Source organism: Dendrobates tinctorius, unplaced genomic scaffold (assembly GCF_039654945.1).
Source record: "Dendrobates tinctorius isolate UK_male_01 unplaced genomic scaffold, ASM3965494v1 ptg000028l, whole genome shotgun sequence".
NCBI classification, from domain to species: Eukaryota; Metazoa; Chordata; class Amphibia; order Anura; family Dendrobatidae; genus Dendrobates; species Dendrobates tinctorius.
In genome coordinates this window covers 56,461,289-56,605,467 of record NW_027361696.1, presented here as the reverse complement: position 1 = coordinate 56,605,467, position 144,179 = coordinate 56,461,289, and the positions used below count along the sequence as shown (strand labels likewise).

The following is a 144,179-nucleotide window of genomic DNA, read 5'->3' as shown; positions in this document are numbered from 1 at the left end:
GCAGATTTTTGCCTAAAACAAGTGCCGGTCAACAATACTGCAAGTCGGTTGTTGCTCATTGAATGGGGTTGTATCAACTAGAGAAGTCTGACTGCTTGGCCCTCCACCGATTCCGAGAATGGGATTCTAAAGAACCCCATCTGAATGGAGCAAAAGTCGAGCATGCACTCCTCCTTCCTCTTTCAGACTTCAGGAGATAGCTGAGCACATCACTTGGCTATGTCCAACAGTCCGCTCCATTCTGGCAGGCAGAGTCCAGTTTTTGAGATCGGTGGGGATCACAATGGTCAGATCCCAAGCAATCTGGATGTAAACTCTATAAGGCCCATTTATGCAGGTCATAACAAACTATATGGGGTCTAAAGGTTCGTTAATACAATTGCTCTGTGACCATTCATCATGGTGTGATGGGCCACCAACAATGAAGGTTTATAAACAATCCAATTAGCCAATAATCGTTTTGTTAATTTGCTGACTGATCAGTGGCATATGTAAATAGGCCAATAATAGGAAAAAAAGTACTTTTATGAATACTTGTTTGTCCTAATTCTGGCTGGTGTGAAGAGGAATTTAGTCCACTTAATGGAAAGAGACCTCATTAGACCTTTAGAAGCGATAGAAATCCCAAAATAAAAGGAAGCACAATTGGAGGGGAAGTCATATTTCTCTCTGAATCAAGACAAATACAATGAATCACCCATTGGCCCCATAGTGACCTGCACCTGTGATGAAAAACAGCGCCACTCTTGTCTATGGGCTGTGTCTGGTATTACAGCTTAGTCATATTCAAGTGAGTTCTGCATTACCAGTCACAGATCAAGGACAAAAGTGAAGATGAAAATGTAAGAAAATACATTATTGATCATTTCCACTTAAATTGTTTTAAAATAGGTTTAAAAAAACCCTAAGTCATTAGTTTAACTCCTTAATGACAGCCAATACGTCTTTTTACTGACCTGAGATATAGGAGAATATCATCCCCATACAGGTGACAATCCAGCAGCTGTTGGCTGTACACTATAGCTGACAACTTGATGCATCACAAACGATCAGTATTGGCAATGACCATATCTGTTTAACCCCTTAGTTCCTGCTATCAAAAGTGACTACATCAAATAAATGGTTAATAGATTATGGGGGCTTCCACTTTAATCTAATTGACACACCGAGATCATGATTATGCGGTCCAGATGTTTGCCCTAGCAGTTCATCGCCAAATAGCGGCCTTAAGGGCATGTCACACTAAGAGATATCGCTAGCAATATCGCTATAACTAGTGACGTTATAGCGATATTGCTAGCGATATCGCTGTGTCTGATACTTACCTACGACCCGCTCCCCTGCTGGTTATCGCTGATCGCGCGAAAACGTTCAGGACTGATTCTCGTTGTCAGCTTCCTGCGGCGCTTCATGCTGTGACGACGAGCGACGCGTGGAGCCGGGCGGGAGGACGCAGGATCGCCTGGTGTGACAGGTAAGTAGCGACCCCCGTCCCCAGCGATGTCGCTGGTGAGATCTGCCTGTGTGGCAGCTCACTAGCGACCACTTAGCGATGTACCAGCGATCCTGACCGCGTCATATCGCTGGTCGGGATCGCTGGTACATCGCTAAGTGTGACAGTACCCTTAGAGTCTCCCGGCTATAGCGGTCAGTTCAGAAGTTAGCGACATTTAGGTGGTAAGCAAACACTTTTTCATTCCCGCTATACCACTTTGCATTAATTCCTAAAAGACACCTGAAGGGTTAATAAACTATCTGACAGTAGTTTTCAATATGTCAGGGGGTGCAGTTTTTAAAATGGTATCACGTTTGGGCTTTTCCAATATATAGGACCCCCAAAGTCACTTCAAACCTGGATAGGTTCCTCAAAAAAATATATTTTGTAACTTTCCTTGAAAAAATTATAAATTACTGCTACATTTAAAAACCTCCTAAAAGGCTATCAAAATAAATTAGCATTGTAAAAATGGTGCTGATGTAAGGAAGACATGTCAGAAAGGTTATTTATTAATGTTTTTGTGTCTTATGACTATCTGGATTAAAGGGATAATCATTCAAAGATTGAAAATTGCAATTTTTTTTTAAATTTTTGTCATGTTTCTGTTATTTGTTATAAATAAACTCAAAACATATCGACCTAAATTTACCATTATCATAAATTATAATGCGTCGTGAAAAAACAATCTCAAAATCAATGGGATTTGTTGAAGCGTTCCAGAGTTATCACCACATAAAGTGACACTGGTCAGAATTAAAAAAATTGGCCCCGTCACTAAGGGGTTAAAGTTTCCCGTGTCGCGTCAGCACCATAACTCACTGATGACGAGAGGGATTTACCAAGTGACTATTATAGGATGCTTCTTATATTCCTCACCTTTAGTATATTTTTATAAGCTGGAAAACCCTATCCGTGTTACTGCTGCTACTGTGAAGAATTCTTTCTATTTTAAATTGTGTAGGGTTATAAATAATATTAGTCGGATCCACAATTTTTTTTATATTTTTGTATGCAATAAACGGTTGTAAGGAGGAGTACCAGAGCAGGGGTACCTTTTATACACCAGTTCCGGAACTGCTGGGGCTGTCACCCATGTTGCAGGGGGAAGATCTAGAGTGCTGGATGAACCGGGTCATATGACTGGGGTAGGTGAGGAGAGACTATATAGAGCTGCGCGCGGGAAAAAGAGCAGAGCTCGCACGGGAAAGCTGAATGGCAGGACGGGTGCTGTGACTGCTGTAAAGGCAGAGCATCTTGTTTGCGCAGGCAACCCCTACAGACCCCCTGCAGAGAGGTCCATCGCTGGTCTCTCCTCACCAGGAGGTGAATCAGGAACGACGCCACAGACCATGCTGTTAGTAGAATGCCGTGAGGGACTCCCGGCTAAGCCAGGACCTATTGAACAAGGACTTGCACACACTGCGGAGTGAGAGCTCATTCCGGCAGTACCTCACGTTGGACTCAGTACCATGCAAGACACCGTTAGGTACAGGAAATCTACCCACTTCCCAGAGAATGCGTTGAGACTAGAGTTGAGCGACTTTTGGTTTTTTAGGGTCGCGTTTCGTTTCGTGAAACCCGACTTTTCCAAAAGTCGGGTCGAGCAAGATCGTCCGATTATAGGGAAAAGTCGGGGTCGTCCCGAAACACGAAACCCAATGTAAGTCAATGGGGAATAAAAGTCGGCAGTGAGAGGAGGACAGGAAACACACCTACAGTGCCCATTTGAATGCCAAAAGCATCAATTCTTCTTTCTTAAGCTTGTCAACCTTAATTAACTTCATATTACAAGTTACGCACTGAAAAATGGGGGTTATTTGGCTACAAACTGTGGGGGGGGAGGGCTGGCTCCAGGTTTTCATGTGCCCTGGGCGAAAGAGCGCCCCTTTAACACATACCACAACTCATCATGCTCCGATACGGCAGAGAAATAGCGGTATAGTCCAATGAAAAATACCTCACTTTTTACATCTCATGACGAGGCCCATCTATTTCTCCATACAGAATCATTGGTCCCATATAATGTTTGAAACAGTATATGATGAGCTCCACATAATGCTACAGTATATGTTGGTCCCCATGGATGAAGCTCCACTGTCTTATGGGCCCAAATAATGCTCCAAACATAATGGGCCCCATTTCTAATGCTCTAGTGTATAATGGGCCCTGTAAATGCTGCTCCAGTGTCTGATGTCCACCTTTGGAATGTTCCAGTGTATGGTGGGACCCATCTATCATTCTCCAGAGTATAGTGCTCCCCAAAAATTGCTGTCCCAACATTGAAAACAATCAAATAAGTCTCCTCGCTAGGGAATCCCTGTACTTGTCTGGACAGGTGCTGTAGCTTGCTTAACAGCTCGCCAGCCGTTCTCACGCCCAGTATGGATTGCACGTGATTGCACAAAGGTTAGAAAGGGTACCGTATCCCTGGATAACATGTATGGATAGCGTACACATTCAAAATATATGTCTCAGGAGGCAGGCTCAGACGGTGTCAGGCCCAGTATGGATTGCACGTGATTGCACAAAGGTTAGAAAGGGTACCGTATCCCTGGATAACATGTATGGATAGCGTACACATTCAAAATATATGTCTCAGGAGGCAGGCTCAGACGGTGTCAGGCACAGTATGGATTGCACGTGATTGCACAAAGGTTAGAAAGGGTACCGTATCCCCGGATAACATGTATGGATAGCGTACACATTCAAAATATATGTCTACACAGCATGAGGCAGGCTCAGACGGTGTTAGGCCCAGTATGGATTGCACGTCATTGCACAAAGGTTAGAAAGGGTACCGTATCCCCGGATAACATGTATGGATAGCGTACACATTCAAAATATATGTCTATACAGCATGAGGCAGGCTCAGACGGTGTTAGGCCCAGTATGGATTGCACGTCATTGCACAAAGGTTAGAAAGGGTACCGTATCCCCGGATAACATGTATGGATAGCGTACACATTCAAAATATATGTCTCAGGAGGCAGGCTCAGACGGTGTCAGGCACAGTATGGATTTGACGGCCCAGATTACACAGAGGAGGAGCAGGGAGAGGTAAAGATTGCAAATGATGGGGCCCTGCCCAAGCAAGGGGGGCCCACTTGTGGGCGTCGGTACTGGCACTGGGCCCCTCATAGTACAGCGGTGTGTCTGACGGCGGGTGTGCACCACCGCCGTCAGAGACACTTGATTGCACTATGAGGGACCCTGTGCCAGTGCCCGCGCCCAAGAGTTGGCCTACCCACCTGTCCAGGGCAACGGCACTCGCACGGTGTCGTGCGGTAGGTGGTGACCCCGGCCATGGGGGGGGAGGCAGCACAGTTAGGGAGTTTTAGAAAGTGGCATATGTTGATGTTGGACATTCAGCTGATGCAAAAGGCGAAATAGGTGAAGTACCAGGAAGAGGTGGACCAAAGCAAGCCATTTTTCTGTCACCCTATGTGTCATCAGGGGAAGGTGGGACAAAATCCTTGGAAACCCATGCGTGGTTCATTTTAATGAAGGTTAGATCATCCACATTTTGGGTTGACAGACGGGTCCTTTTTTCTGTCAGGATTGATCCAGCTGCACTGAAGACTCTTTCCGATAGCACACTTGCAGCTGGGCAAGCGAGCTCCTGTAAGGCATATTGGGCCAATTCAGGCCAGGTGTCCAGTTTAGCGGCCCAATAGTCAAAGGGGAATGACCTGTGTGGGAGAACATCGATATGGGAGGAAAAGTAGTTTGTAACCATAGTTGACAACTGCTGTCTCCTGTCACTTTCCATCGATGCAGTATTACCAGTTGTGTGAGCGGTATTTGAAAAATCAGTCCACAACATTGTCATGAAACCCCTGTCTCCAACGCCACTTCTGCTGTGTGCACCACGAACACCTCTGCCAAGCTGCCCCCGGCCCGTACGGCTCGTGTGAGAACCATCACCGCTGCTGTGTGCTGGGAATGCCTCAAGCAACCGATTTACCAGAGTTGCTTGTTTATTAGCCAATATTAGGTCAAGGTTCTCCTGTGGCATGATGTTTTGTAATTTGCCTTTATAGCTTGGATCCAGGATGCTGGCCAACCAGTAGTCGTCATCGTTCATCATTTTGGCAATGCGGGGGTCCCTTTTTAGGATCCGCAAGGCATAATCTGACATGTGGGCCAATGTTCCCGGTGTCAATGATGCACTGCGAGTGCTGGGTGGAGGAGCACTTTCTGGCAAATCCACATCCCTCCAGTCACGCACAAACCCTGTACCAGACCTTGCCACGCCAACATTTTCACTTGCCCCACGAGATGCATCCTCCTCCCCTAAGTAATCATCCCCATCATCCTCCTCCTCCTCTTCTTCCTCCACTTCGTCCAGGAGAGGTCCCTGAGCAGACAATGGCTGAATGTCATCAAGGATTCCCTCCTCCTCTTCCTCCTCATCAACATTGGCTGCAGACGCCTGCTCCTTAAGGTGCGTCAAAGTTTGCATGAGCAGACGCATAAGTGGGATGCTCATGCTTAGGATGGCGTCGTCTGCGCTTACCAGCCGTGTGCATTCCTCAAAACACTGAAGGACTTTACAAAGGTCTTTCAGCTTCGACCACTGCACGCCTGTCAACTCCATGTCTGCTCTCAAAGTGCCTGGCCGTGTATCCTCCCACAAATGCATTATGGCCTGCCTCTGCTCGCACAGCCGCTCCACCATGTGCAGGGTGGAGTTCCACCTTGTTGCAATGTCGATAATGAGGCGGTGGTTGGGAAGGTGGAGCAATCGCTTCAGCTTCTGCATACGAACGGAGTGTACAGGCGACCGGCGGATGTGCGCGCACAGTCTTCGCACCTTCTGGAGCAGGGCTGTTAACTCCGGATAATTTTTGAGGAAGCACTGCACCACCAGGTTCAATGTGTGAGCCAAGCAAGGTATGTGGCTGAGTTTTGAAAGGGCTATGGCTGCCACAAAATTACGGCCGTTATCACTAACTACCTTGCCTGCCTCAAGATGTACACTGCCCAGCCATGACTCAGTTTGTCGCTTCAAGTGCTCGGCCAGCACCTCGGCGGTGTGTCTGTCGCCCAAACACATCATCTGCAACACAGCCTGCTGACGCTTTCCACTAGCTGCTCGATAGGGGGACACATCGTGTGCAACAGTGGCAGCTACAGATGGAGTGCTCGTACGACTGCGCTCTGTGGATGAGCTTTCGCTTCTGGAGGAGGAGGAGGAGGAGGAGGGTCGAACGCCTACAGCCAACTGTTTCCTATACCGTGGGCTAGGCAACACTGTCCCACCACCGCTGTCCCCTGTGGACCCTGCATCCACCACATTAACCCAGTGCGCAGTGATGGACACGTAACGTCCCTGGCCATGCCGACTGGACCATGCATCAGTTGTGAGGTGCACCTTTCCGCTCACTGACTGCTTGAGTGCATGGACAATGCGGTCTTTCACATGATGGTGGAGGGCTGGGATGGCTTTGCGAGAGAAGAAGTGGCGACTGGGTAGGTCATAGCGTGGTACTGCATAGGCCATGAGTTCGTGGAAAGCTGTGCTTTCCACCAACCGAAAGGGCATCATCTCAAACGAGATTAGTTTGGCAATGTGGGCGTTCAAACCCAGTGTACGCGGATGAGAGACTGAGTACTTTCTTGACCTACTCATAGTGTCTGGGAGGGTGAGCTGGACTTGAGAGCTGCATATGGTGGAAGTAGCGGTGGACAGGGCGGACTGAGAGAGGGTTGATGATGGTGATGGAGTTGGTGTTCTTTCTGATGGCCTAGAATCAGTCTTTCGTTGATATAACAGTGGGATTCCCTGACTGCTGTGGCCTTGCAACGACACCTCAACATTTGCTGCTGTGCTAACCGGTGGGCTTACAGTGGGGGAAACAATGTAGCGTTGCTGACTACCTTCGTTGTGATCAGTTGCACATGTGGCACTTGAGGTTTGGTGTTGTGTCCACGCTTGCAAGTGCATGCTGGTTAAATGTCTAAGCATGCAACTGGTATTCAAATTTTTCAGATTTTTCCCTCGGCTAAAGGTCTTTGCGCACTTCTTACAGATAACCTTGGCCTGATCATGAGGATTTTGTTCAAAAAAGTGCCCAACTGCACTCTTCCTACTTTGGCAGACATTTTGCGGCCTAGCACGCTGTGATCTTTTGACCCTCTGGACAAGCTGTCCAGCAACTCTTTTGATGTTTGGAACCTGTCTTTGGAGTGCTCCGGGCCTGCCAGATAACAGCTGTTGCGATGTCGATGTCTGCTGTGGATGCTCCTCATCTGAGCTATTGGAAGCAGCACCCTCTTCCACCAATGGATGCCAATCTGGGTCAACAACTGGGTCATCCATCATCTCCTCTTCTATGTCATGTGCACCTTCCTCTGTGTCACCGTGTATGGTGGTATAGTATGCGGGAAGGGGCACCTGAGTCTCATCAGGGTCAAAATCTGGCTCTGTACACTGCGAGGACAATGTAGTGCTCTGAGTGAATGTACCAGCAGAATCATCCATCAGCGGCTGTGCATCAGTGCACTCCATGTCAGATTCATCTTGGCCTGGGTAATTCACCATTTGACTTGATAATCCAGGCATGGTATGTGAAAACAGCTCCATGGAGTAATCAGTAGTATGGCCTGCGTCATCCTTCAATCTTGGTTGGGGTGAAGGACACAAGGAAAGGTGTGGTTCATGAACATGAGCCTCCAATGACGACTCAGTGCTTTTACTTTTTACAACTGAAGAAGAGGAGGCGATAGAGCTGGAGGCTGAGTCAGCAATGTAAGACAAAACTTTTTCCTGATGCTCTGCCTTTAAAAGCGGTTTGCCAACTCCTAGAAAACTAAGCGTTCGAGGCCTTATGTAGCCAGACGATGACGCAGGGTCAGCACCTCCTGCATTCGGTCCTATTTTGCTCTTGCCACTACCATCAGATCCACCACCAACACCATCATTACCAGCTGCCAACCCCCGCCCAATTCCACGGCCTCTTCCACCAGCCTTCCTCATTTTTGGTAGAAATGTAGACAAAATCCAACAAACTATATAGTAATGTAAAACAAGGTAAAAGGTGTCTATAGGACAGGGGAGATTTAGAATTTCTGCACACACTTGTGGACAGTGGACACTTTTGGATTGTGTGAGGCCCACTGATATCTGAGCGCTATGTGACACGCTCGATGGCACAGCTGCCTGTGACCAAAGTGACGAGAGGATAATGGAGATTTTGATTCTCTGCGTACACTTTTGGACACTGGACACTTGTAGATTGTGTGAGGCCTACTGATATCTGAGCGCTATGTGACACGCTCGATGGCACAGCTGCCTGTGACCAAAGTGACAAGAGGATAATGGAGATTTTGATTCTCTGCGTACACTTTTGGACACTGGACACTTGTAGATTGTGTGAGGCCCACTGATATCTGAGCGCTATGTGACACGCTCGATGGCACAGCTGCCTGTGACCAAAGTGACGAGAGGATAATGGAGATTTTGATTCTCTGCGTACACTTTTGGACACTGGACACTTGTAGATTGTGTGAGGCCCACTGATATCTGAGCGCTATGTGACACGCTCGATGGCACAGCTGCCTGTGACCAAAGTGACGAGAGGATAATGGAGATTTTGATTCTCTGCGTACACTTTTGGACACTGGACACTTGTAGATTGTGTGAGGCCTACTGATATCTGAGCGCTATGTGACACGCTCGATGGCACAGCTGCCTGTGACCAAAGTGACGAGAGGATAATGGAGATTTTGATTCTCTGCGTACACTTTTGGACACTGGATACTTGTAGATTGTGTGAGGCCTACTGATATCTGAGCGCTATGTGACACGCTCGATGGCACAGCTGCCTGTGACCAAAGTGACGAGAGGATAACGGAGATTTTGATTCTCTGCGTACACTTTTGGACACTGGACACTTGTAGATTGTGTGAGGCCCACTGATATCTGAGCGCTATGTGACACGCTCGATGGCACAGCTGCCTGTGACCAAAGTGACGAGAGGATAATGGAGATTTTGATTCTCTGCGTACACTTTTGGACACTGGACACTTGTAGATTGTGTGAGGCCCACTGATATCTGAGCGCTATGTGACACGCTCGATGGCACAGCTGTGACAAAAGTGACTAGAGGATAAGGGAGATTGGATTGCTTTTAAAAAAGCAGTTTGCGGAGCAGTGGGTAAACAGCAATGCCAGCGTGTCAGGAAGCCTTAGAAGGCAGCCCAACAACCAACACCACTGATACACCACAATATAGCCTCCCCTTGCACTGCACACACAGTGACTTGTGTGTTGTGCAGGCCAAATCGCTAGCAGCAGAAGCAGTTCTTTTGTCTTCTTCCCTGCCTAACGCTCTCCCTACAGAATCAGCAGCAACCTCTCCCTATACTAAGATCGGCAGAAGTAAGATGGCGGTCGGCGTGCACGCCGTTTTATACCCCCTGTGACGCCCACCAAAGCAAGCCAATCACTTGCATGCCCTTCTGAAAGATGGTGGTGACCCGTGCCTATGTCATCACGTTGCCCACAGTGTCCGTGGATCCTGATTGGCTGAAAAAGAGCGCAAAACAAACTTTTGAAACGCGACTTTGGCGCGTAAGTCGCCGACCTCGTGGCCGACCTCATCCTAGGGTCGGGTTTCGTTTCATGAAACCCGACTTTGCCAAAAGTCGGCGACTTTTGAATTTTTTCGCTCAACTCTAGTTGAGACGTCAAGTGCCGCTGTTGTCAGTGCTACTGTTGGATCCCCGCCTGTCACAGACAACATTGAGACAACACGCGGCGCTGCTGTCGGAACACTGAAACGCTGTATACCAGAAGAAATCAGTCTAATAAGTGTCATCTCTTTTCATATTGAACTATTGTTCGCCCCTACCCATCTTTCCTCCTTCCCAGTTCTGCCCCATTCCTACTATCCCTCTGCAATCCCTCGTGGAGTGCATTTATTGTTTAATAAAAACCTTAACTCTTGATCTGCCTCCTGTCCTTGGCAACATCCCGCATTCCTGCAATTTCTACATGGTCACTCTAGTCATCTCCTTTTTTCCTAACTGGTTGTCAGCCATGTAACCCACTCAGGCTCTGCTGTCATGAGCCATATGCAGTTTTGTGAGAGAACTAAGTTCCCATCATGTTCATCAATACCATTTTCTCACGCTTATTTGCCTGTACAAGCAATCAATCTAATACAGGTTTAGGTTCTCCAGGGGGACTACAAAATTAGATGAAAATAGAACAAAAAATGTTTTTAAAACTATAAAAAAATCACTAAAGTTTGAATCTTCGCCCTTTTCCCAATTTAAAAATAAGGAAATTAAAAGCATAAAAATGGGTATTTTTGACAAAACAAGTTTATTTTATCAACATGTAAAATTACAAAATTTAAAGGGATTGTCCAGGACTATTTTATGTTTTTTTATTATCGGACTAAAAACTAACTGATGCACAGGGCACCGACTCACTGACCTCTTCTGCCGGTCATTCAGCTGCTCCATGTCAACAGAGCAGCTCTTTCTCTTCTAGGCTACTTTATTGATGGAGCATGACAGCTGAAGTCATGCTGATTGATAGCCGGCTCTCTGTAGATAGGCAGCGGGGATCCATGCCCCGTCAACAGAGCAGAGCAGAAGAGAAGTTGCTGCTTTGCAGATATAACATCAGTTGAATCCACTGAATCACTGGTAGGATCAGTCTGTGACCACTTTATGCCAGCAGAGATCGCCATCGGACTTAACAGCCAGACAGTTAAAAGCTACCTGCCTGTTATTTCTTATGTCCTTAGTAAAAATATTAAATAATCCTCGATAACCCCTTTAAATGATTTAATTCATAAGGTAAATGCCGTAAATAAAATCATCAAAATGACAATGGGCACCATTCTGTGCCCATTAAATGATCAATATTTCTGCATTGATGCCAACTTATTTTCTTAACCTAAACCACATTTTGGAGGGTTTCAGCTTTCAAATGAATAATTTATACAACCAATGGATGAATTTAACGTCAGGTTATAAGCTTTTATTTACATAACATGGATAAGCGACATAACTTCTGTCAGGGAGTGTAGTAACGTCAGGGACCCGGGCCTCTCTACCTTCAAGAGCACCTCCGAGACAGGGATAGTTAGGATCCCAGTTCTAGGGACATTTTGAGGCCCCCCTTCCTTACCGAAGATCGTCACAGTGTGACGCCAAATTGGTATCAATAAAAACAACTGCACTAAAACAAGCCCGATTGATGTAAAAATAAAAAAAGCTAAGGTTATAAGTCTATGTTGAAGGGACAAATAAAAACTAAAAGATATGACTTTTGGAAGAAGTGAAAGCAGAAAAATTAAAATTGTTTGTGTCTTTGAAAGGTTAATAAGTTCCCTTTGCTTTTTGACAGTGTTAGGCTGGTTTTATATTAGCATTTGGAGGCGCAGCAGACGCTCGCCGTGAAGCTCCGCCCCCTGCCGCACCTCCTCCGGTCAGCTTCGCCAATGGGCGCACGCCGCTGCATGTGGCTTGCGTACCCTATCTTTAGCATTGGGTACGCAGGCCGTGTGCAGGTATGCTTTTGCCGCCGCATGCGTCCTTTTGACGGAGCGGCGACCTGCGCCAAACGCAACATGTTGCATTTTGGTGTGATCGCCGCACCATCAAAAGGGTGCATGTGGCGGCAAAAGCATACCTGCGCACAGCCTGCGTACCCAATGCTAAAGATGCGCCCATAGGCGGAGCTGACCGGAGGAGGCGCGGCAGGGTGCGGAGCTTCACGACAAGCTTCCCCTGTGTGCGCCTCTAAACGCTAATGTGAAACTAAAATGTAAAATTAACTTGCGCTAATAGAATGTACCCAGGTTATATAGGGCCACACAAGGTGTGTATGTAACCAAAATTACCTTGAATGTTGTTAAATTCGAATGAGAGGAGTACTCCTGGAGAGGGATGTCTTCAAAAGCGCGATGAGTGTAAAAGTCCTTTCCAAAGGTGTTCAGTAGCTTATTAAAAATTGTTGTCTCGAAAGCAAAAAGATACAGTCTCCATGAATGCCGCCGTCCCGGCCGGTGACTAGCATGCAGCTGGAGATGAGAAGCGGCAGGCTGTAATGATTACAGGCGCCACATGCAAAAGCAAGCCTGCAAGGTCCAAAACGCTACAGGACCCTGCGTGACGTCACACTGTGAAGGACACTGTGAAGCGTTATGGAGCGCTATGGGAGCCAGAAACAACTGAAAATCCTATGCGTTACGGATTCCTTCTTCAGGGAGGAAGCTATGGAACACCTTTGGAAAGGACTTTTACACTCATCGCGCTTTTGAAGACATCCCTCTCCAGGAGTACTCCTCTCGTTCAAATTTAACAACATTCAAGGTAATTTTGGTTGCATCCACACTTTGTGTGGCCCTATATAACCTGGGTACATTCTATTAGCGCAAGTTAATTTTATATTTTATTTTACATTTTTTTGGACAATTTGAGTGGTTTTTGTCTTATTACCTGCTGCTTTGTACTTTAAAGGTTGTAACGCTTAGCGCCGTTGGCTATTTGGATTTCCAGCTAATGTGAAACTAGCCTTAAATCAGTGTTTCTTGTCTTAGTGTTGATTGTTATCTGTTTCATGTAGCTCCTAGGCAGCAGAGCAGCATATCTCGGCATTTGTGCTTTTCATGTCTGGGCCATCACCAGAGAGGAAAAATCTACTTATTCCCTTTTACCAGTTTTCAATAAAAAGCTGGAAGGAAAGTAAAAGCGCAATAGGGTCTTATCTGGGTATTAAGAGATACCTCTAATCAGATTTTACTCACCAGATAGAGCCACAACACAGGCTCATAGAAATATTAGCTGCTGCAGATCTCCCGGTCTCCTCGTGACCAGCCAGAGTAAAAAAAATGGGATAAAAAGGAGGATTAAAGGCCCGTCACACTAAGCGACTTACCAGCGATCCCGACACCGATATCAAGGTGTCAGGATCACTGGTGAATCGCTATGTGATCGCTGGTGAGCTGTCACACAGACAGCTTCACCAGCGATCAGCACAGCGATGCCGAGCGCCCGGCATCGCTGGCCATCGCTGTAAAAAATAGAATCAAAATAAAAAATATAGTTATTCTCACCTTCCGATGTCCCGCACAGTCTTCCGGCCTCTCTCCACGCTCCGGTCCCAGTGATCCTTTGCACGAATGACCGCGAGATGTCACGGTCTCGAGGGATAACAAAGTCTCACGGTCATTCGTGCAAAGGCTCACTGGGACCGGAGCGTGGACAGAGGCCGGAAGAAAGCGCGGGACATCGGAAGGTGAGAATAACAATATTTTGTTTATTATTTTTTACACCTGATCGCTGGTCTCCCGCCTGTGACACGCAGTGATGCGTGCTGGCCAGCGGGAGACCAGCGACCAAAGAAATGTCCAGAGGTTTCTTCCAGCGATCAGCGATCCCGGCAGGGGGGCCGCTCGCTGATCGCTGTCACACACAGCGATCTCGCTGGTGAGATCGCTGTTACGTCACAAAAGTTGTGACTCAGCAGCGATCTCGCTACCGAGATCGCTTAGTGAGACGGGGCCTTAACTCCTTGCTGCTTGAAAGTCTAAATGGATATTCAGATGAAAAAGTGGCTTTATTCAACGAGTTTCAGAGTACTATGACTCCATCATCAAGAATATACTTTTGTGGTTATCTGATGAAGGAGTCATAGTACTCCGAAACGCGTTCAATAAAGCCACTTTTTCATCTGAATATCCGCTTGGACTTCTATCTTTTAAGCAGCGCGGAGTAAATCCACCTTTTTATCCCATTTTTTCTTCTACCTGTTTTCACACACAAAACATTGTTTTACTCTGAATTCCCCTTTGCAGATTTTTTTCCACCCATACAATGTAACCTGCTCATGTATTACTTCCTCATTCGAAAAAGTTTCAATATTTTCTATTATTAATCACATGCAATTTATCTTCAGTTCCCTGGTTACTGAGAACAATAGATCACTCCATAATAGGTAAGATTTTATCAACATTACGAAAAATTTTGCTTCCTTGGAAGAGCGCCACTCTTGCCTTATGGTCGTATGTGTTATTGCATTTCATTCCCATTTATGCGTACAAAGTTGACACGGATTGTGGATTTGGGTGTTACAGGGTCATACATACAGATAGAGACGGAGCACCCAGGAAATGCGTAAGAATGAAAATGCTGCCAACACAGATAAAGAAACTGGAATAGAGACTGAAAGCAAATAGCAAACATCAATTAATCCCACACATTAGTCATATTGTGTTACAAATCCGAAAGCAGCAGATGATATCCATGGCACACAGAAATGTATCATAGATCTATTGTAGCCAGGATTTCAAGGATCTAAAATGTTGCCAATCTATGAGCTAAAATGTAAAAGTTTATTTTATCTCTATGCGGTTAGATCTTTGTTTTTTTTCCAAGACAAAGCTACAAAAATCCTTCATAGACATGATAAATGCTAAAATTCTGGCCACACTTTTATGCTGTAGTAGAGCAGACCCCAGGCCCGAATTCTTCAACACACACCTACCTGTGAAGAATTATATGGACAAAATGCACAGCCCAAAAAGAGTATGTAGAAAGTGCAAAAAACTAAAGCAAAACCAAGGAAATGAATACGCTATTTGCATGTACTCGTACTATTTATTCACTTACTTACTGCAGGGTATTTGTTCATTTTGTTTTTACCCTAGGTTCTGCCTAAAGCAGCATATTTGTTACTCAACCAGTATTTTTCCCTCCACTTCTTCCTTTACCTCTCTGGTTGCCATCATAAAGAGAAGAGAAAAAGACTTATTACCGTACATGAACATTGTGCACGCGTCTCCTAGACTTAATAAAAATCTTAAATAAAAGAAACTTTTGTTTTATCGCTGATGTTATAAATGAGTCATCCTGGAAGTGGAATATCTAGAGCTGCCTGACAAGCAGCAATGGAGTAATACATATTACTTGTATCTAAGATCATTTACAGTGCCTTGCGAAAGTATTCGGCCCCCTGGAACTTTTCAACCTTTTCCCACATATCATGCTTCAAACATAAAGATACCAAATGTAAGTTTTTGGTGAAGAATCAACAAGTGGGACACAATTGTGAAGTTGAACGAAATTTATTGGTTATTTTAAATTTTTGTGGAAATTCAAAAACTGAAAAGTGGGGAGTGCAATATTATTCGGCCCCTTTAACTTAATACTTTGTTGCGCCACCTTTTGCTGCGATTACAGCTGCAAGTCACTTAGGGTATGTCTCTATCAGTTTTGTACATTGAGAGACTGAAATTCTTGCCCATTCTTCCTTGGCAAACAGCTCGAGCTCAGTGAGGTTTGATGGAGATCGTTTGTGAACAGCAGTTTTCAGCTCTTTCCACAGATTCTTGATTGGATTCAGGTCGGGACTTTGACTTGGCCATTCTAACACCTGGATACGTTTATTTGTGAACCATTCCATTGTAGACTTTGCTTTATGTTTGGGATCATTGTCTTGTTGGAAGACAAATCTCCGTCCCAGTCTCAGGTCTTTTGCAGATTCCAACAGGTTTTCTTCAAGAATGGTCCTGTATTTGGCTCCATCCATCTTCCCATCAATTTTAACCATCTTCCCTGTCCCTGCTGAAGGAAAGCAGGCCAAACCATGATGCTGCCACCATCATGTTTGACAGTGGGGATGGTGTGTTCAGGGTGATGTGCTGTGTTGCCTTTATGCCAAACATATCGATTGGCATTGTTGCCAAAAAGTTTGATTTTGGCTTCTTCTGACCAGAGCACCTTCTTCCACATGTTTGGTGTGTCTCCCAGGTGGCTTGTTGCAAACTTTAAATTACACTTTTTGTGGATATCTTTGAGAAATGGCTTTCTTCTTGCCACTTCTCCATAAAGAACGAACATTTGTTAGGTAACTCACCAAACCCTGACTAATGCACTGGCAGGACACAGCTAAAGCCCCAATGATAAAGGCTGGGGCAGCACAGGTGCATTCCACTGATGAAGACAGCCAGTTAACCCATCAAGGTCTGGCTGCCTAGTGGAAAATGCACACTAATAAGGCTTGCATAAGACATAAGTCACACTGATAAGTGTGATGCATAGTGTCAGAGCAGCCTATCAATGACGCCCATAATAGGCGGGCCGCTCAGCACCGTATACATGCATCGCACTAAAAAACCAAGCCAACATGAAGGGCTAAGCTGCATCCTGTAAAATTGATAAAAAGTGCAAAAAGATAAATGATATGGGGTATTAGTTACTATTTTGGCCAAAGCAGATAAGCTCACAACCCAACGTCAAGGGTCCCCAGATATTGTGAGTCCCTAACACTAAATATGAATGGCGAAAACAAGGAAAAATAAATTTTCCAAAAATTACAAAAAACGAACATTTGTTAGGTAACTCACCAAACCCTGACTAATGCACTGGCAGGACACAGCTAAAGCCCCAATGATAAAGGCTGGGGCAGCACAGGTGCATTCCACTGATGAAGACAGCCAGTTAACCCATCAAGGTCTGGCTGCCTAGTGGAAAATGCACACTAATAAGGCTTGCATAAGACATAAGTCACACTGATAAGTGTGATGCATAGTGTCAGAGCAGCCTATCAATGACGCCCATAATAGGCGGGCCGCTCAGCACCGTATACATGCATCGCACTAAAAAACCAAGCCAACATGAAGGGCTAAGCTGCATCCTGTAAAATTGATAAAAAGTGCAAAAAGATAAATGATATGGGGTATTAGTTACTATTTTGGCCAAAGCAGATAAGCTCACAACCCAACGTCAAGGGTCCCCAGATATTGTGAGTCCCTAACACTAAATATGAATGGCGAAAACAAGGAAAAATAAATTTTCCAAAAATTACAAAAAACGAACATTTGTTAGGTAACTCACCAAACCCTGACTAATGCACTGGCAGGACACAGCTAAAGCCCCAATGATAAATGCTGGGGCAGCACAGGTGCATTTTTGCACTTTTTATCAATTTTACAGGATGCAGCTTAGCCCTTCATGTTGGCTTGGTTTTTTAGTGCGATGCATGTATACGGTGCTGAGCGGCCCGCCTATTATGGGCGTCATTGATAGGCTGCTCTGACACTATGCATCACACTTATCAGTGTGACTTATGTCTTATGCAAGCCTTATTAGTGTGCATTTTCCACTAGGCAGCCAGACCTTGATGGGTTAACTGGCTGTCTTCATCAGTGGAATGCACCTGTGCTGCCCCAGCCTTTATCATTGGGGCTTTAGCTGTGTCCTGCCAGTGCATTAGTCAGGGTTTGGTGAGTTACCTAACAAATGTTCGTTTTTTGTAATTTTTGGAAAATTTATTTTTCCTTGTTTTCGCCATTCATATTTAGTGTTAGGGACTCACAATATCTGGGGACCCTTGACGTTGGGTTGTGAGCTTATCTGCTTTGGCCAAAATAGTAACTAATACCCCATATCATTTATCTTTTTGCACTTTTTATCAATTTTACAGGATGCAGCTTAGCCCTTCATGTTGGCTTGGTTTTTTAGTGCGATGCATGTATACGGTGCTGAGCGGCCCGCCTATTATGGGCGTCATTGATAGGCTGCTCTGACACTATGCATCACACTTATCAGTGTGACTTATGTCTTATGCAAGCCTTATTAGTGTGCATTTTCCACTAGGCAGCCAGACCTTGATGGGTTAACTGGCTGTCTTCATCAGTGGAATGCACCTGTGCTGCCCCAGCCTTTATCATTGGGGCTTTAGCTGTGTCCTGCCAGTGCATTAGTCAGGGTTTGGTGAGTTACCTAACAAATGTTCGTTTTTTGGAATTTTTGGAAAATTTATTTTTCCTTGTTTTCGCCATTCATATTTAGTGTTAGGGACTCACAATATCTGGGGACCCTTGACGTTGGGTTGTGAGCTTATCTGCTTTGGCCAAAATAGTAACTAATACCCCATATCATTTATCTTTTTGCACTTTTTATCAATTTTACAGGATGCAGCTTAGCCCTTCATGTTGGCTTGGTTTTTTAGTGCGATGCATGTATACGGTGCTGAGCGGCCCGCCTATTATGGGCGTCATTGATAGGCTGCTCTGACACTATGCATCACACTTATCAGTGTGACTTATGTCTTATGCAAGCCTTATTAGTGTGCATTTTCCACTAGGCAGCCAGACCTTGATGGGTTAACTGGCTGTCTTCATCAGTGGAATGCACCTGTGCTGCCCCAGCCTTTATCATTGGGGCTTTAGCTGTGTCCTGCCAGTGCATTAGTCAGGGTTTGGTGAGTTACCTAACAAATGTTCGTTTTTTGTAATTTTTGGAAAATTTATTTTTCCTTGTTTTCGCACTTCTCCATAAAGGCCAGATTTGTGCAGTGTACGACTGATTGTTGTCCTATGGACAGACTGTCCCACCTCAGCTGTAGATTTCTGCAGTTCATCCAGAGTGATCTTGAGCCTCTTGGCTGCATCTCTGATCAGTCTTCTCCTTGTTTGAGATGAAAGTTTAGAGGGACAGCCGGGTCTTGGTAGATTTGCAGTGGTATGATACTCCTTCCATTTCAATATGATTGCTTGCACAGTGCTCCTTGGGATGTTTAAAGTTTTGGAAATGATTTTGTATCCAAATCCAGCTTTAAACTTCTCCACAACAGTATCACAGACCTGCCTGTTGTGTTCCTTGGTCTTCATGATGCTCTCTGTGCTTCAAACAGAACCCTGAGACAATCACAGAGCAGGTGCATTTATACAGAGACTTGAATACACACAGGTGGATTATATTTATCATCATTAGGCATTTAGGACAACATTGGATCATTCAGAGATCCACAATGAACTTCTGGAGTGAGTTTGCTGCACTGAAAGTAAAGGGGCCGAATAATATTGCACGCCCCACTTTTCAGTTTGTGAATTTCCACAAAAATTTAAAATAACCAATAAATTTCATTCAACTTCACAATTGTGTCCCACTTGTTGTTGATTCTTCACCAACAATTACGTTTGGTATCTTTATATTTGAAGCATGATATGTGGGAAAAGGTTGAAAAGTTCCAGGGGGCCAAATACTTTCGCAAGACACTGTATCTTACCTCATTTAAGTACCACTTTCTTGACCTGGCCATACACAGTAAAACAAGTTGGGTAAATCTGCAAATTTTGTTGGATTGCCCCACAATCAAATGTGTATTGGATCCTTCAAACCTACAGGAATAGCATGTTTCCTTAAGGAAAAGAATAGGAAGAAAGGGTTAATTGTGGACTCTATACGCTAATTAAGACAACATGATGTGAGCATCCAAATTGAAGCGCCCACAACTACTTGCATAGTTTAAGAGTTTTTATGAATTTTGTACCCATAATTAATCCAGCCATGGTTCTCATGGCCTCTATTAGTGGCCTCCATCCTCAAAAACTTGAAGAGTTAGTTTGGTCCCAACTTAAAAACATGCATTACAATTCAATACTCTTTCATCGTAATCAACCTCTTTATGATCTTTCTCATAAATTAGGGTCCCCAGTATGCAATCCCACTCTATCACATTCATATACCCTATAGGGTTGTCTTCATGATCATTAGGTAGTCAGCAAACATAATTTTTCAATTAAGGCAAGCAACATATTGAGAACCATTTATAGGGCAGAGATAATGTGCTCTCTCCTGTGTGACCTCATCTACATTTCTCCTTGGTGACCTTATCATGTTCTCGAAAAGATTTGTTTCTATTTGACAACGTCTCGTTACTTTGTGATACTCAGTTTCACCTTGAAAGTCCACACCTATAATTTCCCTTAGAATATTTGATGTGTGAAATGTTTCTCAGAATTATCCATTTAGGAGTCCTTGTAACTGGACAGAAAAATCTTCACGCACCTTAACTAAACATTGACTTAAATAATTTATAACAAGTCATACTCTCTTGTTCACTGGGTTGGGCTTATTCGCTAGAAAACCAGAAGATCTTCTAAGGAGCCAGAGATATGGCATGATAACTAGCCATCCCCTTAGGCTCAAAGTAGAGCAGTCTTGTTTCTTGACCAAAGGCCCATTACACATTGGATTTTGGTGGGACTAGCCAACCATCAAATGCTTTTTGGGTCTTCCGAATTGCCTCCAGCAGAAAATGTCCTAAAAAAAATCGATGCTTATTTCTCATTTCCCAGAAGATGATCCACCTCCAAATACATCTTTCCTTCTTTCAGTCCCTTATAGCCCATTTAGAAACTCCAATAATTGTTGAATGAGCTTTCGTAGGAATGGTCATTCCTGACTAAGCAAGTTGGCAAACACCGAGCAAATGAGCACAACTTTCGGTAGCAGATTGCTCTGTGTATACAAGGTATGTGCTGCCAATAACATGAAATTCCATGCACATAGAAGAATGGCATTAGTGATTGATCTATTCACGTACAATGTTAATCAGCCTGTCTGTACATGACCACAGATCGACTTGTATATAGCTGATCGGTAGTCATTCTGAATGGCTCATGTCAAAGGGTCATTACTTTTCTTTGCCCATTGACATAACTGTTGGCCAATCACAATGAAAAGTTTACACACACCTTTATATATTTCTTTTGGCTCTATCCAAACTAGTTGTCCATAAAGGGGTTGTCAGGGCTTGGGGTCCAAATCTGCAGTCACTCTATACCAGTATTCTCTTGTGCTGGCGCTAATGTGACCACGACAACCCCTTTAGTGATGATAGTAACATATTAGTTAAGGTTGAAGGGAGACTTTAAGTCCATCTAGTTCAACCCATATCCTATCCTAACTTGCCCTAACATGTTGATCCAGAGGAAGGCAAAAAAAACCCATGTGGCAAACAGTAAGCTTCACATTGGGGAAAAAAATTCCTTCCCGACTCCACATACGGCAATCAGACTAGCTCCCTGGATCAACGCAACACTAAGGAAACTAGTGTATATACCCTGTAATATTATACTTTTCAAGAAAGGCATCCAGTCCCTTCTTAAATTTTAGTAGAGAATCACTCATTACAACATCATATGGCAGAGAGTTCCATAGTCTCACTGCTCTTACAGTAAAGAATCCGCGTCTGTTAGTATGCTTAAACCTTCTTTCCTCCAGACGTAGAGGATGCCCCCTTGTCCCAGTCACAGGTCTAAGAGTAAAAAGATCATTAGATAGGTCTTGGTATTGTCCCCACATATATTTATACATTGGAGAATCGAAGGCTTAGGGGTGATCTTATTACAAACTATATAACCCCAAGTGTAATAACCTGTCTTGGTATTGCAAACTCCTTAGTTTCCTAATAACCTTGGTCGCTCTTCTCTGCACCCGCTCCAGTTCTGCTATGTCTTTCTTATACATCGGAGACCAGAACTGTACACAGTATTCTAAGTGTGGTCGCACTAGTGACTTATATAGAGGTAAAATTATGTTCTCCTCCTGAGCATCTATGCCTCTTTTAATGCATCCCATTATTTTATATGCCTTTGCAGCAGCTGCCTGACACTGGCCACTAAATGTGAGTTTGTCGTCCACCCATACACCCAGGTCTTTTTCAGTGACAGTTTTGCCCAGTGTTTTACAATTAAGCTCATGATTATACATCTTGTTCATTCTACCCAAGTGCATTACCTTACATTTATCCCCATTAAAGCTCATTTGCCATTTATCAGCCCAAGCTTCTAGTTTACATAAATCCTCCTGTAATATAAAATTGTCCTCCTCTGTATTGATTACCCTGCAGAGTTTAGTGTCATCTGCAAATATTGAAATTCTACTCTCTATGCCCCTTACAAGGTCATTAATAAATATGTTAAAAAGAAGCGGGCTCAAAACTGACCCCTGTGGTACCCCACTGCTAACCGTGACCCAGTCCGAGTGTGCTCTCCATTAATAACCACCCTTTGTTTCCTATCCCTGAGCCAGCTCTTAACCCACCAACAAATATATTCCCCTATCCCCATTGTTCTCATTTTATGTATCAACCTTTTGTGTGGCACCGATAATTGATAAGACTTGACGTGCAGTGTAAAAATAAAGTCATGAAGCTCAGAATTAAAGGATCCACGAAAACAACTCCTATAAAGATACCTTTCATTATATTTTGTAATTATTCATTTTTTATGGGCAAAAATAGATTTTTGTTTAAATCCCAGTTTCAACTCTAATAAAATTGCAGCAGCGTGTAAAAAAAGCAAATAAAGGCAAAATGGGAACGACTCTGTTATTTTAGCTAAGTTACAAAACAAGAAATACTAGTTCCAGTCAGGAATGTTGCCAAGCATCGGTGCTTGGATAACAGAACCAGCAGGAAGTCCCCAGGCAGATGGTTTATGACCCATCACACTATATAAAAAAGTATACCAGAACAATTAAATAAAGCAAAACCAAATACAGGCAACTGCCACTACTCAGATCACGGTAAGAAGGTGAAGAAAATCGAAACATCGCTCTATTCTCTGTTACATATTCTTCAGAGTTTCATTACGATATGGGATGATTGTCCTTTGTTGTGTCTACCATTAGGCAAAAATCTATTTGATTTGTTGAAAAAAACAAAACAAAAATAGAAAAATAAAAATAGAATTATTATGTATTTGTATAGTTTAGGAAGTTCTTTGGGTGGCACCTGTGGTTCTTGTGGGCCGTCATGGGGAAAACATTCCTGACTTACTTTAGGAATTTCTTTGAGTGGTACCTGTGGTTCTTGTGGGTTGTCGTGTGGACAACATTCCTGACTCAGTTTAGAAATGTTCACCCACGTTAAGTTTTCAATGGATCTCCAGAATAGTATGTGACAAATACATGAAAGAGAGAAGATGCCTCTTTTGTATTATCCCATCCAAATTTATGAAATGAAGAGCAGCTCTGGATGGCATACTTCTGCTCAATAACCAATGTGTTTTTATTATTCCACTGCCTTTTCTTTCTCAGATTTATGTTACATAAACAGTAATACGCTATCTAGATTTCCTCATACTCATGTGAAGGTTATTGAATGACTTTGTTGTTTTGCTTTTAGTTTGCCTCATGTTTTACATACACCACATGGAGACCAAGGAGAATAGTTGCATTTAATAAAATGTCGAGTGAGGTTACGTTTTCTAAAATAAACTAAAATGTCTATAAATTGCTTTTTGGCTCGGTGTCTATACACAATTTTTTTTGGTGATTTTCATTCTAGGATGTGTCATCTTTTATACCAGGCACTGTGAAATAATCCAATATCAGAAAAAAATGGTGTGCCTAAAGGTCCATTTAGATGAGCCAATAATTAGCTAACAACGCTGTTTCCTGATTTCCGCAACTGACTAAACCATTTTTTGCTGGCATAAAAATCATTGTTACTGGCAGCTCATCACCCCTATGGGATCAGAAGAGCACTAATGATCGTTGTGTTCAGTATTCGACATAGGTGCTAATTAAAGGGCCAAAAATGACGCATCTAAATGGGCCATTAGTCATGGGAGATCAGCGAAACTGTAAGAAGAGTTTCTGACCACAATAAAGTGGTCTATTCTTTCCTATACCATCCAGTAGAATTATGATAGCATCTCTAAAGAAGACTTCAGGCTCAGAGCAAATAATTGAAAAAGTGTATTTATTGACTGATTCAACATTTTCAGTTGCATAATTTTATGTAATAGTCTTCAAAGATGGACATATCCTTTAAAAATAATCACATGTTCATGAGAATCACAATAATACTAAATCCCATCTTTGCAATCCAATACAAGTGAAATACCAACATGAGTGATCATCAGATCCAGTTGGTGTGAGAAAGAGTCAGTGGAAATAACACAACCAAACATTTTGGACTTATTGAAGATCCTTGGACCTAAATGTTGCTCAGATGTACTGTATGTATGTTGGTCGCATGTACCCAATAGCACAACTATATTTTGAAGAGGTTCCTTTCTTGGAATTTGATTTGAGGTTATTTGGGAGCCTAGAATTAGGGTTTGAATTGTTTAAAACCACCTCAGTCTCAAACATAATGAAGTTGGCATAGAAACTGGTGAGGTTCTCTGGTGACCACCTTGTAGCCTCCATGTTAGTTCTTCAGTGCATGAGCACCCCATACATCAGATTCCTGAAAGATATCCATCCTGTCTCCTCTTATCCTTGGTTCAGGTGATCACACACATGCTATATACAGTGGGGCAAAAAAGTATTTAGTCAGTCAGCAATAGTGCAAGTTCCACCACTTAAAAAGATGAGAGGCGTCTGTAATTTACATCATAGGTAGACCTCAACTATGGGAGACAAACTGAGAAAAAAAAATCCAGAAAATCACATTGTCTGTTTTTTTTTCATTTTATTTGCATATTATGGTGGAAAATAAGTATTTGGTCAGAAACAAAATTTCATCTCAATACTTTGTGATATATCCTTTGTTGGCAATGACAGAGGTCAAACGTTTTCTGTAAGTCTTCACAAGGTTGCCACACACTGTTGTTGGTATGTTGGCCCATTCCTCCATGCAGATCTCCTCTAGAGCAGTGATGTTTTTGGCTTTTCGCTTGGCAACACGGACTTTCAACTCCCTCCAAAGGTTTTCTATAGGGTTGAGATCTGGAGACTGGCTAGGCCACTCCAGGAACTTGAAATGCTTCTTACGAAGCCACTCCTTCGTTGCCCTTGTGGTGTGCTTTGGATCATTGTCATGTTGAAAGACCCAGCCACGTTTCATATTCAATGCCCTTGCTGATGGAAGGAGGTTTGCACTCAAAATCTCACGATACATGGCCCCATTCATTCTTTCATGTACCCGGATCAGTCGTCCTGGCCCCTTTGCAGAGAAACAGCCCAAAGCATGATGTTTCCACCACCATGCTTTACAGTAGGTATGGTGTTTGATGGATGCAACTCAGTATTCTTTTTCCTCCAAACACGACAAGTTGTGTTTCTACCAAACAGTTCCAGTTTGGTTTCATCAGACCATAGGACATTCTCCCAAAACTCCTCTGGATCATCCAAATGCTCTCTAGCAAACTTCAGATGGGCCCGGACATGTACAGGCTTAAGCAGTGGGACACGTCTGGCACTGCAGGATCTGAGTCCATGGTGGCATAGTGTGTTACTTATGGTAGGCCTTGTTACATTGGTCCCAGCTCTCTGCAGTTCATTCACTAGGTCCCCCCGCGTGGTTCTGGGATTTTTGCTCACCGTTCTTGTGATCATTCTGACCCCACGGGGTGGGATTTTGCGTGGAGCACCAGATCGAGGGAGATTATCAGTGGTCTTGTATGTCTTCCATTTTCTAATTATTGCTCCCACAGTTGATTTCTTCACTCCAAGCAGGTTGGCTATTGCAGATTCAGTCTTCCCAGCCTGGTGCAGGGCTACAATTTTGTTTCTGGTGTCCTTTGACAGCTCTTTGGTCTTCACCATAGTGGAGTTTGGAGTCAGACTGTTTGAGGGTGTGCACAGGTGTCTTTTTATACTGATAACAAGTTTAAACAGTTGCCATTACTACAGGTAATGAGTGGAGGAAAGAGGAGACTCTTAAAGAAGAAGTTACAGGTCTGTGAGAGCCAGAAATCTTGATTGCTTGTTTCTGACCAAATACTTATTTTCCACCATAATATGCAAATAAAATGAAAAAAAAACAGACAATGTGATTTTCTGGATTTTTTTTTCTCAGTTTGTCTCCCATAGTTGAGGTCTACCTATGATGTAAATTACAGACGCCTCTCATCTTTTTAAGTGGTGGAACTTGCACTATTGCTGACTGACTAAATACAAACTGATGTCAGACACCACTTGGAGTGGGCCGACATGTTCATAGAAATCATAGGACCCCATACCAAAAGTCTAAATTTGTTTCCCATCCAGTAGGAGTCAGACAGCATCATGGTGCGTATATACAGTATTTTGGACCACAAACATCAGTAAACTTGGCTGGCTAATATGTAGAGATTATCTCTGTTTATTCATCAACTGAATCTGCTGTCATTTCTGATAAAAATGACACTGGAACCCAGAAGTCAAGACCAGGCTTACAGAAGTGAGCAGATGACAGGCAGGCAACTGTGCCATAAAGAAAAGGGCCCCCCAACTCACGGCAGTTGCTTGGTCTTCCTCTATTTCCAACAAGCCCAATTTTAATGTCGCCCAAATTCTACTGATGGGACAAGTCATATCACCTACAAATACATTAAATGATTAGCCAGACCACCAAAATTGGTGAGCTCAGCCAACATTATTCTATTCTATAAAATTAGTTCAAGCAAAACCATAAATATCAATGATTTAAACCAATTTTTTTTCCATTAAAGACAAACCAAAATTAATCTACTTTTAGGCAGGCAAGTGGGCCATTAAGCAAAGAGCCTCCAAACTCATGCAGATGTTTGGTCTGTCTTCATTGAAGAAACACGAATGGTGGAGGTTGGTCTCCATCAAGAACCAAAGATTGGGCAATGTCCCCCAACTTCTGCTGATGGGACAAGTCAGAACACCTTCATATACATTAGAGGGTTGGCCAGATCAACAAAATTGGTAGACTTTGCCAACAGTGACCTCCAGCTCAAGTAAAAAAAAAATAAATATCAATGATTTGAACCAAATTGCTTCTACTAAAGACAAACTAAAATTAATCAACAGGATTTTTAAATCTTTTTTGTCTTTTAATGAATAAAAGTCATGAAACAAAAAAAAAGAAAGAAAAACAACTGGAGTTAAAGGGACAAGATAACATTTTATTGAACGATTAAAAATTATATATATCTCTTAATATCAAAAATATGAATTTGACGAATTATAGTACAGCACATATATTACCCATCTGTAATTACATTTCATTATCCTCTGGTAATCCAAATCCTCCCTAGTTATACATCGTCTAATAATAAAATAATAAATATATCACATGAAAAATCTGCGACATTGCTGGCGGGAAGATAAAATGCAGAGGAGGAATGGGAGAAAGAAAGCTTGTGTTAGGGCCAATCTCCAACTCCAGTAAAGCAAGCCTAGTATGTGTGCACATGGAACATAGTATCGGTACAGCAGAGCAGAATTTGTCATTCCAGATAGGACACCCCCTCCGTAACTCTGCTCCATCTGTATACCCTTACATAGTAATGTTATACTGCGATGGTTGCATTTTGTGGGAACCTCCCTGAGTCAATACTTACTCCCACCCATTGTTCAGCTCAATAAATAACTCATTCCTGTGCTCAGATGTTAAGACAGTCGAAACACGTTTTGAATTATTTTTGACCTCCTTTCTTATCTCCAATTAATAGGAAAATTCAATTTGCAAAATGTCGTTTGGAGGAGTGCGGACTGATACTATTTTCTTGTCAATGAAATTGATTGCTGCAGAAAAGGGAGTCATATTGAAAATGGCACCATAGGTAAAAATAGACTAGATAATTATCGCATTAGTTACTGAGCAGCAGTTTTAGGGAAGGGGTTTATGGCTGTAATGATGGATGCTTAAGTTTTCGTTTCCAGTTAAAGAAAGCTACTTCGGAATGATCAGTTAAAAACTTCTAGGCACCCTATTGGGAGAAGAAACCTATAAGTTTTGACTAATTATATTCGGTATTCCGTGGTTGAATATTTATTGGAAAATATGTTCTTTGATCTTTTCCAAACTCAATCTTTATAATAAAATACTAGAATTAGAGATTAGACAATTGGAATTTCCAAGGTAGGAGAATTGGGTAAGCATACAGTAGTTTGGCATATTAAGTTGGTAGGCTTGAATTTTGGCACATTTAAAGGACACTTATTAATAGTGCATGTTGGTGAAAAATTAGAGTTGATTTTTAATGTTCTATACAATATCCAAATCTAAAATTTTATTGATCTATACATAATCTAAATCTACAATCTTAGCAATAAACAAAAAACACTACTTTAGGTTTTTCCCATTCTAATCCCGTTTTTTTTTTCAGTTGTTTAGCATTTTCAGACACATTAAGTGTGAAGGTGTGCTTTATAGGGAATCTGACAACAGAATTTTGCCCAAACTACTTAGTCCAGCAATACCTTTATATGGCTAGTCCACTCCTCCGCTACTGAGAAATCAGAGTTTGAATTAATATGGAAATGAAGCTGAAGAGCTATGGTAGATCTGCAGCCTCAGTCACTCCAGCTCTATCTATTCCAAACACTGCCTTCTTCTTCATGACTGACAACCTCTATGCTGTCCACTGAATAAAGAAGTCCAACTTTTGACTTGTCCTAACATGCTCAAAGAACTGAATGGGAACTGTTCACGGCCACAGCCTTGCATAGAGATGAGTGCATACTACACCCTCACTGCTACTTCCATATCTATCCTTACCTAGTGCCACCATAAAAGAGTAACTGCAAACCTCTTTGATGTATGACTTCAGGCAAAGGAGGAGCCGACAATCAAGCAAGAGGAAACAGTGCTGGGCAAGGAATAGAGCTGGTGTGCCAAAGGCTTCAGATCAACAAATAGTTATTCAGCCTAATTTGCATATAAATTAAAAGGTTGATTACTCGATAATAAAGAAACTAACTATCCATATAAAGGTATTGATGGCTTCGTCTTTGAAAGAGCTACATGTGCATATAAATAGTTTGGGGTGTGAAACCCTGCTGACAGATTCCCTTTAAAGCCCCCGTCACACACAGCGATCTCGCTAGCGAGATCGCTGCTGAGTCACAAGTTTTGTGATGCAACAGCGATCTCACTAGCGAGATCGCTGTGTGTGACACCTATCAGTGACCGGACCCCCTGCTGGGTATCGCTGATCGTTGTGGAAATCCCTGGACATTTTTTTGATCGTTGGTCTCCCGCTGGCCAGCACGCATCGCTGCGTGTGGCAGGCGGGAGACCAGCGATCAGCGAGCTGGAGCTGGTAACCAAGGTAAACAGCGGGTTTCTAAGCGCTGCGCCGCACTTAGAAACCCGCTGTGTACCTTAGTTACCAGCGTGCTGGTGCAGGGAGATGGTAAGCAAGGTAAACATTTACCTTGGTTACCAGCTCCCTGCACCAGTGTACTGGTAACTAAGGTACACAGCGACGCGCGCGCTCATCGTCGCTGGTGCTGATCGTTGGTGAAGCTGCCTGTTTGGCAGCTCACCAGCGATCATATAGCGACACACCAGCGATCCTGACAAGTTCAAATCGTTGTCTGGATCGCTGGTGAGTCGCTATGTGTGACGGGGCCCTAAGGCATGTTACTTGTGAAAGTCTATGAGCTAGGACCCACATCTCATGCCCATTCAACATTTAGCACAAAAGGCATCAAGCCTCCAGTCTATGGTAATCGATGTTACAATTGGAACTATGGGTCTGAAATGCGTGTTCAACGGAAAACTCTTCGAAGAAATCGAAGAAGACAACAGTGGGTCACTTTTTTCTAGGATTAAATCCTAGCTCAATGACCATCATCAATCCCTTTTTTTTTCTAGAAACCATAGCTATTCTTTTCTATAGACAGTGTCTGGTGTTACAGGTCATTCACATCCAGGTGAGATCTACATTAAGTTGGTACCTAAACACCATGGGCAAAGCAAAGTGGCTTGTTGGTGCCCACATCCCCTTCCACACTCTGGCACCTGCACTAACTTCCCCCTTAGTAAAGCATTTCCATAAGTTGGGGAAAGCATTAAGGAATTAAATAGCTTTTTCCCAAATCCAGGATGCAGAAGGATCATCATGATAGCCACCATAGCTGAATACTATAAGGACATATTTATCAATTTATCCACCTAACTAGCATTTACCTAAGAAATAGTGCTTAGACAACAAAAAGTGCTATTACTTTGATTCCATTTGAGTATAAAAAACAACAAATATTAATATATTAAGACATAATAAACTAGAAAAATAAGAGACAAGGCTCAAGGGGAACTTTCACACCAGAGAAAAAGACACTGGAAAATGGTGTTAGAGGTGAGGACATAAAAAATGAAGAATTGTACAGGTATATATTCAGAAGAAAAACCAAGCTTGTGTACTTGGAATGGAGTGTTATGATTTTAAATTGTAATAAAAAAAAGTAGGGGAGACGCCAGAGTAAACAACTTACCATCATGGGATGTTGGAAGGCAGTACCACAGGTTGGTCGTGGTGTGTATAAACCTACATGGAATATGTTGAGGTGATTCTGGAGGATTTCTATTTACCATCAAGGTGATCTCAGGACATATTGACCAATATAGCGATATAAGACAGGAGGATGTAACTGATCATGTGCCACTTATAGGAGAGCATCAGATATGGGGCATGAAATGACAAGATTTATCCCATCTAGAAGAGCTGTGAGAAGGCAGAGAGGACTATCTGTTTGGTGATCCTGGAGAAAATCTAGAGAGTCCTATAGAAACGAGAATAAAAAAGGACCCATCACTTGCCATAACTATGGATTTTTTTACCTGGCAAAAATGCTCCTGTTTTCCTGAATCTTGGGTTGTTTCTCTTTTGTTCCTTCTTCTCTTGGTTCCTGAAATATGGTCCCCTCTTCATTGTAAATGAATGAGCATGGACCTGGTCCTCAAGAAAACTTCCATAGAGGAGACTTGAGGACCAGACCCAGTTGGCTAAAAAGACTAGATTTATTTACAGGGAAGAGGAGGTCATATCTCAAGAAGGGAGAGGAGCAGGAACAAAAGGAAAACAATTACAGATTCAGGAGAACATTGGCATTTACACCAAGTTCAAAAATTACATACCGTATTTATGGCAAATGACCAGCTCTCTTTTCTGTGTAGGGAGAGAACACTGAAAACATGGAATAAGACTATTTTATTCCTGGCTGGCTGAAGTGGTTTCAGCAAGAAGAATCCTTCCTGGAGTAAAAGCTAAAGCGATACATGGCCTTCTGTTGGAGTTATACTAGATACATAGTGAAAGCTTACTTCCTTTATTGCTTTAGGCATTAAACACCTTCTACGTGATGAATGTACTGCTGGATTCAAAGAACAAGGTGGTGGTGGGTGGAAGTCGGGAAATATCTGGGGACCATAACTATGAGTCCGCTGTGGTCAAATGGCACAATAATAATATTTTTGGGGGGTAGTTTGAGTTAACAGTGAAAAAAAAATCTTTCCCAAAAATGTGGTCCCCTCAAATATAGTGCAGTCTAAACGGTACATTTTCTCCAAGCTAGATGCTTGGGAAACAAAATATGCAAATATCCTCATCACAGTCCCAGGTTTCTAGTGCCATTTACAGGATTGTTTCTTACATTCAAAGGCACTGGAGACCCTGCTGTCTTCGTCTGTGAAAAGGCTATTTGCATCCGTTAAACATAATAGTAAAACATACTATGATGACAGATACATATACAGATTTTGAGCATGTAGGAAAACACTCTTTAGACTAAGCCTTGAAGTGAATGGTGCTGAAATAAGAATTTTGGCAAAATATTTTTTCACATTTTTGATTTTTTTTTTTTTTTACAACTCGGTTATGTTCTTTTCTGGAGGAAGTCTAGCTAAAAATGAGAGCCCAGCTCTCGAAACTGGAGGACCACATTATCCAAGTTATGGACAAGCAATATTATTGAGTCCTGCTCTATAAACCTTGAGTTGAAGGGGCTGCCAGCAGCTGACCGCCTCCTAATTTCAATTTATACTATGAGATTTTTTCTGACTTGGGACTTTTCAACCTCCAGCCTTTTGGAAATTGTGGTTTCCCAACCACTTGGGTTGCAGACCACTATGATTCAGTAACTTATAAGAACTAATCATGGTATATGGACTGCTAAAAAAACAAATTGAGGCGATTCTTAAGTATTTTACCCTAAAATAAAAGGCATTCATCTTGATACTGAAATGATCTAATAGTGAAATACATACTCGATCAAATCCAGTCAGAATCTGGAGTTTTCTTCCTGAGCGCATCAACGTCAGGTCAACTTAGAGAATCGCATTGAGTCATTACCATATTGCAAATATGTCCATATCAATTCTCTGATCTTTATGATTAATTATCTTTTGGTTGAAGTCTTCACATCACTGTATATTGTTTCTGCCTTGTTTTCTGGCGCTGGGACTTTGACAGAAGGATTGTTGGGGAGTTGGAGTGATACATATTTCACTTCATCCTGAAATAATGTAAAGAAGAAAAGAATGTAAAGAAAAGTAGCAGAGAAAACAGAGTTTGTAGAGGAAGGTCATACATTTAGAGAGAGTTTCTCAATCTGAAGGACAACTGAATCATAGATTTCATGTGTAATACATTTCCCCTGATTTCCCCAGATTACATCTGAATCTGATCTTCTGAGATTTCAGTGGACCATCTGAAAGGACTCTCGCAGCAGAAAAGGAACTAACTAAAGAGGACCACATAATTCAATGAGCTGAAAAAAATGGGATACTGTAGCTTCAGCTCATTACACCCATCTCTGGAATTTCAGTGAAAACCCCATCTGTGGAAATTCAGTGGACCTTCAGGCTATGTGCCCACGTAGCGTTTTTTAAACGCTCAGAAAACGGGTTCTCCTTCCCAGAAAACGCTCGTTTTTTCCCTGCCGCGATTTTTGCACAAAAACGCGCGTTTTTGATGCGGTTTGACCCCGAAAAACGCATCAAAAACGCTTAAAAAAAGCTACGTGGGCACACAGCCTTAATATCTGGGATGGCAGTGGACACCTCAATCTCTGGAATGGGTTTTCAGATAACTCCCAATCTTTGAAATTTCAATGCCACCTGATCTCTGATATTACACTCGATCTCTGGGGCTTCAGTGGATCCCAAATCTCTGGGATTTCAATGAACCACCTTGAAGGAATCGTCAAACAGAAAAGAGCGAGGATAACCTTATTTAATAAGCTTACTACTGGAAAAATGGGATCCATTTGCCTCTGCTTATTACACCTGATCGCTGGGATTTCAGGTAACTCCCAATCTCTGGGATTTCAGAGGACACCCAATCTCTGGGATTTCAGTGGACACCAAATTTCTGGGATTTCAGTGAACATAAATTTCTGGAATTTCAGTGGACATTAAATTTCTGGGATTTCAGTGGACACTCAATCTCTGGAATTACACCTGATCACTGGCAATTCAGTGGACAACCAATCTCTGAGATTTCAGTGGACACCCAATCTCTGGGATTTCAGTAGACAATGAATCTCTGAAATTTCAGTGGACACCCAATTTCTGGGATTTCAGTGGACCTCCTTGAACAAAACTTCTAACAGAGAAGAACTAATCAAAGTGGACCACCTTGTTTAATAAACTTCCTATTGAAAAAAAGGGCACGCTATAGCTTTTGCTCATTAATACTATTTTGTCTTTGGCTCTTAAAACAGCTATGAGCATTTTTCCTACCCTCACCTCTTATAAAAAATAAAAAAGACATGACTCTAAAGCTCTTTCACTTTGGGTAATAAAATAGGAATCCAAGCCCTTTGGAACTGCCCAACAATCTAAAAAACAAAGCTTGAAGTCCAACTGGAAAACCGGGAAGAAAGGGAATATATTTCTTCGAAGTTGGACATTTTTAGCACTCTAACCTCTTTTCAAAAAATAGTAAAATGGTGCGAGGATATTTACCTTTTCTTCTTGAGGGGGGTTTGTTATTGTGGTCAGCGCCATAGCTGGATAAAACAAAAATAACTATGTTTTATTTGCTTATTAAAAATATAAAAGCAAACAAAATATTATTAAATAAATATACAATATCAGTATAAAAAGGATAATGATAATGGAATAATAGTATGATAAAATAATTTTACGATATAATATATGCATATATATATTTATATTAAACATGTTAAATTTGTTCACATGTAGATAGACTTAGAGTAAAAATAAATCATGTTCTTATCCAGGAAACAATCAACATTACTGATTTGAACCAGCTACAGGAGAGGCACAAAGTCCATGGGCGGACACATTTACACCACCATTATTCATACTTTGCATCAGGAAGTAATTATTTGTACACCTCTAGGTATGTCAGGCTAGGTGTTCATCATTCAGCCATGGACTGTTGGGGATTTTCTTGCTTTTAAACCAATCCAGAGACAAATTAGAGGAGGTTCTCGCCCCTTTGCTCTGAAGATAGGTACTTAGATCCCCAAAGGTTTCTCTTGTTTTGCTATTATAAGACCACCCATATAAAGGTAGGAGTTTAGTTGAGGGCTTAATTGACCAGGGGGTGGAGTGGGGGAGATCTCCTGTTAAAGTTCAGTGCCTAACAGCCAGGGAGAGGTTTGTCAAAAAAAGGGAAATTAAATGACTGATTACCCGGAATTACCCGACATACATAGAAGATAAAAAAGAGGAGACTCCAGACGCAGCTATTTTTATTTCTCGCTATATATTCCACATTTACTGTTTATTTAAATGCAATGTACTGATTTGCAAATATTCTTTTTTATTGTTCATTTGGGTCCTAAGTGCAAAATTAAAGACGTTGTCCACTTTTAGGAAAGTGGGACCTAAACTTTGTAAAATACACTAAATAACAAACTCAGCAGGTAATTAACATTTATGGGTTCAGTGCTGGCTTCCAGACGGTGTTCGGGGATTAGTGTTTTGGCTCTATCCAAGCACTCAGCTAGATAATAACTTACAGACACTCCTCAGGAGAAAGTGCCAGAAAAATATTAATAAATACTATCACAATTTCACCTATAGGTGTGTCCGCAAACAGTGGGTGACAGTTCAGTCATCCAATCTAGGACAGGGGTGTGATGAGCTGTCAGTATGCTGTGTGACAGTTCAGCCATCCAATCGGAGCTGGGACATACCGCAGCTTCCTCCACGGGTCTGCTATTCTAGTAATTACCTGGCTATTTAGCTGTCGCTATGCCTTGTGGTGTGCGCTTTCTCTGTTTTCTGCGTTCCTGTATTTGATCTTTGTTGCCAGACCTTGGAACTTGACTTGAGTCTTTGTTTGCCTTGCCCTTTTGCCTTGATTCGTTACATTCTCGTAATTCTGACCTCGGACTGGTACCTGACATACTCTTGGTATCTGACCCCGGACCTCTTGACTACCCAGTTTCACAGCTTATCCGTAAGTAGTGATTAGCATCACAAAGACTAATTAGAAAGTCATTTAAGAAAGTAGTCCCCAAACTTTGTAAAGTTCCTAAACTAACAAACTCATCAGATACTCACCCTTACTAGGTCCAGCGCCATCTCCCTTCTGGTGCATGCACTGATGATGTGACATCACCACTACAGCCAACATACTGATGGAGATGAACCTGGACCTAGTAAGGGTGAGTATCTGCTGAATTTGTTATTTTAGGAACTTTGCAAAGTTTGGGGCTCAATTTCGAAAAACAGTTTTCTAAACAGTCTTTATGAAAAGAAATTCTAGCGCTATGCTGCTGAGGAGTGTCTATAAGTCATTATCTAGTTGAGTGCTTTGCAAAAATGATTACAAAAAAATCTGTGAAAACTCTGGTTCCCTATCCTTTCTCTCAGTGTTAGAGATAGCAGGAGTGAGGGGGAGGAGCTGTACACAGATTAACTGTGGAGTTGAAGTAAAGTATCTAAAGTCTCATGGAGGGCAGAGAGGAAAACACATAGAGGAGATAAGTTTGGAGGTGCACTCTGGAGATATGATAGATAATATAGTGCCACTCTATATCATTAACCTTACCTCCGTTTGATTTGTTTTCCGCTTTGATTTCTGCATATACTACACTCCCTGTAGAATAAAAGTATTGTATGAGACCAAACAGTATAGAACACATTTACTCCTGCCAAGTATCAAATGAATGCAGACTGACCAAGCCTTGGTTTCCAATAAAAAAAAAATAGTGAGGTGTCAATAGTAGGGAAGGAATAATAGAAAAACAGAAGCTCGGTTGTGTCGAAGATCCAAGGTCAGGACAGTTAGCAGAATCAGGATGTCGCCTGGGCCTTATATAAAATTCAAACTTTTCATTGCACCTGATTTTTCTGGTACAGTCCCCTGACCAGAATCACAAAAGGAACATGGTATTGTAAAGACACACCCAAAGGGGGATGTTCACAAATGTTTCTAGGGTGAATGTGACGACCAGAACCACAAAAGGGATAGCGTATTGTAAAGACACACCCAAAAGGGGGTGTTCACAAATGTTTCTAGGGTGAGTGTGACGACCAGAATCACAAAAGGAACATGGTATTGTAAAGACACACCCAAAAGGGGATGTTCACAAATGTTTCTAGGGTGAGTGTGACGACCAGAACCACAAAAGGGATAGGGTATTGTAAAGACACACCCAAAATGGGGTGTTCACAAATGTTTCTGGGGTGAGTGTGGCAACCAGAACCACAAAAGGGATAGGGTTTTGTAAAAACACTCAGAAGGGGGTATTCACAAATGTTTCTGGTGTGGGTTTGGTGACTCATATAAAAAAAGGAACAGGGCTTTGTAAAAACACTCAAAAGGGGGTGTTCACAAATGTTTCTGGGGTGGATTTGGTGCCCAGAACCACAAAAAGGACAGGGTATTGTAAAGACACACCCAAAAGGGGGTGTTCACAAATGTTTCTGTGATGGATGTGGTGACCAGAATCAAAAACGGGACACAATTTTGTAAAAACACTCAAAAGGGGGTGTTCACAAGTGTTTCTGGGATGGCTGTGGTGACCAGAATCAAAAAAGGACATGGTTTTGTAAAACACTCAAAGGGGGTGTTCACAAATGTTTCTGGGATGGATTTGGTGACCAGAATCACAAAAGGGACAGGGTATTGTAAAGACACACCCAAAAGGGTGTTCACAAACGTTTATGGGGTAGATGTGATGACCAGAATAAAAAATGGGACATGATTTTGTAAAAACACTCAAAAGCGGGTATTCACAGATTTTTCTGGGGTGGGTGTGGTGACCAGAATGAAAAAAGGACAGGGCTTTGTTAAAACACTCAGAAGGGGATGTTAACAAATGTTTCTGGGGTGAATTTGGTGACCAGAACCACAAAAAGGACACGGTATTGTAAAGACACACCCAAAAGGGGGTGTGCACAAATGTTTCTGGGGTGGTTGTGGTGACCAGAATCAAAAACGAGATAGGATTTTGTAAAAACACTCAAAAGGGGGTGTTCACAAGTGTTTCTGGGATGGGTGTGGTGACCAGAATCAAAAAAAGGACAGGGTTTTGTAAAACACTCAAAGGGGGTATTCACAAATGTTTCTGGGATGGGTTTGGTGACCAGAACCACAAAAGGGACAAGGTATTGTAAAGACACACCCAAAAGGGGTGTTCACAAATGTTTATGGGGTGGATGTGGTGGCCAGAATAAAAAATGGGACATGGTTTTGTAAAAACACTCAAAATGGGGTGTTCACAGATGTTTCTGGGGTGGGTGTGGTGACCAGAATAAAAAAAAGGACAGGGTTTTGTAAAACACCCAAAGGAGGTGTTCACGAATGTTTCTGGGGCAAGTATGGAGACCAGTATAAAAAAGCACAAGGTTTTGTAAAAACACTCAAAAGGGGTGCTCACACATGTTTCTGGGGTGGGTTTGGTGACTCATATAAAAAAGGAACAGGGCTTTCTAAAGACACACCCAAAATAGGTTTGTTCACAAATGTTTCTGGGGTGGGTGTGGTGACCAGAATGAAAAAAGGAACAAGATTTTGTAAAAACACTCAAAAGGGGGTGTTCACCAATGTTTCTGGGGTGGGTGTGGTGATCAGAATCAAAAAAAGGACAAGGTTTTCTAAAAACACCCCCAAAGGGGGTGTTAACAAATGTTTCTTGGATTGGTGCTGGTCACTGTACTCATGGGTGTGGTGACGAGATTCAAAAAAGGGACAGGATTTTGTAAAAACATGCCCAAGAGGGGGTGTTTCACAAATGTTTCTGGGGTGGGTGTGAGTCCTGTGATACAACAGATAGTGAGGTGTCAAATAACACAATTAGACCTCTAACGTATTTACCAGATGGAAATATAAGTAATCCAAAAACTACAAACTAATAAATAAACACCTAACTAGAAAAACAGATCTATCAGCATCAGCTTGTTGATGGTTTCCATATAGTACAAACACAATTTATTCTCAGTTTTTCTCATGGTTACATAGTTGGGGGCTTCTTTTTATCTCACTATGGTAATACTGCTACAAAGAATTGATACCATGTGAAGGTCGAGCATCCCAAGAGCTCAGATTGATCAACATCAGCTTGCTGATGGTTTCCATGTGTTTTCTTTTCACAGTTTCTCCTGGCTACATAGTTGGGGACTTCTTTATATCACACTAGCTTTATAAAGAGCACATGATAATCACACATATGAAGCGATAATATACATTACCTGTCTGGGCATTAAGGTCATTTAGTCTAGAGAGAAAAGAAATGTACATTAGTGGAGGAGCACGGCACGATGCAACGTGTGTTTACGTGAGTTTGCTCAATTTAATATGCAACGCTTTCAGTGGGAATTCCTGCTGTGCATATAGGGTTATATAGTGTGGTATATAATGGTGAGCAGCTGTATGTTTATATTAGTTTGTTAGTATGTAGATTACATGCGGCCCACTGACCCTTTTCTGATATATCAGGTACCCTTTATACAAGGCAATGCTTATAACATGCAAATAGTCAACTTCTATATTATACATAGGGTTTAATATACTCATTCAGATGTAGCAGAGTTGTTTTATTTATTGCCCCTTTACTTCCTAAATGCAAAGCGTAGCAACTTTCTAATTAGTCTTCATTACAAACATTTCTTCCATTTGCTGCTGCAGAGAATCTGTAAGTCCTGTATTTAGCTCTGTGCTAAATAAATATCCATCAGAACTCTTGATATCTCCATTTTCTCAGTGTCAGAGATAGTCGGAAGGGGAAGCAATCGTAAATTGATCTGCACTGGAGAGGGGGAAAGTATCCAAGGTCTGATGGAGGGTAGATAAAACAGGCTACAGACATTAAGGAAAGTTATTTTAGAGGGGTATTCTGGATTAAGCAGATTATCACCTATCCGTTGGATATGGGTTCAACAGTTAGTACCCCAAATTATCTCTAATACAGGGGTCCTCCTCACTCCTCCCAACCACAAAGCCAAGCCAAGATGAGTTATATGGAACACTAGTTGTACATGCTCCACTAACTTTTTGCCACTTATGACAATAGTCAAGCAAGGACTGCACTGGTGCATGTGTCCTGCCCCTATTGAAACTTTATGGCACTGTTAAAGAAAGCTCCATTCAGAATTTAACTATGGTCATCAGTACCATAGACTTTAAAAAAGGGCAATACGCATGCGCGAGTACTGCATGTGCTTGTTTAAAGGGTTAATCCAACACTACAAGCTATTACCTATCAATGTAATAAGTTATAACTTATAGTTCAGTGACTAAGACCCCAAAAATTCCAACAACCAGGCTTGAAAATGTTTTGATGGATTGTAGCAGTAGCCGCGCATACACACCTTCGCTCTTTTCCTTTTCCTCGCTGATATACTTTACTATCTCCTGTAATGAATGGAGGGTAGGCATGCAAGCATGGCCACTGCTTCATTTAGACAAGGTTTGTCTTGGGGTTGCCAATAGTTGGACCCTCATTGGTGATGAAGCCGACACCTATCCCATGGAGGTTTCATATGATCCTATTCGTCATACAATATGCCCCCCAATACCATTGTCATGACTCTGTTGTCGAGGTGTCCTGGGACCAAGGGATCCTTCCCTGTCCCAAGCGCTAGGGGCGCCCTAGCTTGCCCTGTTCCCCAGATTACTTCTGATGGTGAAGACGTCGGGGCCACATACCTTGCCTTAGCTCCTCAATCTGCCCTTAGTCTCTCCCACCTCCCAGGAAAGAGGGGAGTAGTAGTGTACCAAAATACATCAACCAGACTATCAAGGTATTACAAACAGGGATAAAGGTAAATACCAATCATACAAATATACACACAAAAATAACAAAGGTAAACATCAGGGAGTGGAGGATGGGGTTAAACCAAAGTAGGAGAAGAAAGGGAATTATCATGCACTCAAAACCTAGCAAAAGTCATAGATAAATCCACCAAATGCCTTCTCAAATAATAGCCAAAAACAACCTCCAGCCATGCAGCATAAGCTAGCCAGGTTCCTGATTCTATAGGAGATGGGAGTGGCTAACTGTGATCAGCTGAGAGCCTTAACACAGAAAAGCTTCCAGGAGCTCTCAACTGAGCAGATTAATCCCTGTACTACAAAAAGAAATCTGCACCGTTTAATATGAAGGTGAAGTGCTTCTAATTAGTGCAGGAGTAGGAGAAATTAGACGCTGCGGTCTTCTGGCTCTTCCCTGTTGTGGTAAATGCGTGACAACTACTTTGTGCACAAGTCCTAACTCTCCATGCACTTAGCTCTCCCAATATAATGATGATGCATGCCAAATGACAAATTAACAAAACTAGCTCTGCTACATCCTAGTGAGCGGCTGCTACAATACGAGACCGTATTTGGGGCAAAAGGAGAAACTTAACTAAACAATAGGAAGATCAGGTTGGGTCATATAGTTAACAGCTGCGTTCAGACGCATGATTTATGCATACCCTATACAATAGTATGGGTGCTGAAAACAGAGACACCCAACACTAGATATGCAGTCCTGCACTGTACTGGTTAATAATAAAGGAGCTCCGCTGCGTTTCTATTGCTACCATTTGATGTTCACGGACATAGATCCAAGTCTAAATTCTGCCCAGCTCAGTTGTCAAATTCAGCTCTGCTACATGTGCACCTTTTATTTGCAAAGGAATGGCCAAAATTGAGTAATCAGGAATTACGCTTGAAAAAAAAAATATCAAAAGGAAGCAATTTATGGATTAGCAATGGAAAAAAAATACAAGGATGATTAAGATTAGTATCTGTGTGATTTACGTCCATCTATGTAACAAATAGACTCAGCAGTTTCTTCCCATTCTAGAAACTCGTCCATTTGTACATAAAGCTCTTACCTTCTGTCCTCACCGCTCCGTTTTTCTGCAGGATACAGAAATGTGTTATATCAGCAAAAGATAAAGAAATGAAGAAATTGAAGAATAATAGACAAGAAACAACAATTATCATTGTTGGTAGCCCCGGCACTAGATAAAGCAGCCCACCAGAGATGAAGCAGGCAGCAAAATGATAGGACTGTGATTTTTCTTTTATTGCAAGCCCGATCCAGGGGCGAGGAATAAAAGCCAAATATATACTGTATCGCCTATATGATGTCATGTCACTTTGACAACAGTACGAAGCCAAAGTGACTGCTTGCAAGCACATTTAGTTTAAAGTGCATAATACAAAATACAGATAAGATTTAAAGGGAATCTGTCACCCATATTTAGTGATATCATGTAAAGATATCACTAAATTGTGCGTCCCATAAGGATTCTAGTAGGGCTTTTGACTCTCCCCGACGCCGCACCTTTGAGGCATAAACACATAAATACCTTTTTTATCTTGTTGGGGATGCATGCAAATCGCCGCTGTCCGGTCCGATGGGCGTGGCTTAGTATTCTTCTCCCCCCCACCTCCTCGGCTTGCTTTACGTAATCTTCGTCTGTGAATACCACAGACGCCGTTGGTTGCCGCGCTTGCGCAATGTAAAGGCCCTCGGTGCCTGCACAGTATGCTTTGCCCATCTGTGGACAAAGCATAAAATCGCTACTGCGCAAGCGCCGGTATTTTCCAGCGCGGTCTATGCCCCGGAAGTGTGACCTGCATGTGAAGACTTCCGGGGCATAGACCACGCTGGAAAATACCGGCGCTTGCGCAGTAGCGATTTTATGCTTCGCCCACAGTTGGGCAAAGCATACTGCACAGGCGCCAGGGGACTTTACATTGCGCAAGCGTGGAAACCAACGGCGTCTGTGGTATTCACAGGCAAAGATTACGTGAAGCAAGCCGAGGAGATGGGGGAGAGAAGACTACTAAGCCACGCCCATCGGACCGGACCGCGGCGATTTGCATGCATCCCCAACAAGCTGAAAAAGGTATTTATGCCTCAAAGGTGCGGGGTCGGGGGACTCAAAAACCCTACTAGAATCCTTATGGAATGCACAATCTAGTGATATCTTTACATGATATCACTAAATATGGGTGACAGATTCCCTTTAAGGGCTCTGCACACTTTTGCAACTTTTTTTTATACTGTCCTAAGCATCTAAAACTTAAAGGGTTAATCCCACCATGTTTGTAAATGGATATTGCCGGATAGGGCTTGTAAATACAAGCACTTTTGCAATTTACTGCTTCTTAAAATTTGCAGCCGTTCTTGAGATACTAACACTTTTCTTGTGGTTACAGCTCGTTGCCTAGAAGACCGATCACCGCTGCTGTCTAGCATGTAAGCACTGAGCTGAAGCTGCCCAGCATTAGGAGGTAATAGTGCTCTCAAGCAATTCTGAATAGGTTTAATATAGCGTTTACAAGATCCATAGAAAAGACACTGTGTAAGCACTATGCATTTTTTGCTGTGTAGCAGCGGTGGTCGTTCTCCTAGACGATGAGCGGTAAACAAAAGAAAAGTGTTAATGTTTCGAACTGCTGAAAATTTTAATAATCAGTAAATTGCAAAAGTGCTTGTTTTTACATGTTCTATCTGAAAATACGCTTTTATGAATATGGAAATATAGCTTTAAACTATGCAAATTGGCAAATTGTTTTGCTTAAGGGAGTCTGTTACTTCAAAATGACTGTTCAAACTAAGAGCACCCCTGGTGTGACCAAACAGTGCAGTGCACCTTCCTAACTATGGCATTTGTTTTACATCTACCTCTTCCCTTCTTAAAGCCAGAGCTTTCAATGAAGACATAGGAAGGTGGAAATAGGTGCACAGTTAGTAGGTGGGAGGATGCACTGATGAACCATTCGGCCACACTGATGGTGCACCAAGTGCTTGTGCTTGGTTTAAACAGTCACTTTGTGCTGACATGCTCTCTTTAAAAATCTACTGTTGTGCGTCTACAGCTCCTTTGCACAGCTATGCGTGTCTCGGTACAGATAAGACAAGATAACGTAAAAATAGCTGGAATAGTTTTTAGACATGGAGGTGCATAGGTCTGCACAGGAGCTGTAAACATGAAACGGTAGTGTATTTTAATTCAAGGCCATTTACAAAGTTACACATTTTAGATGAGCTCTTAAAAAAAATGTTGCAAAAGAAGATATAAATTTAAGTATTAGATATCGGCTTAGGGATTGAGGTCAACCCCAATGAATCGAAACACGCAAAGCTAGCATAGAAATAGATAAACCACATATAAAACTTTGAGTAAAAGCAACCGCATTGCCAGTGGAAAGATATGTGACATCACTGCCTAAGTATTCAAAGTCCATGGGTTATTTCCAGCATACAAGAATAAGGAAAGGTAAATGTTATACCCAAACTGTAAACCTTTAGGATCACTTTTTTTTTACTTAAACACATTAATTTTCTGCTAAAAATATTTTTTGCTATTGGGCTTCAGTAAACTTTTTGGATAGTTTGACTTCTACAGCCTCATTGTATCACAATTCATAGTGGACTGAATAACTGAGAATCTGTCAATGTCACGATTATCCTTAGCCTTCTGAACACCTGCAAACTGATATATGACCACATCAAGGTTCGACTCAACTTAGGTTTTGTCATAAATCAGCTTAGAAGATGGATCAGGGGAAGATAGATAAGAGCTGTAGACTGATATTAGGCGAGATGATTTGTGACCATATCAAAGTTCAACTTAGATGTTATCATAAAGCAGATTAGAAGATGGTTCAGGGGAAGAAAGAGAAGAGTTAGGCTGGTTTCACACTTGCGGTTTTTTTTGAGCTGCGTTTTTGCGCATACATGCGCATGCATTTTTTCCCTATACTTAACATGGGTGCGCATTGTCATGAGTTTGTACTCATTTGTATGCGCATGCGTTTTTTTGTAGTGTGCGCCTGGGCCCACAAAATGCATCCTGTTGCATTTTTTGTGCGCCCGACCTGTCTCAAAAAAAGCATGCGCACGCAATGCGCACAAATTCACCCAAAAACACATTAAATTCTATGGGAGCTCTGACGCGCGCATGGTCATGCGCACATCAGCGCAAAAAAAGCATGCTTTTTTTGCACAAACCATGCGCAAAAAACAAGAAAACGCATACAAAACGCATGATGCGTTTTTTATGCGCGTTTGCACTGCGCACGCAGCGCAAAAAAACGCAAGTGTGAAAGTAGCCTTACAGAGTGATATTAGGCAAGCTGATGCATGACCAGGGTTCAACTCAACTTAGATAAAGGTTCAACTTAACTTAGATGTCATAAATCAGTAAAGCAGATATTTAGGGGGAAGAAAGATAACAGTTACAGACTGATATTAGGCAAGCTGTTTTATGACCACATCAAAGTTCAACTCAAATTAGATGTCGTCATAAATAAAGTTAGAAGATGGTTTGGGGGAAGAAAGATAAGCGTTATAGATTAACATTTGGCAAGCTAACTTTCAGATTCACAGTTAGCTCATGCTGTGATGCATAAAGGCTCGAGAAGTCACGCAGGCCCAAACATTTTATTCAAACCTAATTGCTAAAACTATTGTTAGCCAGAAATTTATACACCTAAGTAAAAAAAAATGTCCCCAAAGGCATTCATATCCTTTAAGACAATTCTAAACAAAACTAATAGCCTAGAAAAATTGATACCAAAGGTAAAGCCAAATACCATAGACTTTGTAGAAGAGCTGTCAGTCAAGCAGAAGGAGGCATGGAGGCAGGAGAATAGAGTCGGAATGACAGAGGTTTCAGATCTACCATAGCACTTCAGCATCATTTGTATATCAATTTAAACACTGATTTCTCAGTAACAGAGGAACGAACAGGCCATGTAAAGGTATTTGCTGGAATGGTCTTTGAAAGAGCTACAAGTGCATATAAACAGTCAGGTGGGTTTAATCCTCCTGACAGATTCACTTTAAGACATTTCAAATGGATATACCTTGGTGTCTTTTATTGAAGCATCACTAATTAAACATCAGATTGGAACAGAATAATAAGTCCTATAAGACTAAAAAATCCCGTATGTTAGTTAGAGATGAGCAAATCAATTTATTGCTAATCCAATTCTTGTCAAATTATTAGGAATTGGATGAAAATGACGAAAACTGAACTGACGAGCACATCAGGAAAGTGCCACATCAACTCGGCATGGCCAAGCAGGCTTCCCCATAGTGATTTGATCATCTCTGCAATATATAATTGTTATTGTCACAATAAGTGTTAAAATACACCTAAAAACGCATAAAAATGATTAAAAACAGAAACAATTAGATATGAAGTAAACAAATGTAAAATGCTAAAAACATAAATCCATACATATAGGGTATGTGCACACGCTGCAGATTTTGATCCGTTTCCGCAGTGTTTTTAGACACGCGGAATTGCATCAAATCCGCAGTGTAGTGCACAGGCAATGTAATTCAATGTGAAATTAAGAATTACTGTGCACATGCTGCGGAAAAATCCGGGCAGATTTGCAGCAGATTTTTTTCCGCAGCATGTCACTTCCTTCAGCGGATTTGCAGTTGTGGATTCTCTCTCTCTACAGCAAAAAAGCATGACAATCCGCAAGAAACACGCATCAATTCCGAATGAAAACCGCATCAATTCGGGATAAAATCCGCCACCATTATTGGCCTGCGTTTTCTGCCAAGAGATGCAGATTCTCTGCAGAAAATTCCGCAGACTAATCTGCAACGCGTGCTCATCCCCTTAGAGTATATCTATAGCATGATTAATATACTACATAAATGGTACAAGTTTTAATAATGATACAAAGCAGGACAGGACACACAAAGTTGTCTTTTTTTCTCATCACATTCAGGGCTTATGCTTTCTGTGCCGCATGATGCCAATGTTTGCCCATTACTCCCATTGTAAAAAAATTATAACTCTTGGATTGAGCTACGTTTCCAATACCATTATTAAAAATGACATACTAATCTACACCGGCTAAAGGAATGCCAAAAAAGGGCCGTCTTGTGGCAAATTTGGCTAATGAGTTTATGGCACATCAGGATTTATACTATAAAGTGCTCAAATGTGAAAAGAGCCCTATATCCAGAAAGACAAAGTAGAGATATAATATTTCTTCTCCAGAAACTCTCTAATTTTTCATTTTTATATATTTCCAAACAGTCCCGTTTTTATGCAAATTTGTATAAGCACCTCCCGAAGGTAAAGGACTGGTTCATCGGACAGTTAGATTTTACGGGAGATAATAAGTATTTTTTGTATTATTGCATGACTGAACGAGTGGGGTCGTTCCAGTGAAATGTCATGTACACTCGGGAGTCAATATAGGTTGAAGGTGTCTGCATAAATCTAACACCCAGACAATTATATATATATAATTACATGTAGACGCCAAAGAGCTATACATAAACTAATGGATGCATACTTTTCTTTACTATGAAGAACACGATGATTCCTATAATGGTCACACCAGCGAGTACTCCTATAACGATACCGGCGATCGCTCCACCATCCAGTCCACCACTGGAACCACCATCTGGAAAAAAAAGGAGCATAAGACTCCACCATGGGTCTCATTAAAAAGGAAATAAAAGCATTTTCAAGAGTTATGTTCCACTTTAACCCATTATTGCAGTTGTATGACTCTGATGGCATTCTGATAAATGAACTACCAATCTGGGACTAGGGACTGGGTAGAGGATATCCATTGGGGACTTGGCAAATTAAGTCACCATAGACTTGGTAAAGCTTATATAAATAGGTGGTATTTATAAAATTCAGCTTAACAGTATGGACTATGGATTTATATCATACTGAATCCAAAAGGGATGGTATAGAAAGCCCATTTTAAACCATCCTCCTATGGAATTCTTGGGGGAAATAAGAAGGTCCTCCATTCAGGTCTCCTAACAAATGGCCTTAAAAAGTGTCTGTTCTGCAGACCTAGAACTTGTACATTAAATGGTTATTCTTGTCGATTGGAGGGAGTGCACTGCTACTATGTCTTCTGGCTTTCTGATTGCGAGGGAACAGTGCACTTGTGAAGATTGAAAGTTCCAAACAGTAGCATGGTTGAGCCACTGGTCCGAATTGGAGGCTCTTCAAGGCTTCTAGCAGTGGCAGCTTTGCTTCTAAAGCATCAGATGCTGGCTGGATCAAGCAGATCCAGGATCCTCCAGTTTTATAAAAGAGCATTCAAGTATGGGATCCTTGTCTAGAAAACCATCCACATCTTCTATGGTGACAAACTATAGAGCTAAAAATCCCTTTCAGACCGTAGATGAATTTCAATTGCAAAGTTGGTTGTTTTTACAAGCACTTTACAATTGTATCTATTTCTGATCATGACAAAATGTCTTTTTAATCATAAGATACAATGATTTCATTAAAGCAGGTGCAATACTTATCTTGCCCTCTTGAGGAAGTGCAGGGAAATTAAACACTTAATTACAACTGATTGCTGGGAATTCCTGGCAGTGATACTAATCAGAGGGCAGAATTTTTAGTTAAAACATAACATGATGGCTTCATTGGACGTGACTTACCACTTTTGGAAACTTTAACATTGAAAATGAAGGTTGTTTTTCCAATTAAGTTTTCGGCAACACATTTATAATCGCCAGATTCGGCTTCGGTCAACTTATCAATGTTGAGAGTGGATGCATAAGAAGTGGAGTCCACCTTGAATTTACCACCATTCTGAATGGCAGTAGAACTATTGCCTTGGTACCAAGAGAATGAAGCCGGAAGGGCCTGAGTTGATAGGGCAGTGGCCCGCGACTGGACTCCAGCTTGCAGATCCACTGTTAGGTTGACCGCACCTCCGACTGTACCTGAAGTAACTGAATCGTTCTTGTGATCAGGAGACTTTGGAGGCTCTGATGGAAGGAGGTGAAGAACAAATAGAATAATTAGTTCCCTGTGAATCACTTTGTTCTCTATGCACAGGCAAAGCAAGAAAGATTTTAATGTTGGGTTATGCACATGGGAAGCCAAACTCCACGCCATACTGGATGGTAAAACCCTCACATGTAAGAGGAACAGTACATCAGTCAATACAAACTTAGCTGTAGCAACCAATGCCAGGTAGCTGCCGTCAAGTTAAGTAAGATAAGGCGGAATGCATAAAGACAGGTAACGGTGTACATGATGGGAACATTGATGTATTGATTTACTAATCAGACAAGATATACAATATTTGGGAATTGGTATATATTGAAAGATGTATCAGAGCTTCAATGGGTGGGCTTATGTTCTCTTGGCCTCCAGATGTTGTGACGGTTAATTTGTATCAAAGGGGCCAGAATGGCTTCAATTGGAGAAATAATATTATAAGTTATATGCCCCAGATTTCTAGGGATGGGACGCTGATCCAGGAATTTATTCTCTTTAATCAGATTTGGAGTTGGGAATTAATTTTTCAGTTGAAGTGAGCATAAACTGACGCCTGCCTCATGAGGGTTGTTTTGCCTTTTGCGTAACATATTTTTATTTCTATTTACTAATCAATCTGCCCTTTTGTTGTGATAGAAATAAGCTGTGTGCTCACTTTCAGGTGAGCTTGTGCTTAGACACAGAAGCCAATCAGAAGAGGCAGAACTCCAGAGAGGAGGGTTGAAGCAACAGCCTGGGCCAGTGATGAGGCAAGGGGTCTGTCTCAGACTGTTAGACTACCTGTAGGCAGTGTAGCTTACTGTAGTATAGTAACAGATCACAGCTCTGCCCTAATGGCGCTGGTCTAAAAAGCAGCCAATTAGCAATATCTTAGGAACATAAATATCTGGTAGGCATTACAGACTGACATATTGATAAGCTCACTACTGGACACTCGCTTTAAGCAGGAGGTTGTGACTAATTCATATCTATCAGTCTCATGTACTGCCAAAAAACAGTGCAGCATCTAGTATCATACATATAGCAGAAATGACATTACGAACTTCTTACCAAATATTAACACACAGCTTGAGGTTCTTCTTTGATTACCATTACAGGTGAGATTGCTCCCGTGGATATTACTGGAAGAGCTCACATTTCTGAACACTTCATTAATTAGTGTATTTTGCACATCATCAAATATCATGGTGACATTGGCTGCTGGGTTTCCTCCAGGCCAAGAACAGCCGAGCTCTAATATCTGTCCTATGGGTTGTGCAGTACAGACAATGTTTCCATCAGGAGACCCTGGGATATAAGAAAGTGATAAAAATAATACTGATAATAATATACAAGAATGTAATAATATTATTATTTATTAATTTTTAAAATATTATATTGTTCTATCTGGATCAGAGAAACGCAGGAATAAAAGATAAAACACGCCTAATTCCGGAGAACAGCAGCATTTATACAAGTAGAAAACCTACATATTAATTGCAAGTGACAGGTCATCTTTAAAGGGGAATACAAGATTCATGAAACGCTTCTGAATCTGTGAAATATTGTTAAAGTGCAACATGGCAAGGCATAAAAGTATGACATCATTATTTATATTTATAGATAGATAGATAGAAAGATAGATACATAGATAATAGATGATAGATAAATAATAGATAATAGATAGATAAATAATAGATAAATAGATAACAGAGAGAGATAGATAGATCGATCGATCGATCGATCTCTGGCAACAATTAAGAGACCACTGCACAGTTTTGTAAAAAATCTGATTCTCTACATGTCTGACAGCCATTCCATTCCAGTGTCAGTTGAACACAGTACACCTCATTCTACTTAATGTGCTTCTGATTAGGTGATCACCTGAACCAAATATTACTTAACAAAGGAAAGTATAAAAAAAATCCTGCTGTGATGTTCACAATCCTCCTAACAATGTAGTACAAAAACTTGGCACTCAAAAGAAAAATTGATTTGACAGTTCCTTTATTGTAAAAGGCATCCAGTTAAATATACTTCTTTTACTTCTTTAAACGTTTTCGGTCATACAATTGACCTTCATCAGAAACAGAATTTTTTCACAGTTGGTTTTAACTAGAATGAGTTTACAAGAAGACAAGACAGTATGGTTAGTGAACAAATAAGTATATAACAAATATCTGAGCAACAGGATGCTGATAATGACCGTATGAACATCATGTAAAGTTTAGACGAAAGGTCGATGACTAGATAAATACTGAAATAGCGAATCCTGAGACAAGGTTCAAGTGAGCTTAGTGAAACTCCACAGGTTCCACGGGCGGTGATAGAGAGTCCGTGCTGTGATGGTATGTAAGGAACATATGTAAAAGACGTGCCCTAGGAGGTTGAAAACAAACAAGTGTGACACTGGTAAATAAAGGATATAGTGAGATTCGTGGTCGGCTGGTGCTACTGGATGTGCAATACCACATGAAAAGTAATAGCCGACTGGAATGAGTGCCAAGACAGGTACCTGAGAGGAACTGTAATGGAAAATTCCATATATTATTATTAAAGAACCGCTGTCATAAGTAGGCACTATTCAGTACTGGAAAAAAAGAGAAAGAAAGAACAAGACGGTGAGTGACTATGGCACATAAACATAAACATATTGGGCGATGTTATGTGAATGAGGAAGGAGAAAAAATCCAAACCAGTCAATTAATACCTGGGTATATTCATTAATAATGTAGAGAAACAGACGTCTGGGAAGCAGCAGCTACTGAGGATGAAAGGACACTGAGGATGATAAAAAAGAGTATAAATGTGTGTACTGAGATAGGCTGAGGATATGCACGTAATGTGAACTGAATTACCCATTCATGTAGGAAATCACCAGACCCACGGGTTTGACACCTTAGGTTATACAGGGACCGGTAGATCCAATGATTGGTGTGGGTGTCCAGAAATTTGCACTGCTATTGAAACATGTATAAGGTATGAGTAGCCCTGAGGACAAAGAATGTGAGGTGAACACTGTATTAAGAAGTGTGAAATCACCTGTAATATATTCAGGAAACTATCCTGTATTGTTTGTGACAGGCATGAGTGGCCACAACTGGGTGCTAAAATTGAAAGAGAAGAAAGCATAAGCAAAAAGGCACTAGTTGGTACAATAGTAGTGCCCTAATGTTGTCTGGGAGAGCTAGAGTCACCTGTGATTCTCCAAATGGTCTGTCCTGCCCAGGGAGGCAAGTGTGTCACAGGGAGAGTGAAGGCGCTGTTCAGGGGAAGCACTGAGGGTGCAGAGGGATAGCGCTGCAAAAAATGAGAAAATGCTGTCAATGTGATAAAGTCTGTCCAGCTACTGACTAAGGTAATATTTTAAGAGATCCAGCTCATGTCTTGCTGGTCCTCTACTTTATCACATTGACAGCATTTTCTCATTTTTTGCAGCGCTATCCCTCTGCACCCTCAGTGCTTCCCCTGAACAGCGCGTTCACTCTCCCTGTGACACACTTGCCTCCCTGGGCAGGACAGACCATTTGGAGAATCACAGGTGACTCTAGCTCTCCCAGACAACATTAGGGCACTACTATTGTACCAACTAGTGCCTTTTTGCTTATGCTTTCTTCTCTTTCAATTTTAGCACCCAGTTGTGGCCACTCATGCCTGTCACAAACAATACAGGATAGTTTCCTGAATATATTACAGGTGATTTCACACTTCTTAATACAGTGTTCACCTCACATTCTTTGTCCTCAGGGCTACTCATACCTTATACATGTTTCAATAGCAGTGCAAATTTCTGGACACCCACACCAATCATTGGATCTACCGGTCCCTGTATAACCTAAGGTGTCAAACCCGTGGGTCTGGTGATTTCCTACATGAATGGGTAATTCAGTTCACATTACGTGCATATCCTCAGCCTATCTCAGTACACACATTTATACTCTTTTTTATCATCCTCAGTGTCCTTTCATCCTCAGTAGCTGCTGCTTCCCAGACGTCTGTTTCTCTACATTATTAATGAATATACCCAGGTATTAATTGACTGTTTTGGATTTTTTCTCCTTCCTCATTCACATAACATCGCCCAATATGTTTATGTTTATGTGCCATAGTCACTCACCGTCTTGTTCTTTCTTTCTCTTTTTTTCCAGTACTGAATAGTGCCTACTTATGACAGCGGTTCTTTAATAATAATATATGGAATTTTCCATTACAGTTCCTCTCAGGTACCTGTCTTGGCACTCATTCCAGTCGGCTATTACTTTTCATGTGGTATTGCACATCCAGTAGCACCAGCTGACCACGAATCTCACTGTATCCTTTATTTACCAGTGTCACACTTGTTTATTTTCAACCTCCTAGGGCACGTCTTTTACATATGTTCCTTACATACCATCACAGCACGGACTCTCTATCACCGCCCGTGGAACCTGTGGAGTTTCACTAAGCTCACTTGAACCTTGTCTCAGGATTCGCTATTTCAGTATTTATCTAGTCATCGACCTTTCGTCTAAACTTTACATGATGTTCATACGGTCATTATCAGCATCCTGTTGCTCATATATTTGTTATATACTTATTTGTTCACTAACCATACTGTCTTGTCTTCTTGTAAACTCATTCTAGTTAAAACCAACTGTGAAAAAATTCTGTTTCTGATGAAGGTCAATTGTATGACCGAAAACGTTTAAAGAAGTAAAAGAAGTATATTTAACTGCCTTTTACAATAAAGGAACTGTCAAATCAATTTTTCTTTTGAGTGCCAAGTTTTTGTACTACATTGTTAGTTGGCTGGATACCCGACTTGTGCACCTCTCTCCTCACTGAGTGCCGTGTTTTTTCTATTTTCTAGTTCACAATCCTCCTGCAATAGGACAAGCTCGATGACAAAACAAGTGCTAGTAATATCCCAAAAGTAATAGGAATGACAAAATAACTATTAACCATGAAAGGAGTTGAAAAGAAAAGTCTTGAGTGAAGAAAAGAAGGGTTCAATTCTGGATTTACTAGCAGAGGGATACAGTGAGCATCATGTTGCCTCCATCCCTAAAATTTCTAAGAGGGCAATCCATTACAACATGGTCAAGCAGCAGACATTGGGGACAACAAAGCTACAGACCGGCAGTGGGCGAAAACGACTCTCCATTGACCGGGATGACTGTCATCTTATTCGAATGTCACTCGGCAACCACAGGAGGACATCAAGTGACCTACAAAAGGGATGGCAAATGGCAGCTGGAATGAAGTGCATTGCAAGAACAGTTCGTAACAGGCTCATAGAGGCAGGGCTCAAGTCATGCAAATCTGGAAAAAAGCCTTTCATCAATGAGAAGCAAAGGAGAGCCAGGCTGAAGTTTGCCAAAGACCATAAAGATTGGACCATAGAGGACTGTAGTAAGGTAATCTTCTCTGATGAGTCTAATTTTCAGCTTTGCCCAATACCTGGTCATCAAATAGTTAGACGGAGACCTGGAGAGGCGTACAAGCCACAGTGTCTTGCACCCACTGTGAAATTTGGTTTAGGATCAGTGATGATCTGGGGATGCTTCAGCAAGATTGGATTTGGGTAGGTTTAACTTTGCAGAGGATGTATGAATCAAGCCGCATACAAGGTTATCCTGGAAAAACAGTTGATTCCTTCTGCTCAGGCAGCGTTCCCCAACTCTGAGGACTGTTTTTCCCAGCAGGACAATGCACCATGCCATACCGCTAGGTCAATCAATGTGTGGACGAAGGACCACCACATCAAAACCCTGTCAAGGCCAGCCCAATCTCCAGACCTGAACCCCATTGAAAACCTTTGGAATGTAATCAAGAGGAAGATGGATAGTCACAAGCCATCAAACAAAAAAGAAGTGCTTACATTTTTGTACGAGCAGTGGCATAAGGTCACCCAAAAGCAGTGTGAAAGACTTCTGGAAAGCATGCCAAGACACAAAAGCTGTGATTAAAAATCATGGTTATTCCACAAAATATTGATTTCTGAACTCTTCCTGAGTTAAAACATTAGTATTGTTGTTTCTAAATGATTATGAACTTGTTTTGTTAGCATTATTTGAGGTCTGCAAGCACTGCTTTAAGTTATTTTGACCATTTCTCATTTTCTGAAAATAAATACAAAATTTAGGGCTTGGAAATTCGACAAAAATATACCTATAAAGAGAAAAATCAGACAAAATGAAAATTTTGCAGTGGTCTCTTAATTTTTGCCAGAGCTGTAGATAGATGATAGATAGATAATAGATAGTTATTATATAGCTAGTAGACCAATAATCGATAGATAATAGATACAGTGCCTTGTAAAAGTATTCGGCCCCCTGGAACTTTTCAACCTTTTCCCACATATCATGCTTCAAACATAAAGATACCAAAAGTAAATTTTTGGTGAATAATCAACAACAAGTGGGACACAATTGTGAAGTTGAACGAAATTTATTGGTTACTAGCTGAAGAGCCCGGCGCTGCCCGGGCATAGTAACTAACTGTGGTTAGTTATAACAAATTATAATTATCCTCCATCCCATAGTCCCGTGCCCATATACCCATCATAGATATCCTCCATCCCATAGGCCCGTGCCCATATACCCATCATACATATCCTCCATCCCATAGTCGAGTGCCCATATACCCATCACACATCCTCCATCCCATAGTCCCATGCCCATATACCCATCATAGATATTCTCCATCCCATAGTCCCATGCCCATATACCCAGCATACATATTCGCCATCCCATAGTTGAGTGCCCATATACCCATCGCACATCCTTCATCTCATAGTCCCATGCCCATATACCCATCATACATATCGTCCATCCCATAGTCCCGTGCCCATATACCCATCATACATATCCTCCATCCCATAGATCAGTGCCCATATACCCATCATACATATCCTCCATCCCATAGTCCCGTGCCCATATACCCATCATACATATCCTCTATCCCATAGATCAGTGCCCATATACCCATCATACATATCCTCCATCCCATAGTCCAGTGCCCATATACCCATCATACATATCCTCCATCCAATAGTCCAGTGCCCATATACCTGTCATACATATCCTCCATCCCATAGTCCAGTGCCCATATACACATCATACATATCCGCCATCCCATAGTCCCGTGCCCATATACCCGTCATACATATCCTCCATCCCATAGTCCAGTGCCCATATACCCATAATACATATCCGCCATCCCATAGTCCCGTGCGCATATACCCATTATGACATCATCACCATGGCAACCGTTATGACATAACCGTCACCATTGCAACCTATTAAGACATCATCGTCACCATAGCAATCATTGAGACAGCATCTTCGCCATTGCAACCTATTATGACATTAGCGTCGCAATGGCAACCATTATGACATCATAATGAGGGGTGGGGCTTGCAACCTATGATGACATCAGCGTCACCATGGCAACCATTGTGACACCATAATGAGGGGCGGGGCTTGATACACACACACTTTTCCCCCCATTATGTAGATAGGGGCAAAATTGTTTGGTGAATTGGAACGCGCGGGGTTAAAATTTCGCCTCACAACATAGCCTATGACGCTCTCGGGGTCCAGACGTGTGACTGTGCCAAATTTTGTGGCTGTAGCTGCGACGGTGCGGATGCCAATCCCGGACATACACACACACATACATACATACATACATACATACATACATACACACCCACATTGAGCTTTATATATTAGATTTTAAATTTTTGTGGAAATTCAAAAGCTGAAAAGTGGGGAGTGCAATATTATTCGGCCCCTTTAACTTAATACTTTGTTGCGCCACCTTTTGCTGCGATTACAGCTGCAAGTCGCTTGGGGTATGTCTCTATCAGTTTTGTACATCGAGAGACTGAAATTCTTGCCCATTCTTCCTTGGCAAATAGCTCGAGCTCAGTGAGGTTTGATGGAGATCATTTGTGAACAGCAGTTTTCAGTTCTTTCCACAGATTCTTGATTGGATTGAGGTCTGGACTTTGACTTGGCCATTCTAACACCTGGATACATTTATTTGTGAACCATTCCATTGTAGACTTTGCTTTATGTTTGGGATCATTTTCTTGTTGGAAGACAAATCTCAGTCCCAGTCTCAGTTCTTTTGCAGACTCCAACAGGTTTTCTTTAAGAATGGTCCTGTATTTGGCTTCATCCATCTTCCCATCAATTTTAACCATGTTCCCTGTCCCTGCTGAAGAAAAGCAGGCCCAAACCATGATGCTGCCACCACCATGTTTGACAGTGGGGATGGTGTGTTCCGGGTGATGAGCTGCGTTGCCTTTATGCCAAACACATTGTTGCCAAAAAGTTTGATTTTGGTTTCATCTGACCAGAGCACCTTTTTCCACATGTTTGGTGTGTCTCCCAGGTGGCTTGTTGCAAACTTTAAACAACACTTTTTATGGATATCTTTGAGAAATGACTTTCTTCTTGCCACTCTTTCATAAAGGCCAGATTTGTGCAGTGCACAACTGATTATTGTCCTATGGACAGACTGTCCCACCTCTGCTGTAGATCTCTGCAGTTCATCCACAGTTATCATGGGCCTCTTGGCTGCATCTCTGATCAGTCTTCTCCTTGTTTGAGATGAAAGTTTAGAGGGACGGCCGGGTCTTGGAAGATTTGCAGTGGTATGACACTCCTTTCATTTCAATATGATCGCTTGCACAGTGCTCCTTGGGATATTTAAAGTTTTTGGACATCATTTTGCATCCAAATCCGGCTTTAAACTTCTCCACAATAGTATCACGGACCTGCCTGTTGTGTTCCTTGGACTTCATGATGCTCTCTGTGCATCAAACAGAACCCTGAGACTATCACAGAGCAGGTGCATTTATATGGAGACTTGATTATACACAGGTGGATTATGTTTTTCATCATTAGTCATTTAGGACAACAATGGATCATTCAGAGATCCACAATGAACTTCTGGAGTGAGTTTGCTGCACTGAAAGGGGCTGAATAAAGTAGTATTGCACGCCCCACTTTTCAGTTTTTGAATTTCCACAAAAATTTAAAATAACCAATAAATTTCGTTCAACTTCACAATTGTGTTCCACTCGTTGTTGATTCTTCACCAAAAATGTACATTTGGTATCTTTATGTTTGAAGCATGATATGTGGGAAAAGGATGAAAAGATCCAGGGGGCCTAATACTTTCGCATGGCACTGTAGATAGATAATGGTGTTGGTTGGTAGTAACCACTCTCACCTCCCTTTAATTAGTCACATGACCCATCAGCTGATCGTCGGTTATAGAGTTTTCTTCTACGCAGACCAGCTAGGTGTGTGGAGCTCGCCTGTGACGGGTTCTGTTATCCTGGTGTAGTTTACTCTGCTGCTGTGAAGCTTAGCAGCAAATTCTGAGATGAATTGTATTCTTTTTGTCAGTCAATTTTTTGTCTCTTTCCCTGTGTAATATCATCTGCACTGGTGTCGCTAGCTTTCTTACTGGCCAGTGAACTAGCCAGGGTTAGTAGTGGTGACAGCCAGGAACTAGGCATGCCATAGAGGCGGGGGAAGGACCCACATAGGGCATTAGGGAAGCCTTAGGGACAGGCATAGGTTGGTGTCAGGAGGTGTCCCATCCCCTGCTCCTGATCATTAAGACCTTCCTCTTCTTTTTTCCATTCTATTGTACTTAAATGCTGTGTTGTCTGCCGAACATACCTGTGTCCTAGCGTGACATTATAACCGACCTGCACTATTTTCCGGAGTCACTATGGCTCAAGCTGATGCTTTTGCACCACTGAGTCAGACCCTCATGGATGAGGTTACTGAGTTGTGGTCAAAGGTGGTGCAGCAGTTTCAGTAGATGTTTGGGTTGTTGGTCTCGGCGCATGCATTGGCTCAACTGGAACCCAAAATATCTCTCACTGACAGGTTCTCTGGAGGGAGAGATAAATTTATGGTTTTCATATAAGACTGTAATTATATATCAGGCTCCGAGCTCGTTCCTCAGAAAGTTAGGAACAACAAGTGGGGATTGTAGTCTTCTTTCTTAAGGGTGATTCCAAGTCCTGGGCCTTCTCCCTGACGACTGACTCTCCTTCTTTGCAGTTGGTGGATGAGTTTTTTGCAGCTTTGGCCCTGGTGTATGGTGATACTGATTTTATCTTTCTGGCTGAGTCTAAACTCCATAAGATCATACAGGGGGCCCGGCCAGCTGGGGAGTTTTTCTTGGAGTTCTGGAGATGGGCCACTGACCTTGGAGTCATTTTTGTCAGTGTCTGTCTGCTAGGCTTCAGGATTCTCTGGTGCAATATGCTACTCCAATGTCATTGGAGGCGGCCATGGCCCTTGCTTTCAGGGTGGATAGATGCCTCAGGGTTAGACATACATTGACACTTCCCCCCGCTGTTCTTCCTAGGGAGGAGGACACACAGGTGCTGAGGGATGAACTCATGCATTTGAAGGTGTCTCCTCTCACATTAGGTTGCCTGCAGTTCGCCGTGGGATGGGGTCATATTTTTACTGTGGCATTGTGGATCATTACATTAAAGTGTGTCCATCTCACGCCAAAAATGTTACTCCATCTTAAAAGCTGCATTCCGCTGGTCGTGTGAAGGGAGACGACCAGAGTGTGTACATTTCCTCCACTTTTATATCTACATTTTTAATTTCTGCTGAAGTAGTGGTTTGTGGGAAAACAGAGACTATTCCGTTTCTTGTGGATAGTGCACCTGTAGTTAGTTTGGTGGATTCTCGCTTTGCTCAGATCCATGGTCTAATCGGTAGGACACTAGCAAGATCCATTCCTATTCATGCTATTGATTCTGTTCCTTTCAGCCACAAGAGTTTGGCCCAAATTGTACATAATGTGAACTTGCACATAGTGACTCTTCATGAAGAGTTCCTGTTGTGTTGTATCTTGGAGGGTATGCCTACTCCCATCATCTTAGGCTTTCCCCGAGTGAAGAAACAATCCGATTAGTGATTTGCAGTCCAGAGAAATAGTCAATTGGAGCAATTTTTGTAAAAACTGTTGCTTGGGTCAGGTGCTGTGGCCTCTGCAGTTTTGATTAAATCTACCCCTTTTTCTTCGGTGGAGGTTGCTACTGGGTCTACCGGAAATTAGGAGCGAGACTCTACCCACACCTCAGGTTAACTCTAGATCGCCCAGAAAAAACTGGTCAGGGGAGGGTGGTGAATTTCACTGAGCATCCAGAGGGTAAGAGTTTTGTGACACAGGGGATGCCTCTGTTCTCTGTCTTTCAAGGAGAGCACCATCTTGTTACAAACGTACGTGTGGTAATAAACGTTCAGGTCTGGACCTGTGAGTGAATGAGTATGTGTGGGTGTCCACTAAAAACATCAGGCAGAAGTGCACATCTAGGACTCTGAGTTTTAGTGGGATCAGGCAGTAGAGCATGGTGGTCGTTCTCAGCCCTAGGACCTTCCAGTTGAAGTTACCCCCAGTGAGGCATGTCCATAACGTGTTCCACAGGTCGTCTCTGAGGATATTTAGTCAATGGCAGCCATTTATTGACTGGTTGCTGAATAGCGATTGCATCTGTCCTAGTATTGCAGTCCCAGTATTGTTCTACTATCCTTGGGAAACAAAGGCACAATGTTTGTTAATATGTTGATGACCCATCGATGCTCTGAAAATATGAAGGATAATCTATATATGTTGTTTGAACACTCCAGCAGTGAGTGATAGTCTCCTTCCACCTTCCTCAAGCCTGTGCTGGAATGACTGAATGAGAAGTTGTGACCTATAAAAATGGGAGACTCTACATTACAGAAGTCATGACTCCAACTGAAGAAATACAGAGCTGCTTCATTGACCATCACTGACCCCTCAAAGATGTTTAGAAAATCCAGGTAGGGACAATCAAATCACCTGACTTCGTACATCAATGGACTGTCAGTTTCCTAAGCTTGTCGTCACCTCCTCACAAGAGGAGACCGCCAAAAGTGGGGAGCCACTGGTGGGGGTACTTGGCACTGGAAGCAGTTCTAATCCCAGAGAGTCAGCGGAAGGGTGAGACTAATTTGCACCATCTTGAGTATTTGCTGAGACTATTCTATTTGCTATTGTGTGTTGGTGGTTCAATAAATTATTGACACTCTGTTTTACCCTCACCCTGTGTTGTCTAAGTAGGGTTCTGCCCGCACTAAGAGAGAGCACATGTTCAGTGGTATGAGCCCTAGTCCATGCAGTCTTTCTAAAGATGGCTGGGCCAGCGGACGAGATAACCCACTAACCTTGTGTCTCTACACCGGTTATTACACTAGCGAGGGATGATAGAGGTGACAGCCAGGGACTAGGCATGTGATAGCGGCAGAGGGAAGGTCCCGCATATGGCATTAGGGGTGCTTAGGAACAGGCACATGTTGGTGTCAGAAGGTGTCCCATCACCCGCTCCAGACCGTTAGGTCCTTCCTCTCCTTTTTTCCATCCCCTTGTAATTATATGCTGTGTGGTATGTCAAACATACCCGTGTCCGAGCATGACAATAATAGATAGATAATAGATAGATAGATATACAAATAGATAATAGATAGAGGATGAAACGTTGCACCACTTGGTGCTGGATTAAAGCCCACAATTTTTCCTTGAACTGGAGAGCTCTCTGATTTTTTCCATTTATATTTTGCGTTGGACAACCGCATTATTCAGGAAGTATTGCACCCAAAATCTGCTCAAGTTTGTGCTGCTATCTGTCTTTTCTATTTAGGTACAGTAGATAGATAGATAGATAGATAGATAGATAGATAGATGTAAAATTTTACTCACATTTGATATTGAAGTTGGCTGCACTACTGTTCATATTATTAGCTCTGTTGGTGGCTTGGCAGATGATTGGTCCTGTGTCGGTCTTAGAGACGGGGCTGATGGTGAGATTGGAGTTTGGAGGAGAATCACTCTGAGTAATGGAATATGGAGGCTTTGATGACACTTGGCTTCCATTTAGACTCCAGGAGAAGGTAATGGCTGATCCCTGAGCTGAGCAATAGAGAGACACCGAGTCCTCTCCTGCCCAGAGCACCACAGATGTGTTACTGGTCAGCGTCACTGCTGATACCCGCGCTGTGAACAAAACCAAAGATGAAGTGTTAACTAAAAAGTTACATTTCCCATTACAAACTTGTTTCAGAGAAAATGTTAAGGAATTTTCCTCCAACATAAGAATAAGGCCGGAGTCAGACATGCGAGAAACTCGCACGAGTCTCGCATGTCGATACCCGGTACTGCCGCCGGCACTTGTACAGGAGCGTGCGGCTGCATGTATTTCTATGCAGCCGCACGCTCAGGTCCCGAGTGCCGGCGGCAGTACCGGGTATCGACATGCGAGACTCGTGCGAGTTTCTCGCATGTCTGACCCCGACCTATGTTGTGTCCTGGATGAGCCCCGAGGAAATCTGATCCACTCATATATTAATGATCTAGCCTTAAAGTGGATTGTCAATATCAGATTGTGTTGTATTCAGATAAATGACATCTCCTACTAATCAGCCGTTTGCAGAGCTAGCAATTCAGAGCAGGTTTTGGGTGTCAGAACCCACAGAATAACTTATACCTGAACCTAAAAAACCCTACTACACATTATCACTTTGTATAATGAACAGTTAGAAATTATTTTAGGACTTTCAAAGGGTTATTTCATGATATTACAAATTCACAAATGATGAATAAAAAAAGAAAAAGAAAATAGTCCCTGATCTCCTGGCTCCTATGTTTTTTGCCTTTGTGACATTGTGTTTTCTTTTACGCTGAAATAATTGCATTGTCTGATTTATGGAACTCTCAGAAAGAAATGTTTAAATAAACTAGTTCTCCAGCACACAAGTGTTTTATTTCATTGCAGCGCCTCTGCAGGAGAAACGAAGCATTACACAGATCCAATTAAAATGATTGCGGTCTCCAGGTAATGTGTGGATCTGGCAGGTCCTCAAGAGCAAGAAAGGGTCTTTGTAGCCACCTCTTGCTTCAGGTAATAGAAGGTGACCCTAAACAATGTATTCTGATTTCCTTCAACTAAAGTATTTAAAAAAAAAATGCTGCCTCCTAGCCATACCTTTCTGAAAAGATTACTAATAAGAATGACATATCACAGATATGGCGTGTTACTTACTGGCCAGGTTGAACATTACGTCACTGCTGTTCAGGCTGTTTATTATGTTTTTAGCTGTACATATGAAGGATCCATTGTCATTAGTGGAGACTGGGTTGATAATGAGAGTTTTGTTATCATCGGTGAGAATATATTCGGTTCCTCCGGATATCGGTGCTCCTTTTAGACTCCATGAGTACCTTACATTTGTACCTTGAGCCGAACATTTTAGGGTTACTGAATCTAATCCAGGCCAGACAAGTCCCGATAGATTACTTGTGATCGTGACATCAGAGACCGGATCTGACATAGGAAACATAAACGTTGGATTGTAAATGTCTAATATTAATAGACCATAATATATTGTGTATACACATCCTCAGAATTAAGTCTCCTGACTCTGGGGACAAAGATGTCCCCCATGTAACCCAACAACGACCAAGCAATTTTGCTAAAAATGCTCATACCAGACACTTTATATGCCAATTATAGTAGACTAGAGGTGTGCCCGATGCTATCGCATCGGGAGGGAAGTGTGTGTGTGGGGTGTGTGTACGTGTGTGTGTGAGTACATATGTGTGTACGTGTGTGTGTGTGTACATGTGGGTGTGTGTGAGTACATGTGTGTGTACGTACATGTGTGTGTGTGTGTGTGTGTGTGTCCCACAGCTGCCTACCCACCCACCTCCGTGCAGTCAAAGCCGACAGGAAAGAGGGTGGTTTGCCGCCTGTGCTGGAGATGTGAGTACGTGTGTGTGTATATATGAGTACATGTGTGTGTGTGTGTATATGTGAGTACATGTGTGTATGTGAGTACGTGTGTGTTTGTATGTGAGTACCTGTGTGTGTATGTGTGTACGTGCGTGTGTGTATGTGTGTGAGTACGTGTGTGTGTGTATGTGTGTACGTGTGTGTGAGTACGTGTGTGTGAGTATGTGTGTGTATATGTGATTATATGTGTGTATATGTGAGTATGTGTGTGAATATATGAGTACATGTGTGTGTATATGTGAGTACGTGTGTGTGTGAGTACGTGTATGTGTGTACGTGTGTGTGTATATGTGAGTACGTGTGTGTGTATATGTGTGTACATGTGTGTGTATATGTGAGTATGTGTGTGTATATGTGAGTATGTGTGTGTATATGTGAGTACATGTGTGTGTGTATATGTGAGTACATGTGTGTATGTGAGTACGTGTGTGTTTGTATGTGAGTACCTGTGTGTGTATGTGTGTGAGTACGTGTGTGTGTATGTGTGTACGTGTGTGTGAGCACGTGTGTGTATGTGTGTGTATATGTGAGTATGTGTGTGTATATGTGAGTATATGTGTGTATATGAGTACATGTGTGTGTATATGTGAGTACGTGTGTGTGTGAGTACGTGTATGTGTGTACGTATATGTGAGTACGTGTGTGTGTATGTGAGTATGTGTGTGAGTATGTGTGTGTGTATGTGAGTACTTGTGTGTGTGAATGTGTGTGTATGTGTGTGAGTACGTGTGTGTATATATTTGTACGTGTGTGTATATGTGAGTATGTGTGTGTGTATATGTGAGTATGTGTGTGTATATGTGAGTATATATGTGTGTATATGTGAGTACCTGTGTGTATATGTGAGTACGTGTGTGTGTATATGTGAGTACGTGTGTGTGTATGTAAGTACGTGTGTGTGTGTGAGTACGTGTGCGTGAGTACATGTGCGTATGTGAGTGTATACGTGTGTATGTGAGTGTGTGTGTATGTGACTGTGTGTGTAAGTGACTGTGTGTATGTGAGCTTGTGTGTATGGGAGTGTGAGTACGTGTGTGTGTGTGTGTGTGTGTATGTGAGTACGTGTGTGTGTATGTGAGTGTATGTGAGTGTGTGTATGTGACTGTGTGTAAGTGAGTGTGTGTGTGTATGTGAGTGGGTGTGTAAGTGAGTGTGTGTGTATGTGAGTGTGTGTGTATGTGAGTGTGTGTGTATGTGAGTGTATGTGAGTACGTGTGTATATGTGAGTACGTGTGTGTATGTGAGTACATGTGTGTGCATGTATGTGTGTGAGTGTGTGTGTGTGTGTATGTGAGTGTGTGTGCATGTGAGTGTGTGTAAGTGTGCGTGTGTATGTGAGTATGTGAGTTTGTGTGTCTATGTGAGTGTGTGTGAGTACGTGTGTATATGTGAGTACGTGTGTGTGAGTACGTGTGCGCATGTGAGTATGTGTGTGCATGTGAGTACATGTGTGAGCATGTTAGTATGCGTGTGTGTGTATGTGAGTACGTTTGTGTGTGTATGTGAGTGTGTGTATGTGTGTGTGTGCATGTTAGTACGTGTGTGTATATCTCAGTACGTGTGTGTGTATATGTGAGTGCGCGTGTGTGTGTGTACATGTGTGTGTACGTACATGTGTGTATGTGTACTGTGGTGCAGTAAACACTATGTCCGCTAGGGGGTGCTGTGTGGAGGTTCCAAGCGAAAGAATGAGTGGCAGAATCCTGAAGGATGGTTATGTATCTCAAAGTGGGTGCCTTTGAGATGGAGACTTAGCTATGCATATTGATCAGCAATGATATTTCTGAGGGGTTGTTTCAAGGTATAAGGGAGAAGTCTCTAGGTAACTCGGGAGTTGGGCGGGCCGGTTACCTACAAACCCACCCAGGGGTGTGTCTGAAAACGCCTGTAGTAAAAGGCTATGTGAGTGGGTGAAGGACCTGTGATGATGTCATAGTCACGTGACCTGGTGGGCGTGGCTATGGACCCTATAATGTGGCCAGGATAGGTCACATGGGGTGAATGCTGGGACCTGGTTGTTCCAGTGTGGAAGGTCCCGTGAGGAGAAGGATCTCTTCACTAACAGCACGTGTGGACGCTGTGAGCAATGGCGATGTATGCCTGAGAGTTCCCTGGAGGGAATGAACGTGTGCGGAATGCTGAAGCCGCATGAGGAGCCCTGACTTGGGTGAGATAATTGAGAGGCTAAGAGAGCCTGCGTACTGGACATTGATAACCAGAGTGAAGCATTATAATGGACGCTATGCTGGTAATGCTGTTAAGTGAACTGTCTGTTGCTGCTGTGGTTTATGAGGCGTGAATAAACCGCAAGGACTGTATGATTTGTTGGAAAATCCGTGCCGGAACTGGTTTTTGTTCGCTGCAAGCGAGAATCCCCTAAGTAAATGACAGCGCTACCTCACAGTACGTACGTGTGTGTGTGTACGTACATGTGTGTGTGTGTGTGTATATGTGTGTGTACAGTACAGACCAAAAGTTTGGACACACCTTCTCATTCAAAGAGTTTTCTTTATTTTCATGACTATGAAAATTGTAGGTTCACTCTGAAGGCATCAAAACTATGAATTAACACATGTGGAATTACATAATTAACAAAAAAGTGTGAAACAACTAAAAATATGTCTTATATTCTAGGTTCTTCAAAGTAGCCACCTTTTACTTTGATTACTGCTTTGTACACTCTTGGCATTCTCTTGATGAGCTTCAAGAGGTAGTCACCGGTATGTACGTGTGCGTGTGTGTACATGGTGGGCAGGCAGTGGCGGGTTCGGCGGCATGGCCAGCAGCGGCGGGACCAGCGGCGGGGGGGGTTCAGCGGCAGCGGGTCCAGCGGCGGGGGGTCCTGGCAGCGGCCAGCCAGCAGGAAAGACCGCGCCTTGTGGCCTGTGCTGGAGATGGGGTGCGACTCCTCCAGACGGCGCCCGCACCCCATCTCCAGCACTGGCTGCAAGTCGCGGTCTTTCCTGCCGGCTGTGACGGAGGTGGGTGGGCAGGCAACGGCGGGTCCAGCAGCGGCGGCGGGGGGGTCCCGGCGGAGTCCCACTGGGGGTACTGTGGAAGGGCCTGGTACCACCAGCGGGTGCCATATTGGAATACCTATCACTTGGGTATTCCAATATGGCAGTCAGCGTACTTCTGGTGCGGCGCGGTGGATTGTTGGATTCGGGGACATCCTGACGGAAGTGGATGACAGACAGTTTAAGGCAATTATATATATAGATGCCAGATACATTTAAATTGGTGATAACTGTCCGGACATATTCCAATAAAGTACAAATTGGGTTGTATAAGAGTAATGTAATTCTATGTTGAGATGGCTTCTCCATTGTAAGACTCCCTTTTCTTCTAAGAACCTCAACTACCTCTATAGTGTATCTATGATGTTCAGATCTTTTAAAATGATTTTCTTTAAATCGAGTAATACAGTATACAGTGTCTGTAATTTTAAATATACTAAAAGTTTTTTTTATCTTGTTAAATTGGAAAAATTGCAGAGTACTTGTAAAAAAAAAAGCAACTTTCCAATTTATTTCTTATTAAAAATCTTTGCTCTTAAGAACTAAGGTATTTTAAAATTCTATAGCTTACTACTCATTAACCTGGTTTCCGGGTGCAGTCTCACAGTTTTCTGGTTTTCTAGACAAGTAAGCGCAGATTTGCAAGCTCTTTGCATGTGGCTCACAGGCTTATGATGTGGGCTTGTGGCTGTCGGCCAGCTTGATGCATTAGCACTAGGTCTAGTAAACAGCCTTGAACAGGTCTTCAGATAGCGACTTTTCTGAGTAGTCCTATACAGAAGAGCAGATCTGGATGGGCAGGTACTAGCTTTGGGGTTGGAGAGATAAAATAAGTAAGTTCTAAGCTGGACATAAGATGACACTGCCAAATAGAAGGAGTGCTTGAAGCTTGATGTGATAGCCTGGCGGGAGTGCTTGATGTAAGAAAACTGGCTGAGGGTAAGGCAAGATGCAAGTACTGTATACTGCCTTGGTGTGATTTCTATGGGGATTCTTTGGCTTTCATTATACTAATAATGGGGTCTCTAGATGTAATTGTTCAGGGATCTGGATGTGACTTGTGATCCTGTCTCAGAGCTGAATGTGGCTCTTAAGGTAAGAAAGGTTGAGGGTCACTTCTTTAGAGCTTGGAAGAACTGCTTTGAAGCTAGCCGGATCACTACATCCGACATGCTTCAGTGCAACTGAGCTCCTCCAATGCTGTAAAGGCAGCACTGTGTAACCGTTCTACTGGCCCTACCTGTCAATCATCAGGAAGGCACCATCCACCGGCAAGCAGAAAGCCAAGAGGCAGAGATGTAATGTGCTCCTGAACATAGTCTTTACTTGTATTGAATATGGACCTTTCTTGGCTATTTCCAGTAAATTTAAATCTGTTCTGGTCATGTGATGCACATTAGGATAAATGTTCTGTCCTACCCCTCTATGTCCGTCACATGCACATGACCAGTACAGAATCAACTTTTGGAAGGGAAAATTGGTCAGTTCCAATCTAATAATTACAGTACAATTAGAACAGACATAGAAGAGAATACAAACAGCATTCAGCAAAGAGAGGAGGACAATCTGCCCTTCATTATCTACTCATCATGAAACAGAGTGAATGACGTGCATGGCAAATATAAAATATTATGTGAAAATCTTACTCCTTGCACAGTTTATGTGAAAAAAATATGAACGAAATAAAGAAAAGCTCAATATGCCTCCTAAAGTATAAACTACATTGACAATGTACTTACAATATACAGTCAGATTCAGGGAGTTGCTGGTGTTGGTGCTGATGGGGTTCTGGATGGTGCATGTGTAGGATCCACCGTCATAATCAGCTACTGGTGTGAAGTCCAGGAATGATCCCCTACAGATCAGGCGCTCAGAGCAGATAATCTTCTGACCATCCCGGTAGAAAGTGTAAGAAGTCACAGTCTGATTCCTGGCATCACATTGGAGGGTCACATCGGTGCCATTAACAAAAGGTTTGTTGATTGTAACATTGGAGCTGAGAACAGGAGCACTGAGTGGAGCTTTAAAAGAAGAAAAAAATAAGTTATTAATGTAAAGTACGTAAATAAAAAAAATAAAAAATTGTTGTGAATTTTAGAGTGTGTGTGACGAAACAATAAAAACATTATAAAACTGAAATAAAATATATAAAATATATCTGTTTGGTCGTTTTTGGAGCTTTTTGTAGATGTCTGATGTAATTTTTCCTGAGATGGTGTCACATTCTAAAGATCCTCTATTATATAGTTTATGGCAGTTTGTTAGAACATTATTAAAGAGGACATGTCACCAGGTAAGAAATGGGCATCTTTCGTTCTCTTAATTTATTCCTACTGCTCCTCTGAGTATTCTTCTTTTTTTTTAATGCAGATGTATTGAGGTCTGTTTATACAGGTAAGCACCTCTGTCTTTTTTTGTTTTTTCCTGAATATTGGAGGATTTTTCCCTCTTTCTGTGGTTTTCATGTTAGAGTAGGACTGGCAAGTGTAAGGAACCTTGAGCGGTTTGCCAGCTTAGGTATTATGGCCAGAATATCAACCAATACCTTACATATATTGATATGTTTTTGTGCACTTTTATCTTTTTCAGGGTGCAGTTGGGCCCCAGTGGTTCTGCTTACTGTGGCCTGTGTTCACACGGGATGCATTATAGTTAGCACTGGGCAGCCCCCCTATATGGTGTTACTAAGAGGCTGTGAACCTGATGCTCTGCATTCCCTGTGTGAACACTGCCACATACAGATTATTTTTTTGCACTGGTGTGCCACACGGCCAATCCCTGATTGTAGGCTGGCTGTCTCATTTGGTATTTTGTACCTGTGCAGCTGCCATTTTACTTGGTCCGCTGCACCCTGTTTAGCGCAGATGTATTACGGCCTGTCTATACAGGTAAGCATCTCTGCCTGTTTTTAGCAATACAATGATCCCTAACACACAGCCCAGGAAACTCGCAATTGGTTTCAGAGAAAATAAAGTGGCTAGAATGGCCCAGCCAATCACCTGGCCTGAATCCATTAGAAAATGTATGGAAGGACTAAAGCTCAGAGTTCATAGAAAGAGCCCACAGGAGCTTCAGGATGTGAAAAGTGTTTGTATGGAAGAATAAGCCAAAAATCACACCTGAGCAATGCTTGCAATTAGTTTCTCCAAACAGGAATTGTCTTGACGCTTCTTTACCAACAAAAGTTTTTCTACAAAGTATTATTCAAGTTTCAGAAAGTGTGTTCAATACTTTTTCCCTGTGACATTTCTTATTATTACACATAAGTAACTTAATTTATGGACATCTACAGTTTGATTTCTTTGCCTGTGTGGATTGGATGGGTTGTTATCTGGTGAGAATTTCATGTCAATGGCACCTTTAGAAATAGATTTACTTTGAAAATTGGTCACGTGTTCAATACTTATTTCACCCACTGTATCGTCTTTGCTACTCTTCCAATAACATGATATTTGGAAGGTAAATAAACATGTGTAGTCCATTTGGGTGAAAAAAAAGTAGGGGCAAGTAATTATATACTGATATACTGATAGGAGTCTTTTAGGTCTCTAAGTATAATGGAAGCAAGAATGGGTTCGGGGTGAAGGCAAAATAATAAGTTTTCATGTATCCTTTAATATGACTGATACAATGACACTAAACTTCAGTAAGGTGAATTTCTAATAGCTACAAAATGATCTTCGTGCCATAAACTGGGACAATGTTGTAAAAAATAAAAATACATAAAAGAAATGGGAATTGTGTAAACAAAAAGAAGGCATTTACAGAATGAAAGCAAGAGGGGAGTGATGAGACATTAAATAATTAGAGGCAAAAAAATAAATTGTATTAAAAGGAAATCGAAGCAGCAAAAATTAAGACATGACAGATGACATGATCAGGAACAACCCGAAACTCTCCAGTAAATGTCACCTGCTTAACCCAGGAGGAAGTAAGTGCACCCAATCAAAATGTGGCTTATCATGGAATAAGACATTGTATTGCAGGTATCAAGTCGTCATTTTATTCAGCTTCCTACGACCCACAGTATACGCCCATAAAGACAGATCCTACGTCATTGTTATCCCCACCACACCTTTGTGTCCTCTCCCCCACCACATCTCAGTGTCCTCTCCAGCAGGCCCATCATTGTTCTCCACCTGCAGACCTCAACAAAATGCAACAAAAAGTGACCAAAAATCTCATACATATAGCAGGCATATTGGTGCAAACTGTGCAGCCGCACAGGGGCCTCATAGGTAAAGGGGCCCATTTTCATGTCCAAAGCAGGTGGATTTGCTCATTATGATGAGCTATTGGACTACAAGGTTCCCATATACTGTCGTTGCCCTGGAGCCATCTTCTGTCTGTTTCCACAAGTGTGAATTTATTTTTTTTATCAGTGATAATGACTGAAGAAACACTGTGATAAATCTGACACACGGACCAAAAACTGATGACATCGTCTTTTACATATGTGAAATATCTCGGCCGTCTGAATGAGAATTACAAGTGACCAGTAGGTGTGAGCCAATTGAATTCAACTTGAATATTGCAAAAATCTGCATTCGGCAAAATACAGATTTTTTTGTATTTCACGTCCCATATTAATGAAGCGCTAGAACAGCGCGAAACGGCCGTTGTCAGCCTGTAACCCTCATGCCACTTTAACTCCGACCTGACATGTAATTGTATGTGTCAATAAAAGAGATATACTTCATCCTGCTGAGTGCGACCTTTCCTCTACATGGGTCCCATATTAATGAATTGGATGTGGCCATCAGTAAGTAAAATAATAAAAAAAACACTCATACGTAACCAATCACGAATCCAGCCCCTCTACTCCTCACCGCCACTTGTCCCGTTCCTCGTCGCATCTTATTACGGTGGCTAGTGCTGAATCCTTAGGCCTCCTTATGCTGTAATGATGCCAGGGACAGTTCTGTGCATGTGTAGGAGGGAGAGTTCCCACCGTGTAACCGGACCGGAACCACGGAGACTGTCACCAAGGTTCCTAGGGGAACTGTTTCCAGGGGACATAATTAGCTGGACTGGGGGTTTCTGTGTGACAACATTTTACTCATCAGTCTCAGAATATATATACATACAGAGGGCAGGACAATCAATGTGTGTCCGGCCAGTAGATAACAGGCTCCAATTAAGACGCCAGACGTCCATTAAAATAGCCGGGGGATTTACAAAGGTGGGGGGAGGTCAGAAGTGGGATATCTCGTTTACCTCTGCCCAGGGGGGCAGCCGGTCGATTACTGCATTAAGGGCATACATCTCACATTACAACTATCATACATGCATCTCCTATTCGGGATGCTGGGGGGTTCTGTAACAACACCGACCACCACTCTGCCGGACGTCAGAGAAGGATAAGTGACACGTTGTAGTTGATAAATCATAGTTCTTGGACCTGTAGTCGGCCATACCGCGGCCTCTTATTTACCGGTTCCGACCTGGTAGTTAATATCGTGTTACCTGTGTATTATTGTTTGGATCCCTGCGAGGATAACTGTTATCAGCTTACTAGTTGCTCAAGATAGCCCCTATACAAAAGTAGCATTTTAAGCTCACTCCGGCTCCCGTCTCGTCACTGCACCCCGCGTACCTGCGAATACTACACATGCAAGGTCACAGCATGTGTTTTCGACCTTGCAAAAGCTTTCCAAAAATTATCCCAATCCTCATAAAAGCTAGAAGTCTGTTCCAAGGTTGAAGGAAGATGCCCCAGAATTCAGCATCAGTGGCGATGATCAGAAGATGCAATGAGGACTGGACGGGCTATGCTGAAGAGCAGAAGGGACGGAGAGGTGAGCGGTGAGTATAAGTATTTTATTTTGTTTTGTCTCTACAAATTATATTTATTATGATCCGAGGACTAGAGAAAACAGGCAGATTCGAATTGTGCCATATCCATTCATCTCTAGTGATCAGTGCCAGGCCGCTGCTGCCAAGGCAAATATAATCATAACATGCATTAAAAGAAACATAGATGCTCCTGACAAGAATAATTTTCTCCTATACAAGTCACTAGTCAGGTGGAATATTGGGACCGATTTATTCAAATTATGGTAGAATTCTGGTTCTCCACTTGGCTGTTAGGGGGCAATGTTCAAAACACCAATATTTTTTTGCACAAAAAAAATATAAAAGGAAGCCAACAATGAAGTGGTATACTGGTAGAAATAGGTGTCTAAAAATTAGCCAAATTTGTCTTCCAGCATAACTACTGTGATAATTTTGCTGCATTTTCAGACTGACAAGTATTGTACAGGATTGGTAAATATGCCCCATTTTTGTACATTTTTGGTCTTTGTGGAAAATAGCTGAACTAGAGCGGGTGCAGAGAAAAATGACCAAGGTTGCTAAGGGAATGAGAGGACTGTATAAGAGGGGTTATTAAACTTGTGGTTATTCAGTTTGGTGAAACAAAGGCTTAAGGGCGATCTTCTTACAATGTACAAATATATGAAGGGGCAGTACAGAGATCTGTATAATGATCTTTTCGCACCCAGGCCTGCTACAGGGACAAGGAGGCATCCTCTGCATCTGGAGGAAAGAAGGTCTAATCCAATCATAGATAGATTGGGATTGACTGTAGGAATTATTTTATTTGCCATACATGGAGTTTGTAAGGATTTTTTGCACTTGACACGTATCTCATAGGGTATGTTGCATCCCTATAAATAAAACTGTAGATTTATAGGCACATGTGCTGTTTTTCAATCTTAGTAACTATGTAACAAATGTTCAGTCTACTTGGGAAAGTTAAGTTTTGGGAATATAGCTGAAAATTGAAAATGGGTTACTTAGCCTTCATTTCAGTAAAAGTTTTAGTTTTTTAAAGAGGCTAAATTATTAAAAGGAACCTGCAGGGTTAATCTGCAGGTAAGTAGCTTTAAATGCCACCTAAGTGAAAGTATTTGCAAACAGCAAGCTGTCAATCAAAGAGCCCATGCATGCTTACAGCCACAGCTCACAACATAAGGCCTCATTCACACGTCTGTGTCTAACATTGGTACCGATGTCATCAGTGTTTAGTCTGTGTGTCCGTTTTTATCTTCAGTTTCATCAGTGCTTTTCATAGATGGATAAATAAAGAAATTACAAGGCTTCTTTGCAGTATTGCCATCCATCTGTTGTATGTATTTTTCATGGTCCCATAGACTATATTGGCCCTTTTCATCCATGATATAGGAGAACAACTGACATGTCTCTGTGTTTTGCAGACACATGGTCCATAAAAAAACAGGGACATTTGAACAACCTCATAGGTTATATTGGGTGCGTGCCTAATGAGCAGTGCTATAAGCTTTAGATGTAACCACTCTGTCTCAATAGCAAAGTTCACACGTTCAGTATTTGGTCAGTATTTTGCATCAGTATTTGTAATCCAAAATCAGGATTGGGTGATAAATCCAGGAGTGGTGACGGGTTTCTATTATACTTTTCCTCTGATTGTTCCTCTCCTGGTTTTGGCTTACCAGTACTGAGGGAAAATATTGACCAAATACTGAACGTGTGAACGTGGCCTATGACTGAAAATCTCTATCTCATGGAAGATAATAAGTACATCCTTTCCTCTGCTCTCTAGTATTGAAATTCGAGCAAATTTAATTTTTGGGGGGAATATTCTGCAAACTTGAATTTCAAACAATCCACTCATCTCTATGACATTTACATCTTCAGTATGGAAATTCACCTACAATTAACCAAATGATAAATGTTATGTTATAAAAAGGAAGCATCTCTAAATTTTATGAACTATATTTTTGCTAACTTTTAACTCAGTTGGAAATTAGACTTTTTGTGGGCTGCATTCACAAGTTGCGGCCGAGGTGCCTTTTTGCTACAATAAACATAAAACTACAGTGGTTTTGGTGCAATTTTTTTTTAGAAAAATGCAAGAAGAAATGCAACCTTAAAACAACATGTGAATGCTAGCATAGCAAGAAATAAAATTCATTAGATTTTTATTTAAATCCTCAGACAGGATTATTTGTTTCTAATTCATAGATTATAACATCCTCTGTCTCCTAAATAAGTGAAAGCAAGGTTCATGAAGTTAGCCACAGGGTAGGCACTAGACAGTATATTAACAGTCCAAACGATAGTCAGCACTCCCATGTTCTTAGAGGGAATCTGTCACCCATTTTTTGAGATATCATATAATGATATCATGCAATTGTGTGTCACATAAGGATTCTCTTAGTACTTTTGCTTCCCCCTGTCCCCGCACCTTTCATGCATAAATACCTTTTTTATATCGGTTCAGATGTATGTAAACTGCCGCTGTCCGGTCCACTGGGCGGGGCTTATTCACCTGCTCTCCCCTCCCTGTCTTGCTCTACACAAGAAGAAATGCGTAGAGCAAGACAGGGAGGGGAGAGCAGGTGAATAAGCCCCACCCAGTGGACCGGACAGCGGCAGTTTACATACATCTGAACCGATATAAAAAAGGTATTTATGCATGAAAGGTGCGGGGTCAGGGGGAAGCAAAAGTACTAAGACAATCCTTATGTGACACACAATTGAATGATATCATTATATGATATCACAAAAAAGGGGTGACAGATTCCCTTTAAAAGAACTGCTTTATTGATCCAGTAGTATACGAGGCACAGCAAATGGTTGAACCCAACAACACAAAAACTACAAAGGTATCAACAATATTATCCATTGTGGTCCTAGGCAACATGTAGGTCCAGGGGTGGACATACTGCCGATGCAGTCAGTGCAACTGCACCAGAGACCGGAGGTGGGGGGGCCCCTGCGGGGCAGCACATATTGAGAGCAATATGGCCTGTTTCTCAGAGTCTGAGGCTCCGTGGGGCTCATGGACAGATTGCCCTCATGTGCAGTGGGCAGAGAGCATGCCAGCAGCTCCGCTGCCTACAGGCGAAAATGGCAGCAGAGCGCAGCTGCAGGGATCTGTCCTCTGCTTCCTGCCCAGCACTTTCTTCTTTTTCCTGACACGGGCGCATGCGGCTGGATAACGTCAGCAAGCAGAGCATTCCTGTGCCAGAGAAAGCTGTCACCGACTGCTGCAATGCTCCTGGAGAACGGACGGAGAGGTGAGTGGTGGTGTGTGTGTTTTTTTTTTTTTTATGCAATATACTGAGGAAAGGACACTGAGGAGTGGTGGGGAAGAACAATGATGAGGGTGGTGGAGAGGACACTGAGGTGTTGTGGTCGAGAGTAGAGATGAGCGAACCTTTCAAGGTTCGGCTCGGATTCGCTGAACGGACCTCCGTTCACTGAACAGTTCGCCTAACGGTTGGATGAAAATATCTGACCCGCATTAGATTCAATGGGAGGTAAAAACAAATGCATAGGCAACTCCTTAAGGGTTGACAAAAAACTTCCCAAACAGCTGAAATTAGGGGCAGACACCAGGAAAAGTGGCATCAATTGACCCAAAATAGGAATTTGCAAATGGCATAACAGCAGTCAGCCATGGACCATGCATGAGGTATCAGGGTCTGGCCCAGCATTTAAGTTTTAATGAGGACCTGGTGGTTATGGGAGCGGTAAGTCTTCTTAGCTGGGAGAGCTCAAACTTCATGGAACAACCCCAATTTTTTTTTCTTTCCAGCCACACTCAGATGGCACAAACAAACATCAGTTTCATAGACTACTATTGGTAGAAAAATGTAAGGAAAATAACACAGGTAGTTGTCTGAAAGTAAGTGCAGGCCTGCCTGTCTGGGAGCCCTACTTTCAAAGGCAATCTACCAGATGGAGACTCAACTTGGAGTCTCCATATTTCAAACAATAATTGTTAAACATAACTAAAGTGGCATCAATTTCCACAGAGTAGAAATATTATTATAAGCCTCTGATACACCTTCCACCACAGGCAACCCACCAGATGGAGACGCAACTTGGAGATTCCACATTTCAAAAAACTAAAATTGTTTGTAACATCAGCAGCAGCAGCAACAGTAGGCACAGAAGACACCATAAATATGGCACAGACAGCAATAACGCAAGATCAATACATGACTGTAAAAATACCATCACCTAGTCTTCTCAATATGAGACAGGGATGCAAAAGTCATCGGAAATCCATGACTTGTTCATTTTAACCCCTTAAGCCCCAAGGGTGGTTTGCACGTTAATGACCGGGCCATTTTTTACAATTCTGACCACTGTCCTTTTATGAGGTAATAACTCTGAAACGCTTCCATGGATCCCGGTGATTCTGACATTGTTTTCTCATGACATATTGTACTTCATGTTAGTGGTAAAATTTCATTCAAATAACTTGCGTTTATTTGTGAAAAAAAGGAAATTTGGCAAAAATTTAGAAAATTTCACAATTTTCCAACTTTGAATTTGTATGCCCTTAAATCACAGAGATATGGCACACAAAAAACTTGATAAGTAACATTTCCCACATGTTTACTTTACATCAGCACAGGGTAACAGGAACTTCAGACTGGATATAAGGCAGCCGACGCCCTTCTGAGTGGCTGGTGATTCTGTTATGATTGAGTCACTGAGGGGGAAAAAAAACAAAAATGCAACCTCAGCCCAGAAAATCAGAGAGGTTGGAAACTAGCGGATTGCAGACCCCTAATCCTATCACACAGCTAGCAGTAGCCATGGAGTGTTCCTACGGTGATCCTAGACACCTCGTCACAGCCGGAGATCTAAATAAGCCTAAAGAGAGAAATGGGAAAAACTGACTGCCCCAGAGCAGACCCCAAAGCAATAGGCAGTCCCCAACATATAATGACGGTGAAGCAAGATGAAAACACTAACACAGATAGAAAGATAGGATGAGCAAACGATGGGGCCCAAGCTAACTAAAAAGGACAGGACAGAAAAGCTGCTGTCTGCAATCCGAGAAAACCCTGCTAAAAATATTACCAACACAACTGATAAGCAAAAAGGACCCTGAAGTCACTAGACTTCAAACCCTATATCAGCACTCAGAATATTCTGAAAGCAGAGCAAAAGAGAACACTGATCAAGGAATAAGAATCCAGCAGACCCCCAGCTGGGGATGGCTGAACGCCAAAACAAGGTAAACAAAACCAAAACTAATAAGTTCAATAGCAGAGCAAAAACTTATCTTTGGGAAGCAGGAATCAGACTGGTCTCCAAGAATCCAGCAGAGAAATCACCAGCCACTCAGATGGGCGTCAGCTGCCTTATATCCAGTCTGAAGTTCCTGTTACCCAGTCACAATCCACCTGATCAGGTGTTTGGTTTCTTTCATCCAAATCAGCCCCACCACCTTCCTTCACCAGAAGAGGGAGATCCTCGGACACAAAAGGAGAATGAACAGATAAGCTGACAACACACAGCTTTCTTTGAGAAGTAATGCAACTGGGCAGCTGGGACTGTGACAGCCATCAACCGTCTGTATCCACCAGTTGGAAAGGCAGCATTTCTGTGGCCAACAGATTGGAGATGGTGGAGTTTAAGCTCTTAGCTTTGCCATGTGTAGGAGCAGACATTCTTTTATGTGAGCACAACTGCGGGGCCGAGAGGTGGCTTCTGTGCTGAGAGAGGGCGGAGTAGGGAGAACAGGACAAACTGCTGTCCTGTGAGTGAGGTGCAGGTGGAGATGTTATGGTGGATTGAGAAAGATGTGTTGTGCTAGGTGACACAAAAAAAGCAGCCATGTCTACTTCCATAACAGCTGATCGGCTCTCACTCACTTCGACTGTGGTGGGTAAACAATTGCAGTTTATGCGGACGAAGACCTGTGTGTGAACACTTGTAATTGTGGCGGAGGAGGAAGAAGCAGCAGATGGGGTTGATGGGATGGCCGGTGGTTGACAAGGCCCACTAGTCTACATTATAGCACAGTAAAATTCCCTCACTAAGGCATGTTGGTTGCTTATGTCCCGGTTCATGCATGTAGTTGTTAAATTATTGAAACTTTTGCCTCCACTGATTTTATTTTTAGAAATTTGACAGATAACGTGTGTTGGGTCACCCTTTTCTGTCTTAAAAAACTCCCAGGCTAGGCAACCCTTTCTGCCCCTGCAAACTGCACACTCATGACCGGTGCTGGCCAAAGGCAGGTTTGGGGCTAAGGATGCGGTGCTTGCCATGGTTGCATCACTTTGTGTCTGCGTGGAAAGCTGCAACATAACCTCCTCATTTTCTTCCTCCACCTCTTCTGTTGAGCTACTCAGCTGCTTACATCTGGGTTCTACCAGGTGGGATCTGCAACCTCATCGTCATCCTCTGTTCTCACACTCCTCACCCTGAGAGTCACCCTCCTCCTCTTCCTGCCCTGACACCAAAGTACAGTCCGCGTGCGCCTCTGGTATCTGAGTCTCATCAGGATCACCTCTACCCTTGGTGGTTAACATCTGGTGACAAGGGTCTGGATTCTGCTTGGACCCTACTTCATCCAGCCCCCGATCCAACATGACAAAACTTTTGAGCCTCAGTACAGATGCTTTCCTTCTGTGGATTCTGTGATTATTCAGAGCAGATCTCTGATGTCCAAGGAATACAATATACGAACAACTCTTCAGAATGGTCCATCTGAGGTTCCCCACAGTTAGTTGGGTGTTTGCAAATTTTTGACACGTGGGGAAACAAGGGTGATTGGGGTGCCACCTCTGAGGATTGTACTGTGTGTAATGTTAAGGTGGAGGAAGAGGAAGAGAGGCCACTTGATGGAGCCCCTGCCATCCACTCGAGCACATGCTCTTTCTGGGCCTCACCTACAAGGCGTACTGTGGTGCGGCTACCAAAGAAAGGCAACTGAGTAGGCAGGCCAGTAACAGATGTTGTCAGTAGTCTTTGAATAGGAAGGTGTTTGTTCGGTTGAGCTTTCATTCACTTTAACACCTAACCCACATACACGTCGAGCACCAAACCTATTCCCCCTTCCACCACCACCTCTCTTTTTCCCACTCATGTTGCAAGCAGCCTTCCCCTATTGTAACCTGCTGTTTCACAACCTTAGGCCCACAGCTGTCAGTCACCTGTCACTTAATGAACAATCACCATTTATTTTCTTAGATAGCGTGCCTGAACAACACTTTTATGACTAACAATTATTAAGTGGACAGTTGTCTACATTGGTAGACTGAGCTAAATGTTATTTAATGATATACTGGATAAATGTCCTAACTATGACTAATATTACCCATTATTAGTCAACAGTCATTGAATCATTCACTGCAGATATGCCAAGAGGGAAGCATTGAATAATACTTACCCCCACGGTGGTCAAGCTTGACAGTGGAAATTACTCACTGGAAACCAATCTTTGAAAGGGGAAACAATTATTAATACTTACCCCCAAGGAAGCCAACAGATAGTGAAACTGTGTAAGGTTAGTCCACTGTTGTAGGGAAGAAACCTATCTACCCTCTGTGACTAATAATTAGGACAAAAATTCAACAGTGTTAAAATTTTAAATGAACACTATTATTAACATTAATACATTTCAAAATAAAAGTTAAGTATTAATGGTAAGAATTTTTAGTTAAAGGTCTATTTGCCTTTCGGCAATCTGTTGTTATATTGAAACATAGTTTTAGTTTAACCCCTTTACCCCCAAGGGTGGTTTTCATGAGCGGGCCAATTATTACAATTCTGACCACTGTCCCTTTATGAGGTAATAACTCTGAAAAGCTTCCATGGATCCCAGTGACTCTGACACTGTTTTTACGTGACATATTGTACTTCATGTTAGTGGTAAAATTTCCTTCATATAACTTACGTTTATTTGTGAAAAAAACGTAAATTTGGCGAAAATTTTGAAAATTTCGCAATTTTTCAACTTTAAATTTTTATGCCCTTAAATCACAGAGATACAGCACACAAAAAACTTAATAAGTAACATTTCCCACATGTTTACTATACATCAGCATAATTTTGGAACCAAATTTTTTTTTTGTTAGGAAGTTATAAGGGTTAAAAGTTGACCAGCGATTTCTCATTTTTACAACACTATTTTATTTTTACTGACCACATCACATTTGAAGCCACTTTGAGGGGTCTATATGATAGCAAATACCCAAAAGTGACACCATTCTAAAAACTGCACCCCTCAAGGTGCTCAAAATCACATTCAAGAAGTTTATTAACCCTTCAGGTGCTTCACAGGAATTTTTTGAATGTTTTAAAAAAAAAAATGAACATTTAACTTTTTTTCACAAAAAAAATATTTCAGATTCAAGTTTTTTTATTTTACCAAGGGTAAAAGGAGAAATTGGACTGGAAAAGTTATTGTGCAATTTGTCCTGAGTATGCTGATACCTGATATATGGGGGGAACCACTGTTTCGGCGCATGGCAGAGTTCAGAAGGGAAGGAGCGCCGTTTGACTTTTTCAATGCAAAATTGGCTGGAATTCTGATCGGACGCCATGTCACGTTTGGAGAGCCCCTGATGTGCCTAAACAGTGAAAACCCCCCACAAGTGACCCCATTTTGGAAACTAGACCCCCCAAGGAACTTATCTAGATATGTGGTGAGAACTTTGAACCCACAAGGGCTTCACAGAAGTTTATAACGTACAGTGGTACAATTAAACAATCATATTTTTTCCACAAAAATGATCTTTTCACCCTCAATTCTTACTTTCCCAGGGGTAACAGGACCCTAAAAGTTATTGTGCAATTTGTCCTGAGTATGCTGATACCCCATATGTGGGGGTAAAACACTATTTGGGCGCATGGCAGAGCTCGGAAGGGAAGCAGCTCCAATTTGACTTTTTTGGCTGGAATTGAGATCGGACACCATGTCACGTTTGGAAAGCCCCTGATGTACCTAAACAGTGGAAACCCCCCACAAGTGACCCCATTTTGGAAACTAGACCACCCAAGGAACTTATCTAGATATGTGGTGAGAACTTTGAACCCACAAGGGCTTCACAGAAGTTTATAACGTACAGCGGTACAATTAAAAAATCATATTTTTTCCACAAAAATGATCTTTTCACCCCCAATTCTTACTTTCCCAAGGGTAACAGGACCCTAAAAGTTATTGTGCAATTTGTCCTGAGTATGCTGATACCCCATATGTGGGGGTAAAACACTATTTGGGCGCATGGCAGAGCTCGGAAGGGAAGCAGCGCCATTTGACTTTTTTGGCTGGAATTGAGATCGGACACCATGTCGCGTCTGGAAAGCCCCTGATGTACCTAAACAGTGGAAACCCCCCATAAATGACACGATTTTGGAAACTAGACCCCCTACGGAACTTATCTAGATGTGTGGTGAGCACTTTGAACCCCCAAGTGCTTCATAGAAGTTTATAACGCCCGGGCATGAATATAAAAAGATCATTTTTTTTCCACAAAAATGATATTTTGCCCCCAATTTTTTATTTTCCTAAGGGTAACAGGAGAAATTGGACCCCAAAAGTTGTTTTGCAATTTGTCCTGAGTAGGCTGATACCCCATATGTGGGGGTAAAACACTGTTTGGGCGCATGGCAGAGCTTGGAAGGGAAGGAGCACCATTTGACTTTTTCAACGCAGAATTGGCTGGAATTGAGATCAGACGCCATGTTGCATTTGGAGAGCACCTGATGTGCCCAAACAGTGGAAACCCCCCAATTCTAACTCCAACCCTAACCCCAACACACCCCTAACCCTAATCTCAGCCCTAACCCTAACCCTAGCCCTAGCCCTAATCCTAATGGGAAAATGGAAATAAATACATTTTTTAAATTTTATTATTTTTCCCTAACTAAGGGGGTGATAAAGGGGGTTTGATTTACTATTTATGGCGGTTTTTATGTTTGGCAGCTGTCGCACGCTAAAAGACGCTTTTTATTGTAAAAATAGTTTTTGCATCACCACATATTGAGAGCTATAATTTTTCCGTATTTTGACCTACCGAGTCATGTGAGGTCTTATTTTTTGTGGGACGAGTTGATGTTTTTATTGGTATCATGTTCGGGCACGTGACTTTTTTTATCGCTTTTTATTCCGATTTTTGGGACGCAGAATGAACAAAAACCAGCGTTTCATGAATTTCTTTTGGGGGGGGTGCGTTTACACCGTTCCATGTGTGGTAAAATTGATAAAGTAGTTTTATGCTTTGGGTCAGTACGGTTACAGCGATACCTCATTTATGTCATTTTTTTATGTTTTGGCGTTTTTATGCAATAAGAACAATTTTATATGAAAAATAATTATTTTTGCATCGCTTTATTCTGCAAGCTATAACTTTTTTATTTTTTCTCTGATGATGTTGTTTGGTGGCTTGTTTTTTGTGGGACAAGATGACGTTTTCAGTGGTACCATGGATATTTATATGCATCTTTTTGATCGCGCGTTATTGCACTTTTTGTTCGGCGGTATGATAATAAATCATTATTTTTTGCTTTGTTTTTTATTTTTATTTTTTAAGGGTTTTGCTAAAGGGGTTAACTAATGGGACAGTTTTATAGGGCAGGTCATTACGGATGCGGTGATACCAAATATGTGTACTTTTATTTATTTTTTTTATTTCCAAAAAATGAATTTATTAGGGAATATTTTTTTTTTCTTAATTTATTTAGCGATTTTTTTAAAATTATTTTTACACTTTTTTTTTAACTTTATTAGGTTATCCCAGGGGGGACATCACTGTCCTGTGACAGATCGCTGATCTGTCACATCACAGATCACTGTGACAGATCAGCGATCTGTCACAGGCATAGACGCAGACTTCCTCATGCCTGCGCTTTGCAGGCACTGATGAAGCCAGCTCCCTGCAGGCCCCCGAAGGTCCCCGTCGCCATCTTGGATTCAGGGGACCTGTAGGGATGGAGCCCCCAGCAGCAGCGCTGCACATTGCGCTGCTGTGGGGGGCTCAGGGAAGCACGGAGGGAGCCCCCTCCCTGCCGATGCTTCCCTTTAACCACCGGTACACCGCGATCATGTTTGATCGCGGTGTGCAAGGGGTTAATGTGTCGGGGGCGGTCCGTGATCCTGTCCATGGGCATAGGGGCCCGGGTCCCATGGACGGGATAGTACATCTGATGTCAGAAAGGGGTTAAACAATTTGTAGTATAGCGGCTGCACAACTAAGCCATAATCATCAACAGTAACAGAAATAAACAAGTGAAATAGATCACTCTGTAATGACTCTACATAATATAGGAGTTTCACTTTTTGTATTGAAGAACTGAAATAAATTAACTTTTTGATGATATTCTAATTTTGTGATATGCACCTGTATATCAGGCCTAACAATTTTTAAATGGAAATCTGGTCTTCTGATTTGCCACTGAAACACAGTTTTAGCACAAGTAACTAGGAGTAACTAAATGGACCTCGTGGCTGCACTCCAATATTAGGCCTAATGATTTTTAACTGGAAATCCGACCATCTGATTTGCCACTAAAACACAGTGTTTGCAGAAAGTTAGTAGTAGTAGTTTGAAGTAAACAATGGTAAGGGTGGGGGAGAACAATGATGAGGGTGGAGTAGAACAATGATAAATGTGGTGGAGAGGACACTTAGGTGTGATGAGGGAGAGGACATGTGAGGTGGGAGAGAACAATGATGAGGGTAGGACCGAACAATGATAAGGATGGAAGAAATCAATCATAAAGCTGGTAGAGAGGACAATGATGTGTGGTGGGGGAGAACAATGATGAAGGTGGGGGAGAACAATGATGTGGCTGGTAGAGAGAACACTGAGGTATGTTGTGGAGAGTACAGGTGTGGTGGGGAGAACAATGATAAGGGTGGGGGAACAATGATGATTCTGGTGAACACAGGTATGGTGCGTGAGAACAATGATGGGGTGGTGGAGAGGACACTGAGGTGTGGTGGGGGAAAAGAATGATGGGGCTGGTGGAGATGACAATGAAGGGGAAGGGGAAAGGACAATGAGGTGGGTGGGGAATTGGGATGGAAGTATGGGGGGCTTATAATGGACTTATCAACAGCGGGAGGGGGACGTTAGATATGGATGTGAAATGAATTGGGTGGTGGAGGAGGGTGCTAAGCCCTTGATAACGTCCTCCCCCATCTTACAATTCATCATGACACTAGTAGGGACTTAAAATTTATTGGGGAGTGGGGGAGACGGCAGTAAGGTGCATAGGACCCTTTATAATGAATTGAAAGGTGGGAGAAGACGCTGTAAGGGACTTGTAATGAATTGGGAGGTGGCGGTGGATGCTCAGCACCCGATAGCGTCTTCTCCCACCCCCAAATTCTTTATGATGCTATTAGGACATAATGAATGGAGGGACACAAGACAGGGACTAAGGCTATGTGCACACTTTCAGGATATGCAGGAGAAAATTCTGCTGCATGTCCTAATGTGTTGGCAGAAAGAACACCGAGTAAAATACATGTATTTTTTTTTCCACATTTTGCCATGATATTGTTACGTATTTTCCCTCACTTATTAGTATGGGTGAAATACGCTGCAAGAATTGACAATATGCAGATCTTAATCTGCAAGGAAAAAATAAGCAGCGTGCGCATGAAACTTCAGGGATCTCATTCACCTTGCTTGCAATGTAAAATCTTGCATAGCCTTACCGGTAATTGGGGAGAGTCACAGACTGAATAATTTATATTATTGGGTGACAGAGATTATAGTTAAAGGGGAGCACAGTGCTGCCTAAAGCCATGTGCACACGCTGCGGTTTTTGCTGCGGTTCCGCTGCAGTTTTGACCGCCGCAGAACTGCAGCAGTTCTGCAGACAGTGGGATTAACATTCTGCTGTGCACACGCTGCGGATTTTTACCTGCGGAAAAGCTGCGGGTTTTTTTCCGCAGCATGTCAATTGTTTCTGCGGATTCTGCTGCGGTTTGCCACCTATTCCATTGTCCAGGTGGCAAACCGCAGGGCAAAACCGCAGGCCAATCCGCAGGAAAAACTGCAGGTCATTTTACCTGCGGTTCCGCAGATATGAATCTGCAGACGAATCTGCAGTGTGTGCACTTAGCCTTACACTTTATATACTGATCAAAAAAATAAAGGGAACACTTAAACATAGGATCCTATGTTTAAATGTTCCCTTTATTTTTTTGAGCAGTAAGGTATATTTTCATCAGTGCATGGCAAACAGTGTATTAATGGTGGGGTACATATCTGTAGTTATGGGCGCAGTGCGAGGGAGACACGTGTATGTATACTATATATTTGACGTTGTTATTTTCAGGGCTGCGACGATCATCTTGACAAGATGAGTTATGGCTGGGAGATGTTGAAATGAAGGTCTGACCAGATGGAGAAGAAAGAGCATAAAACGACTAATCAGACGAGATGTCAGCAGTAAGTGCCTGGATGTAGATATTATTCTGTATCTGCATTCTCACATTTGTGTGAAATATCCGTGAGCTGCCAGATTTTTTTTTATCAGATGGCACACAGACTTGTAGAGGTTTAAAGATCCATCCACATTTTCACGGATCCGAGAATGAGATCTGTGAGGGTCAGAGAAAGTCCTGTTCTGATCCGATTTTGAGGATGATAATAGGACATGCTCAATGTGTCTGTAAAAGCTCATAACCCACCGACACTGCACACGGAATCTTGCCTTATTATGTGTTGCACACTCCCTTAGTATACAGTGTACTCACTTATTATGTGTAGCACAATCCATTAATATATAGTGTACTCACTTATTGTGTATAGCACAGTCCCTTTGTAAATAGTGTACTCGCTTATTATGTGTAGTGCCATTCATAGTGACATAGTTTCCTTTTTAATTACGGTACGTATAACACTGTCCCTTATTACATACCATCTTCTCTAGTTATATATGGTGCCTTCCCTTATTATATAGCTTCCTCTGCTGTTGTGTACAGTTGTCCCTTACATAAAGTATTCATGTTGCTTTTCTTATCAAGAGCAGTGTGTAATAAGGGACGGCAATATATATAATAAAGGAGACTATGTAAGATATATATGTATGTGGCTATATACAGTATATATATAAAAGGAGGGGGACACATTTTTTTGCATAGTGGCCCCAAACTGTCAGTGCTGAAACATGTTGCCGGGAGGGGCAAAATATATTTTTGTTGCTTCCTTTTTAATTTTTGTGCTGTTGGGTTCAACCATTTTTTGAGCCTTTTATACTACCGGATGAATAGAGCAATTATTTTAAGAAGATGTGAGTGCCGGCTATCATCTGTAGAGTTGCTATTACTGGAGTATTTGCTGTGCACCCGGACAGGTGAGCGGAGTGCTCCTTTTTCACATTACTATACAGTATATGCTTTAAAATGTAAAAAAAAATCTAGATACATAAAGTATAGTACATAGACTTCTGATATATTATAGAATTGGGTATATTTTGCATGATTGTGTCAAATTTTCATCTGGATACCTTTTTGACAGTACTAAAAACCATATATAAAAACATAACTTATTGGGTACCATAAATGCCAAGAAACCAATACCGTATTTATTATTTAATAAAATTGTAGTATAAAAAATGTTTAATATATTTGCAGCTTTATTTTTTCACCTATCACCCCCTACAAAAATAATAACTACTCCAAAAGTGTATCAATAAAAATGCAACTCATCTCACAAGCCCTCAAAAAGCTACATTGCCAAAAAAATAAAGTTATGGCTCTTTCAGCGCAAGAAAGAAAAACATGCCTACTGTACGGTAACTTGGCCATTAAGATCAAACAGGTCTGGTCATTAAGTACGGTAGTTAATCCACTGGCGGACACATATAGAAGAGGTCCCTGTGCAAAGACAATATACGGACCCTTTGCAGTGCGATAACTCGGCGAAATGCGCAGTTCCACCTGTTCTAGAGGTAGAAGTGGTCCTCTTACTCTTTGGCCCCTGTGCGGTCATAAATCAGATGAGAGGAGATCAGAAAAAGACTCTTGAGTTAGAATGTCCTCGCTGAACGACTCTCAGTTAAACCCATTCTGTAGCCAGCAATAGACAGTGCAACACAGAGGCTATATAGGATAAATGGTGCAAAATTTCTTAATGAAATCTAAATTGCAAAAATTACTTTTAGTTTGAAACTATGCAGTAAAAATAAAAATGTCTCAAAAGGCGGGCAACACTGTAGTTGCGTTCACTAGTTTGCAGTTTCATTGCTCCTTTTCTTGTTCTGATACTGATTTTTTAAATATTTTAGAATGTAAATAATGGAGGAAATGTCATTGTATCAAGCCTATATATGAATTAACAACATATGCTGTGTGGATAAGATGCAGGACATGTTGTTACTTACGGAACACCCCAAGCTGATAGTTCTCAGTCTGAGCTGTGAAATCATCCTGGTTAGTTACTATCACAATATATATTCTCTTGTCAGCGTCTGTGAGCTTCTCCAGTCTCAGGGTCCCGTTTGGAAATAGTTGAGTTCTATTCACGTAGGATGCATTGTATGTTGGTGGGATATTATTAACGATTCTGGCAATGAAGATTGCACCTCCTTCAGTTCTCCATATTATTTCACGATTGTCAGGTATTGTTATATACAGAATCAAATCCACAGATCCTCCCAAAGATCCATTTACTGACACCTGAGCAGATACAGCACCTGTAAAAAAGTAAAAATTAACTTAAATGTTTTATACACTTCAAAAGATATAAAAATTAAAGAAAAATATATATAGATGTATATAGCCATAACACAAAATCAAGCTATCACAACGGTGCCATGTCTGAGAAGATATTAGTATAATATAGTTACTTAAATCCAGTATCACCCACCTGCAGTTGAAGCTAACAAGAACAAGAAGAGCCTCCACGCCATGTTCCACCTGAAATGTCTACTGTGACAATGTCACTGTTGTCTACCTCTGTGTTCTGCATTAGGCTGGAACTCTTGTACTTTGCCTTTAGGGTGACACCTTACGGCAGCACTGCATTGAGCGTAAGAGGAAGTAAGAAAAGGATATTCAGTACTATTAATCATTCACAACCATTAGGTTTTGTCCTAGGCTAGGCTTCCCGATCTGCTGTGGATTTCAGATTTCAAAACAAACTCTGAAAAGCAATGTCAGTCCCTGGTGGTGGTTTCCTGGTATTGTCAAGTACTTCTAAAAAAATCTCATGCTCACTGTGTTTTTTTTTGCACTGTGTAAACTGAAAATACCTAAGGCTGGGGTCACACTGTGTTCATGCAGTCCATTTAACAGATTGCGCTACACCAAGGCATAACGCGATGTAACGCAACCCGTTAAAGCTGCCATTCACTCCCAATAGGAGCGCATCGCTAGCGTATGCCATAAATCGGCATGCGCTAACAATGTGCCGTCATTCTGTGATGGACCCTCGGACGCGGGCTGCAGCATCAGGGGGTCTGTCACTGCTAGTGCAGATGAAGCATCTGCGCTAGCGGGCTCACATAACGCGATCACGTTATGTGAGTAGTGTTAATGCAGTCCGTCAACTCTATGCGTTGAACGAACTGCATTAACACTATGTGAACCTGGCCTAAGATAGAAACACATTGGGAATATACTCCGCAGTGAGGAAGTAAATAGTAGTAAGGCTAGTTTCACACTAGCGTTTCCAGGCGCAGCGCACGGCCGCCTCTGAGCTCCATCCCTGGCCGCGCCCCCTCCGGTCAGCTCCTCCTCTGATCGCATGACGCTGCATGTTATCATCGTACCCTATGTTTAGTATTGGGTACGCTGGCCGTGAGCTGGTATGCTTTTGACAGAGCACGCGCCCTTTTTGCGCTGCGCCGATGTGCGCTAAACGCACTTTAGCATTTTTGTGCGCTTGGCGCAGCACAAAAGGGCGTGTGCTCTGTCAAAAACATACCAGCGCACGGCCAGCATACCCAACGCTAAACATAGGGTACGCTGATCACATACAGCGTCATGCGATCAGAGGAGGAGCTGACCGGAGGGGGCGTGGCTGGGGCGGAGCTTAGCGGTGGCCATGCGCTGCGTCCGGAAACACTAGTGTGAAACTAGCCTAATGCATTTAAAAAACATAGGATACATAGTAAATAGTGATGAGCGAACGTGCTCGCCACTACTCGTTACTCGCCCGAGTTTAACTCGGTACTCGGTGAACTCAGTGAGCACTGAGCATTTCCAGGATTACTTGGCAGGAACTCGGGTCTCCACCCAACATTTTTGGTGGACTTTACAGAACCAATCACGATGCAGGGATCGTCTGCCAGGCACTGAAGCGCCACAGCCATCTTTGTTGTGGTCGTGTGTTATGATTGGGTCACCAATGAGGAGAGCACGACCAAGCCAAGCCACAGAAAACCAGAGAGGTTGGAAACTAAGCAGATTGCAGAACCCTGATCCTATCCACACAACTAGCAGTAGCCGTGGAGCGTACCTATAATGATCCTAGATGCCTCGACACAGCCGGAGAGCTAAATAAGCCTAAAGCAAGAAAGGGGAAACCTAAACTGCCCCAGAGCAGACCCCAAAGGAATAGATAGCCCCCAAACATATATTGTCGGTGAGACAAGATGAAAACACAAACGCAGGTAGGAAAATAGACTGAGCAAATGATGGGGCCACACTAACTAGACAGGACAGGAAAGGAAAGACACTGTCTGTAATCATGCAAAAAACCCTGCAAAAAATGTCCAACACGTCTGATAGAAAAATACTGAAGTCGCACGACTTTGCCCACTATATCAGCACTTTGGTATATTCTAAAAGCAGAGCAAAAAGAGGCCAATCTAATAAGGGACAAAAACAAACTGGCACAAGCAGTAACATATGGATGGAAATTCAGGGGAGCCCCAGCTGGAGCTGGCTGAACACACAAAACTGAAATGGACAAAACCAGATCAAATGTGAACAATAGCAAAAGAACACTTAGCTGAGCATGCAGGGACTGAGCTGAGAACTAAGACCTCAGGAGGCAGGAAAAAATCACCAGCAGAGATAGAGGGAGTCGGCTGTCTTAAATCCAGTCAGAAACTCCAGATCTCCAATCGTCCTCCTCATTATCAGGTGGCAGGCCTCTGTGAATCAAATCAGCTCCATTACCTCCAGTAACCACTAGAGGGAGCACAGAAAGAGAACTCGCGACCCCTCTGTCTATATAACCAGCTCCACTACCTTCACTAGTAACCAGAGGTAGGCCAGAAAGCAAATTAACAACAGTCGTGCAGTGATTGGCTGGCCGCACAGCACCATCAGGGGTATAAGAGACCGGACACCGCCCTGCTCGGCGCATTCCACTCCGGATTTAGATAGTGAAGGGAGAGCTGCTGCTGAGATAGGGTCAGAATTGGGTATTTGTTATCAATGTGGGGTCTACCATCCTAAATAACTCAAATCCAGCTAAACCAATAGTCCTTCTAAGGACTAATTCCGGAGTATATAGGTTCCAGTGTTACTAGGTAGGCAGTGGAGTGTACGTCGCTCTATACATATCAGTGCAAGGCCTGCAGGCACTGTATGCATGTATATAGATATCATTGCATACATCAAGAGTGTCCATTCCCTTAATGTCTGCTGCTGCTTCTACCTATAGCATATATTGACCGTATATACCTAGCCCTAGGTATAATTGGCTAGGAAATTTTTTTTTGCCAGGTTAATAGAGATTATTTTCTTGCCAAGCAATCCAGAGCCCTTTTTTTCTCTCCTTTTTTTTTGATACTGCACAATACAGCCAGATCCTTTTCCTAGCACAGCGTGAAAATTCAGCAATTTTAAAGGGGTCCCAAAAATCACTTTTGAGTGCGCAGAGAAATCTTTAATTTTTACGTGGTACAGTAGAGTAGAAATTTTTTTGAGTGTCTTACACAATTTCTTGACACCATTTGGCTGAACCCCCACATAAAATACATACAGGCCACATATTTTACAGTGTGACACGCCTCATACATGTGCTAAAAATTTGGGCATTTTAGGCCTAAATTCCATTTTTTGCTGTCTGTCAGTCTAGTTACCATATATACAGCACTATTTTGCATTTAAAAAAATACAGGCCACATATTTTGCACTGTGGTATCTCCGTGCCAGATCTCATATATCTGTGTTGTCCAAGTTTGGCCATTTTAGGCTGGTATTCCAGTTTTTTCCAGTCTGTCACTCTAGTTACATACAGCACTATTTATCATAAAAAAGAAAAAACACAGGGCACATATTTTACAGTGTTGTATATCTGTGACATGCCTCATACAACCGTGTGGTAAAAATTGGGGCATTTTAGGCCTAATTCCTTTTTTTTGTCACTCTAGTATAACAGCACTATTTTGCATTAAAAGAAAACAGGTCACATATTTTGCACTGTGGTATCTCCGTGCCAGGTCTCATATATCTGTGCAAAAAAATTGGCCATTTTAGGCCTACATATTCTAGTGTTTTTGCAGTCTGTTACCGTTCTTATTGACACCAATTTGATAACCAAAAAAACCTTTTTTACTACAGTCCAGATAGTTTAAAGTGTGGTTTTCCCGCACACGTATCACATACAAGTTTGCTCCCAATTCTGCCATTTGTAGTGAACGTGTATAATATTCTAGTCCATTTACAATGGGCAAGGCGCGTGGCAAGGGACGGGGAAGTGGACGTGGTGGTGATGGTGCATGCAGAGGCCGTGGGCAAGCTGAAATTGGGCCACCAAAATCACACACGTCTTCTTGTTGGACCTTAGTGTCCGAAGTCCTAGGGGACAGCAGCAAGACAGCACTATTGAAGCCAGAGCAGTGTGAAAAGGTTGTTGGTAGGATAGTGGATAATACTTCCAGCTACATATCCACCACCACCACCACCCTGTCTTCCACACTGCCAAGTTTGAGTAGCCGTGAATCAGGACCACATATTCCTCACCCTGATCCTCCTTCCTCCCACCATGCTGAGTGCCCTGAGACAACTGATCCCACACTCGGACACTCCAAAGAGCGGTTCAATTGTCCATTTACAGATTCGTGCCTCTCTCCTGGTCCACTTGAAGCAGGGCAAGATGAGATTCCATGTAGCGATGCACAAATATTTGAGCAGCCACGGTCACAAGAGGTGGACAATGATGAGACACAATTGCCAGAAAGTCAGGAGGAGGACCAGGGTGCGGAAGAGGAAGATGAGGTGGTGGATAATATAGTAACTGACCCAACCTGACAGGAGAACAGCAGCACACAGAGGGGGAGGCGTAGCACCCATTCAGGCAGTAAGAAGCAGTGTGGTGGCTGCAGACAGAATGCCGGCAACCGTTCCCCATAATACCAACATGACAGAAGTTGCCAGTCCAACTTTTAGGTCTTCCCGAGTCAGGTTATTTTTTTAAAGAATCTGCCGATAACCCTAAAAAGGCCATTTGCAACACCTGTCATGCCAGCATCAGCAGGGGTAGCAAAACTACCAGCCTTACCACCATCAGCATGATCAGGCACATGGCAGCAAAGCATCTGACTTTGTGGACCCAACCCCAGGCTCCAGGAATATTGTCTGTGGGTGACACCACTGCTTCTTTCACTGTTGTGCGTGCAAGCCAATCCCCTGTCCACGGTGCATGCGAAGATGCCTCCTGCCCTGCACTTGCCGTTGCCCCTTGTCCCAGCGCAACCTTCAGTTGTCCAAACCCAAATCATTGGAATGTAAGTGGAAATACGCAGCCAACGCCCCACAGGCCACAGTACTAAATTCACAACAATTCTCGTCTGTTGCGCTGTAAATGTTGCCTTTTAGGCTCGTGGAGATGGAAGCTTTCCGCAACCTGATGGTGGCGGCCGTCCCAAGGTACTCGGTCCCCAGTCGCCACTATTTCTCCCGCTGTGCCATCCCAGCATTACACAAGCACGTGTCCCACAACATTACCCGTGCCCTCAACAATGCAGTTACTGGGAAAGAACACCTAACCACGGACACGTGACAAGTGCTTGTGGCCAGGGACGATAAATCTTGCTGATGGCACACTAGGTTAACTGAGTGGAAGCCGGGACCCTGTCAAAACTTGGGATGGAACACGTCCTCCCGATGCCAAGGATTGCGGGTCCTACGTCAGTCAGGGTGGCCCCCACAGTGTACAGTTCCTGCACCTCCTCCTTCTCCTCTTCAGCCTCCATCTATGAAATGAGCACATCAGTCACAAGCTGGAAGCACTGCAACACTGCCAAAGTCAAGTGGCAACAGGCTGTGCCTAAGCTAATTTGCTTCGGTGACAAACCACACAATGCTGTAGAGTGGTTGACAGCTCTGAAAGAGCAGGCAGATGTGTGACAGACACCGCTGAACCTCCAGCCAGGCATGCTTGTGTGTGACAATGGCAGGAACCTGGTGGCGGCTCTGAGGCGAGGCAAACTGACACACGTACTATGCCTGGCCCATATGCTTAACCTCATTGTTCAATGTTTTCTAAAAAGCTACCCGGAGCTTCCGGATCGGCTTGTGAAAGTACGTTGCCTGTGTGCCCATTTTAGAAAGTCAGCTACAGCTTCAGCTGCCCTTGCCGTGCTTCAGCAGCGATTGCAGATTCCGGCTCACCGACTGGTGTGTGATGACCCCATGCGTTGGAACTCTACACCGCATATGTTGGAAAGTATTTGTGAGCAGAAGAGGGCAGTTGTTGAATACCAGCATCAACAAGGCCGTCATTATTCAGGTTTGACTCCACACATAAGACCTCAGGAGTGGACATGAATGTCAGACTTATGTGTGGCACCCCAGGAGTTCGGTTGCCACAATGGCCTTGCCTCCCTCCAGGGGGGGGAGAGATGTTATGCCTGAAAGTAAAGAAGGAATCCCCTTACCAGAAAGTTCCAGCATACAACACAGTTCCTGCTCCAGGTCAGCAGGGGAGCTCTAAACCGGACATCTTGGAAGCTGCTCTCTCTGGTCAGGAGGAGGAATTTAGTGGAGAGAGTTAGAGCCTGAACGAGGTTGAGGGAGGACGTGTGGAGAGGAGCTGGGGATCGGAGCTCCATCTGAGGTCACCCCAGGCTTGAGCACCAGTGACTGAGCACCTGAGCCCGAGGCTGTGTGGGTACTAAAGCCCCGGCAGCAGAATCCAGAGGGCAGAGGACCGCAGATCCTCTGTCCCCTACTGATACTCGATGACACAGCAGCACGTGTGAGCCAGAGACACCAGACAGGAGCGACCCCTGAAACAGGCTCCAGCTGCCTGTCATGCGAGTGGAGTTCTACCTAAGCATCAGACAGAAAGAGGGATTTGAATAGAGTATACTGCAGCAAGTACCCCAGAGAATAGCGCTGGAAAGGAGGCCTCACAATCCACCTGACTAGGGAAATTCCCAAATTGCTTCCAGGCTGACCGGCTCCAGAACCATCTGTAATCTGAGCCCTGCACTGCACCTGAATTGCTCAGTAAAAGGAAAAGGAAACTAAACCCAGCTGTGTCTTTTGAATCATTCCAGCATCACCAGCCCTGCACCACATTCACCATCCTCACCGTTAACATCTACATCCAAACTGCCTTGGGATACAGCTGTACCTGTGGAGAGCTCAACCATCTCTGCTGCCTTTTCACCATCCAAGAGGATCTGTGTTATGAATGGGTCACCGAGGAGAAAAAAAACAACACAAGCTAAGTCTCAGAAAACCAGAGAGGTTGGTAACTATGCAGATTGCAAATCCCTGATCTTATCCACACAACTAGCAGCAGTCGTGGAGCGTACCTAAGATGATCCTAGATGCCTCGTCACAACCAGAGAGCTAAATAAGCCTAAAGCAGGAAAAGAGGAAAACTAACTGCCCCACAGCAGACCCCAAAGGAAAGACAGCCCCCCACATGTATTAATGGTGAAACAAGATGAAAACACAAACAAAGGCAGGAAAATAGGCTGAGCAAACGATGGGGCCAAACTAAGCAGGTATTTGGAAGTCGCCTTGCTACACTTGTAAGGAGAGCTTTAAACTAGAACAACATGGGAAGGGAAGCAAAAGACCAGAAAAAGCCATACACCTGACAAATGCTACTGAGAACTCTGCTATTAGAAGTGGAAAGGAAGAACAAAGACGAAAGAATCTAATTAAAAAAAATATTGGAGAAAGGGAAACCAATCACAAACTAAAATGTTTCTATACTAATGCACAAAGCATGGGCAACAAACAAGGAGAATTGGAACTACTAACACAGGAAAAGAAATATGATGTCATTGGAATCACTGAAACTTGGTGGGACAATACACATGATTGGAATACAAGACTAGAAGGATACAACTTATTTGCAAGAAACAGACTTGATAAACGAGGAGGGGGTGTCGCATTGTATGTTAGAAATGCGTATATCTGCACAGAGATTGAAGCTTCAGAGACTGGGAGTTCTGTGGAAACTGTCTGGGTAAGAATACAAGGACAGAACAATGGAAAGGACACCATTGTAGGCATTTACTACAGGCCGCCTGTGCAAGCTGAAGATATGGATGAACTATTTATGCATCAAATGGCCAAGTTCTCCAAAAAATATGACATAGTTGTCATGGGAGATTTCAACTATCCAGACATTTGTTGGGAATCTCTCTCAGGCAAAACTAACAGGTCAAGGAAATTCTTATCCTCTCTTGCTGACAACTTTATCTTCCAAAAGGTAAAGGTGAAAACAAGGGGAACTGCTACCTTGGATCTAATCCTTATAAACAGGGAGGAAATGGTTGAGGAGGTAAAAGTGGCTGGGACCCTAGGAGGTAGCGACCATGCTATTTTAGAATTTTGGATAACTAGAGGCGGAAGACCTGTGAAGACTCAGACGTCAAGGTTAGATTTCAGAAAGGCAGATTTTAAGGGATTCAGAAAGAGAATTGGAGGGATCCAATGGCTGGATATCCTTAAAGACAAAAATGTCCAGGAAGGATGGGAAATCTTGAAAAATGAAATTCTCAAAGCACAGTTGTTAACAATTCCGAAAAGAGGGAAGAATAGGAAGCATTTAAGGAAACCAGGATGGATGAACACAGAACTTAAGCACATGCTAAAAAGGAAGCAAAAAATGTTTATAAAATGGAAAGAAGGAGGCATATCTAAAGAAGAATATAATGCTGTCTGCAGAACCTGCAAGGCACAAATCAGATTAGCTAAAGCTGAAAATGAATTGAGGCTTGCAAGAGATGTCAAAAGCAATAATAAAGGATTTTGGGGATATGTCAAAAGTAAAAGAAAAGTCAAAGATGCTATAGGATTTTTACAGGATGAAAATGATGAAATGGTAAGACAGGATGTTGAGAAGGCTGAACTTTTAAATTCCTATTTTGCATCTGTTTTCGCTCAGAAAGGAAATGTAACATCAACTGTTATTCACTGTCCTATTAAGGGAATAGAAGAATCCAGGATATCTATAAACAGAAAGATAGTGAGGAAACACTTAGCTAACCTAAATGTATTCAAGTCTCCAGGTCCAGATGAATTACACCCCAGAGTACTGAAGGAGATAGCAGAAGAAATTTTTGAACCCCTCTCCATAATCTTTGAAAATTCTTGGAGAACAGGAGAAGTGCCAGAAGACTGGAGAAGAGCAAATGTTGTTCCTATCTTCAAAAAGGGGAAGAAGGTGGACCCAGGCAACTATAGGCCGGTGAGTCTGACTTCTATACCAGGAAAGATCTTTGAACAAATTATTAAACAACATGTATGTCAATACCTGGATAAGAATGAAGTGATTAAACAGAGTCAGCATGGGTTTGTAACTAATAAGTCATGTCAGACTAATTTAATTTCGTTCTATGATGGTATTACTGATTGGGTGGATCAAGGAAATGCTGTAGATATAGTATATCTTGACTTCAGCAAAGCATTTGACAAAGTCTCTCATACAATCCTTATTGAAAAAATGACTAAGTATGGAATGGACAAGGCAACTGTTAGGTGGATTCATAACTGGCTTAGTGATCGGACCCAAAGAGTGGTCGTAAATGGCTGCACATCCAGTTGGAAGAATGTCTCAAGTGGGGTACCACAGGGCTCTGTCCTGGGCCCTGTATTGTTCAACATCTTTATCAACGATTTAGATGAAGGAATTGAGGGTAAACTGATTAAATTTGCTGATGACACAAAGCTAGGAGGGATAGCTAATACTAGAGAAGAGAGAGAGAGGATTCAAAAAGATTTAAATAAACTGGAGAAGTGGGCAGCAACTAACAGAATGGTTTTTAACAGGGAGAAATGCAAAGTACTACATCTGGGCAATAAAAATGAAAAAAGCATATATAGAATGGGAGGAATAGGGCTAAGTGACAGCACATGTGAAAAAGACTTGGGTATACTAATAGATCACAGACTGAATATGAGTCAACAGTGTGATGCAGCAGCAAAAAAGGCAAATGCAATTCTAGGATGTATTAACAGAAGCATACAGTCTAGATCACGTGAAGTAATTATTTCCCTCTACTCCTCTTTGGTCAGACCTCATCTGGAATATTGTGTCCAATTTTGGGCACCACATTTTAAAAAAGACATCAACAAACTGGAGCAAGTTCAGAAAAGAGCGACCAGAATGGTGACCGGTCTGCAAACCCTGTCTTATGAGGAAAGGTTGCAGGATTTGGGAATGTTTAGTTTGCAAAAGAGAAGACTGAGAGGAGACTTAATAGCTGTCTACAAATATCTAAAGGGCTGTCACATTGTAGAAGGATCAACTTTATTCTCATTTGCACAAGGAAAGACTAGAAGCAATGGGATGAAGCTGAATGGGAGGAGACACAGATTAGATATTAGAAAAAACTTTTTGACAGTTAGAGTGATCAATGAGTGGAACAGGCTGCCACGAGAAGTGGTGAGTTCTCCTTCAATGGAAGTCTTCAAACAGAGGCTGGACAGACATCTAACTGGGATGATTTAGCGAATCCTGCTTTGAGCAGGGGGTTGGACCAGATGGCCCAGGAGGTCCCTTCCAACTCTACGATTCTATGATTCTATGATTCTAACTAGAAAGGACAGGAAAGGAAAGACACTGTCTGCAATCTGCCAAAAACCCTACCAAAATAAAGTCCAACACTTCTGATAGCAAAATTAACCCTGAAGTCACTAGACTTCTCCCACTATATCAGCACTCTGAAATATTCTGAGACAGAGCAAAAAGAGGCCAATCTAATAAGGGACAAAAAAGGCAAATTGGCAAATACAGATAAATAAGAGTGGAAATTCTGCACAGCCCCAGCCGGGGCTGGCTGACCACACAAAAAACTGAATTGACCAATAAAAGCAAGTGTGAACATTAGCAAAAACAAACTTAACTTGAGAAGACTGGAACAGAGCTGAAGTCCAAGACCTGAGAAGCAGATTGAATCATCAGCACCAGGATAGGGCGTCGGCTGTCTTATCCAGTCTGATACTCCAGAGATCCAATCGTTATCCTCCTCATCAGGTGGCAGATCACTACCAATTAAACCAACCTCACTACCTCCTGTCACCACCAGAGGGAGAACGGAAGGAGAACTCTCAACTGGTGGAGCAGAAAATGAGTTCCCAACAGTACCCCCCCTTGAGGAGGGGTCACCGAACCCTCAACCATGCCACCAGGCCGATCAGGCTGGGCCCAGTGAAAAGCACGAACCAATTTATTGGCATGAATATCAGAGGCAGAGACCCAAGAATTATCCTCCTGGCCATAACCCTTCCATTTGACCAAATACTGGAGTCTCCGTCTAACCAAACGAGAATCCAATATTTTCTCTACCTCATATTCCACATTGCCTTTAACCAATACAGGGTCAGGAGGTGCCGCCACAGGAACTACTGGCTCAACAAACCTCTTCAACAGTGATTTGTGAAATACGTTATGGATATTGAACGTAACTGGAAGAGCCAATCGAAAAGAAACAGGATTAAGAATCTCCAAAATCTTAAAATGTCCAATAAATCTTGGCTTAAATTTTGGAGATGCAACCTTCATAGGAATATTCTTAGACGACAACCAAACCATATCACCCACTTTAAAACGGGGACCAATGGTCCTATGCCGGTTGGAAAAACGCTGGGCCTTTTCCTGAGAGAGTGATAACTTATTCACCACTTGGTCCCATATCTGCTGCATTCTCACAACCACAGTGTCCACACCTGGGCAGGACGAAGATTCCACTTGCCCTGAAGAGAATCGAGGATGAAACCTAAAATTACAGAAAAAGGGTGACATCAAAGTGGCAGAACTAGTTCTATTGTTCAGCGCAAATTCGGCCAAGGGCAAAAATGAGACCCAATCATCTTGATCAGCAGATATAAAACATCTTAAATAAGACTCCAGGGTCTGGTTTGTTCTCTCAGTCTGCCCATTGGTCTGGGGATGAAACGCGGAGGAGAAGGATAACTGAATTCCCAGATTGGAACAAAAGGCTTTCCAGAATCTGGAAACAAACTGGACCCCTCTATCGGACACAATGTTCTCAGGAATCCCGTCTAACCGAACCACCTGTTGTAAAAACAAGGGTACCAACTCAGCGGAAGATGGCAACTTTGGGAGTGGTACAAGATGGACCATCTTCGAAAATCTATCACAAATCACCCAGATAACAGTCATTCTCTGAGAGACAGGAAGATCAGAAATAAAATCCATTGAGATATGAGTAAATGGCTTCTTGGGCACCAGCAGGGGCATCAGCAACCGACTAGAACGAGAACAGGGTTTAGACCGAGAACAAGTCCCATAGGACTGTACAAAATTCCTGATATCACGAGATAAGGCAGGCCACCAAAACGACCGACTCACCAATTCTCTGGTACCAAAAATACCTGGATGACCAGCCAATGCGGAGCAATGGACTTCAGACATCACTCTCTTTCTCCACTGGTCAGGAACATACAATCTTCCCATAGGGCAACGCTCAGGTTTATCCTCCTGAAATTCCTCCAGGGCGCATCTCAAATCGGGCGAAATGGCAGAAAGAACTACCCCCTCACCTAGGATAATAGTAGGCTCTGTCACATTAAGAGAATCAGCAAAGAAACTCCTAGAAAGGGCGTCTGCCTTAACATTCTTAGTGCCCGGAAGAAAAGAGACCACAAAATTAAAACGTGTGAAAAACAAGGCCCATCTAGCCTGTCTAGGATTCAAGCGACTGGCCGACTCCAGATAAATCAGATTCTTGTGATCGGTGAGGACCACAAATTGATGTCTAGCTCCATCCAACCAATGTCTCCACTCTTCAAATGCCCATTTCATGGCCAACAATTCCCGATTCCCCACGTCATAGCTGAGTTCAGATGGGGAGAACTTTCGAGAAAAGAAGGCACAGGGATTCATCTTAGAAGTCACAGGGTCTTTTTGGGACAAAACAGCTCCTGCACCAATCTCAGAAGCGTCTACCTCCACTTGAAATGGAAGTGAGACATCAGGTTGCCGTAAAACTGGAGCTGAAGTAAATCTCCGCTTAAGCTCCTGAAATGCAGAGACAGCCTCAGGAGACCAAATCAGCACATCAGCTCCATTCTTGGTCAGATCAATCAGTGGTTTGACAATACTAGAAAAATTACCTATAAATTTACGATAGAAATTAGCAAAACCCAAAAACTTCTGGAGAGCCTTCATAGAAGTAGGCTGAACCCAATCATAAATGGCCTGTACCTTGGCAGGGTCCATTTCAATAGTCGATGGAGATAAGATAAATCCCAAAAATGAAATCCTCTGTACACCAAAGAGGCATTTTGATCCCTTAACAAACAGGGAATTCTCCCTCAAAATCCGGAACACAGTCCGGACATGTTCCACATGGGAATCCCAATCACTAGAAAAGATCAAAATATCATCCAGATAGATGATCAAAAACTTATCCACAAAGTCTCGGAAAATATCATTCATAAAGGACTGGAAGACAGAAGGGGCATTAGAGAGCCCAAAAGGCATCACCAGGTACTCAAAATGTCCCTCCGGAGTATTAAACGCCGTCTTCCATTCATCCCCGTGCTTGATGCGAATAAGATTATACGCCCCCCTGAGGTCAAGCTTAGTAAACCAGCAGGCACTCTTAACTCTGGAGAATAAATCAGACATCAGAGGTAATGGGTACTGATATTTAACCATCATCTTGTTAAGGGAACGATAATCAATACACGGTCTTAATGAACCATCTTTCTTGGCCACAAAAAAAAACCAGCGTCTAAAGGTGACGAGGATGGTCTAATATGACCCTTCTCCAACGACTCCTTAATATAGGGTCGCATAGCATCATGTTCGGGTACAGATAAGTTGAAAAGCCGACCCTTGGGAAATTTACACCCAGGCATCAACTCAATTGCACAGTCATAACTCCTATGAGGAGGCAGAGACGCAAATTTACTCTCACTAAATACATCAGAGAAATAAGCCAGATAATCAGGAATATCATGAGACTGAGGAGAGGTGGAGAAAACAGGAGTGTCCCTAAGAACACACTGACAACCCCAACTCACCACAGACACAGATTTCCAATCCAAAACTGGGTTATGAGTTTGCAACCAGGGGAAACCCAGAACAATAGTATCATGCAAATTATGCAGCACCAAAAATTTACAATTTTCTTGGTGGTCTGGGGCAACTCGCTTTATCACCTGGGTCCAAAACTGAGGTTTATTCTCCGCCAAAGGAGTGGCATCAATACCCCTCAAAGGAATAGGCGTCTGCAGAGGCGTCAAGGACAAACCACAACGTTTAGCGAAGTCCAAATCCATCAGATTCAGAGCTGCTCCTGAATCCACAAAAGCTTTAGTGGAAAACGTGGACAAGGAGCAGATCAGAGTAATTGCCAAAAGGAAATTAGGTTGTACACTGCCCACAGCAAATGTGTGTGCAAAACGTTTCTCTCGTTTAGGGCAGACAGAAATAGTATGAGAGGCGTCTCCTCAGAAAAAACGCAGCTCATTACGCCTTCTAAACTTCTGACATTGCGCCCTAGACAACACCCCATCACATTGCATAGGTTCAGACATTTGTTCAAAAGGTGGCAGCGCCTCCCGTGTAGTTTTACGTTCACGTAAACACCGATCAACTTGAATGGCTAATGACATAGAGACATCCAGACCAGAGGGAACAGGAAATCCCACCATAACATCTTTTACGGTCTCTGATAAACCTTTCCAAAAGAGAGCTGCCAATGCAGCCAATACATTCCATGTAGTAAGGACCGCACACTTTTGGAATTTTTGACAGTACAACTCTACAGGATCCTGACCCTGGTTTAATGCCAACGGGGTTCTCTCAGCTTGATCAACGGCATTAGGTTCATCATACAACAACCCCAAGGCTTGAAAAAATGCATCCACATTAGTCAGAATAGGATTTTCAGGTGTCAGAGAAAAAGCCCAATCCTGGGGATCGCCGCGCAGCAAGGAGATGACAATTTTAACCTGCTGCACAGAGCTCCCCGATGAGTTAGGCTTCAAGGCAAGAAATAATTTACAATTATTCTTAAAATTCAGAAATTTAGACCGATCCCCAGAAAACACATCAGGAGTAGGGATCTTGGGTTCAGCAGCATGTGACTGAATGAGATAGGTGGAAATTCCCTGTACTTCAGCAGCAAGTTGCTCCACACGATCAGACAGTTGCTTAATCTCCATTAGGAGAAAAAAAAATCCTCCTATGGCCCCAGAGAAAAAGAGGAAAAAATATTAAAAAAAAAATTCTGACACATTTTTTTGTTTTTTTTTTTTAAAAAATTTTTCCCTGCTTTTGAGTACAATAGAATCTGCGGTATGGCTGGTGATTCTGTTATGAAAGGGTCACCGAGGAGAAAAAAAACAACACAAGCTAAGTCTCAGAAAACCAGAGAGGTTGGTAACTATGCAGATTGCAGATTCCTGATCTTAACCACACAACTAGCAGCAGTCGTGGAGCGTAGCTACTGTATGATGATCCTAGATGCCTCGTCACAACCGGAGAGCTAAATAAGCCTAAAGCAGGGAAAGAGGAAAACTAACTGCCCCAGAGCAGACCCCAAAGGAAAGACAGCCCCCCACATGTATTAACGGTGAAACAAGATGAAAACACAAACAAAGGCAGGAAAATAGGCTGAGCAAACGATGGGGCCAAACTAACTAGAAAGGACAGGAAAGGAAAGACACTGTCTGCAATCTGCCAAAAACCCTACCAAAATAATGTCCAACACTTCTGATAGCAAAATTAACCCTGAAGTCACTAGACTTCTCCCACTATATCAGCACTCTGAAATATTCTGAGACAGAGCAAAAAGAGGCCAATCTAATAAGGGACAAAAAAGGCAAATTGGCAAATACAGATAAATAAGATTGGAAATTCAGCACAGCCCCAGCCGGGGCTGGCTGACCACACAAAAAACTGAATAGACCAACAAAATCAAGTGTGAACATTTGCAAAAAAACTTAGCTTGAGAAGACTGGAACAGAGCTGAAGTCCAAGACCTGAGTAGCAGACTGAATCACCAGCACCAGGATAGGGCGTCGGCTGTCTTATATCCAGTCTGATACTCCAGAGACCCAATCATTATCTTCATCATCAGGTGGGAGATCGCTACCAAATAAACCAACCTCACTACCTCCTGTCACCACCAGAGGGAGAACGGAAAGAGAACTCTCAACTGGTGGAGCAGAAAATGAGTTCACAACAGGGAACATTATTTTCAGGTCTCTTGTACATCTCTACCTGTACCTACACCATCTGCGCCTCCCCGCCATTACTTCATCTACACTGGCCTGGGACCACAGCTCTACCTGTGGAGAGCTTTACCACCTATGCTGCATACACCATCAGTCCCAGCGGATCTGCACGCAACGTTGGCTTAATATCACACTTGCCAAACACCACAGGTGGCGTCACAAACTATTCTACCATTAACTACATCTCCCCATTTCTTGGGCGCCCAGGGCCACGGACCAGGTCACCGCTGCTGTTACACATCCCCCTGACGCCGGCCCGGTACCGAGTACCCCACAGCCCTGGGACTGGGGGCAGCCCAACTTGGCGTCATGAATAGGATGAAGAGACCCGATGCCATCGGGTTCTGTGTGCCTTGGATTTATAACTTTTGAAAATGTGCAGAAGACCAAATTTAATAGACTGTGACATGAATCTCAAAAATGGCAGCTGGTGCGGAGAAGAAGGGCGTGATGGGAGGTCCTAGGAAAAGACCGCGAAGCGTATAGGGCCTTCCCTGCCTGAATTACTATGTGACAGATGCATGGCTCACCCCCCGAGGGGTTCGTATACTGGCTTGGTATGGAGCCGCTGGAAGAAGACGCCGCCCCCGGAAGGAGGGGCAGAGGAAGCCAGTGGCGAGAAGAAGGGCGGAGCAAGAAGAAGAACGCCAGAACGCCATTTTGGGAAGCAAGGGAAAGAGACCTACGGAGCGCGGGGAAGTGCAAAACCCCGGCGCCATGGCTGACGGCTCCAACCCTGAACCCGGCATGATTTGCCAGCAACTACAGGACGAGATTACGGAACTGACCACCCATCTGCAGCTGAGGAAGGAAGCTTTGGAGAGGCTGAGACGGTAGCACGCCCTGGCAGGGCCAACAGGTGTGGTACTCCTTCCACCGGTACCCTCCGCTACCACACCGGACTGCCCCCGGGCAGAGCTGACATACACTTCTACCCTGACCGTGCGGCTGAGAACCACCTGCCCGGAGGATTTACGGGAGGACCCGGGAGTGGAAGCGGAGCTCCCGCACAAACCTGACTCGGCTGCGCAGGTTCCCACAGAGACCCCTGCGGATCCAGAGCCCTCATCTGCTCCCTCACCATGTGCACCGGAGTAGAGGCCACACTGCCGGGAGGCCCCAGGTATGTCAGACGTCCCTCCACCGGGGAAGGCCTTAAGGTGCCCCACAGGAGCAGCGGCTGGCCAGGTTGTGCTAGACCTGGTTTGGGACCGGGAAGCCAGTCAACGGGGGGAGACACCGGAACCCTCAACAGTGGTACTGCAGGCCCCAGCAGGCAAAAGCAGGTCCCGGGAGGAGGAAGAGAGGGAGGCCTATTGCCGAGCCACCCTTAAACAGCTGGTGGCTGAGTACCGGGAGAGGGAGCAGCGGAGATTGGCTGTGCTGGGCCAGGATCTGAGCAGAAAGGAGAGGGCCTGCGCTGGGCAGTACGTTTCCCAGGATGCCGCGGGATGGGGCCAGGTCCTCAATGTTAATCAAGAGTGGGGGTTTGGATTCATTGCTGGTCCTCAATGTTAATCAAGAGCAGGGGTTTGGATTCATTGCAGACCCCAAGAGGATAAGTGACTTATTTTTCAATCGGAGAGACGTTGAATCCCACCTGCATAAAGGACACCCTGATAGAAACCTGCAGCCTGGAGAGTTTGTGACTTTTAGCCGCCATGAGGGGCTCAGGGGATGGTACGCCCTGAATGTACGCCGTATCCCTGCAGAATTTATTGAGCCATACCTGCCACAGAGATCTGTCAATGCTCCCCCACCTACAGTTACCACCCAAGCTGCTCAGGTACCTACTCCCAGGATTTCAACTACACCAGCGTTAGCTCCAGTTCGGCAGCCTAGGAAAAAAATCTCTGGATTGACACCTTGGGAAGAAGAGTACCTGCAGATTGTCAATGATTACCTCGAGTTTGGCAACGGATCCAGTCCCAGAACCTAAGGAGGGGATCACCAGTAAAAAAAAAAAAAAAAGAAAAAAAATATACAAATCTCGTTACCCAGGAGGGTCAGTTGCACCAGTTGTGCCTTTTTGCTATTTTTGTTCATCATGTTGCCCAGTTTTTGATTGGCAGCGTTGTTTTTGGAATAGAACTGTGGAGATCATAGACGCTGATTGGTCCAAAACTTTATTGTACATAGTTTGCACCTCTTTGGGTGCTCTCTCTTGGTTTTACATGTAGGAACCCTTTGTGAAGCTAATGTTTACATATGGACACTTTGCGAAGATGATGTTTTTGAATGGACACTTTTCGAAGAATGATGTCTACCTCAAAGGACACTGCAAGAGATCCCGGCTGGGAACAGTGTTCAGCACTTTACAAGAATCATTGAATGTTTTATGATAAAGTATATGATAATGTTGTGTCTTATGAAAAGTAAATGTCTTTTATAAAATGTTTGATACTAAGAATTAGAAAAGTTTTGAGATAGAATGTGAGAATTGAATAAAGAATAAAGAATTGAAAGTGACAGGTGACAGGCCAAGTACAGATGGTCAGTGTCTTGCGTCCAGTAGAAAGGGAATAACTGAAAGAGAAAGTAATAAAGAAAATGTGTTACAGGGAGTATAGCACTTTGAATTAAGAATTGCACTTGAAGTAAAATTTTTGATATTAAGATAGGAAGTTAGCCTGTTTGCAATGTTTAAGAAATGTGCCTCCTACATTAGGAAGATTAGTTAAGTATTGTTTACCAGCATTTAAAAATCTTTGTGTGTTCCTGTATTGTTACTTTTGTTGTCTTGCAGCCCGCGGACATGCTGTGTTTAACGGGGGGAAAGTGGCGCCCCTGAGGCTTCAGTCGCCATAGAGGTACTGCACCTTCTCCTAAGGTGTGGTGCCCCACCATCCAGGTAAGGTGGGAACTCCCAGCCACACTCCACACCTGCACCCCTCACACAGGATGTTCAGTGGGGTCCACATAGCAGCTGCAGGCTGGGGGTAGCAGAGCACCCTTCGTGGAACCGTGACTTTGTAACACGAGATGTGCTGGGAGGTGGGTTAAAATTTCGCCTCACAACATAGCCTAGGACACTCTCGGGGTTCAGATGTGTGACTGTGCCAAATTTTGTGGCTGTAGCTGCGACGGTGCGGATGCCAATCCCGGACATACACACATACATACATACATACTGTACATACACACAATTGAGCTTTATATATTAGACTAGCTGAAGAGCCCGGCGCTGCCCGGGCATAGTAACTAACTGTGGTTAGTTATGACAAATTATAATTATCCTCCATCCCATAGTCCCGTGCACATATACCCATCATACATATCCACCATCCCATAGGCCTGTGCCCATATACCCATCACACATCCTCCATCCCATAGTCGAGTGCCCATATACCCATCACACATCCTCCATCCCATAGTCCCAAGCCCATATACCCATCATACATATTCGCTATCCAATAGTCCAGTGCCCATATACCCATCACACATCCTCCATCCCATAGTCCCGTGCCCATATACCCATCATACATATCCGCCATCCCATAGTCCCGTGCCCATATACCCGTCATACATATCCTCCATCCCATTGTCCAGTGCCCATATACCCATCATACATATCCACCATTGCATAGGCCCGTGCCCATATACCCATGATACATATCCTCCATCCCATAGCAGAGTGCCCATATACCCATCACACATCCTCCATCCCATAGTCCCGTGCCCATATACCCATCATACATATCCGCCATCCCATAGTCCCGTGCCCATATAATCGTCATACATACCCTCCATCCCATTGTCCAGTGCCCATATACCATCACACATCCTCCATCCCATAGTCCCGTGCCCATATACCCATCATACATATCCGCCATCCCATAGTCCCGTGCCCATATACCCATCATACATATCCGCCATCCCATAGTCCCATGCCCATATACCCGTCATTAGAGTTGAGCGACTTTTGGTTTTTTAGGGTCGCGTTTCGTTTCGTGAAACCCGACTTTTCCAAAAGTCGGGTCGAGCAAGATCGTCCGATTATAGGGAAAAGTCGGGGTCGTCCCGAAACACGAAACCCAATGTAAGTCAATGGGGAATAAAAGTCGGCAGTGAGAGGAGGACAGGAAACACTCCAACAGTGCCCATTTGAATGCCAAAAGCATCAATTCTTCTTACTTAAGCTTGTCAACCTTAATTAACTTCATAATACAAGTAACGCACTGAAAAATGGGGGTTATTTGGCTACAGTTGTGGGGGGGAGGGCTGGCTCCAGGTTTTCATGTGCCCTGGGCGAAAGAGCGCCCCTTTAACACATACCACAACTCATCATGCTCCGATACGGCAGAGAAATAGCGGTATAGTACAATGAAAAATACTTCACTTTTTACAGCTCATGACAAGGCCCATCTATTTCTCCATACAGAATCATTGGTCCCATATAATGTTTGAAACAGTATATGATGAGCTCCACATAATGCTACAGTATATGTTGGTCCCCATGGATGAAGCTCCACTGTCTTATGGGCCCAAATAATGCTCCAAACATAATGGGCCCCATTTCTAATGCTCTAGTGTATAATGGGCCCTGTAAATGCTGCTCCAGTGTCTGATGTTCACCTTTGGAATGTTCCAGTGTATGGTGGGCCCCATCTATCATTCTCCAGAGTATAGTGCTCCCCAAAAATTGCTGTCCCAACATTAAAAACAATGAAATAAGTCTCCTCGCTAGGGAATCCCTGTACTAGTCTGGACTCCTCGTCGTTCCCATCTTCCATCTCACTGCACAGTATTTCAACCTTGCAAGTGCTGTGATCCTGAGCAAGCAGGGGGGGCCCACTCGTTGGCGACGGCACTGGCACAGGGCCCCTGATAGTACGGTGGTGTGTCTGATGGCGGGTGGGCCGAACCTGCACTTTCATCTGCAGCTTCCTCTTTGTCACCGTGTAAGATGGAACTGTATATGGGAAGGGTAACCTGAGTTTCATCAGGGTCAGATTCAGGCCATGTAGCGTGCGAGGGGAATGTAGTGGTCTGGGTCAATGTACCAGCAGATTCATCGAGCAGTGGCTGGGCATCAGTGCACTTGTGTCGCCCCCAGGAGTACGGTCGCCACAGTGGCATTACCTTCCTCCTAGGGAGTGTGATGTCATGCTTGGGAGCAACGAAGGATCTCTCTAGCAGGTTAACTGATTGGGCGGCGTTATTCCCACGAGTCATGACCCTCCAAACAGCGTTCATGAAGGCAAAGTGTTTGTTTTACGTGGGCAGTATGGTTGCAAAGCTGAACCTTAAAGGAATGTCCAGAAGGGCACCACCAGGAGTGGAGCCTACGGTTTAATTCGACTCCACCTGGGAAACCTCAACCATGCAAGCTACAGAACAGATGCACACATTGCAAGCTTAATTCTGTTAACGAACGAGACTCCGTCATGCCCCGCGGTCCGAGTCCGGCTTACTAGAGGGACACGTGAGGCTCAGGCACATGAGATTGGCCAATAACTGGTGTGTCATGCCCTTACATGTCCGTGGCTGCATGTGCGCTACACTGAAAAGGCCAGCGTTTGTCGCTTACAGGTGCAGATAACCCGCTGAACAACGTTAGTGATGGGGATCTGTGATTACAATTATTACCCGCGAACGATGATTTCCCAGTAAGTGCAGGTCAACCGCAGTTCCGGAATTAGGCCTAACCGTCATTCCTGAAAAAATGAAAAACTTACGTGTGCAAACCACAGGTGCTGTAGCTTGCTTAACAGCTCGCCAGCCGTTCTCAGACCCAGTATGGATTACACGTGATTGCACAAAGGTGAGAAAGGGTACCATATCCCCGGATAACATGTATGGATAGCATAGTGTACACATTCAAAATATATGTCTATACATCAGGAGGCAGGCTCAGACGGTGTTAGGCCCAGTATGGATTGCACGTGATTGCACAAAGGTGAGAAAGGGTTCCGTATCCCCAGATAACATGTATGGATAGCGTACACATTCAAAATATATGTCTATACATCAGGAGGCAGGCTCAGACGGTGTTAGGCCCAGTATGGATTGCACGTAATTGCACAAAGGTGAGAAAGGTTACCGTATCCCCAGATAACATGTATGGATAGCGTACACATTCAAAATATATGTCTATACATCAGGAGGCAGGCTCAGACGGTGTTAGGCCCAGTATGGATTGCACGTGATTGCACAAAGGTGAGAAAGGGTACCGTATCCCCAGATAACATGTATGGATAGCGTACACATTCAAAATATATGTCTATACATCAGGAGGCAGGCTCAGACGGTGTCAGGCCCAGTATGGATTGCACGTGATTGCACAAAGGTGAGAAAGGGTTCCGTATCCCCAGATAACATGTATGGATAGCGTACACATTCAAAATATATGTCTATACATCAGGAGGCAGGCTCAGACGGTGTCAGGCCCAGTATGGATTGCACGTGATTGCACAAAGGTGAGAAAGGGTTCCGTATCCCCAGATAACATGTATGGATAGCGTACACATTCAAAATATATGTCTATAGATCAGGAGGCAGGCTCAGACGGTGTCAGGCCCAGTATGGATTGCACGTGATTGCACAAAGGTGAGAAAGGGTTCCGTATCCCCAGATAACATGTATGGATAGCGTACACATTCAAAATATGTGTCTATACATCAGGAGGCAGGCTCAGACGGTGTTAGGCCCAGTATGGATTTGATGGCCCAGACTACACAGCAGAGGAGCAGGGAGAGGTAAAGATTGCAAATGCTGGGGCCCTGCCCAAGCAAGGGGGGCCCACTCGTGGGCGTCGGTACTGGCACTGGGCCCCTCATAGTACGGCGGTGTGTCTGACGGCGGGTGTGCACCACCACCGTCAGAGACACTTGATTTCACTATGAGGGACCCTGTGCCAGTGCCCGCGCCCAAGAGTCGGCCTACCCACCTGTCCAGGGCAACGGCACTCGCACGGTGTCGTGCACTAGGTGGTGACCCCGGCCATGGGGGGGAGGCAGCACAGTTAGGGAGTTTTAGAAAGTGGCATATGTTGATGTTGGACATTCAGCTGATGCAAAAGGTGAAAAAGGTCAAGTCCCAGGAAGAGGTGGACCAAAGCAAGCCATTTTTCTGTCACCCTATGTGTCATCAGGGGAAGGTGGGACAAAATCCTTGGAAACCCATGCGTGGTTCATTTTAATGAAGGTTAGATCATCCACATTTTGGGTTGACAGACGGGTCCTTTTTTCTGTCAGGATTGATCCAGCTGCACTGAAGACTCTTTCCGATAGCACACTTGCAGCTGGGCAAGTGAGCTCCTGTAAGGCATATTGTGCCAATTTAGGCCAGGTGTCCAGTTTAGCGGCCCAATAGTCAAAGGGGAATGACCTGTGTGGGAGAACATCGATATGGGAGGAAAAGTAGTTTGTAACCATAGTTGACAACTGCTGTCTCCTGTCACTTTCCATCGATGCAGTATTACCAGTTGTGTGAGCGGTACTTGAAAAATCAGTCCACAACATTGTCATGAAACCCCTGTCTCCAACGCCACTTCTGCTGTGTGCACCACGAACACCTCTGCCAAGCTGAGCCCGGCCCGTACGGCTCGTGTGAGAACCATCACCGCTGCTGTGTGCTGGGAATGCCTCAAGCAACCGATTTACCAGAGTTGCTTGTTTATTAGCCAATATTAGGTCAAGGTTTTCCTGTGGCATGATGTTTTGTAATTTGCCTTTATAGCGTGGATCCAGGATGCTGGCCAACCAGTAGTCGTCATCGTTCATCATTTTGGCAATGCGGGGGTCCCTTTTAGGATCTGCAAGGCATAATCTGACATGTTGGCCAATGTTCCCAGTGTCAATGATGCACTGCGAGTGCTGGTTGGAGGAGCACTTTCTGGCAAATCCACATCCCTCCAGTCACGCACAAACCCTGTACCAGACCTTGCCACGCCAACATTTTCACTTGCCCCACTAGATGCATCCTCCTCCCCTAAGTAATCATCCCCATCATCCTCCTCCTCCTCCTCCTCCTCTTCTTCCTCCACCTCGTCCAGGAGAGGTCCCTGAGCAGACAATGGCTGAATGTCATCAAGGATTCCCTCCTCCTCTTCCTCCTCATCAACATTGGCTGCAGAAGCCTGCTCCTTAAGGTGCGTCAAAGTTTGCATGAGCAGACGCATAAGTGGGATGCTCATGCTTAGGATGGCGTCGTCTGCACTTACCAGCCGTGTGCATTCCTCAAAACACTGAGGGACTTTACAGAGGTCTTTCAGCTTCGACCACTGCAAGCCGGTCAACTCCATGTCTGCTCTCAAAGTGCCTGGCCGTGTATCCTCCCACAAATGCATTATGGCCTGCCTCTGCTCGCACAGCCGCTCCACCATGTGCAGGGTGGAGTTCCACCTTGTTGCAATGTCGATAATGAGGCGGTGGTTGGGAAGGTGGAGCAATCGCTGCAGCTTCTGCATACGAACGGAGTGTACAGGCGACCGGCGGATGTGCGCGCACCTTCTGTAGCAGGGCTGTTAACTCCAGATAATTTTTGAGGAAGCACTGCACCACCAGGTTCAAGGTGTGAGCCAAGCAAGGTATGTGGCTGAGTTTTGAAAGGGCTATGGCTGCCACAAAATTACGCCCGTTATCACTAACTACCTTGCCTGCCTCAAGATGTACACTGCGCAGCCATGACTCAGTTTGTCGCTGAAAGTACTTGGCCAGCACCTCGGCGGTGTGTCTGTCGCCCAAACACATCATCTGCAACACAGCCTGCTGACACTTTCCACTAGCTGCTCGATAGGGGGACACCTCGTGTGCAACAGTGGCAGCTGTAGATGGAGTGCTCGTACGACTGTGCTCTGTGGACGAGCTTTCGTTTCTGGAGGAGGAGGAGGAGGGTCGAACGCCTACAGCCAACTGTTTCCTATACCGTGGGCTAGGCAGCACTGTCCCACCACCGCTGTCCCCTGTGGACCCTGCATCCACCACATTAACCCAGTGCGCAGTGATGGACACGTAACGGCCCTGGCCATGCATCAGTTGTGAGGTGCACCTTTCCGCTCACTGACTGCTTGAGTGCATGGACAATGCGGTCTTTCACATGATGGTGGAGGGCTGGGATGGCTTTGCGAGAGAAGAAGTGGCGACTGGGTAGGTCATAGCGTGGTACTGCATAGGCCATGAGTTCGCGGGAAGCTGTGCTTTCCACCAACTGAAAGGGCATCATCTCAAACGAGATTAGTTTGGCAATGTGGGCGTTCAAACCCAGTGTACGCGGATGAGAGACTGAGTACTTTCTTGACCTACTCATAGTGTCTGGGAGGGTGAGCTGGACTTGAGAGCTGCATATGGTGGAAGTAGCGGTGGACAGGGCGGACTGAGAGAGGGTTGATGATGGTGATGGAGTTGGTGTTCTTTCTGATGGCCTAGAATCAGTCTTTCGTTGATATAACAGTGGGATTCCCTGACTGCTGTGGCCTTGCAACGACACCTCAACATTTGCTGCTGTGCTAACTGGTGGGCTTACAGTGGGGGAAACAATGTAGCGTTGCTGACTACCTTCGTTGTGATCTGTTGCACATGAGGTTTGGTCCACGCTTGCAAGTGCATGGTGGTTAAATGTCTAAGCATGCAACTGGTATTCAAATTTTTCAGATTTTTCCCTCGGCTAAAGGTCTTTGCGCACTTCTTACAGATAACCTTGGCCTGATCATGAGGATTTTGTTCAAAAAAGTGCCACACTGCACTCTTCCTACTTTGGCAGACATTTTGCGGCCTAGCACGCTGTGATCTTTTGACCCTCTGGACAAGCTGTCCAGCAACTCTTTTGATTTTTGGAACCTGTCTTTGGAGTGCTCCAGGCCTGCCAGATAACAGCTGTTGCGCTGTTGATGTCTGCTGTGGATGCTCCTCATCTGAGCTATTGTAAGCAGCAATCTGAAATATAATCCTTAAAGGGTTCTCAAATCAAACTCATATATTAAATCCCTAAAACGATACTTTATTGTTTAAAAACCACGAATGTGGTACACACCAGAAAAAATGTGACAGAAAATGAAAAAAAAGTGTTCAAACATAGCCCACACTAGGGTAACCCCTATGAGTCCCTAATTGTTTACTGAGCTGTACCCTGCCTGGCTGCGGAGGTTGGCACCCTAAGGGGGGAACGTTGTGGCGCCCCCGCTCACGATGGCTATCCCTGGGGGCCCTGACAAACCCTACAGCCACTAGTGGTCCCTTCTACCCGATATAAGGGAACCCCTAGTTCTAGACAGAGATCAAGCCTGCTCTATAGAGGACCCTGTGTCCCAAGAAAAGAGGTTAAAAACAATTTAGAACACACATGGCATGGGGTGGCATGTTAAAGTCCCACAAAAAAATATATATACAGACAACTTCAAGGCAGCCCAGTGGGATAACTCAGTTCAGATCATGCCTAAATCTTATACACAAGATAAGAAGAGGCATCTTTTACTCAATTGAAAGCCATAGCTCAAAAAAATGATTGAGAAATGGCTAAAAAATGCCATCAATAGTCTCCCACTAATGGAAATATATGGGGAACGCAGAGCTGCAACAGCGGTACTTATCTGCGTTTTTCGCCACCTGCCATCAAATCATGAATGCCTCAACGCGTTTCGCCTTCCAGGGCTCATCAGGAGGCCCGATGCTACGATAATTCGTGTCCCATAAAGGTGCAAATAGCTTGGTTGGGGTGAAGGACACAAGGAAAGGTGTGGTTAATGAGCATGAGCCTCCAATGACGACTCAGTGCTTTTACTTTTTACAACTGAAGAAGAGGAGGCGATAGAGCTGGAGGCTGAGTCAGCAATGTAAGACAAAACTTTTTCCTGATGCTCTGGCTTTAAAAGCGGTTTGCCAACTCCTAGAAAACTAAGCCTTCGAAGCCTTATGGAGCCAGACGATGACGCAGGCTCAACAACTCCTGCATTCGGTCCTATTTTGCTCTTGCCACTACCATCAGATCCACCACCAACACCATCATTACCAGCTGCCAACCCCCGCCCAATTCCACGGCCTCTTCCACCAGCCTTCCTCATTTTTGGTAAAAATGTAGACAAAATCCAACAAACTATATAGTAATGTAAAACAAGGTACAAGGTGTCTATAGGACAGGGGAGATTTTGAATTTCTGCTCACACTAGTGGACACTGGACACTTTTGGATTGTGTGAGGCTCAATGAATATCTGAGCACTAGGTGACAGGCTCGATGGCACAGCTGTGACCAAAGTGACTAGAGGATAAGTGAGATTTTGAATTTCAGCAGACACTTGTGGACACTGGACACTTTTGGATTGTGTGAGGCCCAATGAATATCTGAGTGCTATGTGACAGGCTCGATGGCACAGCTGTGACCAAAGTCACTAGAGGATAAGTGAGATTTTGAATTTCAGCAGACACTTGTGGACACTGGACACTTTTGGATTGTGTTAGGCCCAATGAATATCTGAGTGCTATGTGACAGGCTCGATGGCACAGCTGTGACCAAAGTGACTAGAGGATAAGTGAGATTTTGAATTTCAGCAGATACTTGTGGACACTGGACACTTTTGGATTGTGTGAGGCCCAATGAATATCTGAGCGCTATGTGACAGGCTCGATGGCACAGCTGTGACCAAAGTGACTAGAGGATAAGTGAGATTTTGAATTTCAGCAGACACTTGTGGACACTGGACACTTTTGGATTGTGTGAGGCCCAATGAATATCTGAGCGCTATGTGACAGGCTCGATGGCACAGCTGTGACCAAAGTGACTAGAGGATAAGTGAGGTTTTGAATTTCAGCAGACACTTGTGGACACTGGACACTTTTGGATTGTGTGAGGCCCAATGAATATCTGAGCGCTATGTGACAGGCTCGATGGCACAGCTGTGACCAAAGTGACTAGAGGATAAGTGAGATTTTGAATTTCAGCAGACACTTGTGGACACTGGACACTTTGGGATTGTGTGAGGCCCAATGAATATCTGAGCGCTATGTGACAGGCTCGATGGCACAGCTGTGACCAAAGTGACTAGAGGATAAGTGAGATTTTGAATTTCAGCAGACACTTGTGGACACTGGACACTTTTGGATTGTGTGAGGCCCAATGAATATCTGAGTGCTATGTGACAGGCTCGATGGCATAGCTGTGACCAAAGTGACTAGAGGATAAGTGAGATTTTGAATTTCAGCAGACACTTGTGGACACTGGACACTTTTGGATTGTGTGAGGCCCAATGAATATCTGAGCGCTATGTGACAGGCTCGATGGCACAGCTGTGACCAAAGTGACTAGAGGATAAGTGAGATTTTGAATTTCAGCAGACACTTGTGGACACTGGACACTTTGGGATTGTGTGAGGCCCACTGATATCTGAGCGCTATGTCACAGGCTCGATGGCACAGCTGTGACAAAAGTGACGAGAGGATAAGGGAGATTTTGAATTTCTGCAGACACTTGTGGACACTGGACACTTTTGGATTGTGTGAGGCCCACTGATATCTGAGCGCTATGTCACAGGCTCGATGGCACAGCTGTGACAAAAGTGACGAGAGGATAAGGGAGATTTTGAATTTCTGCAGACACTTGTGGACACTGGACACTTTTGGATTGTGTGAGGCCCACTGATATCTGAGCGCTATGTCACAGGCTCGATGGCACAGCTGTGACCAAAGTGACTAGAGGATAAGTGAGATTTTGAATTTCAGCAGACACTTGTGGACACTGGACACTTTGGGATTGAGTGAGGCCCAATGAATATCTGAGCGCTATGTGACAGGCTCGATGGCACAGCTGTGACCAAAGTGACTAGAGGATAAGTGAGATTTTGAATTTCAGCAGACACTTGTGGACACTGGACACTTTTGGATTGTGTGAGGCCCAATGAATATCTGAGTGCTATGTGACAGGCTCGATGGCACAGCTGTGACCAAAGTCACTAGAGGATAAGTGAGATTTTGAATTTCAGCAGACACTTGTGGACACTGGACACTTTTGGATTGTGTGAGGCCCAATGAATATCTGAGCGCTATGTGACAGGCTCGATGGCACAGCTGTGACCAAAGTGACTAGAGGATAAGTGAGATTTTGAATTTCAGCAGACACTTGTGGACACTGGACACTTTGGGATTGTGTGAGGCCCACTGATATCTGAGCGCTATGTCACAGGCTCGATGGCACAGCTGTGACAAAAGTGACGAGAGGATAAGGGAGATTTTGAATTTCTGCAGACACTTGTGGACACTGGACACTTTTGGATTGTGTGAGGCCCACTGATATCTGAGCGCTATGTCACAGGCTCGATGGCACAGCTGTGACAAAAGTGACGAGAGGATAAGGGAGATTTTGAATTTCTGCAGACACTTGTGGACACTGGACACTTTTGGATTGTGTGAGGCCCACTGAATATCTGAGCGCTATGTCACAGGCTCAATGGCACAGCTGTGACAAAAGTGTCGAGAGGATAAGGGAGATTTTGAATTTCTGCAGACACTTGTGGACACTGGACACTTTTGGATTGTGTGAGGCCCACTGATATCTGAGCGCTATGTCACAGGCTCGATGGCACAGCTATGACCAAAGTGACTAGAGGATAAGAGAAATTTTGAATTTCAGCAGACATTTGTGGACACTGGACACTTTTGGATTGTGTGAGGCCCAATGAATATCTGAGCGCTATGTGACAGGCTCGATGGCACAGCTGTGACCAAAGTGACTAGAGGATAAGTGAGATTTTGAATTTCAGCAGACACTTGTGGACACTGGACACTTTTGGATTGTGTGAGGCCCAATGAATATCTGAGCGCTATGTGACAGGCTCGATGGCACAGCTGTGACAAAAGTGACTAGAGGATAAGGGAGATTGGATTGCTTTTAAAAAAGCAGTTTGCAGAGCAGTGGGTAAACAGCAATGCCAGCCTTTCAGGAAGCCTTAAAAGGCAGCCCAACAACCAACACCACTGATACACCACAATATAGCCTCCCCTTGCACTGCACACACAGTGACTGGTGTGTTGTGCAGGCCAAATCGCTAGCAGCAGAAGCAGTTTTTTTGTCTTCTTCCCTGCCTAACGCTCTCCCTACAGAATCAGCAGCAACCTCTCCCTATACTGAGATCGGCAGAAGTAAGATGGCGGTCGGCGTGCACGCCCTTTTATACCCCCTGTGACGCCTACCAAAGCAAGCAAATCACTTGCATGCCCTTCTGAAAGATGGTGGTGACCCGTGCCTATGTCATCACGTTGCCCACAGTGTCCGTGGATCCTGATTGGCTGAAAAAGAGCGCAAAACAAACTTTTGAAACGCGACTTTGGCGCGTAAGTCGACGACCTCGTGGCCGACCTCATCCTAGGGTCGGGTTTCGTTTCATGAAACCCGACTTTGCCAAAAGTCGGCGACTTTTGAAATTTTTCAACCCGTTTCGCTCATGTGAGCGTGTGAGCTCACCTTGCCTCAGAGCCACCACCAGGTTCTGGCCATTGTCAGACACGACCATGCCTGGCTGTAGGTTCAGCGGTGACATCCAAATACCTGACTGCTGTTTCAGCGCTGTCCACAACTCTTCTGCATTGAGCGGTTTGTCACCTATGCAGATTAGCTTCAGCACAGCCTGTTGCCGCTTGGCTGAGGCAGTGCTGCAGCACTTCCAGCTTCTGACTGATGTGTTCATTTCAGAGATGGCTGAAGAGGAGGAGGAGGTGCAGGAGCTGTATACTGTGTGGGCAACCCTGATTGACGTAGGGCCCACAATCCTCGGCGTGGGGAGGATGTGTTCCATACCAAGGTCCGACTGGGTCCCAGCTTCCACTATGTTAACCCAGTGTGCCGTCAGTGAGATGTACCGTCCCTGCCCACTTATCCACATGTCCGTGGTTAGGTGGACGAGGGCACAGGTAATGTGGGACACATGCTGGTGTAATGCCAGTACAGCACAACGGGAGAAATAGTGGCAACTGAAGACCAAGTACCTTGGGACGGCCGCCACCATCAGGTTGCGGAAAGCTTCCATCTCAATGAGCCTAAGAGACAACATTTCAAGCACAAGCAGATGAGAAATGTGCAAATTAAGTACTGTGGCCTGTGGGGCATTGGCTGCGTATTTTTGCTTGCGTTCCAATGACTGGAGTATAGACAACTGAAGGCTGGGCTGGGACAAGGACATGGACGGGCTTGATGATGGTGCTGGTTGACTGTGGGCAACAACAGGTGCAGGGCCCGAGGCATCTTCACAGGCACGGTGAACTGGGGATTGGCTTGTACGCAAAACAGTGGAAGAAGCAGTGTTGTCACCTGCAGACAGTGTTCCAGGAGCCTGGGGTTTGGCCCACAAAGTCGGGTGCTTTGCTGCCATGTGCCTAATCATGCTGGTGGTGGTCAGGCTGATAGTTTTGCTACCCCTGCTAATGCGGGCATGGCAAGTGCTGAAAATGGCCTGTTTGGGGTTATCGGCAGAGTCTTTAAAAGATTACCAGACTCAGGAAGATCTAACAGTTGGTATGGCAACTTCCGTCCTGTTGGTGTTATGGGGAACCGATGCACACCTTCTGTCTGCGGCCACCACACTGCTTCTTCCTACCTGTTTGGGTGATATGCCTCCTTCCCCATGTATGCTGCTGTTCTCACTCTGCATGTCCTTCTGCCAGGTTGGGTCAGTCACTATATCATCCTCCACCTCATCTTCCACATCCGCACCCTGCTCCTCCTCCTGACTTTCCAGGAATTGTGTCTCATCATCATCAACTGCTGACCATGGCTGCTCAAATATTTGTGCACCGCTACATGGAATATCATCTTGCCCCGTTTCAAGTGGGGCAAGAGAGAGGCACAACTCTCCAAATGGAAAACCGAACAGCTCTTCAGAGTGTCTGAGTGTAGCATCAGTTGTCTCAGGGCACTCGGCATGGTGGGAGGAAGGAGGATCAGGGTGAGTAATATCCGGTCCACACTCACGGCTACTCAGACTTGATCGTGTGGAAGACATGGTGGTGGTGGTGGCTAAGTGACTGGAAGCATTATCCGCTATCCAACCAACAACCGTTTCACACTGCTCTGGTTTCAATAGTAGTGTGGTGCAGTCCCCTAGAAACTGGGACAGGAATTTCGAGCGCGAAGATGTGGGTCTTTGCTGTGGCCCACTGTCAGCTTGGCCACGGCCTCATCCTCTGCATGCACCATCAGCATCATGTCCACTTCCCTGTCCCTTGCCATGCCCATTTTAAATGGACTAATGAAATATGTATAAAGCTGCCTACAAATAGATTTATTTGGAGAAAAATTATATGTGTTCAGTATGCCTGCAAAGCGAAGATTTTTCCACCACAGATACACCAGGCCTCAGCCAGAGATAACAGACTGTATTATTTCTTTTTATTTTTGGGCTAACTAGTGCTGTATATAAGTACCGTTTCACCCAGGCCTAAAAAAGAAAACCACTGTAAACCGGCAAAACTTTGAGCACACACAGATATGAGCTGGCATGGAGATACCACTATAAAAATGTGTGCCCTGTGGTTTTTTTTAAATTTTGGGCTAACTAGTGGTGTATATAAGTAAAGTTTCACCCAAGACACCTGCACCCCTCACACAGGATGTTCAGTGGGGTCCACATAGCAGCTTCAGGCTGGGGGTAGCAGAGCACCCTTCGTGGAACCCTGACTTCGTAACACGAGAGGTGCTGGTAGGTGGGTGGAGCAAGATGACAGAGTGGGAAGAGTGAGGATTGGTAGAGAGTTGGTTAGCGAAAGGAGAAGGATGGATGTTTGAAGGACGTGCTGCAGCAGGTCCCAGTGATCTGGGCTGCTGGCACAGGGAAAGGCAGAGAAGGAGACCGACAAGACTGATAACCTAACCTTCCATAAGAAAGATAGAACAGTTCGGAACAAAGGAGACAGAAGGACGGTGGGAAGCAGGTTGAGAAAGAGAGATAACCCTTCCAGTCCAGAGCGCAAAGGCCGGGGCCCGGTCCTCGAGGTTGATCGGATCTTTCATATCCAGCAACAGACACTGGTGGAGTAGTGAGCCGCTAATGCCTTACTCCCATCATAGACTTGGGGCACAACAGCACTTGGATAGTGAGCCGGGCCTCTGGAGCTAGAGTTCCCCAAAGCAGGCTACAGCTGTCTGTCATACAAGTAGAGACTATGAACACCTAGAGAGAGGCATTCCAGGGTAACTAAGTACTGGAGTGCTTCGCACCTAAAGGTGCATTGGAGGAGACGTTCAGGAAGGTACATGTTGGCGGAGTGTTGGAGGGAAGAATCCTATCTTGCCTGGAGCTTGGCTGGAGCCCTGACCTGGAGAACACGGCACGGAGGCAGGCATTTGTGTGAGCTGCAAACAGTGAGTAAAACTTTGGAACCCTGGTGTCCTCCAGTTATTCCAGCACCTCTACACCTGGGTACCTGTACCTACACCATCTGCGCCTCCCCGCCATTACTTCATCTACACTGCCCTGGGACCACAGCTCTACAAGTGGAGAGCTTTACCACCTATGTTGCATACACCATCAGTCCCAGCGGATCTGCACGCAGCGTTGGCTTAATATCACACTTGCCAAACACCACAGGTGGCGTCACGAACTATTCTACCATTAACTACATCTCCCCATTGCTTGGGCGCCCAGGGCCACGGACCAGGTCACCGCTGCTGTGACACATCCCCCTGACGCCGGCCCGGTACCGAGTACCCCACAGCCCTGGGACTGGGGGTGGCCCAACTTGGCGTCACGAACAGGATGACGAGACCCGATGCCATCGCGTTCTGTGTGCCTTGGATTTATAACTTTTGAAAATGTGCAGAAGACCAAATTTAATAGACTGTGACATGAATCTCAAAAATGGCCGCTGGCGCGGAGAAGAAGGGCGTGATGGGAGGTCCTAGGAAAAGACCGCAAAGAGTATTGGGCCTTCCCTGCCTGAATTACTATGTGACAGATGCATGGCCCACCCCCCGAGGGGTTCGTATACTGGCTTGGTATGGAGGCGCTGGAAGAATACGCCGCCCCCGGAAGGAGGGCCAGAGGAAGCCAGTGGCGAGAAGAAGGGCGGAGCAAGAAGAAGAACGCCAGAACGCCATTTTGGGAAGCAAGGGAAAGAGACCTACGGAGCGCGGGGAAGTGCAAAACCCCGGCGCCATGGCTGACGGCTCCAACCCTGAACCCGGCATGATTTGCCAGCAACTACAGGACGAGATTACGGAACTGACCACCCATCTGCAGCTGAGGAAGGAAGCTTTGGAGAGGCTGAGACGGCAGCGCGCCCTGGCAGGGCCAACAGATGTGGTACCCCTTCCACCGGTACCCTTCGCTTCCACACCGGACTGCCCCCGGGCTGACATACACTTCTACCCTGACCGTGCGGCTGAGAACCACCTGCCCGGAGGATTTACCGGAAGACCCGGGAGTGGAAGCGGAGCTCCCGCACAAACCTGACGCGGCTGCGCAGGTTCCCGGAGAGACCCCTGCGGATCCAGAGCCCTCATCCTCCATCCCATAGTCCCGTGCCCATATACCCATCACACATATCCGCCATCCCATAGTCCCGTGCCCATATACCCGTCATACATATCCTCCATCCCATAGTCCAGTGCCCATATACCCATTCCACATCCTCCATCCCATAGTCAACCATTTTGACATCATAATGAGCAGCGGGGCTTGCAACCTATGATGAATCAACGTCGCCATGGCAACCATTATGACATCATAATGAGGGGCGGGGCTCGATACACACACACTGTTTCCCCAGTATGTAGATAGGGGCAAAAATTGTTTGGTGAATTGGAACGCGCAGGGTTAAAATTTCGCCTCACAACATAGCTTAGGACGCTCTCGGGGTCCAGACTTGTGACTGTGCCAAATTTTGTGGCTGTAGCTGCGACGGTGCGGGTGCCTATCCCGGACATACACACACACACACACACATACACAAATACATACATACACACTTTGAGCTTTATATATTAGATAAAGGATAAAGCTGACGCCGGTTTTCCACGCAGGGAAGCCAAACACAAATACACAAATAACAGAGAACTAAACGGTATGTCGAGAAGTGGCTGCTATATGGCCACTGTATGGCCGGCTAAATACCCTTGGACTAAACAGAGTGTCACTTATCGGTCTCTGATGTCCTGCAGAGTTGGTGTCCGGGGGATGCCCGGGTGGCACCTTAGACACGGGGTCCAGCCAAAGAAGAGTTGTCGAAAGCCTTGGAAGTTCCTGCATTCTGTGCAGGGTGGGTGATACAGGCCCCGCGCTGTTCCCCCACCGTCAAGGTTGTCTCGTCGGGATTCGAGGCAGAGGCGTTCGTGGGTCCCGCTGTACAGGCCGCAGCTGCGGTATGGAGCGGGGCAGAGGTGGCCGCGGGTCTCACTGTACAGGCTGTAGCATGGAGTGGGGCAGAGGCGGCCACGTGTCTCGCTGTACAGACCGCAGCCACGGTATGGAGCGGGGCAGAGGCGACCACGGGTCTCGTTGTACAGGCCGCAGCCGCGGTATGGGGCAGAGGCGGCCGCGGGTCTCGCTGAGTATCCTTCTCGCGCTGCTCGGCACCGTCCACTCCCCTTGTCAGATGGGTCCCCGTCACTGCTGTCCCGAAAGTGGTGACTCACTCTCGCCCCTGGACGCCACTTAGACTCCTCCCTCCTGTCTCTCATCTCTCTCCCCGCTGAGTGCCCCCTGCTGGTCTGCACCGCTCGTTTTATAGTCGCTCTGCCCCCTTTCTTTGACCCGCCCCCACGTTTCCTGGTCAACGGTCGGTCCTGGCCTGTAATTGTTTCCCCCGTGAACACACCCCTCAGGAACTCAGGTGACAGCCTGCCAAGTTCCGGCTCGGACACACGGCCCTTTTTTAACACAGAGCTAAACGGTACAGCGAGAAGTGGCTGCTATATGGCCACGGTATGGCCGGCTAAAGACCCTTGAGCTAAACAGGGATATGAACAACGGAGTGTCACTTATCGGTCTCTGACGTCCTGCAGAGTTGCTGTCCGGGGGATGTCCGGGCAACGACAGCCATCGCGTCCAGCCAAGGAAGAATTGTCAAAAGCCTTGAAAGATCCTGCATTCTAGTGCTGGGTGGGCGATACACGCCCCGCGCTGTTCCCCCACCGCCAGTGTTTTCTCATCGGGAGATGAGGAAGAGGTGGTCGCGGGTCTCGCTTTACAGGCCGCAGTCGCGGTATGGAGCGGGGCAGAGGCGGCCGCGCGTCTCGCTGAGTATCCTTCTCGCGCTGCTCGGCACCGTCAACTGCCCTTGTCAGGTGGGCATCCATCACTGCTGTCCCGAAAGTGCTGACTCACTCTCGCTCCTGGACGCCACTTAGACTCCTCCCTCCTGTCTCTCGTTTCTCTCCCTGCTGAGTGCCCCCTGCTGGTCTGCACCGCTCGTTTTATAGTCACTCTGCCCCCTTTCTTTGACCCGCCCTCACGTTTCCTGGTCAACAGTCGGTCCTGGTCTGTAATTGTTCCCCCCGAGAACGCACCCCTCGTGAACTCAGGTGACAGCCCTCCTAGTTCCAGCCCGGACACACGGCGGGCCCTTTTTCCAGGGCCCTCTCCCCTACATCCTCACCAACAGGATGACTGACCATGCTGTCCTCCTCCTCTTCCTCCTCCTCTTCCTCCCTGTCCTCAGGACATCCCTGCTGAAGAGATGGTATGACAGCTTTGCTTGTAGTACCGTCTATAGCGCATGAAAGTAGCTCCTGTTCTTCCTCCTCCTCATTGTCTACCAATCCATGTTGCGATTATATGAGCCTGGGCTTAGTGTAATCACCCTGTATGGTTCCTTGCTCCATGTCCTCGTGCTCTGCCTGCAATGCACTTTCTTTTATTGTGAGCAGAGAGGTTTTCAGAATGCTGAGAAGCAGGATGGTGATGCTAATTATGTCATCACCGCTCACCATCTTGGTGCAGTGCTCAAAATTTTTTGGAGGATGGTACATATGTCTGACCTCCATGTCCACTCCTGACGTCTTATGTGTGGAGTCTGAACTGAATATCGATGGCCTTGTTGATGCAGGTAGTCAACAACTGCCCTCTTCTGCTCACAAATCCTTTCCAACATATGCAGTGTAGAGTTCCAAAACGTGGGGAAGCACGGCAAGGGCAGCTGAAGCTGTAGCTGACTTTCTAAAATGAGCAGCAGACATCGTACTTTCACTAGCAGATCCGGCAGCTCCAGGTAGCTTTTGAGAAAATGCTGAACCACAAGGTTAAGCACATGGGCCAGACGAGGTACATGTGTGAGCTCACCTTGCCTCAGAGCCACCACCAGGTTCTGGCCATTGTCAGACACGACCATGCCTGGCTGTAGGTTCAGCGGTGACATCCAAACACCTGACTGCTGTTTCAGCAATGTCCACAACTCTTCTGCATTGAGCGGTTTGTCACCTATGCAGATTAACTTCAGCACAGCCTGTTGCCGCTTAGCTGAGGCAGTGCTGCAGCATTTCCAGCTTCTGACTGATGTGTTCATTTCAGAGAAGGAGGCTGAAGAGGAGGAGGAGGTGCAGGAGCTGTATACTGTGTGGGCAACCCTGATTGACGTAGGGCCCGCAATCCTCGGCGTGGGGAGGATGTGTTCCATCCCAAGGTCTGACTGGGTCCCGGCTTCCACTATGTTAACCCAGTGTGCCGTCAGTGAGATATACCGTCCCTGCCCACTTATCCACATGTCCGTGGTTAGGTGGACTTTCCCAGTAACAGCATTGTTGAGGGCACGGGTAATGTTGTGGGACACATGCTGGTGTAATGCCAGTACAGCACAATGGGAGAAATAGTGGCAACTGAAGACCGAGTACCTTGGGACGGCCGCCACCATCAGGTTGCGGAAAGCTTCCATCTCAACGAGCCTAAGAGACAACATTTCAAGCACAAGCAGATGAGAAATGTGCAAATTAAGTACTGTGGCCTGTGGGGCATTGGCTGCATATTTCTGCTTGCGTTCCAATGACTGGAGTATAGACAGCTGAAGGCTGGGCTGGGACAAGGACATGGACGGGCTTGATGATGGTGCTGGTTGACTGTGGGCAACAACAGGTGCAGGGCCCGAGGCATCTTCACAGGCACGGTGAACTGGGGATTGGCTTGTACGCAAAACAGTGGAAGAAGCAGTGTTGTCACCTGCAGACAGTGTTCCAGGAGCCTGGGGTTCGACCCACAAAGTCGGGTGCTTTGCTGCCATGTGCCTAGTCATGCTGGTGGTGGTCAGGCTGATAGTTTTGCTACCCCTGCTAATGCGGGCATGGCAAGTGCTGAAAATGGCCTGTTTGGGGTTATCGGCAGAGTCTTTAAAAAATTACCAGACTCGGGAAGATCTAACAGTTGGAATGGCAACTTCCGTCCTGTTGGTGTTATGGGGAACGGATGCACACCTTCTGTCTGCGGCCACCACACTGCTTCTTCCTGCCTGTTTGGGTGATATGCCTCCTTCCCCATGTGGGCTGCTGTACTCACTCTGCATGTCCTTCTGCCAGGTTGGGTCAGTCACTGTATCATCCACCACCTCATCTTCCACATCCGCACCCTGCTCCTCCTCCTGACTTTCCAGGAATTGTGTCTCATCATCGTCAACTGCTGACCATGGCTGCTCAAATATTTGTGCATCGCTACATGGAATATCATCTTGCCCCGTTTCAAGTGGAGCGAGAGAGAGGCACAACTCTCCAAATGGAAAACTGAACTGCTCTTCGGAGTGTCCGAGTGTGGGATCAGTTGTCTCAGGGCACTCGGCGTGGTGGAAGGAAGGAGGATCAGGGTGAGTAATATCCGGTCCACACTCACGGCTACTCAGACTTGACCGTGTGGAAGACATGGTGGTGGCTAAGTGACTGGAAGCATTTTCCGCTATCCAACCAACAACCGTTTCACACTGCTCTGGTTTCAATAGTAGTGTGGTGCAGTCCCCTAGAAACTGGGACAGGAATTTCGAGCGCGAAGATGTGGGTCTTTGCTGTGGCCCACTGACAGCTTGGCCACGGCCTCATTCTCTGCATGCACCATCAGCATCATGTCCACTTCCCTGTCCCTTGCCTTGCCCATTTTAAATGGACTAATGAAATATGTATAAAGCTGCCTACAAATGGATTTATTTGGAGAAAAATTATATGTGTTCAGTATGCCTGCAAAGCGAAGATTTTTCCACCACAGATACACCAGGCCTCAGGCTAAGATAACAGACTGTATTAATTTTTTTGAGGTTTTGTGTTTATTTTTGAAAACACAAATTAATGAGTAGAACAAGGTTAGCAGACAGAACTATGCATCGTATGCCTGCGAAACAAAGATTTTTCCACCACAAATACACCAGGCCTCAGCCTGAGATAACACAATGTCTTAATTTTTTTTTAGGTTTTGTGTTCACTTTTGAAAACATAAAATTATGAGTAGAACAAGGCTAGCAGGCAGAACTATGCAACGCATGCCTGCAAGCAAAGATTTTTCCACCACAGATACACCAGGCCTCAGCCAGAGATAACAGACTGTATTATTTTTCTTTTTTATTTTTGAGCTAACTAGTGCTGTATATAAGTACAGTTTCACCCAGGCCAAAAAAAGAAAACCTCTGTAAACCGGCAAAACTTTGAGCACACACAGATATGAGCTGGCATGGAGATACCACTATAACAAATGTGTGCCCTGTGTTTTTTTTATTTTTGGGCTAACTAGTGGTGTATATAAGTAAAGTTTCACCCAAGACAAAAAAAGAATACCGCCATAAACTGGCAAAACTTTGAGCACACACAGATATGAGCTGGCATGGAGATACCACTGTAACAAATGTGTGCCCTGTGTTTTTTTTTATTTTTGGGCTAACTAGTGGTGTATATAAGTAAAGTTTCACCCAAGACAAAAAAAGAATACCGTCATAAACTGGCAAAACTTTGAGCACACACAAATGTGAGCCGCCGCGGAGACACTACTACGACAAATGTATGGCCTGTATTTTGTTTTGTTTTTGGCTAAATACTGCTGTATTTAACCAAAAGTAACAGCCAGGCAAAAAAAAGAAAACAGCTGTAAACTGGCCAAACTTTGAGCACGCACAGGTATGAGCTGGCATGGAGATACCACACCAAAAAATGTGTGGCCTGTATCTTTTTGGGGGCTAAATACTGCTGTATTTAACGAAAAGTGACAGCCAGCTTATGTGGCGCCCCTGAGGCTTCAGTCGCCACAGAGGTACTGCACCTTCTCCTAAGGTTTGGTGCCCCACCATCCAGGTAAGGTGGGAACTCCCAGCCACACTCCACACCTGCACCCCTCACACAGGATGTTCAGTGGGGTCCACATAGCAGCTTCAGGCTGGGGGTAGCAGAGCACCCTTCGTGGAACCCTGACTTCGTAGCACGAGATGTGCTGGGAGGCGGGTGGAGCAAGATGACATAAAGAGTGGGAAGAGTGAGGATTGGTAGAGAGTTGGTTAGCGAAAGGAGAAGGATGGATGTTTGAAGGAAGTGCTGCAGCAGGTCCCAGTGATCTGGGCTGCTGGCACGGGGAAAGGCAGAGAAGGAGACCGACAAGACTGATAACCTAACCTTCCATAAGAAAGATAGAACAGTTCGGAACGAAGGAGACAGAAGGACGGTGGGAAGCAGGTTGAGAAAGAGAGATAACCCTTCCAGTCCAGAGCGCAAAGGCCGGGGCCCGATCCTCGAGGTTGATCGGATCTTTCATATCCAGCAACAGACACCAGTGGAGTAGTGAGCCGCTAACGCTTTACTCCCATCATAGACTTGGGACACAGCAGCACTTGGATAGTGAGCCAGGCCTCTGGAGCTAGAGTTCCCCGAAGCAGGCTACAGCTCTCTGTCATACAAGTAGAAACTACGAACACCTAGAGAGAGGCATTCCAGGGTAACTAAGTACTGGAGTGCTTCGCACCTAAAGGCGCATTGGAGGAGACGTTCAGGAAGGTACATGTTGGCGGAGTGTTGGAGGGGAGAATCCTATCTTGCCTGGAGGTTGGCTGGAGCCCTGACCTGGAGAACACGGCACGGAGGCAGGCATTTGTGTGAGCTGCAAACAGTGAGTAAAGCTTTGGAACTGCACACCCTGGTGTCCTTCAGTTATTCCAGCACCGCTACACCTGGGTACCTGTACCTACACCATCTGCGCCTCCCCGTCATTACTTCATCTACACTGACCTGGGACCACAGCTCTACCTGTGGATAGCTTTACCACCTATGCTGCATACACCATCAGTCCCAGCGTATCTGCACGCAGCGTTGGCTTAATATCACACTTCCCAAACACCACAGGTGGCGTCACGAACTATTCTACCATTAACTACATCTCCCCATTGCTTGGGCGCCCAGGGCCACGGACCAGGTCACCGCTGCTGTGACACATCCCCCTGACGCCGGCCCGGTACCGAGTACCCCACAGCCTTGGGACTGGGGGCGGCCCAACTTGGCGTCACGAACAGGATGACAAAACCCAATGCCATCGGGTTCTGTGTGCCTTGGATTTATAACTTTTGAAAATGTGCAGAAGACCAAATTTAATAGACTGTGACATGAATCTCCAAAATGGCCGCTGGCGCGGAGAAGAAGGGCGTGAAGAGATGGGAGGTCCTAGGAAAAGACCGCGAAGAGTATTGGGCCTTCCCTGCCTGAATTAAAATGTGACAGATGCATGGCCCACCCCCCGAGGGGTTCGTATACTGGCTTGGTATGGAGGCGCTGGAAGAAGACGCCGCCCCTGGAAGGAGGGGCAGAGGAAGTCAGTAGCGAGAAGAAGGGCGGAGCAAGAAGAAGAACGCCAGAACGCCACTTTGGGAAGCAAGGGAAGGAGGCCTGCGGAGTGTGGGGAAGTGCAAAACCCCGGCGCCATGGCTGACGGCTCCAACCCTGAACCCGGCATGATTTGCCAGCAACTACAGGACGAGATTACAGAACTGACCACCCATCTGCAGCTGAGGAAGGAAGCTTTGGAGAGGCTGAGACGGCAGCGCGCCCTGGCAGGGCCAACAGGTGTGGTACCCCTTCCACCGGTACACTCCGCTACCACACCGGACTGCCCCCGGGCGGAGCAGACATACACTTCTACCCTGACCGTGTGGCTGAGAACCACCTGCCCGGAGGATTTACCGGAGGACCCGGGAGTGGAAGCGGAGCTCCTGCACAAACCTGACGTGGCTGCGCAGGTTCCCGCAGAGACCCCTGCGGATCCAGAGCCCTCATCTGCTCCCTCACTATGTGCACCGGAGCAGAGGCCACACTGTCGGGAGGCCCCAGGTGTGTCAGACGTCCCTCCACCGGGGAAGGCCTTGAGGTGCCCCACAGTAGCAGTGGCTGGCAAGGTTGTGCTAGACCTGGTTTGGGACCGGGAAGCCAGTCCCTGGGGGGAGACACCGGAACCCTTAACAGTGGTACTGCAGGCCCCAGCAGGCAAAAGCAGGTCCCGGGAGGAGGAAGAGAGCGAGGCCTATTGCCGAGCCACCCTTAAACAGCTGGTGGCTGAGTACCGGGAGAGGGAGCAGCGGAGATTGGCTGTGCTGGACCCGGATCTGAGCAGAAAGGAGAGGGCCCGCGCTGGGCAGTACGTTTCCCAGGATGCCGCGGGATGGGGCCAGGTCCTCAATGTTAATCAAGAGTGGGGGTTTGGATTTATTGCTGGTCCTCAATGTTAATCAAGAGCGGGGGTTTGGATTCATTGCTGACCCAAGAGGATAAGTCACTTATTTTTCAGTCGGAGAGACGTTGAATCCTACCTGCATAAAGGACACCCTGATAGAAACCTGCAGCCTGGGGAGTTTGTGACTTTTACCCGCCATGAGGGGCTCAGGGGATGGTACGCCCTGAATGTACGCCATATCCCTGCAGAATTTATTGAGCCATACCTGCCACAGAGACCTGTCAATGCTCCCCCACCTACAGTTATCACCCAAGCTGCTCAGGTACCTACTCCCAGGATTTCAACTACACCAGCATTAGCTCCAGTTTGGCAGCCTAGGAAAAAATCTCTGGATTGACACCTTGGGAAGAAGAGTACCTGCAGATTGTCAATGATTACCTCGAGTTTGGCAACGGATCCAGTCCCAGAACCTAAGGAGGGGATCACTTGTAAAAAAAAAAAAAAAGAAAGAAAAAAAAATATACAAATCTCGTACCCAGGAGGGTCAGTTGCACCAGTTGTGCCTTTTTGCTATTTTTGTTCATCATGTTGCCCAGTTTTTGATTGGCAGCATTGTTTTTGGAATAGAACTGTGGAGATCATAGACGCTGATTGGTCCAAAACTTTATTGTACATAGTTTGCACCTCTTTGGGTGCTCTCTCTTGGTTTTACATGTAGGAACCCTTTGCGAAGCTAATGTTTACATATGGACACTTTGCGAAGATGATGTTTTTGAATGGACACATTTTGAAGAATGATGTCTACCTCAAAGGACACTGCAAGAGATCCCGGCTGGGAACAGTGTTCAGCACTTTGCAAGAATCATTGAATGTTTTATGATAAATTATTTGATAATGTTGTGTCTTATGAAAAGTAAATGTCTTTTATAGAATGTTTGATACTAAGATTTAGAAAAGTTTTGAGATAGAATGTGAGAATTGAATAAAGAATAAAGAATTGAAAGTGACAGGTGACAGGCCAAGTACAGATGGTCAGTGTCTTGCGTCCAGTAGAAAGGGAATAACTGAAAGAGAAAGTAATAAAGAAAATGTGCTACAGGGAGTATAGCACTTTGAATTAAGAATTACACTTGAAGTAAAATTTTTGATATTAAGATAGGAAGTTAGCCTGTTTGCAATGTTTAAGAAATTAGCCTCCTACATTATGAAGATAGATAAGTATTGTTTACCAGCATTTAAAAATCTTTGTGTGTTCCTGTATTGTTACTTTTGTTGTCTTGCAGCCCGCGGACGTGCTGTGTTTAACGGGGGGAATGTGGCACCCCTGAGGCTTCAGTTGCCACAGAGGTACTGCACCTTCTCCTAAGGTGTGGTGCCCCACCATCCAGGTAAGGTGGGAACTCCCAGCCACACTCCACACCTGCACCCTCACACAGGATGTTCAGTGGGGTCCACATAGCAGCTTCAGGCTGGGGGTAGCAGAGCACCCTTCGTGGAACCCTGACTTCGTAACACGAGATGTGCTGGGAGGCGGGTGGAGCAAGATGACATAAAGAGTGGGAAGAGTGAGGATTGGTAGAGAGTTGGTTAGCGAGAGGAGAAGGAGAAGGATGGATGTTTGAAGGAAGTGCTGCAGCAGGTCCCAGTGATCTGGGCTGCTGGCACGGGGAAAGGCAGAGAAGAAGACCAACAAGACTGATAACCTAACCTTCCATAAGAAAGATAGAACAGTTCGGAACGAAGGAGACAGAAGGACGGTGGGAAGCAGGTTGAGAAAGAGAGATAACCCTTCCAGTCCAGAGCGCAAAGGCCGGGGCCCGGTCCCCGAGGTTGATCGGATCTTTCATATCCAGCAACAGACACCGGTGGAGTAGTGAGCCGGTAACGCCTTACTCCCATCATAGACTTGGGACACAACAGCACTTGGATAGTGAGCCGGGACTCTGGAGCTAGAGTTCCCCGAAGCAGGCTATAGCTGTCTGCCATACAAGTAGAGACTAGGAACACCTAGAGAGAGGCATTCCAGGGTAACTAAGTACTGGAGTGCTTCGCACCTAAAGGCACATTGGAGGAGACGTTCAGGAAGGTACATGTTGGCGGAGTGTTGGAGGGGAGAATCCTATCTTGCCTGGAGGTTGGCTGGAGCCCTGACCTGGAGAGCACGGCACAGAGGCAGGCATTTGTGTGAGCTGCAAACAGTGAGTAAAGCTTTGGAACTGCACACCCTGGTGTCCTCCAGTTATTCCAGCACCGCTACACCTGGGTACCTGTACCTACACCATCTGCGCCTCCCCGCCATTACTTCATCTACACTGCCCTGGGACCACAGCTCTACCTGTGGAGAGCTTTACCACCTATGCTGCATACACCATCAGTCCCAACGGATCTGCACGCAGCGTTGGCTTAATATCACACTTGCCAAACACCACAGGTGGCGTCACAAACTATTCTACCATTAGCTACATCTCCCCATTGCTTGGGCGCCCAGGGCCACGGACCAGGTCACCACTGCTGTGACACATCCCCCTGACACCGGCCCGGTACCGAGTATCCCACAGCCCTGGGACTGGGGGCGGCCCACTAAGATAAGAAAAAATTTGAAAAAAAAAAAAAATAACATATGAAAGGTAGACTCACCAAACCCTGACTGATGCACTAGCAGGATGCAGCAGACCTCCATTGATAAAGGCTTAGGGCAGCACAGGTGCAACCCACTGGCGAAGACAGCCAGTAACCAAAAGAAAAAGAGGAGCTCGCTGCCTAGTGGGAAAAATGCACACAGATAAGGCTTGCATAGGACCTCAGTCACACAGATCAGTGTGGTGTAAAGTGTCTGAACCGCCTATTGATCACGCCCATAGTATTAGCAGGCGGACTGCTCAGCACTATATACATGCATCACACAGAAAAACCAAGCCAACATAAAGAGGCCCGACTGCATCCTGCAAAAATGATAAAAAGTGCAAAAAGATTAAGAAAATGGGGTATTAGTTACTATTTTGGCCAAAGCAGATAAGCTCGCAACCTGAACGTCAAGGGTCCCCAGATTTTGCAATTCCCTAACACTAAATCTGAACAGCTGACATAAGAAAAAATTCAAAAAAACTTACATATCAAAGGTGGACTCACCAAACCCTGACAGCCAGGCAAAAAAAAAGTAAACAGCCGCAAACTGGCCAAACTTTGAGCATGCACAGATATGAGCTGGCATGGAGATACCACACCAAAAAATGTGTGGCATGTATTTTTTTCATTTGGGGGGGGCTAAATACTGCTGTATTTAACCAAAAGTGACAGCCAGGCAAAGAAAAAAAAAAGCCGTAAACTGGCCAAACTTTTAGCACGCACAGATATGAGCTGACACAGAGATACCACACCAAAAATTATGTGGCCTGTATTCCAATTGCACCTGGGGCTAGCAATATATGGCTAATATATACCAAAGGTAGCAACAGCAGCACCAGAACACAAGAAGGGAATGGACCCTCTTGATGGATGCAATACTCTATATACACACATACAGTGCCTGCAGGTCTTGCACTGATGTGTATACAGCGACGTACACTACCATGGCTGCCTAACATTGGAACCTATATACTCCGGACTCAGACCTTAAAAGGACTGTTGGTTTAGCTGGATGTGAGAATGTAGGATGGTAGACCCCACACTAACTAATAAATCCCCAATTCTGATCCTATCAAGGTAGCCGCTCTCCCTGCACTCTCTCAATTCGGAGCTGAATGCGCCGATCAGGGCGGCGTCCGGTCTCTTATACCCCTGATGATGCTGTGCGGCCAGCTAATCACTGCACGACCAAAACAAATATGGCTGTGGTGTTTCATAGCCTGGTAGACAATCCCTGCAGAGTGATTGGGTCTCTAAAGTCCACCAAAAATGCTGGGTGGAGACCCAAGTTCCCACCGAGTAATCCCGGAAATGCTTGGTGCTCGCCAGGGGTGAACCTAGCCTCTCTGCTGCCTGAGGCGAACAGCAAAATGACGCCCCCGCCCCGCCCCGCACACAAAGTAAATTTTTATATCTATCCTGTAAAACTGAGTATAATAGTGGACATTTTGATTTAGATAAATAGAAAAAAAAGGTGTCTAAACACAAGCATGTCAGCGCCATCACACGCACGTACAAGAACACAGAAGTATCCAGAACAACAGAACAAGGGTCATTAATGGCAATGGTAGGCCTGGCACAGGGCTGGACTGGGACAAAAAAGCAGCCCTGCCACACAAATCCCACCAGCCCACAAACTATAACACTCCTCACCCCGATCTGTGAATTTTTGCTATACTTTGCCGTCCCCTCATCACTCTCTTATAGGAGTTATTTGAAGAGCCACATGTGAATGGCACCACAGTGCGTATGATTGACCACAGCTCCATTTACATGGTGCTCTTCAAACCTATGTTTCCCAGGATCATGGGGTCCCAGCGGTCTGATCCACAACAAACAGAAAGTCATCCCCTATCCCCACATAATGCTCCATACAGTATTATGTGCCCCATATATTACTGCATACAGTATAATGGGCCCCATATATTACTTCATACCGTATATTGGGCCCCATATATTACTTCATACAGCATAATGGGCCTAACATTATGTAGGTCATACTGCTATGTCTCTATATATATTATATAGGTGATACTGCACAGTATTTCCTATATATTGTATATACAGGAGTATCACCTATATATTGTATATACAGCATTCTGTACACATTATATAGGTGATACTGCAATTATACAAAGCAGTTGCTGTAATATAGATAGACTTCTGTGTATAATTGCAGTGTCACATACATGACATATATACAATAGTCACAGTATCACCTATATAATGTACACTCACTGGCCACTTTATTAGGTACACCATGCTAGTAACGGGTTGGACCCCCTTTTGCCTTCAGAACTGCCTCAATTCTTCGTGGCAGAGATTCAACAAGGTGCTGGAAGCATTCCTCAGAGATTTTGGACCATATTGACATGATGGCATCACACAGTTGGCGCAGATTTGTCGGCTGCACATCCCTGATGCGAATCTCCCGTTCCACCACATCCCAAAGATGCTCTATTGGATTGAGATCTGGTGACTGAGGAGGCCATTTGAGTACAGTGAACTCATTGTCATGTTCAAGAAACCAATCTGAGATGAATCGAGCTTTATGACATGGCGCATTATCCTGCTGAAAGTAGCCATCAGATGCCTGTTCTTAGCTGAGAGGAGTGGTACCCAGTGTGGTCTTCTGCTGCTGTAGCCCATCTGCCTCAAAGTTCGACGCACTGTGCGTTCAGAGATGCTCTTCTGCCTACCTTGGTTGTAACGGGTGGCAATTTGAGTCACTGTTGCCTTTCTATCAGCTCGAACCAGTATGCCCATTCTCCTCTGACCTCTGGCATCAACAAGGCATTTCCGGCCACAGAACTGCCGCTCACTGGATTTTTTTTCTTTTTCGGACCATTCTCTGTAAACCCTAGAGATGGTTGTGCGTGAAAATCCCAGTAGATCAGCAGTTTCTGAAATACTCAGACCAGCCCTTCTGGCACCAACAATCATGCCACGTTCAAAGGCACTCAAATCACCTTTCTTCCCCATACTGATGCTCGGTTTGAACTGCAGGAGATTGTCTTGACCATGTCTACATGCCTAAATGCACTGAGTTGCCGCCATGTGATTGGCTGATTAGAAATTAAGTCTTAACACACAGTTGGACAGGTGTACCTAATAAAGTGGCCAGTGAGTGTATATACACCAATCTATATACATTATATACAACTGCTGTACATGCATTTTATAAGTGTTTCTGCGACTACACACAGCAGTTGTAGTATCATCTAAATAATGTATATGCAGTAGTCTCAATGTGATATATATTTTCAGCACATGCGGTGTCTCCTATCACATTCATACTGCTGTATATACATTACATAGGTGATACTGCAACTGCTGTGTATAGTCACAGTATCACTTATATAATGTATATACAGCAGTATCACCTATATAGTGTATATAGATTGGTGTATATACATTATATAGGTGGTACTGTGAGTGCTGTATATATGTTATACAAGCAAGCGAAAGATGGCCTAGCTATTAGTGGCACTTCCACAATTAAACATATACCTACAAATATACGGAAGTAAATGCCAAATATTTTTTTTTTAAAATAGATAGATCTTTATTGAAAAAAATTACAAAAAATGTAAAATTTCAATGGGAAACACAAGTTACAAAATGGATCTGCAAACACAGGGGCACCTAAAGTATATGGTATGTTAGGTATCACCTTTAGAAGTAATTACAATTCTTCGTATATAAAGGATAAAAAGGTGGTAAACATGAGCAAAAAAGTACTTCCCTTATGTGAATTTAACCCATATTCATTCCATCAAGAAAAGAGGTTAGACTCTCTCAGGACATATATTTTCACGGTTAGTGCTTGTGAGAGTCAACTTACAAAAAGCAAGTCCCATGGAATCAAGAGTATACATAGTGCTAAGGTGCATGGTGCCACTGTAAGTGCTAGCCGGTTAGGCTGCATAGTAATGCCCCAGCGTGAGTTTCGCTTTAGCTTCTTCCTTTGGGGGGCAGTGGTCGTGACCATGCACCTTAGCAAGCACTATGTATACTCTTGATACTATGGAACTCATCCCAGATACTATTTACTGCCATTAACTTCATTTGGAAGCTTTGAGCATTGTAAATTTTACCTTCTAGTATACTTTACCTATTGGATGTATAAGGTCTGTGTGCATTACTTTCAGTGAGGAATAGGTTGCTTTATACATCAGTTTTATGAGCATTAACTGTGATATCAAATATGTCTGATTGAATACCCATTTTTATTTCTTGGTATTGAATTTCACACTAGTGTCCTCTCTAAATTAGACCTCCGCATTATTGCACTCAATTTGTGTTCATTTGGATATATACTAACTGCTGATCAACATACAGCAATCTTTGGACTTCCAATGACTGCTATTAGGCCTTAATTTAATCTGACCATATCAGAAAATCTTTTTTTTTCTAGTACTTGGTTTTTATATGTTGACTCTCACAAGCACAAACCATGCAAATATATGTCCTGAGAGAGTCTAACCCCTTTTCTTGATGTAATGAATATGAGTTAGATTCACATAAGGGAAGTACTTTTTTGCTAATTTTTTACCACCTTTTCATCCATTATATAAAAAGGATTTGAATTACTTCTAAAAAGTGATACCAAACATACCATATACTTAAGTATAGCTACCCCTGTGTTTGCAGATCTGTTTTGCAATTTGTTTTTCCCATTTAAATTTTATGTAATTTTTTGTTCAATAAAGATTTATCTATTTTTTTTTAAAAATATTTGGCATTTGCTTCCATATGTTTGTAGGTATATGTGTATATGCAAATTTTAGGACACGCCCCCTGATCACACCCATTTTCCAACTAGTCACACCCATGTCCACGCCCCAACCACACCCATTTAGCACTGTTGAGCACACTGACTGGTACTGAGGGCACAGTTGCTGTCATTATGGGCACAGTGGCTGGTACTGTGGGCACACTGACTGACTGGTACTGAGGAAAAGAAGAACAGAGAGAGAAAAAAGAAAACAGACAGAGAAAGAAAGAGGGGAAAGAAAGAACAGAGAGAGAAAGAAAGAATAAAGAAAGAACAGAGAGAAAGAAAGAGGGGACAGAAAAAAAGAACAGAGAGAGAGAGAAAAAAGAAAGAGGAGAAAGAAAGAACAGAGAGGGAGAGAGAAAGAAAGAGGGGAAAGAAAGAACAGAGATAGAAAGAAAAAGAAAGGGGAAAAAAAGAAAGAACAGAGAGAGAAAGAAAGAAAAAGAAAGGGGAAAGAGAACAGAGAGAGAAAGAAAGAAAGAAAGAAAGAGGGGAAAGAAGGAAACAGAGAGAGAGAAAGAAAGAAAGAGAAAGAGGGGAAAGAAAGAACAGAAAGAGAAAGAAAGAGGGGAAGAAATAAAGAATAGAGAGAAGATGAAAGAAAGAGAAAGAGGGGAAAGAAAGAAAGAACAGAGAGAGAGAAAAAGAAAGAGAAACAGAGAGAAATAAAGAAAGGGGAAAGAAAGAATAGAGAGAGACAGAGAGAAAAAAGAAAGAACAGAGAGAAAGAAAGAGGGGACATAAAAAATAACAGAGAGAGAGAAAAAAAGAAAGAGGGGAAAGAAAGAACAGAGACGGGGAGAGAAAGAAAGTGGGGAAAGAAAGAAAGAAAGAACAGAGAGAGAGAGAGAAAGAAAGATGGGAAAGAAAGAACAGAGAGAGAGAATGAAAGAGAAAGAACAGAGAGCGCGATAGAAAGAACAGAGAGAAAGAAAGAATAGAAAGAAAGAGGGGATAGAAAGAGAACAGAGAGAGAAAGAAAGGACAAACAGATAGAGAGAAAAAAAGAACAGAGAGAGAAAGAAAGAAAGATTAGATATAAAGAAAGGGGAAATAAAGAGAAAGAAAGAACAGAGCGAAAGAAAGAACAGAGAAAGAGAAAGAAAGAGGGGAAAGTGTCATGATCCAGGTTGGATATGACAGGTTTTAATTAAGTAACCTTTTTTTTCCTTTAAGCTGGTTGCTTAAAGTTAATTTTGCCCCCGGTGGCCATTAGGGTTATTACACCGTGGTGTCTTTTATTCTAGTTTGCCCCCGGTGGTGGTTAGCGTTATTACATGGGAATCAAGAACAGGTGTGATTGCTATGGCCTAACTATAAAGGTGTGTCAGGTGCTCTCACTCACATTGGTGATATTGGTCTTTTCCAACCATCCTTGGGGAAGGAAGGAACTTGAGAAGAGTCCCGGGCAGCTCAGTCAGAATCCTGGAGTGGCAGCTATGGTGTCAGTGTGGAGTTCTTGCAAAGCTTGGTCGAGTGGCAGCTATGGTGTCAGCGAGGAGTTCTTGCAAAGTTTGGTGGAGTGGCAGCTATGATGAAGGCTGGACTCGGTTGCTGGAAGAGAGCTGCACTCAGATGCTGGACTCTGTTGCTGTAATGTTGCACTCAGATGTGGGACTCTGTTGCTGGAAAGCTGCACTCAGGTGTTGGATCCATTTGGAGGTAAAGATGCACTCAGGTGTTGGACTCTGTTGCTGGGAGCATTAGCAACAGAGCAAAGCTAAATGGTGTTTCCCTGTTTGTCACTTTCCTCAATGTGTGTTTCAGTGCAGTGGTGGGATTAGTTTCTGCACCGTCCACTTCACTAGTAAGGGATTGGTTCAGGGCGAGCTAGGGATTTTAGGTATCCTGATCGGCGCCCGGTGCAGAACCGGCCTAGGGATTGTTAGGAGTGTAGAGACACTGACTCAGGGGAGTGCAGGAGGTCTCCACGTCCCCGTTCCTTATCGCAGGGCCACCATTGTAATTGTTTCCCTGGATTTCCCCTTTATTCTGAAATTCGCTCTGCTGGAGGCGGTGTATCCGGCTGCCCGTTTAAATTCGCCATGCTGGAGGCGGTGTATCCAGGGTCATGCGTGTCATATAAATTCGCCCTGCTGGAGGCGGTGTGTCCAGTCACACGTGACCATGACATTATCACCAACCTTATATTTTTTTTTCTGGCAGGCCTTGGGCCAAGTTCAGACCGGTGAGTAATTGCTGCTGGGACTCACTGAGGTGAGTGAGACGCTGCATGGTGTGTTGAAGCAGTTCCAGCAGCACTTATCAGGGTCTGGGGCCTCCCCTCTGGCTCAACCAGAAAATTAAATTGCTGCTCTGGCAAAGAAGCCGCCTGAAGTTCCTGCTGGTGAGCGGGACTTGCTCATGCATGCGGACGCACCCAGGCAGGTGGAAGGAGTGGGTGTCCCCATGGTGCTGCCTGGTATTCCTCGAGGTGAAGGGGTACGTCCCTGTGGTGGGCGGATTTGTGTTATAGTCCGCAGGGCTCATGCCAAACCTTCCATACCACCGAAGAAGCCGCCCCCTCCTGGTCGTGTGGAGGAAGGCGACCAGGGAGTGTATAGTTCCTCGATATCCCCGTCCCCTTCTCCTCCAGTTGTGGCAGCAGGGGTGCTGCCAGGGAGTAGGGGCAAGTCTCAACCCTCACCATTAGCCAACACAGAGAGGCACAGGGCTCGTAGTGGGAGGGGTTGGAGGATGGTGTTTGCCTTGGTGAATAGCGGGGGTGTGAGTGTGGTGACACAGGGGGACACCTTTGTTGTCAGTTCCAGTAAAAGTTCAGAGCATTTGACAAAGTAATGAGTGGCAATAAACATTCTGGTCCGGACCAGTGTGTGAACGAGCGTGTATGGGTGTCCATCAAAAAATATCCAGTGGAAGTGTGTGCGGAGTCTTGTCAGCTTTTTACCTCCAAACATGCTCATACACAACTCGTTCCCAGGACGGTGCGTTGGGGATGTGCAACGCCACCAGAACATACATTGCCAATACCAGCGGTGCTCGTTTGTCATTAACCTGAAGTGCAGGTAGTTGCAGAGGTGAACTCTGGATCTGGGCGTCCCCTCTGTAGGTGGTTCCCTGATGAGGAGCAGTCTTGAGGGTCCAAAGGCCCCTCATTGAGGGAGGGTACTGTCATGATCCAGGTTGGATATGACAGGTTTTAATTAAGTAACCTTTTTTTTCCTTTAAGCTGGTTGCTTAAAGTTAGTTTTGCCCCCGGTGGCCATTAGGGTTATTACACCGTGGTGTCTTTTATTCTAGTTTGCCCCCGGTGGTGGTTAGCATTATTAAACGGGAATCAATAACAGGTGTGATTGCTCTGGCCTAACTATAAAGGTGTGTCAGGTGCTCTCACTCACGTTGGTGATATTGGTCTTTTCCAACCATCCTTGGGGAAGGAAGGAACTTGAGAAGAGTCCTAGGCAGCTCAGTCAGAATCTTGGAGTGGCAGCTATGGTGTCAGTGTGGAGTTCTTGCAAAGCTTGGTGGAGTGGCAGCTATGGTGTCAGCAAGGAGATCTTGCAAAGCTTGGTGGAGTGGCAGCTATGATGTCAGTGAGGAGTTCTTGCAAAGCTTGGTGGAGTGGCAGCTATGGTGAAAGCTGCACTCAGATGCTGGACTCTGTTGCTGAAGAGCTGCACTCAGATGCTGGACTCGGTTGCTGGAAGATAGCTGCACTCAGATGCTGGACTCTGTTGCTGTAAAACTGCACTCAGATACGGGACTCTGTTGCTGGAAAGCTGCACTCAGGTGTTGGATCCGGTTGGAGGAAAAGATGCACTCAGGTGTCAGACTATGTTGCTGGGAGCATTAGCAACAGAGCAAAGCTAAGTGATGTTTCCCTGTTTGTCACTTTCCTCAATGTGTGTTTCAGTGCAGTGGTGGGATTAGTTTCTGCACCATCCGCTTCACTAGTAAGGGATTGGTTCAGGGCGAGCTAGGGATTTAAGGTATCCTGATCGGCACCCAGTGCGGAACCGGCCTAGGGATCGTTAGGACTGACTCAGGGGAGTGCAGGAGGTCTCCACGTCCCCGTTCCCTATTGCAGGGCCACCATTGTAATTGTTTCCCTGGTTTTCCCCTTTATTCTGAAATTCGCCCTGCTGGAGGCGGTGTATCCAGACATACGCGTACTACTGAAATTCGCTGGCTGGAGGCGGTGTATCCGGCTGCACGTTTAAATTCTCCCTGCTGGAAGCGGTGTATCCAGGGTCACGCGTGTCATATAAATTTGCCCTGCTGGAGGCGGTGTGTCCAGTCACACGTGACCATCACAGAAAGAAAGAACAGAGAGAAAGAAAGAAAAAGAACAGAGAGAGAAAGAAAGAGTGGACAGAAAAAAGAACAGAGAGAGAGAGAAAAAAAAAAGAAAGAGGGGAAAGAAAGAACAGAGAGGGAGAGAGAAAGAAAGAGGTGAAAGAAAGAACAGAGAGAGAAAGGATGAGGGGAAAGAAAGAACAGAAAGAAAGATAGAAGAGAGTGAAAGAGAGGACAGAAAGAAAGAACAGAGAGAGAAAGAAAAAAAGAAAGATTAGAGAAAGAAAGAACAGAGAGAGAAAGAAACAGAGAGAAAGAAAGATTCTATAAAGGTACTATAGCAGCCCGACTCCCATTGTAGTGCCCACCTGAGCCTACCAATGCAGGACATATCATGATATGCTCACATGGCCGACATCCCCGAGTCCAAAGCAATCCTGCTGTCCGCGCTGTCGGAGGAGGACACAATGATGGATCTGAAGCATTCCCTGAAGTGCCTCCATGGTTCTGTGTTATGAACTCATTTTCTGCTCCACCAGTTGAGAGTTCTCCTTCCGTTCTTCCTCTGGTGGTGACAGGAGGTTGTGAGGTGGGTTTAATTGGTAGTGATCTACCACCTGATGAGAAGGATAATGATTGGATCTCTGGAGTATCAGACTGGATATAAGACAGCCGACGCCCTATCCTGGTGCTGGTGTTTCAGTCTGCTTCTCGGGTCTTAGACTTCAGCTCTGCTCCAGTCTTCTCAAGTTAAGTTTGTTTTTGCTATGTTCACACTTGCTCTTGTTGGTCAATTCAGTTTTTTGTGTGGTCAGCCAGCCCCTGCTGGGACTGTGCTGAATTTCCACTCCTATTTATCTGTATTTGCCAATTTGCCTTTTTTTGTCCCTTATTAGATTAGCCTCTTTTTGCTCTGTTTCAGAATATATCAGAGTGCTGATATAGTGGGAGAAGTCTAGTGACTTCAGAGTTAATTTTGCTATCAGGAGTGTTAGGCTAGTTTCACATTAGCGTTTTTTTGCGCAGCGCATCAGGCGCTTAAAAAACGCAAAGAAAAACGCAAAACAAACGCGCGTTTTTTTTACGTCATGCGCACGCTGATGCGTCAAAAAAACGCAGTGTTGCTTGCGTTTTACATGCGTTTTTGCATGCGTTTGCGTTTTTTTATGCACATGCGTTTTTAGGTGTGTCATTTTTTCCATTGTCTAGAGAACATTCTAGACTTGTTTAACTCAAAAACGCATGCGCAAAAAACGCAACCGTGCGCAAGACCATGCGCACGCATGCGTTCCCATAGACTTCAATGTGTTGTTTTTGCGCATTCCGTGCGCAAGCGTGCGCATGCGTTTTTTTGCCGAGACAGGGCGCACCAAAAAATGCAACATGTTACGTCTGGCGCGCCTGGCGCGAAAGACAAAAAAACGCATGCGCATGAAAACGCAAGTGTGCGCAAGACCAAGCGCACATCATGTTAAACATAGGTGCGCATGCGCACGATGCGCTGCGCACAGAAGCGCAAATGTGAAACCAGCCTTAGACATTATTTTTGGTAGGGTTTTTTGGCAGATTGCAGATAGTGTCTTTCCTTTCCTGTCCTTTCTAGTTAGTCGGGCCCCATCGTTTGCTCAGCCTATTTTCCTGCCTTTGTTTGTGTTTTCATCTTGCTTCACCGTCAATACATGTGGGGGGCTGCCTTTCCTTTGGGGTCTGCTCTGGGGCAGTTAGTTTCCTCTCTTCCTGCATTAGGCTTATGTAGCCCTCCGGTTGTGACGAAGCGTCTAGGACCATCGTAGGAACGCTCCACGACTGCTACTAGTTGTGTGGTTAAGATCAGGGATCTGCAATCTGCATAGTTACCAACCTCTCTGGTTTTCTGAGACTTAGCTTGTTGTTTTTTCCTCCTCAGTGACCCATTCATAACAGAATCACTAGCCATACCGCAGATTCTAGGGTACTCAAAAGCAGGAGAAAATTGTTTAAAAAGAAAAAAAAAAGTGTCAGAATTTTTTTTAATATATATATATATTTTTTCCTCTTTTTTTTTCTCTCTGGAGCTGTAGGAGGATTTTTTTTCTCCTCCTAATGTAGATTAAGCAACTATCTGATCGTGTGGAGCAACTTGCTGCTGAAGTACAGGGAATTTCCACCTACCTCATTCAGTCACATGCTGCTGAACCCAAGATTCCTGCTCCTGATGTGTTTTCTGGAGATCGGTATAAATTTCTGAATTTTAAGAATAATTGTAAATGATTTCTTGCCTTGAAGCCTCATCGGGGAACTCTGTGCAGCAGGTTAAAATTATCATCTCCTTGCTGCGCGGCGATCCCTAGGATTGGGCTTTTTCTCTGACACCTGAAAATCCTATTCTGACTAATGTCGATGCATTTTTTCAAGCCTTGGGGTTGTTGTATGATGAACCTAATGCCGTTGATCAAGCTGAGAGAACCCTGTTGGCATTAGATCAGGGTCAGGATCCTGCAGAGTTGTACTGTCAAAAATTCCGAAAGTGGGCGGTCCTTACTACATGGAATGATAGTGCATTGGCAGCTCTCTTTCGGAAAGGTTTATCAGAGACCGTAAAAGATGTTACGGTG

General features: G+C 44.2%; 1 protein-coding gene across 2 annotated transcripts; it reads right to left on the bottom strand.

The window, feature by feature from the left end:
• Nucleotides 1–27,099: 27,099 nt before the first annotated feature.
• On the bottom strand, nucleotides 27,100–87,866 carry LOC141085422 (cell adhesion molecule CEACAM1-like). Of its 2 annotated transcripts, XM_073570776.1 has the most exons (13): nucleotides 87,632–87,866; nucleotides 87,147–87,458; nucleotides 67,751–68,032; nucleotides 62,245–62,526; nucleotides 60,906–61,199; nucleotides 49,221–49,457; nucleotides 47,822–48,154; nucleotides 46,702–46,812; nucleotides 41,250–41,274; nucleotides 38,619–38,644; nucleotides 35,974–36,021; nucleotides 33,912–33,955; nucleotides 27,100–32,458 (listed from the first exon to the last, which is right to left on the bottom strand). In XM_073570776.1, the coding sequence occupies exons 1-13, from the start codon at nucleotides 87,672–87,674 to the stop codon at nucleotides 32,342–32,344; spliced, it is 2,154 nt and encodes a 717-aa protein (XP_073426877.1). In that variant the 5' UTR covers nucleotides 87,675–87,866; the 3' UTR covers nucleotides 27,100–32,341. The 2 variants fall into 2 exon arrangements, 1 of the variants encoding a protein (XP_073426877.1); XR_012231296.1 differs by lacking the exon at nucleotides 41,250–41,274 and having other exon boundaries at nucleotides 32,439–32,458.
• Nucleotides 87,867–144,179: the final 56,313 nt, after the last annotated feature.

Excerpts from the sequence above, each read along its gene's own strand:
- LOC141085422 (XM_073570776.1), bottom strand. The coding sequence starts at position 87,674 with ATGGCGTGGAGGCTCTTCTTGTTCTTGTTAGCTTCAACTGCAG. Across the intron at positions 61,200-62,244 it reads CGTAATGTTCAACCTGGCCA|CGCGGGTATCAGCAGTGACG; the intron begins GTAAGTAACACG and ends TTTTGTTCACAG. Across the intron at positions 41,275-46,701 it reads GTTCTTCATAGTAAAGAAAA|AAAAACGGAGCGGTGAGGAC; the intron begins GTATGCATCCAT and ends TGTATCCTGCAG.